This window comes from Rosa rugosa, chromosome 5, assembly GCF_958449725.1.
Source record: "Rosa rugosa chromosome 5, drRosRugo1.1, whole genome shotgun sequence".
NCBI classification, from domain to species: domain Eukaryota; kingdom Viridiplantae; phylum Streptophyta; class Magnoliopsida; order Rosales; family Rosaceae; genus Rosa; species Rosa rugosa.
This window is the reverse complement of record NC_084824.1, coordinates 438,254-548,479: the sequence shown is the minus strand read 5'-3', so window position 1 is coordinate 548,479 and position 110,226 is coordinate 438,254. Positions and strand designations below refer to the sequence as shown.

The window sequence follows — 110,226 nt, the reverse complement described above, 5'->3', positions numbered from 1 at the left end:
ATTACAATGAGAGAGATAGTATTCAGTGCACCGACGTGCACTTGTAACATCAATAATGGATGGTTAGATGTTAGATAACATCAAGTACAATTTTTTATTATTAAAAAAAATGTTTGTTATAAATATTGACGATTGAGGTCTGTTGGATTTGCTGGTTCACTTGCACCGTCGCTGTACAAAATAATGGTTGAATGGTATTAACCTATCAAGGACTTAGAAACTTTGGATCCTACAGCTTAAGTGTCATAAGCAGATGAATATAAGTGAGATTATGCATAAAAAGTTTAAAAACTCATTCTTCAATGGCGAAATGAAAAAATATACTACCTAAGTAATCCAGCCCGATCATACTAACTAGTACAAAAATCCATGAACTCAGGTTCCATATGCTTTTAGAAATGAAGTTAGATTCAAAACTTTTGTACACCAAAGCATTTGTGTTATAGACTTGAACTAAAGTAACTACAAGGTCAAAAATTTACCCAAACAAAACTACATGTCTCACATATCATGTAAAGCCGCTTCTTACAACCAATCGTTATCATTAGTTAGTTCAGCTTTAAATCTATAGCCTCGTCGCATGACGCTATAACTTATGTAGTGGATTCAATAATCAAACCCATCATGGATCTTAGACCATAATGGAAATGGTTCGTGGGAAACAAACCAACATCTAAACTAGCCTACACTGAACCAACCTCCACTGAAAATAAAAAACTAAGCTGGTGACCGGCTCGGTATAGGGGTGAAGGTGTCTTGGCATGATGCAATATATCTAACCAATAATCACTCATTTCAAGTGGTATCAAGATTTTCCTTGAATTTCTAACCTTGTTCCACTTTGATAAAAAAATTCATTTTACTTGGTTTAGCATATCACGTGCACTAGCCAAACCTTTGAGGCTTTTGACTCCACTACCACTATAGGTGGAAGTGTCACTGTGTTCCAAACATACAAGAGTAACATGTCGACAGTATATTTGCATTTTAAGTATCTTTAGGAAAAATGGGTAAAGATTTATATCTTGAATTGCCTCGGGATTAAGGCATACAATGTCATTCCTTATAAATTAGTAACTAACTCTCTATGCACGATTTTTTCTTTCTACATTATGAATTTGTATCTAGCCTCACAACTTCAACGCTCGACACTAAGTGCTGTGTAGAAACACCGGCAAAAACAGTAACCAACATCAATACCCAGCAATAAGCAAGTACCGAATGGAATGAGAATGCGAAATCCAACAACTAATTGGACCCATTTATACGCATTCGTGCGTGACACACACCTAGAGCAACACTAGAATAAAGAAGATAATTTGACCAAAAGGAAAGAAAAGAAAAGAAAAGAAGAAGACCTTACAAAGAGAAAAGTAAAGTCAACTTGGGCCACACTTAAATCTTGGGCTCGCATGTTTTAAACAAGGCAATTAATGGAAGTGGACTGTGGCCTGTCATTTTAGGAGGGAAAAGGAAAAGAAAAAGAAAAAGAAAACCCCGCGTCGGCTCCGTCCCATGTGGAAATACCAAAAAAGAATAAACATAGAAGAAGAAGAAAACAGTATTATCCACGTCTTCCACATTTTGAGGCCTTGAACGCCCTCATTATAAAATTCGCACCCTTGAACTCTCGCTTTCTCCAAGTCAGACTTCTCACCCTCCACCATCACCTCTGTTGTTTCTTGACCCTTTTTCATGGAGGTTGTTTCACCTTCTTCTCAATTCAATTCAGGGCAACAACAGCACCCAAAGCTTTCTAGACTACGTTCCTGCTAGCCCCAACCATCTCATAATTTTTTCTGGGCTTGTATTGAATCCCAATGCGATTTCTCGTGTACACATCTCAATTAGGGGTTCTGGGCTTATCTCCACAGCTAATTAATGATCTTACAATCCGTTTCTGCGAGTTTCGACTTCTCGCGGCCTCTTTTTGTCCACTGCCCATGTGGAAATTTCGCCAATACAAACACCAGTTGGGTTCGTTCTTCAGCTGCTGGAAGAAGAAGGAAGCAGGTACTTATAGCCGGTTTTCGGCGTAAAGGTGTTAGAAGAAAACTGGGTTTTACTGCTTGTGCGATTTCCCCAGATGGGTCGGGGACTAATAATATGAATATAGAGATTGCAAATTCAAGTAGAAGGGCCGCCAAGAACTTGGTGCTGAAGCGTTTTTCAAGTGAATTGGATGCGCTCGATGGGTTTTCGGATGAGTCACAGATTCAAATGGGTTCCAATTTCACAAGTTTTCAAGAAGACCCTTTTGTCAATAAGCTTAGGACTCAGCTAGGAGTCATACACCCAATGCCGTCGCCTCCGATCAACCGAAACATTGTGGGGTTGTTTGTCTTCTTCTTTTTTGTTGGGGTTGGGTTTGACAAGTTTTGGACTTCGAGGAAGAAAAGCAAGCGGGGAAGTGAGAATGGTCCGAGGGAGGCGTGGCCGCAAGTGCCTACCAGCTTCTCATTGTTTTTGGAGAAGGATTTGCAGAGGAAGGAGTCGGTGGAATGGGTGAACATGGTTTTGGGGAAGCTCTGGAAGGTTTATAGAGCCGGGCTTGAGAATTGGCTCATTGGGTTGCTTCAGCCGGTCATTGATAATTTGAAGAAGCCTGACTATGTTGAGAGAGTTGAAATCAAGCAGTTTTCGCTGGGGGACGAACCATTGTCTGTTAGGAATGTCGAAAGGAGAACATCCCGTCGTGTCAATGATCTACAGTGAGTTAACATTATGAATTTCACTGATGCTTGTGTTTTTGTTTGACCTGAGGCTGCTTAAATATATGTCATATTATGTAGTTCTGTGACTGTAATGTTTGATAGTTTGTAAGAATGAAAGTGTGATACTGTCTGGTTTAATCATTACTTTAGGTAATATTAATTTGGATATCTCGGAAATGTAACTGGACAATAGATATTGCAAATCATCATAACAAATATATATTGTTTGATCAAAGCACCATTCGTGAGCTGGAAACTCAATTTTTCGTGCTGACTTTCTATGTCAATACCATTTAACATGTTGTTTTCCCTTTATGTCATTTAGGTACCAAATAGGTCTACGTTATACTGGTGGAGCTCGTATGCTGTTAATGCTTACACTGAAATTTGGCATTATTCCCATTTACGTGCCAGTCGGTGTTCGAGATTTTGATATTGATGGAGAGCTTTGGGTCAAATTACGGCTAATACCAACAGCACCGTGGGTGGGAGCTGTTCAATGGGCTTTTGTCTCACTTCCCAAGATCAAATTTGAATTGTCACCATTCCGCTTGTTCAACTTAATGGGTATGTCATTAGTGAATTTGGTTTCCTAACTTACTTTGACTTTTAAGATGTTATGTGCTTGGTAGGAAAGATAGAAATGATAGAGGTAAGCAAAGATAAAGGGGTGAAAAAGGTAAGGGAAGGGTAGGGTACTGTTGATCACTTGTATTGTTTGGTGAAGTGGGAGGTGAGGAAGAATGTTGTGTGTCAAAGCATAGGTATTTTGTTGTTTATAGAAGCAAGTATATTTTAAACAAGAAGTTTGAAAGAAAAATTCATAACCTGATCTGAAACAAAACAGATGACTATGAGACTAACGGATTGTGAACTAGTTACAACTTGCAATCCCCCTAGACCCTAGTAGATTACTATAACTGACAACAGATTATGGTCGCAAGTATGCCATGCGTTTCCACTTCTTATGTAAAGTGTTAACAGATATCCAGAGGCAGATTGTCTAGGCTAGCACCATTTATGCAACAGTTTAGAAGTATTCCGTCTGCAACTAATTCTTAAGAGACAGTTTGTCCGAATTATGTCAACAGAGAAAGGGAGTACTTTGGAATAGAACCCATCTCCTATTAATAGTGACTTTTAGTTTAATTGATCTCTGATAAAGACATTTGGAATTTAAAAACTTTTATAAGAGTCTGTACAACCACTCTCCTCACTACCTGCCACCCATCCCTTAATAATCCTGTGTACTAGAGATTATGCTGAAGCTGATTCTCACAATATTGGAATCATCATACCATCATCCAGTTTACCACATTGAATATTGTTTTATTTTGTTAGTATTGTTTAATTTTTAAGAAATCATCATATGTTGAAGATACTGATAGATGTTTCTTCTCTCTTCTTTGTGCATGCATTGGGCAATTTCAGCAATCCCTGTTCTATCAATGTAAGTGAATGCCATCTCTCTCTCTCTCTCTCTCTCTCTCTCTACAGCATGCTGATTATCTATCACTATTTTAGTTGCATGTATTATCATGTTCATGTATACATGATGCTTTATGTCTTAGTTTTGAAAAAGTTTTTAGTGCTGATACAATATTTTTCTTTGTTTTGTAGGTTTTTGACTAAACTTCTCACAGAGGATTTACCTAGACTATTTGTACGCCCAAAAAAGAGTGTTTTGGATTTCCAGAAAGTAAAAGCAGTTGGCCCTGTAGGAGATGATTTCAAGTCAGGGGACATGCAAGAAGGAAACAAGGATTTTGTTGGAGAATTATCAGTGACCCTTGTAGATGCTCGGAAGCTTTCCTATGTCTTTTATGGTAATGCATCTCTTCCTATGTAGTTGTGCAGCACTAGCAAATATTTGACTTCTTAATTCTATTACTTTTCTTCTGGCTGCCATTGGTTTGTATAAAACAAATGAATGTTCTGATCTCCTTGGAGGAAGCTTTTGATTCCTCTATGTCTCTTAAGAATTAAGATCCTATAATTTAGTTGTTCCTATCTGTTTCAGGCAAAACAGATCCATATGTTACGCTAAGCTTGGGTGATCAGATTATAAGAAGTAAAAAGAACAGTCAAACTACTGTTATTGGGCCTCCTGGTGAACCAATTTGGAATCAGGTGAGCCTACTTTAAGTCCTGCTTAATCTGCCGTCTTGAAAATCTTGCATGTAATCACTAAATGTGTGTTTGTGTCTCTGCCTGCAGGATTTTTATATGCTTGTAGCGAACCCTAAAAAGCAAAAACTATACATCCAAGTCAAGGATTCTCTTGGATTCACAGACTTAACTATTGGTACAGGAGAGGTAAAATACCTAATCCATAAAGATATTGAATTGGTTTTGTGATTGGCATGGCTAGATAGCATATATGACTGGATTCATGCATACACTGTTGTTTATCATTTCCAGAGACATTACTTAATTAAAACATAAAGCAATCATGGGGCAGGGGACAAGGGTTGTGAGCTTCAGAAGTCCTAAGGAGCACAAGTTCTTCTTCTTTGTTTTTGACCTATGTACCTGACGGCCTATAATATAGATTTATTAATGGTTAAATTGACTGCCTTCACAGGCAAATTGGTGGTCGATTGGAAGTTTATATAAAACTGTATTTTACTCTTACCTTCTTTCATTTTCTATAAATAAATTGCTTCTTACATTTCTAGGTTGATCTTGGATCTCTTCAAGACACTGTACCAACAGACAGGATTGTGGTACTCCAAGGAGGTTGGGGACTGTTTAATAAGGGGTCTTCTGGTGAGATACTACTACGACTGACGTATAAAGCATATGTTGAAGATGAAGAGGATGACAAAACTGCAGCAGATCCTAATGATACTGAAGATGAAGATGATGAGTTGTCTGATTCTGATGAATCAAGTGCTTATGAGAAGGATAAAACGAAGTCTGCAAATGAAACAGACAAAGAGTCCTTTATGGATGTTCTAGCAGCTTTAATCGTGAGTGAGGAATTTCAAGGGATAGTGGCAAGTGAAACAGGAAATACCAAAGTTTCAGACGATTTCTCCAATACAGCTTCAAAAACGTCGAGATTACGTGGTCTTGATGCAGAATCAGTGCCTTCAAATTCTAATAATAGTTCTGAAGATTCTCGAGGTACTGTCTCTTATTGTGATCACTTGCATGTTTATTAAGTTTGCAATTTAACACGACCAATCTTCTGATTTGCAGGCTCACCCTTATTTTGGCTCGCCGTAATTACCAGCATATCAGTACTAATTGCTATCAACGTCGGTGGTTCAAGTATTTTCAATCCTTGATACAAACCGCGTTGAGAAGAACTAGATCTCAGTGCTTGCTTTTGATCCAAGTACTACCGGAATCCTTCTTCACTATTTCATTTATTTTTCATTGAATTCATTTCATAGCTCATTGTACAGTTTTTCTGAAACAACAGCCCTCATCCATTTGCAGGTTAGGCAATTATTTCTGGTTCCTAGAAGGTTGACTAGCACCAATTTCTAGTCTACACATTGTATATTTGTGATTATTGCAGAGGAATGTTCCATTGGCGGGATTTTTTTTTTTTTTTTCTTTTTTTTTGAGCCATAGCAATTAGCAAGAGAAAAAAGTATGTTTATAAGCTTAATTGTTCATAAACCAATCTTTCAGCCCTTTGAATTGAACAAGGGACATGGTTCTCATTACCAAACAAGTTGTGTTGCAAAAATGAAGAAAGTCATAGCTCGAAGATAAAATAATAGGAATGGTCGATTGGATGTGGACCACAATCTTGTATTGGGGGATTGGTACTGATTAGTGATAGTGGTACTAGTGGAGCTGTGACCCATTTTGGGTGATTTTTTTTTTATTTTGGTCACTAGTGACCGTACTGTTATACTATTATTAACTAATTAAGTATCTGGAAAGCTTGCTCATAATTGAAGCCATAACTAATTTTTTTTTGCCTAAACCATATCAAATAAGGTCACATCAACTTATTCTAAAATAGCAATAAAATTAAATTTATAAGAAAAATAGATTTAAACCGACACTCACGTTTTTCTTCATCTTCTAAAGAATTCCACACCTGGTGTAGGCTCCATCTAGTACCATTAGAAAGAGAACACCATGTGTTAGTCATGCTAGTCCGCACACGGTTTTTATTGAGGGACCGTGACCACTTACTCAATTTTAGACTAAAAATTGCCCACTTACTCCACTAAGAGTTTTTTAACCCCATTTACCCAATCTAACAGTATTTGACAGGATTGCCCTCATACTCCCTCTATCTCTCTCTCTCTCGACTCCCCTCCTCCCCCATACTCCATCTCTCTCTCTCTCTCTGTGCCATGGCTGCTCCGGCGCCCCACCTTCGGCTTCGGGCCAACACCTCCATCAAGTCAACACCCCCAGGTCCCCCAAGCTAGCCCCAAGATCGGAGCACTGCATCCGGAATCAAATTGAACCTCCGAGCGCCGCCGTCACCCAAAACAGACTCTCTCTCTCTCTCTCTCTCTCTCAAACCAGACTCTCTCTGCCATGGCTGCTTCGGCGCCCCACCTTCGGCTTCGGGCCAACAACTCGATCGATCCACCTCCGGCGTCGCCGTCACCCAAACCACATATCCAACAATCCAAGGCCCATTGCAACAACTCAGCCCCAACGCCGATCCGACTCCGATCCCAACCCAAATCGACTCCGCTCCAACGTCGCCGTCACCCTAAAACACACCCCGACCACTCTTGCATCGGCCTCACACTCCGGTGGGTGGCCAGAGATTTTTTTTTTTTTGGTATCCTGAGATATTTTTATATTTTTTTTGTATCTGTAATGTATTCATTTTGGTTCACTTAGAGGGCAATAATATGATTATTGGAGGGTAATAATATGATTATTGAGGCAATAATATGATTATTAGGAGGCAATAATATGAGTATTGGGGGGCAATAATATGATCAATTGTGCCTGTAATATATTCATTTTGGTTTTGGGAGTTTATCAATTCATTAGACGGAAATAATATGATTATTGGAGGCAATAATATGATTTTTGGGAGGCAATAATATGAGTATTGGGGGGGCAATAATATGATTACTGGGTATTATTAGGGGGCAATAAATTCAGACACCGGAATCCCGACACCAGTCCGGTAGCCGGATTCCCATCACCGGAGTCGTCGGTCGGCCACTGGTCACCGAAGTCCGACAAGGTGGAGGATGACTTCTCCCTCTAAGTGAGAAAGAAGGAGAGGGCAAAAAAGTCCCCAAAATAAATAAAAAAGAATTAATTGGGTATTAGGGAAATAATCTCTTAGAGTGTTTTGAGTAAACGGGGTTAAAAAACTGTTAGTGGAGCAAGTGGGCAATTTTTAAGCTGAAATTGGGTAAATGATAATTTCCCCTTTTATGGATTGAATATCTAAAACGTTAACATCATTTGTAAAATACTTAAAAATTTAATGCGGAAATAAATGAACAAATGTAACCATGCTAGTCTTGCTAAGTTGCTATGCATGAATAAATTTGGTTGTCAGGCTTGATACTTCATACTTTTGCTCTCTCAACTCTAATAAGATTGAAGCTGAATCATCTTCCTCAATTTTTCGATTCCTTGTCAGATAAACTCGAATTCACAAAATCATTTAATATTGAAATAACATTAAAATAGTTGAAAATGAGAGTTGCTTGTAGTCGAATTTAGAAAAGGAAACACCATTTTTAAAAGGCAAAAAAATCAAACTCACCCCCCAGGACAAGAAAAAATCCCCCCAAAGTATCTTATAAAGAAAGATGCCATGTATATATGAATCAGATATGGTATAGATCTGCCAGCTATTAGTAAATGTTTGTAACCACATTTCCAAAATCCAGGATTATAATACTGTTTTATTAAACTAATTTTTCGGTGTGATTCAAATGACACTCTAATTAACCAGTGGTCCAGAATCCATATATTTAGTAAAATGTACCAAATTTTCACAATAATGGATGAAATACGAGCCAGACCCACTATTAGGTGTCAATAATTCAAAAATAAACAACTAGGCAAGAACGTGAATGACAGCGAATCCTATTGGTCAGGGCCTCAGGGGCATAGCTTTGATTGGATCTGTCTCGGGCTGTTCATGATTCCTGTCGTTTTACAGAAATTTAAAAACTTTTCTCCCATTGGAAAAATAAATTTCAAGAATAAATACATTGGACTCATCCCACTTCACCATCTCACTCACTCCACACTTGACAAGCTCACCCTCACTAGTCACTCCTTTGGCTTTGGGGGTCATGTCCGTTTCTCCTCTGCACTTCTGATCTTGCTTTGAGCTTTTCAGGTACTCTCTCTCTCGCTCTCTCTCTCTCTCTGAGTTTGGTTTGTTCCTCTGGATATGGACTTTGAACTTTTGTGAGTGTTAATTGGGGGACCATTGATTGTGTGTTGTTTGTGCTGAGATCTGTTTGTTTCTGAGAAAATGAAGCATAGATAGCTTAGAGAATGAGATTACAGTCTCACTAGAGCAAGAACTAATCTTTCAGATTTTATATATATGTATATGTGCTTTTTTGTATGAAAAATAGATCTTGCTTCTGTATCTGAATTCTTGTTCTTGTTGTTTCTTTCTTTCTTTCAAGGTTTGGTGGGAATTAAAGCCTTTTGTCACTAAGCCTGGACTTTTTGCATTTTTATCACTCAAAATAAAGTCACATTGCATGTTTATGTAAAGTCTCTCCTGACAGCTTATGATCTGTTTGAGTACAATTATTTCAGTTGATATTCTCATATTTTGTACAAAGAAAGTAGATCTTGAAGAGCTAGAGTTTCTTTTCGTGTTTGAAGCTTTGGTGAAAAAAGAAGCAGCCTTTTTTTCTTAATCTTTCACTAATATGACTAAGCCTACCATTTTTTTTTTTCCTCCAAGAACTATCTTCTTTTTCCAGTCAGAAAGAAGTCTCATTTCATGCCGCTATATGAAGGCTTAACCTGCTGCAAAACTTGAAGATGATGAACCCGAATACAAGGCTTGCAAAAGAAAGAATACCAAGGCTTTATACACAATCCAAAATTCATGCGGGCCGGAGATGTTTCATTTTATAAGCGAAACTGAAACAGCCAAAGTGCCTCCTGGCTTTGGAAAGAGTTTCGATATCAACAGGTATGCTCTTTGTCAAAATTCAAACTGAATATCAAAGAGCATACCTATTAATATCGAAACTTTTTCCAAAGCCTCCCAGATACTTTTGGCTGTTTCAGTTTCGCTTATAAAAGGAAACATCTCCAGCCTGCAGGAATTTTGGATTGCGTATACAGCCTTGATATTCATTCTTTTCCAAGCCTTGTACTCGGGTTCATCATCTTCAAGTTTTGCAGCAGGTTAACTCCTCATTTCCAATCTTTTAGCACATGGATCTCCAAGGTGTTGGATTAATATCTAATTGATTAACATAAATTAAAGCTGAAAGGTTTTACTGGTGATTGAAAGCTATGAAATGTTCTCATTCCATTTCAAAAGTGATACTACTATGTTAATTGACTATCGGATTTGCATTCTTCATTAACTTGTATGTATTTATATGCAACTACCCTCACAATTGTGATATAACTCTGTTCCTTTTTGCATGGTTTTACCAAGTTGGAACTTAAACTCTGTTCCTTTTTGCATTTATCTGCTCTTTTCCCCTTGTCTGCTTTTGTGTACTATTGTTAATTTGGTTTGTTCCATGAGTTATATTTTGGAAAATGTAAAAGCTGATAGAGCTGGTGCAAATATGTTAATGAAAAATTACTCTACTGTACAGCAAAAAAGTCATCTTCTCTCCCAAAATGTCTGATCTTCAAGCACCATTGCGTCCGAAGAGGAAGTGGGCCTGGGTTGACTTTTTCGTGCAATTCCGATGGATTGTTGTTATCTTTGTTGTTCTCCCCATTTCCTTCACTATTTACTTTCTGACATACCTTGGGGATATAAGATCTGAATGGAAGTCCTACAAGCAGCGTCAAAGGGAACATGATGAAAATGTTCTGAAAGTTATAAAACGCCTCAAAGAAAGGAATCCGTCAAAGGATGGTCTTGTTTGCACAGCACGGAAGCCGTGGATTGCTGTTGGAATGCGGAATGTTGACTACAAGCGAGCTCGTCATTTTGAGGTCGACTTGTCTGCTTTCAGGAATGTCCTGGAAATTGATACACAGAGAAAGATTGCCCGAGTTGAGCCCTTAGTCAACATGGGGCAGATCACTAGGGTAACCTGCCCTTTGAATCTTGCGCTTGCTGTGGTTGCAGAGTTTGATGATCTTACTGTTGGTGGTCTCATTAATGGTTATGGGATTGAAGGGAGCTCCCACATCTTTGGGCTGTTCTCTGATACTGTTGTGGCTTATGAAATTGTTCTAGCAAATGGCCAACTTGTCAGAGCCACCCAAGACAACGAGTACTCTGATCTTTTCTATGCTATTCCATGGTCTCAGGGAACATTGGGCCTTCTTGTCGCTGCTGAGATCAAGCTTATTGACATAAAGGAATACATGAGGTTGACATACAAACCAGTTGTGGGAAATCTGAAAGAGATTGCACAGGCATACAGTGATTCTTTTGCTCCCAGATTTGGTGGTCTGGACGAACCTGGAGCCATCCCTGAAAGGGTTCCAGAGTTTGTTGAAACCATGATATATACTCCAACCGAAGCTGTGTGCATGACAGGAAGATATGCTTCAAAAACAGAGGCCAAGATGAAGGGGAATGTGATTAACGAAGTTGGGTGGTGGTTTAAACCCTGGTTCTACCAGCATGCTCAGAAAGCACTGAAGAAAGGAGAGTTTGTAGAGTACATCCCAACCAGGCAATATTACCACAGGCACACTAGGAGTATCTATTGGGAGGGAAAGCTTATCCTTCCATTTGCTGATCAGTTTTGGTTTAGATTTTTGTTGGGCTGGTTGATGCCACCAAAGATTTCTCTGCTCAAGGCTACTCAAGGTGAAGCCATAAGAAACTATTACCATGACATGCATGTCATTCAAGACATGCTAGTTCCTCTTTACAAAGTTGGGGATGCTTTAGAATGGGTTCACCACGAGATGGAGGTAAACATTTTCTGAATTCTGACCAAAAAGACATTTTTTTAAACTAAAGTTCGATGTAGCCTGTTCAGAAATCCCTTTGTTAATTATGTTATTTGTTGATTTTTTGTATAGGTGTACCCCATTTGGCTATGTCCTCACAGACTGTACAAGAGTCCTGTTAAGTCAATGATCTATGCTGAACCAGGCTTCGAGCACCAGCGCAGACAGGGAGACACACCCTACTCTCAGATGTACACAGATGTTGGTGTGTACTATGCACCAGGACCAGTGCTGAGAGGCGAGGTTTTTGATGGTTCAGAAGCAGTTCGCAGGATGGAGAATTGGCTGATTGAAAATCATGGGTTCCAGCCACAGTATGCTGTGTCTGAGCTGAGTGAGAAGAAGTTCTGGACTATGTTTGATGCTGGGCATTACGACTACTGCAGGAGGAAGTACGGTGCTGTAGGAACTTTCATGAGTGTGTACTACAAGTCCAAGAAGGGAAGGAAGACCGAGAAGGAGGTGCAGGAAGCTGAGCAAGCCATCGTTGAGGCTCCCATTGCGGAGGTTGATGAGCCAGTGGACTACTGATTTCCATGCATTGCGGATTCTGTTAGGAGTTCTTGGTTTTGCTCCCTTGATTTCTAGTTTATCTTAGTAGTAGTTTCTTTAGGTACCCCCTCCCCCGCTTTGATTGATTAATGCTGTAGCAGCAGCTGATCTTGTTCGAGTGTTTTTCATGTTGGATTGCTAGACTCTGGATGTTTTAATGATTTAGACTGACGTTAAGTTAGTGTCACTTTATCTTTCTAGCTTTGGTGATCTGGTTTTTCTGAATAGAATTGGCCTTAATAAATGAATTCATATGATATGTGATATTTCTCATCAAAGCAAAGTACATCTGAAAAGCCAAGAGGTAGCCATTTATTAGTTCAACTCTCACTCTCTGATCAGTACCGATTGGTTTCGGTTAACGTAAATACACCACGAACCTACAGAACCAGTTAGGTTAGTGTCATACTGTTATGGTTAACAAGCTGCGTTTGTGCAAGCAAATTACATTGCTTGGTTTTTTTTTTAATTTTTGGTGAAAAGTACTTCATTAAGGGCAGCAGCCCAGAAAGAAAAGGCGCCCAACTAAAGGAGCTTCTTTTTCTTATCAGATTGATAATGGGAAATGATTTCCAGTTCTTGCAGTGCGAGCTTTTAATCTCAGATATATAATCTCTTTTGCATCTGATTCAAACTTGACATTCTTCAGGTTATGGCAAACTCCGGCAAGGAACATTCTTCAAACTTGACATTGCTTGGTTTAAGCCCTCTCATTGGGCTCGCCCTCAACAAGAAAGCCCAAAGGCCATGAGCAGAGAGGGCCCATTATGGAAAGTGTGCATCACACCCAGACCCGCGCCCCGGTCACGAGTCTGCACGCGTCTCTGGCCACGTCACGACCGCTTTTGCTCCACCTATATAATTTAAAAACGCACCTTTTATTGTTTGTTCCCACGCAGCCTCAAAATACCGAACAGAGAGTCGGCGTCGGCGTCGGCGAGAAGCCAATTGTTGCCCATCCATTATCCATACCTTTCGTTTCGTTTTGCTTTTTCTCATTTTAGGGCCTTCAAGATCTGATCGACCGTCCAAGTCATGGTAAGTCTGAATTTAATTTCTCTCCTGTTTCTCCTTGAAGTTTCAATTTTTGCTTTATCGGTTTCGTCATGCTGGATTGGTTTCTCGCTCAAATTGGTTAGATCTCACTGCAGTGCTTTCCAGGTTTCGATTGCATTAATTATTTCTAACTTTTTTGATGTTTTTGATTGCTCAGAAAACTGAAAAAAAAAAAAAAAAAAAAATGTAGATTAAGGAAGTAAAGTATTTTACTGCCGTTTTCATCTGTTGTTGTTACTCATTCGGCTGCAGGAAGGCAGAATTTTTTTCCTTAACATGTTTACTTGTTTGGCTTTGGAGATGAAAATTTATGATTTTATCGTCTCTCTTCTGCAGTCTGGCAAGTGTAGGGTAGCTTGACTCTGAATGTTTTTATTTCGTTTATGCAGGGATCGGTGCTGGCATTTACAGATGATGCGGTTCTACCTGCCAGTCTTGTTTTTGATGCATTAAGGGAGGTTGGGAATGGAGCTTCAGATAAGTGTGAACCTCAAATTATCACTCAAGTGTCTTCCTTGGGTAGGTTCCTTCCTCCTGTTTTTATTTAATGTTGTGGCGTCTGTATCAGTTTGGATTTACTGAGACCGTTGTTGTGTGGTATCAAAGGCCAATTATTGGATAAGTTGTGCGAGTTTTTATTGTCTATCTACCTGTCTACGATTACTTTTTTTTATTTAACTTCTCACCGGAACTTGTATGATGCATAGGACAGACTACTTTTTGCATTCTAAATTTGATCAAATCAGCAGTTGTTCACCTGATTTGGATTTGGATTTGGTATGACAGGTCAGCTGCCACAGGGGACTTCCTCTATCGACATAGTGTTTGCCCTTTGCAGATCAATTGAATTCCTGAGTGAGCAGTTGTTGAAGGAGACCTCAAGAGTCTTGAAGCCTGGTGGAACAATCCTAGTTTACAAGACTTCTGAAACAGATAAGGTAATTCATGTTCATATTGTGAGACTAAGAACTAATTTGCATTTAGAAGTCTCACTTGGGTTTCCTTGCAGACCACTGCTGTTCTTGAGCGCAAGTTACTTTTGTCTGGTTTCCTAGAAGCACAAGCTCTTCAAACAAAATCATCTGAGTTGTGCTCTGGAGTAAGTTTCTATGTTACTAGTTCCAATTGACATGATTTTATTATATTCCTCCTCTCCCCCTTGTGTTTGGGATTTAGCTACATGGATCCTTATAAGTGGGATCCTACTCTTAATTGTGCTCTTTCCTGTCTTAGATCAAGGCCAAAAAGCCTTCTTGGAAAATTGGCTCATCCTTTGCCTTAAAAAAGCCTTCAAAAACTCTACCGAAGTTGCAGATCGATGATGATTCAGATCTGATTGATGAGGATAGTCTATTAACAGAAGAGGACTTGAAGAAACCCCAGCCGGTCGTAGGTAAGACATTGCTATTCAAAAATAATTGTCTGTTGATCATCTAAAGTGTTTGTCTTCTTCAGTTAAATTTCTTTGGCTCATGTGCTTGTGCAGCTGATGATTGTGAAGTTGGAAGCACAAGAAAAGCTTGTAAAAATTGCACTTGTGGGAGGGCTGAAGCGGAGCAAAAAGTAGAGAAGTTAGAATCCACTGTGGATTTGAGCAGTTTCCAGTCAGCATGTGGCAGTGTATGTCCTCGTAGTGTTTTATGCAGCTCTTCTTTTTCAATTTTGTTTCTCTTTTAGTTTCCTCTGAAAGTTGTACTATCTGCAGTGTGGACTAGGGGATGCTTTCCGATGCGCTACATGTCCTTATAAAGGTCTTCCTCCATTCAAACCGGGCGAGAAGGTATTTGTTGGAATGAAATCGGCCTCTATCTATAAACCAAAAGGAGATGATTTTTTTTTTTTTTCAAAAGTCATGTGTAACGGGACATCTATTTTTCAGGTAGCATTCTCTTCAAACTTCCTTGCAGCAGACATATAAAACTAATGGTGAGGCAGCGGTGCATGGTTGCATGGGGATCTTGGATGTTAGAATACGTGGTTATGGTTTCTCCACATTTTGGGTTATTCTAGTTTTAGTATGTGGTGATGGTGATGGTGATGGTTGCTCCACATTTTACCTCCAGACATTTGAACTTTTGGGTTGTACTCTGAATTGATACATAACCTGGTTCCAAGTTTGCTATCAACTTTCAAAACCTTTCTGGGTTGTAGTTCAAGGTTCAACAGTATTTTGCTGTACTTGTATGGGTCATTGGTAACAATGTCATACTGTTAAGAATAAAATCGTAGCTTAGATTTAACGGTTCTCAGATTGTGTTCATTTGTTTTCAGCGAAGTTGTAATTGCCATATTTCAATCATATTCAGAAAGCATTATACAAAAACAGAACAGCAATGTCATTATGAAGTTTATTTTTCACACTCCCCAAAAATGTATCTCTCAGATATTAGCACAGAAAAGAAAATTATTGACTACCATCCTATATCAGTTTACTTGTTGAGATAGAAGCACAAGTAGCCCTTGTGGACCTATTAATATCTCATTCAGGAAACTAATCAATCCAAACCAGACCACAGGGGTTACGTCCACACCCCCTAAAGGTGGGATCAACTTTCTGGTTGGGATGAGAATTGGCTCTGTGGGAGCGTAAGCCAAAACATATGGGAACTTCCCCACAGGAATTTTTGGGTACCAGGACATCACTATTCTTACAACGAAGAGAAACGAAAACAGAGCCAGAAAGGGTCCTAGAAACGCAATGGCCAGCTTTGCTGTAGCAGGGTCCAAATCTGCCACCACCAACTTGGGCATGAAATTTGAGACAGCGGTATGAGATGTTTCTGGCATGTCGATCACCCTGAGAATCTCGGAAACCGAATGGGGATCAAATGGCTTCCCAGAAATGCTAGGCGAAGCTGCAATTTCCATCAAACATGAGGTGGAACATTGTGCAATTACAAGTCCTTGCCTTTTACTGGGACACCTAAAGCTTTCCTGCAAAATCCAGAAGTTAAAGAGTTACTTATTAGTTGCTTGCTTCTATGTCCACAACTACAAGGTGAAATCTTGGGCAAATGAGTGAGAAGCTACTCAAGTGGCTTTAGATTAATTGAACGTACAAGAATGGCTGCGTCTGTCCCTCTTGTCATTTCCAGGACAGGGAAGAATAGATTGAGATCTAATAAAGGGTGTAACTACCAAAGTCCTAATGGGTATAGATTTTCATTTCTAGAGTAATGCAGGAACAGAATGTGCATTAATTGTCATTTATCCTAGATCAGAATTTTTCATGGGGAAGTTGTGTAGAAGCTATATAATAGATTTCATAAGGATTAAATTATTACACCAAATCCAGCTTTACTTTATTAACTTGATATGCTTCTCTCTCTCTCTCTCTCTCTCTCTCTCTCTCTCTCGTAACAGATAAAATGCACTCCAGGTTTGCACTACCTTCTCAAGAAGCTTCGTCAACTCACTGGTGCTTCTATCCACTAACTATGGGTTAGCGCCATTGCCTGTTTCGGGAAGATGACAAGTCAAATGGTGAAGAGGAAAAGGATGGAGTTTTAGGTGCTATCTAGTCGCTGCTCTGCTTGAAGCCAATACACGAAAACAAAGTCTGGAAGAGTGTTTGTTGCCAAAAGGCATATTTGAAGTCTGGAAAAGAAGTTGTGAAGACGCTGCGGGAAGATCCCAAAGAATCTTTGGCAAAGATAATGCTAAGTTGAGAATTTAAATTGATGTCAAAATAACCATGAACATGATTGTCATGAATTTGAAATTAGGAGTGTAAGACAAAACAAGGATCAAGCCTGAAGTGGAATGAAAACCAGAGCTGGGTACTTACAGTGATTGTGGGGTTTCCAGGCTTGGATATCCTTATCCTTGAAGGCCATACTGCAACAAATTGAAGAGCAAGAACAACAAACAATGAGGTAATGAAAACCCGAGAGAGAGAAAAGAAAGAGCCTTGTGGGTGTGTTGTGTGTATAGTAATAAAATGGTACCTTTAATGTGAGCATGATTGAGAAGATAAGAACAGGTAGCCATAGTTCGTTCAGAGAGACAGAGGGAAGTGGCACGTTATCCCTTTTATCAACCAGAGGTGTGGAAGTCGACTTTTGAACTTGTGACCGGCTACTGGTACAGTAGGTTTGCTCACTTTAAGTAAATAATAGTGTAAAGTGTTGTAAATATTATTATCTATGTGGATGTCCATGTAAATACTCATTAGTTATGTACTTTGATGTAAACCCTACCTCTATATAAAGGAGGCTAATGAGACTGAATGATAACACTTCTACTTCCTCTCAACTATTCTCTCTTCATCTTCTCTCTACTTTATAACACGTTATCAGCACGCTTGCTCTATTTTCCTATAAACTCCATGATGATCCTGAATTTTTGGTGCAACTTTGTTGTGTTTTCTACCTTGACTCACGGTCTATGAGTTTTCTCTTATATATCAATTTTTAGTTATCGCATGCTCTTTTTGACTTTGCTATTTTTATCAATTCAATTCACCACAGTTTGCGATACATGTTTATTAACTTTTTGGGTTTTTCTTGCAAGTTGGTTGTATGCATACATGCAGAAGGTTTCGGACCATAAATGGCAGACTTCATGCTTTACGTTTATTCAATTTGCATGCTTACTTAACTATGCACAATTAGAGTCTGTTTTTTTTTTTGGGTTTTCTTCCTTATCAAATTATATGAACAAACCGGCAGTCCTCAATATATACGCTTTGGTTTGTATAGGTTATAAATAATCCCTACTTTATAATCTCTGATAATCTTTTATTTGGTATTGTAAATTTTTCTGGATCAGTATGGTTAAGAGACCTATATTAATTAGACTTCATCAGTTTGGTATAGATTGGTAGTGGTCCTGGTTTCGGATTTGTGATGGAATAAAAGTGGTCTCCATTTATTAAATTGCTTTGAATATTCTGTTAGTACTCATTCTCATATTTTGAATTCATACCGCATGATTTTGCTAATCTTTGATAATCATTCACATTTTTTGGTATGCCCATGTGTTTGCTTTCTTCATAATTATACCAAATTTTTCATATACTAACGAAAGGCCACTCGCTGATGGTTTTCCAATTTTATTTGCAGCAAATTATCTTGCATTATTCAATATATTGGCTTTATAGCACTGTTAGTCCTCTGGATATCACTACTGATTACATATAATCTTGTAGGCTATAAGAATTTTCAAAAATCCAGTCTTTCAATTGAAAGAATTTCAGGTATGTATTTATCTATTTTGACCATTTGATTCACCTTCTCCTTTCATTCAATTTGGACAATTTATATGGTGAACTCACACCTATATCTACTTGTGAGTTTTGTAATCAAAATAGATTGAGACCTGAAGTCTCTTGATTCGATTACAGAGGGCCTGAAGTTCCTTAAGAGTTACATAATCAAGATTGTGACATGAAATTTTCTCAAAGCTTAACAAGGGCCAGAAGTTCCTCATAATTATACAATGATCAAAATCGCATGTTACTTGAACCATGATCATATGGGGGCCTGAAGTTCCTCAAGGGTAATGAAATGTAAATTAGAAAATTGCGACATGAAGTTTTTCACAGCTTATGCAATTAACGAGGGCCAGAAGATCCTCGACGTTATATAAACGTATATGAAATCATATTTTTCTTGATCCCTAATTATATGAGGGCATGAAATCCCTCTACTTCTTCGTTATGTTTTGGCATGACAAATTGGGTTTCCTCCTCCTTGTCACTATTTGGATTTGAAACTCAAACGACCTTTAGAGTCTGCAGTTCGAAGTTAGAAATTTAATCAAAGCCAGAAGCTTGTGACTACATCTCTATATAAAGAGAATTTGAGGTTCATCACAAGATATATTTTTGTTTTTGTGAATGTGTAAGAAAAAAAGATTATCATATGAAGTTAACCAGACCAGAAGTTCTGTTTGTTTTCTTCATCCATGGAACCAGAAGTTTCCAGTGTTAATTAATTTTTTTTTTCCCCGCAATTTTTCTATTTTATTGTATATCTTCATTACAGTACATATTTTTTTTGTTACTCATACGGACCAGCACCTCGAACATATGAATTTCGAATGTAATATTTTTGAACCAGAAGTTCAAAATTTCATAGTAGAACCTGAAGTTCTAACAGTAAAACTCAAACCCGAAGCTTTGAGTATAAAATATAAATTAGTTAAAAGTGAACTTGAAGCTTCACTATAGTCACCTCGAGCCTGAAGTTTCGAGCGCCAAATTTATTTGAACCCGAAGTTCAAATTACGAAATCTTAGAACTTGCAGTTCATAGAAATAAATTCGAACCTGAAGCTTCGATTACACATATAATTCATTCGTAGTTTATTTGACTTTATGTCAACTTGAACTAGAAGTTTCGAGTAAATTTTCATATGTCGATTGATACATTCTTCTTTATGCTTGCTTAAAGCATTCCACCTTAGAACCTGAAGTTCTAATTGTGCAGACTCGAGCCATAAGTTTTGAGTGAATATATAGACAATTTATCATAGCATTTTAAGTTGGGTTAACCTCAACTCGAGACACTAATTTACAAGTAAGCATATATTCAACTGTTGGTTATTCACTTAACTAACGAGTACAATGAGTATATCTTTTGAACTCAGGTACGTCATTTCTCAAATTGATATCATTTTTTTTTTGTCCTCATCAGTAATTTTGAGAAAGTGATCCATTAAACCCAATTTCGTGATCGAGAATTTTGTAATTAAAAGAGATCAGAACCTGTAGTTTCTTGATCCTTAATTACATGAGGACTTGAAGTTCCTCAATGATCATACTCACTAGATGACAATATAAAGTCCCTCATTTCTAAGTTATGGTCATGAAGATAATATAACAATCATCTAAGATCTTACATATCTGATTGATGGCTCCAGAAGAGCACATATTATTGTCTTTTTGCATCTTGTGCCTCCAATATTACCAGAGATGTATAACCTCCCCCTCTCATGGAACTCATTGATAAGAAAGCCGAGTGACATGGCTATACCATGAAATGCCACTAGAAGTGGATCATGGCAAGAGAAAAATCATGAGTCAATGCAAATACTGCCCTAACATCCACACATGTGAGGAAATTAAAAATTGGGCGTGTGTCACCTATGGTACACATTTGAGTATATCATTCTGGCCTGCAGTTCAAAATGAATTTGGTCCATTCCAATTGTTAATATTTCACAATTGATGTTTACTCAAGCTAAGGTAACACTCATATCATGAGTTGTAGATCTTGATTTATGGCTCCCAATGAGCTACTATCATGTTACCGAATTTGAAATATTGTTGCATTAATTGCTTCCTATATGGTTGGAGAAGCCTTTATGCCATCGATCGGATATATACTGTATCGAATTTTCACAATAAATTGAGGCATATATGTAATATCATGAACCAGAAGTTCATTGAACCAAATACACTATTTGGCATGATTGATTACGTCATCTTTTGTCTACCATGTTGCGTGGAATCACTTACAAGTTTGATGACTGCTAATCTTACTCATAAGCAGATTGTTTATTTATCGCATATTTGCAAGTTGTCACTTTAATGAGACATTCCTCTTGCAATGAGGGGGAGAAAGATTGTTCCTGAAGAACGACATGAATTGGTGTGAGATATTTATCCACCATCTCAATTTGATCTTGAGAAATATCTAAGCTAGTGATTTGATAAAAGATAGTGACAAAATTATATGCTAAGTGCAAAGGCATCTGCCTGGGTTAAAGTCCCAGAGACCAACCATATTAATACAAACAATGTAGACTCCATTTGATTTGTGGGATGCAAGTGTATCCAATTGACATGATTCTCCTGAAGAGAATGTCATTAAACAATATCACAACTCCTAATATGGCTACACATACAGAGGGTGTAGGTATGCCATTAGGAAATGATGTCTTAGTGATACAATAATAAATCAATATGGTTGATGCTAATGAATAAAGCATGTTTTGACCTAAATCTTGGTTTGGGCTCGCCACCAACCAATGAGCATCTTCACTTCAAAGAAAGTGATAGATTTTTGAATGCATCTTTTGAGCATGGTCAAAATAAGACAGTCTTCCCGCCGTTAGGGGGAGGAAAGACTACTGTCATTTAAATAACGGCGTGAATTTGTGTGGAATGTATCCACCAGGTCTAAAGTTATAAGCTTCCAAAGAGGAAAGTTCATACAAGCCCTATAATGCTCTACAGGAGATTATAAGTAAAATGATCCACATTCTCTACATGATTCATCTATGAGTGATGATTGTCCTAGAAGCGACAATGTATGCCCCAGAAGTGGCATGGGTACCCAATATCAATAAGCTTATTATAGCATGCATGCATATAAGAATGTGTGGGATCTATGATTAATGATCATCGATGATAATTTATATTTGATAGCTACCAAAAATCATTAAGGGCTGTACTGATGCTATACCACGTTTCACCATGAATGTCGACAAAGTATATTATTGGCCAAATTGGAAAGAGGCAATTCCAATGAAATTGAATATTTGAAACGTGATGAAATACTTGGACCTTTAACCCTGCATGGCACAAAAGGGTATTTATCAAAAGTGAAGATAAATCACTATGACACAATGTCTATTTATCGAGACATGAGATTATGAATATCTTCCCTCATACGAATGACAATTTTCTATAAGTACAGTGTTACATATAGCTGTTATATTGACGAGAGATTTATGACATGTTGTCACCGTATATTATGAAGATCTTAAAGACACATTGCTAAAAGCAAAATCTCAAAAGTAAAGTGTCATTATAAGCGTTTTGCTTATCAAATCCTTGAAGGATTCAAAATGCAAGACCATGAATGGTTGAAAGAGCCTGAAGCTCACTCATGGAATCAAAGAGTCTAAAGCTAGCTCATATGTACTCATTTCGTTCTAGTCAACGAGATCTAAATTGCCTTAATGAGTACTATGACAAGACTACTATCGAATTCGAATTATGATTATAATGTTGCAACATATTCTAACTTTCGAAAAGTTATGAATTATTTAGAGCTCTTGAAGAGCTTAGATGAGACGTATCAATACACAAAGATATTGATGTGTATGGCTAGGTATGCCATGATGATTTTTCAATGTTTTAAACTATACGAAGTTAAATGTGTCAATTTCTTTATATTGTTTAGCTATTACTTTGTGTATGATTTTGAGCATATGAGATTGTTTTCTAACCTTATCATATGAGGTAAGGCTTATTGAAAATCATCTAGCTTTGTTAGTATTGCTTTAACTTTGCAGGTATGAAATTTTGTGATGAGCCCCTATATGCAAAGCACACATGGTCTCACTTCAGTGATAGACACATCAAACTACTATACATGGTACATGTAGCTTATCGCATACATGAATGAGGCTTGCAACAATCAGGGGGAGATTCTCATCAGGGGGAGCATCCAGAAGCATGCTACCTAGGACATATGCGCGTTGTGCTCTTTTTGTCCTTCGACCAGGGTTATTTTTGTCCCACTGGGTTTTTGTTACCTGGCAAGGTTTTTAACGAGGCAACAATAAGCGCGTCCAATACCATCATTCATTGGTGGACATCCAAGGGGGAGTGTTGTAAATATTATTATCTATGTGGATGTCCATGTAAATACTCATTAGTTATGTACTTTGATGTAAACCCTACCTCTATATAAAGGAGGCTAATGAGACTGAATGATAACACTTCTACTTCCTCTCAACTATTCTCTCTTCATCTTCTCTCTACTTTATAACATAAAGAAAAATTTATTAATTTCTTTAACAAATACTTGCCATAAAAAATAGAAAATGAGAAGGGGAAAAGTTTTGACAGGCTTTGGGTATGGAATGCAGTGCGGTGGTTTTGCTTCTAAAACTGTGAAATATTGTAGCGTATAAACTGTGCAAAGATGGAGGTGTGACAATAGTTTCCGGGAGCGGAACTTCTCTGTCATCTGTACTCGATACCAAAACCCATGCACTAGATTTTGCAAGTTATGACTACGAGAACGGCAGAGGGATCCAAGTTTCTTATACATCAATATAATATCATTCTTATATGAACGTAGTTCATTCACATTCTAGATAGCCAATCTGAACTGCTATACAAAGCATTATAATTTCACAGCTGGCCATAAATCATAGATAGAATACTGAGGGATATCTTTCATTACATATCCTAACTGAGTGATCTGCTAGGAAATCTCCTTGGTGCACTACTAACTGGATAAGAAACAACAGTTCAAAATTTTCTGTCAGCAATGCTGAATCAAACTATCAGAGGAAAAAATGATTGGCAAAAAATGTATGATACAGATTATACAGTACGTGATTAAAGCACAAATCGCTGCAACTACCATCCTAAAGAAGAGTCTTCTGTGGGGTGGGGGTGATATTTTTTCCCTCATACAATCAATCACCTGACCATGTGAGCAGCACCATGATTGGTTGCGTTCATAGGAATGGCGCATACTACCGCCCTGCCCCACCCCATTCCAGTAAGAAAGCAAGTCTCCGCCTCCCCCACCCTCCCAGAAAAGGGAAAGAAATGGACATCATTAGCTCATACTACAATTTTTACTTTGCGTGTCTCTTCTTCTGGAAACTTGGCAAAAGTCTTGAAATAGACCAGAGAGGCAAGTATCTTGAGAAAGAATATGGCCATCCAAAGAAACGCAATATATTTTGGCAATCCTTCTCCCCAACTTCATCATTGCCTTGTGAACTTAAATCACTCAAGAAGGTTTTTCCCTTATATATATAACAGAGCTGCTGCCACAGAAGTATGAACAACCCTACCCCCAATGAAACACTAGAAATAAACAGATATACTAGAACAAGCCCTCTGGGCTCCAAAAACACTGCAGATCTTATAAAACACATTATAAGCTCCTGGATATATCTCAAAGCCAACTCAGTGATATGCCGATTAGAGTTGCTGATGGGTCCAAATGTTATGGGTGGCCATATTTGGAAACTTACATATACAGCCATGATAGAGACATATGTTGTGCTGATGATAACTGAAATAAGTAAGGCAATGAAGTGGGGGTGGTTATTAGCACCAACGCAATTCCCAATCTGCATCCAAATTAAGCAAAGACATTTCCTGCTGTTAGTATGCAATTCATGATAGTGGAAAAAAACGTAAATCTAAGAATTGATCAGGGTTTGTATAATAGCAAAGTTACTACTTCAAATGTAGAGTTGCCGGTATGAAGTTATGAAATATTTTATATCCAGATACCTGCCAATTGTATCGATGCATAGATTCAGTCTAGTCGTTTTCTAAGATTTTATCATAGAAGAAATACAAAAATTGCAACTTAATATTTTTATTTTTCCATTGAGCTTTTCAAAGAAGGTTTTCCCATGAGTGATTAAAGTGAAGATTAAAGTCAAAGCCTGCATTAACTAAGTTAAACATTCAAATTGCAAGATCCTTACTTTTAACTCACTTGCCAAGCTACCAAATTTTATCAATAGGTTAGGAGTTCATTTCTTAACAAGATAATTTGTTACTAATGGACAGCAAGATATTCTGTAAAACGAATCTCTGTTACAGCCTAGACTACATCAAGACTCACAAATGGGCAGTGGTGATCCATGTCCAATATACACTGTTGACAGGTTCGGCAGTGATGAGTTCTTGGTGACTTGGGCTTTGAGCAGAGGTGACAGAAGGTATAATTCTCAAGGCCACCTTTCCCAACAGCTGGATAGCTGCCCCAGACTATCAATGGAGGGGTTCCAGCACACTTGAATGCAGCAGAACTGTATGTGTAAACAGTTGCTACAGACAATATGATGGTTAAGATGGAGTGGAAAATTCCAGTGAAATAGCTGGTAGAGAAAAGAACAGGGTGCATGGCCCACACTCCACCACCTGCCATTCCGGAAATGAATCAAGATAAAATGAAAGAGAACCTAATAGGAAATGTAGAAAAGTGTAACTAGTGTGAGACAAGTATTCATCATGAAAAAAGTGTACGATTAAACTTCTGATTATTAGATCTAATAACTGGGGGATAAAGAGAACTAAGTTTCTGATATAATTATAAGAGCTAAGAGTACGTACATATCACAAAGAGCATAAATACGAGGAGGATAAAGACAAAGATTCGATCGCGCCAGCGTCTCAGCCAAATGTACTTGACATCACGTTTTCTTGCATTTTGATTTGTTAAAGCTCCACACCAACCACACTTGAAAAGTGGAGAATTTGATGGAAGAAGAAGGTGTAGTCCACAACCCCAACACTGAACATCATATTCTTCCTTGATTGATGTTATATGCTCCTAAACATGTAATCCTCGAGTCAGTGACCAAGTAAACTACGTATATTTGCAAACAATTAAAGAATTTTTTTTACAAGAATAGGAGACTTTACTTGATACATAACCGAGGTCAAGATATATCAACATTTCTTTCACAACTATTATGCTCTCAAAAGTCACCATTTCTTGGAAGTTAACAGAGGTCAAGATATTTTCTTTCACAACTATTATGCTCTCAAAACTACAAAGCCATACTGACCTCCTCAGAATCCTATGCTCTAAATAGGTAAGTGTTTGTTACGACTACCTTGTCCCAGATATGCATAGAAAAGGTAAATCCAATCCTAGTTGCTCCCAAACAAAAACATTAAAAAGGAAGTACATTCAACAAAGCAGAAGAATGCAATTCACCACAGCCCAGGTAATCAATTGTAGGTCCGAAATCTTAAAACAAAAGTCAAAGACAAGTAATTGAAACAACTGATATCTGGGTTAGCAACAACAGAATAATGCAACAGTGAAAGAGAAACCATGCAAGCCATTTGGGTTTGTTCTAAATCAGATTTAAAACAGAGAAAAGCAGCAATCTTTATATATGTGGAGCCAGCATTAGACGATAGAAAACGAAAAGATCAAAACTTTATAAACGAAACCCAAAAATGTAAAGACCAGAATGAACCATAATAATCAAATAGGCAATAGAAAATTACCTGGGGCAATTCAGCCATAATTGGTATTGCCTCTGGAGCAGGTTGAGAGATTAATGTCATCCAAGTTGGAACGAATCCCAATTCTGAAGAAGAAGAAGGTTCTCCATCGTCAGTGTCTCCAAGGAGGGAGGGATTGAAATTCTGGTAAGTGTCAAATGGAAATTGGACAGTGGTACTTTGTGAGGTGACTTTGACCGGGTCCAACCCCAACCAGGCCCAACTTGGGTAAAGGCCCAATGAGGCCCAACTTGTAAATTTTCTCAATTTCTATTCCTTGTGTGTTCATGTACGAGTGTGTTTGGATGAGGGAAAAAATGATGGAATTTAATTGAAAGTGAGGATTTCATAATTCCTAAAAACCAATTTCATCGTTTGGCATTATCAGATTGGAAATTTTAAATTTCTCTGTGGAAAAAAACGAAGGAATTCGTTATTTAAATTCCTCACTTCAATTTCCACCAAAATAGGTGTCATTTACGAATTCATTTGCAGTATTCAATTTTTATTTCCAAAACAAGAATTTTTTCTATTTTATCATTTTATTTGTTTTAAACTTTCTTAATTTATTACACATTTCAAATCCTAAATAGATGCAACCAAACAATAGAAATTGCAGGAGTTATGGTTAATTATACAAACAAAATATTCATTTAGTTTATTCAACTACAAACAGCAGTGTTTCATTATGCAGGAGTTCTATATTACAATATTCAATTGATTCATTTGCGCTTGAGAGCAACAAACAACTGAGTTCCTTCTCTGCAGCAGGACTCCTCTAGTTGGTGGGTAAGTTGTCCACTTTGGTCACAGAGCCTATTAAACAGTTGATTGGTAATCTCACTTCCAAAATGGCTTTTGAGAACTCCCTCCATGCCAGCTCTTAGCGACATCGACAGTGTCTTCCCGTAGTTGGAGTTCGAATGCTTGGAAACAAGCCAGGGGCTCGTTGACTCCATTCGCTCTATGCTAAAGCATCCATTTCTCAGATTGTAGACACCCCAAAAAGAACGCGCCCCACGCGCCAGAAAGAAAAAGGAAAGAGTGATTGCGATCTCTCCCGGTCGAACGCCGGCGGTTCTCTTGCCGCTGCGTTCCGGTCCGGGAGAGAATGTTGGTTTGGAAGTGCAGCGGGTCTTTGGTGCTGAAGCGTGGTCCACGGTGGGAGGAGGCTGGTTCGCTCGGGGTTTGGGTGGTTCGGGATCCGATCTGTTCGATCTGGATTCGGGTTTGTACGGGAGTTTGCTGGTGTTGTTCCGTGTTGTTTCTGGGGCAGTTGGAGTGGCTCTGGGACACGGATGACCGGCGGCGAATCGTGGAGGCTCTGCGACAACTGGGGGCTGGGGGACGGTGGCTGCGATCACGATCTCAGGCTCGGTTCGGGATCTGGTTTCGGGCACCAATCGGGTTGAAGAAGGGCCTGCACAGTGCCGTGGTGATACGGCGGTGCAGGGTTGCTGCGCGGCGGAGTGCTGCTCCTTGGGGGCAATCTGGTGCTTGGTGGGCTTCTGCTTTGGGCCTTTGGGAGAGATGGTGGATGGGCCGTGCTTCAGCACGCATGCTTTGCTGCTGTTTTTTATTTTCTGTTGGTTTTTCCAGTTGTTGCTTTGTTTGTTTACTTGTTTGTTGCTTGTGGTTTGTTTTGCGCAGTTTGCGTACAATAAGTCCCTGCATTTGTTGTGTAGGACTAGTCGGGCCTTGTGCCTGTGGATGCACTCTATGTGCCTGGTCTGCTCTAGGTTGGCGGCGAGTTCATTGCTTTGTCAAATGGTCGCTGCCTCCTAGTGGCAGGGTGAGACTTGGTGCCACTGGATGTATTTTCCAGTGGCAACATGATAGGAAAGCTGCGAGAATCGTTGCTATGCTTGGCTGTACTAGAGTTGCAGCTCCAGTTAACTTTCCGTTGTGTCACCGCTGTAAAGCAAATCGAACCGTCTGGAGCGTGTTCTTTGCTAGTTGGTGCGTTTTTGAATACAAGTGTTTAGTAGAGTCTCTTGATTGTTGTTCGGGATGTACTCTAGGTGTCTATTGTAAACTGGGGTTTAGGCTCATTGTCCCCCCCTTGTATTCGTCGGTTTCATTTATGAAGGCTTGAGGGCGGCCACACCGGCCCTTGTTTCAAAAAAAAAAAAAGCATCCATTTCTCTCTACCAGCTCTCCCATCTCCTTGGGAGAGGTAGTGTACACTGGCAAGTTGAATGAGTCCACCTCAGCTTCAGATATAACTCCCTAAAAGAGAGACATTATTCATCGTATATGGTGAACATAGAAGAAGTGGAATTGAAATGTCATATCAAATATGCGTGACGAGTGATTAAGAACAGCTTGAATCTTTCTAACTGAAAAATATAATTAACACTTGGTTATTACTTACTTCCTTTGCCATATCCATGAGAATAGACCCCAGAAAATCAAACATCACTCCATTTGGAACACGGGAATGAGGGATCCCAGTTGGGACAGCTTGCATGATTAGCATCATCATTCCACCAACCACAAGCTCTTGAGCGCGAGCTTCCAAGAATGTTGCCATGTCCTTGGCAAATTGAGCTGCATAAGCATTAACTATTTCTTCAGGGGCAGTTGTGTAGTGAATCTTCCCTTTGTTCCATGCCGGAGAGTTCTTGTCTGTCAGTTCTTCTGGTGCCTTTGAGAGCCAGTGGGTTGCATATGAAGAATGCACAAAATGGAGAGAGGACTTGGGGAATAATCGGCCATGGAAAGAACCCGGCACACCAGCTGCAAAGTAGGGCCTTGTCGGAGGGAAATTTACAAATAGGGTATTGAAATCATTGCCTGCATGATCATTAAAGAAGACTTGGAATTCAGGCATTTGGGAAGACATGCATCCGGACTGGTACTTATGTTTAATAGCTTCCAGTATGTTCTCCACAGAAACAAAAGTGTTTGGTCCAACTGAACACCCCAAATCTGCTATACAAAATGCATTGGTCGAAGAAGTAATCTCATTTATGTCAAGCTTCATGCCTATCACATCACCGATTAGAGTTTGCGCAACATTTGCAGCTTCTCTCTACACAATAGTTCAAGTATCATCAACTCATCATCATCAGAGTATGCACATATGCTTTGATGGATTAAAACTAGCAATCGTGACAATCTGAAGACATAAAGAGACACAGGTAAGCATCTAGTAGGTATAATTGAAAGAACTTACTTGGTAATAGGAGTTTTTGGTGTAGCTGTATGTGCCATCTCCACCGTTCATTGGATGTGCTTCCAGCACTGGGGTTGCCTTGTTGCTCATATTTAGCTCCGGCTCTCTTTCTGCCTGCAACACAATACATGTGGTCAGTGAGAGCCGTTTGCATTTTATAGACATCCAATTCACCTCCTCCGCTTGGTTGACTATAAATAGGGCCTCCGCCCGCCGAATTATCTTATCATTTATCAAATTTATAGCCATTTTAATTGACATTAACAACTACCATTATTGAAAATGTGTTGACCAGTTTATTGAATAGGTAGTATCCACAAAGCCAAAACTTCAACAAAAAGCAAAAAAAAAAAATTGATAAATACTCATGAGTCGTGACGGGTTACATCCCAAGCAAACCTGAAACTGGTAGTCAGGTGTGAACTAAAAGAGCTAATATTTACAGTCTTGCAGAAAACAAATTCAATACTACAAAAAGGTTACAAGCAGATCAAATGGTTGTGTGCTGACCTATTCTCTGTATTTTCCTTTGTATTTGCTTAGTTTCTCCCCGGAGTTCCTTCTTGCAATACTCCAAAAGCTCTATCATGTTAAATAAGAAAGAAATACCTAACTTGATGGCCAATCTAAATGTCTCATACCATCATCACTTAAATTCCAAGCTCCTTTATCAATCTCATCAAAGAGCTGGTCCCAACCCCAACTTGAATACCCAAAGAAAAACCAGTAGTCAGTGACAGATTGATTTCCTAACTTGAGCTCTTTAATTTTTTGAATTGTTGCTGATGGATCAAGAAATGCAATGCCTGGTAAGATTTCCGGATATTCATCCTTGACAAATTTTTGAGTTAACGCGACAAGAGGCATTCCACCCTTTATAAGCGGTCCTCCAAAGGACAAAGGGGCTTCTACTAACATCTTAACTCCTTCTCCCAATTCAGGCAGAGCATCCCATCTGATATGCTTGTTGATAATTAAACCTTGAAATCCAGTAACTTGATCTGCCTTCACAATGAGAATCTCTGATTTATCAAAGGGGTGTACGCTATGAAGTTTATCAGTAGCAACTAGGACAGAACCAACCACCACATTCGGGGGTGCTTCATGCAAGCCTTGGGGTATGTGAGACTTGATCTGCTTGTCTTCAATTACTGGTTTATGAACATTTGTTAATAGGACTTCATGAAGCGTGTCCTTAGACTGCTCATGAACGTCAGATGACTGAACCATAAAGAAATCTTGATTTCTTCCTCTCTTTTCAGCTGAAGTCCACAACATTCCTGCAAAAAGTAAACAAGCAGGCTACTCAAACAAGGAAAAGTAACTATAAAAAAAATATATATATTTGAACTATATAATACAAACGAAGAATGTATCATGGTAGCATTGCCACTGAGAACCAAGCATGTTCAAAGGAGAAAAGAGCAACACAGATGATGAAGTGCCTTCTATCTAATGAACCATATGCATTAATAGTAAACTCACGCACATTTAATAGAAATACCTTTTTCACTGGTAAGATGATGAGAGTTACTTCCATGATCAGCCATGAAATTGAAAATCTCAGTGACTGCCATATCTCCTTCATAAGGAAGAGCATGCTTCTTTTCTGCTGGAAAGAGCACCAGAGTAGGATAAACCTCCCTCTGTTAATTCCAACATCGACCAAATGAGAGCATATAAGATAAGATGTCTCAGACTTGATAACAATTTTTGAATATTATTCTTAGGTACAACTAAAAATAAAAGAAAGCAAGACTGATGGGATAGATTGCAATATTATCAAGTACTTTTGCAATCCACAAGACACACCTGATTCATCGATTTCAGTATCAAACTGCAATCATTCAATGTGCAATCCAGCAAGTACATTAATGGCAGCTCCAGCATTTCATTTTTCACGTCGCCCGTCATATCTAACAAATGATCAAGCATGAAATTGCAAAGGATTTACCTTTTTGCTGTTACATTTGTTGACCACTTGAATTTAGAGGTCACAGATATTTAATAAAATAAGTGCAACTAATCTCACGACTAATTATTAAATTAAGTCCCATCAAAATATTGAATGTTTGAAATTTCCAAATAGATACAGATAGCTTTTGAAGAATTTTATTTAAAGAAAAGTAACCCCCCACCAAAAGAAAAAATTTAAATCATGCTGGGTTAGAAAATTAACGCAGCAAAGAGCAGAAAAAGTTATACTCTTCCATATTTCACTACATCTAATCTTCAATGTGAATATTGAAACTTTAAGAGCAAAATTGACTAAACAAGGAAATTAGTATCTTATGTTTTTGGACATAGAACGACTACATGTACAAACCCTTTTTATTCACAAGGAAAAATCTCTGTTTAAGAGTTAAAAGAACATTTTGGTATCTTTTACTAAATACTCCAAGAAAATAAAGAAATCAAGAGTGGACGGCTTTTGAAAAAAAGTACTTACTATCGTGAAACGTTGATTTGTCATTCTTTGATTCCCTTTTCAGCATCTTAGCATAATCCTTCATAGCTCGGTATACTTCATGAACAACTAACTCCATTCGCTGGCAAAAACCACACCATCTATTGCTAAAAAGAACTAGGACATCCTTATTCCAAGCATCACTGTCAGATTGATTGAACCCAACAACCAGCTCAGAGAAAGTGTGAGTTGTCACTCGAGGGATAGAATCCACCTGATGGAAGTCCAGATTAACAAATGGTGGTTGAGTGGCTTTCCTAGACCTTTCAAGTACAGTTTCAGACTGTTGATATGGAAGAAGACTTCCATTAAGAAAGGCGGAAACAAAATCAACCAGTGAAGAATAATTGACATTAGTCTCCTCTGGGAAGACATAATGCTGCTGCATATTGGGATCAACTATTACCAGGGCTGGAAATTTTGAACTGCCAGTCAGCGCTCGAAGCAACCGACAATTACCATCAGAAAAGAAAAATGAACCCTTAAAGCCTTGAAAGTGAAGCTGCTGCTGTGCTGACTTTTCGCCCTGTGGATTACTATCTTCTTCTGTATCTAAATCTTCACATTTATGATCTGCAAGCTGTTGCTCACTATTGACAGATAAGATCTGATTGCTTGTATCAACATAATCTGTTTTTTCTTCATTGTTCTGAGATGACGTTTCAGTATCCATGACTTCAGAAGTTTCTGGATGCTGTTCGGTAGATATACTTGTTGCATCTGGCTGTTGATCTCTGTCTGAGTCAGTACTACTTGTAGCAAGGCCCTCCTTATATGGCTCTTCTGTAACTGTATCAGATTCAGATTCCATCGGTAATGGCAATGTACTCTCTGGTTTGATGTCCATATCATCTGACAAAAGTTGGAAACCCAAATCCTTCACCAGTGAGCTTAACTTAGCTTTCTTCTTTTGCTTAAGTACAATTTCCAAGATATCCTGCAAGGAATTACCCTTTAGATCCAAAGCCAACTTCTCCACTGTGAATTGTTTGCCCTCATTTATAATTGTGAAAGTAGACATCTTGTCTTCTAGTTTGCTAATCTGCACTGTCTGAGATAATTTTAATTTAGGATGTCCAGATGTGGTCCTTAATGCTTGATAATGCTGGGATGAGGATTTCTCATGCTTGTCTTTACTTTGACTGCCAATCTGGTCCGGCATGTGATAGTGCAGTGCCAGCTTCCGACAAGCATCAAGAGCTTCCTTGCCATTGATTCTAGTCTCTAACAAGTCAGATGATCTATCCACAAATAAGAGAACTGATGGCTGGTTTGCAGGCAAAGCAGGCTCCAAAGTGTTGCCATGACCCTCTAGCTGCAGAATCCAATGAATCAATTTATCACAGCCAATTGTAAGCAATAAATAGTGGACAGTGTAATACACAGAAAAAGAAAGCAAGATATAGGGAGAGATAATAAGGAGCTGCAAAGGATGTAATACCTCTTAATCCATTAACATGCAGTTATTTATACCATGTTTGGAGATGCAAAAATAACTAATAGTGTTTGCTACACCAGTGACCATAACTACACATAACGTGGATGCAATCTAATGCTACAGACCTTAATATATATATATATATATATATATATATATACACGGAGCCGTTCGAGAGCGGACGTCGCTGCTCCGGCCATCGGCGACGGCGCGGCGCGGCTTGCCTGAGGGAGGCCAGGGGTCGTGCGGAGGGGTCTGCGGTCGGGTGGAGTCGCCGGCGACGGGTTTTGCGGTGCTGCACAGAACCTGCAGTTGCAGGTGAGGTGGCTGCCCAGAAACCGGCAAGCCCGACCTCCTCCGACCTCGAACAGTGCCCAGAACGGTCCGGGACGCCTCCGGCCTCCCTCCTGCAAGCCCCGCACCGCCGTCGCCGCCTGGAAGCCGCCTGCTGCGTCGACGTCCGCACTTTAGCGACAGTGCGGACGTCCGCCCTTGATCGGGCCTCTATATATATATATATATATATTATACTCTTATGCTACAGACATATGACTAATGTTAACAAATTACGATGTATAACCATATTAATATGAGAGGTGAAGAGACTCAAGACAAATAAGAAGCCATAGTAAGAATTGCATAACTGGCACGAACGAGCTTTGGCCACAGAATTTTAAGCACATGAACTCACCTCTTAACTAAACTATCCATCTTTAAAGCATTATTAAGGTCATCCTCTTTTTTAATAATCTTCGAACAACTGGGACATCCAGCAAAGTATAGCACTGCCAACCACGAACTGGAATCTCCAATACCAAGAGCTGAGAGCATAGATCTTTCTGAGACCAAACCAAATTTATGCCTTTCAGGAGGCAGAACGAACTCTCTTGCAATAGTCATGAACTTTGAGAAGAAAGAGTCAAACAACTGATATTCTTCAAGTGTGCAAAACGATGCACCATCAGGCCTACTGTTCTCAGTCTCCTCAGAAGCAGCACTGTCATTTACTGAGCTGAAGTCCCCAACCCAAGGAACTGCACCAAGCTCATTATCAACATTACACTTCATCTTTGCAGTTTCCATACCCTGTTTTGTTTTTTTAGAAGAGAAAATTTATCATTATCTTTTGCTTCTATTCTTACTTCAAAATTAATGCATAACAGTGGCAACTAGAAAGTACCAGCGACCTTCTGGTTATTCTTCTGCCAGTCGGTTCTATTTGTCTCTGCATTCAAGTTTAACCCAAAAAATTCCCCTGCAGAGAAAAGTTGTTCTCAACATTAGCGAGAAACAAAATAACAACAGAACTTCAATAAACTCAACTGTACTTGAAATGAAGATAAACAAATCTATTTCAAGTAAAAATTTTGGCAGCTTGACTTGTTTGCAGCCTTACGTAATACTAAACACAATCACTCTACAAAAGCATCGAGGTACACCCATTATCGGAAATAATAACAAGGAACGAAAAAGATGGACAAGTATGTCCACCTGCTAACAGCAGAATTGTACTCCAACTCTAAAGCAACACACATCAAAATATTCGCACCATCCAAATACCACAATATTAAATTAACTGCAGCGAAAGTTGCATACCAAAGCCACTGTGATCAGTCCCATTCATCTTCCTCTTGGCCACCAATTTAGGAGTCCATTCACAAAACTCAAACACAACCAAAGCTTTGTCAGTTGAATCAACGAAAGCTTTCAACTCTTCCGGACTCTTCAGCGATTTGAATGGAAGTTCTTCACCTAAAACCGACACATAGGGACGAATTGAACTCAAAATGTTCTGCGCTCGAAGCCTCCCTCCATATTTGTACGAAACAGAATGGTGATAGTACAAAGCCGTAATTTCCTCCCATTCTGAAGCAGCACCGATCGCAGTTGCCACCATCTTCTCTGTATTTCTGTGCAACACCATCAGCTTCAGCGACCTGAACTCTTCAGGTCGATCAGTGACCAACTTCGCCACGTCTCTCATGAGTGATCGACACTCACCGGACCCTGTTGAGCATTCAAATCTTAGCTTAACCATCTAAATTCGTTGACCAAATTTTAGAAATTTATAGAATTGTTAGCGAAGAGTTTACATGGAAGAGTGACGAAGAGGAGGATGTGAGGATGGAGACGGATCTGAGAAGAGAAGTTCTGCTTCGTGAGGATGTGCCACTCGCCGGAGCTGTCTGATTTTGAATCAACGGCGGCGATTGCTGCCACCAGCGACACCAAGCACGCCAGGAGCACCAGGTTTCTCGTCGGCATCGCTCTCCGAGCACTGTGCAGCGTACACTTCTTCAGTCTTCGCCGATTCCACTGGGTTGGGTTTGATAACCGAATGGAGTTGGAATTGCGGGTCGGGTTTCGGGTTTGCCGGATCGATACATGAACCATGTTGGTCAAGTAAGAAGCCCATTTGGTAAAACAGAGTCCATGATGTGGTAAAAATAAATAAGAGGTAAAACTACATCAAAAATTTGTCATTCCACCAACAGTGCAAATAACCCAACACCTATTATGTGTTCTCAACCCTTGGTATTTGTAGTCAACCTTTTTTTTTTTTTTTTAATAACAAGAAAAATACACTTGATGTTATCCAGTTATCCATTCATGTTTGTGCAAGTGCAAGTCGGTGCTCTGAATTCATTCTTAAACTACATATATACCACATGTATGGGATTGCTTTTTAAAATTAGGCGGAAACACTTTTCTACGAGGAATTAGAGACATTAAACCTAGACAAAGTCTGGGTCAGCGGCATAAACAAGAGAGATCAGGACTGAAAAGTTAAATTTGGGTCAGGTTGAGGATTCTTAGGATGTGAGACTCAGGAAGATCACCGATTGAGTTCGGGTTGAATTTTGATCTTTTTTGTTCTAGTTTCAATTATTTCAAAATCATCCACCTCAGTCATTACCAATGACAACCTGTAAGTACCGTTTCTCACCAATCAAGTCATCGATCTAATCGGTATGTTTAAATTGATTGATTCACATAGATGAATACAAGGGAGAGAAGAATAAACGGGGATAACCAACTTGTAGTGGGATGGAAGAGAGAAAACAAGACCGTAAAAAATTTGTAATGAATTTAGTTGTAAGATACGAGAAGATTATAAGAGAAAAAAGAAGATGAGGAAAAAAAATAAGGGAGACAGACTAATAATGGAAACTGTTAAAACAGTAATGCACATTGGAGTTTTGTAAATCATTCTCTAGCTATCTAAATCAGTCTAGAACCTGTTATGAAGTACTTGGTCTAGATTAATCCATAATGATCATGTAATTAACTAATTATACATCTAGTGAGTTTTAGTGTTGTGTATAAATGTGTGGTTAACGATTAACCACATAAGCAAATGTCAGTGGTAGTGGTAAGCCACAATGTAGGCTTACAAGTTCTATAAATATGTGATATAATCTCGTAATCAGTTAACTTTGCTCAGGTGCGGATATAAGCACCTAAGAAAAAATGTACGGATTTCCAGTTTTGACTAACTTTTCGATCATATTTTCACATCTTAACCGTTTAGTTTTTAGGTCCTAATGTATAGATCACCTCTGCAAAATTTCAGCCAAATTGGTGATCGCTAAGGTATCAAAAACTGCAATTTACACGAACGAACCGAATCTGCCGAACCGGAACCGTTCGTGTACATTGTTGTAAATTAGAGTTTTGGATGCCTTAACGATCACCAATTTGGCTGAAATTTTGCAGAGGTGATCTATATATTAGGACCTAAAAACTGAACGGTTAAGATGTGAAAATATGATCGAAAAGTGGGTCAAAACCTAAAATCCGTACCTGAGAAAAACTGCGGACGTCCGCAGTGGAGAAGCGCTGCGTAATCAATCATGTAAGAAGAAGTATCAAGAAGAAGACTCCAATGTTATTGTCCCACTAAACTCCTCCTTCTTTCTCAAACACTTGCTCCAAAAACTCGAGTCCTATGTTTATTGTCCCAGCCCATCACAACCAAACACTTACGCACCAAATTCCAACAGTGGTATCAAAGCCACAAATTCCAACAGAAACCATAAAAGAATAAAGGATTAAATTATGTTTAGTCCCTGTACTATGACCTTTTTTTCGTTTCAGTCCCTGACATTCTCAATTAATCTGAAAAGTCCCTAACGTCAAAATTTCCATCTTATTGGTCCCTCCCGCGTCAAATTAGGAGTTGGCCTTATGTGAAATGTCTAATATACCCCTCTGTTATTTATTTTTCCTTTTTATTTTCTTTTTCTTTTTCCTTTTTAATTTCTTTTTTTCCTTTTTTTCTTTTTTGCTTTTTCTTCTTTTTTTCTTGTTCCTTTTTATTTTTTTTTCCTTTTTTTGTCTTTTCGTTTTGCCTACTTTCTCATTCCTCAACCCACTAATCCCATTCCGATCAAACTCCACAACCCATCTGTTTCTGTCCCCAAATTGAAACCAAACCCAGCAAAAACCTAGCTTGGCGGTGCAGAGATGGACATCGAGCAAAAGCAAGAGGCTAGGAGCTGATCGATCACTTCTTCACCTTCTCTGAAGCCATCTCTCTCTGTTGGGATCCGCCCTTGCCTCCATCGTCGCCAACGCCATCTCCCAAACACAAGCAGATCCCAATCAGCTCGGAAATTCGCCGCTAAACTACTCCCCTCTTGTTTTCACAGCCTACTGCTCTCTCTCCCACTCAAATCTCACTTTCTCTCTCCACATCAAGCCTCAATTTGGAAACTTTTCACTGAAAACTACCATTTTTTCAGACCCTGAGGTTTTTTGGTCTTGCTCAAAATGGTGATTTGAATTTTGGGTCTGGTTAAAATGATGGTTTTTGATGGCCAAGTTGACCAAAACCAGAAGTGAAGAAGAAGAATAGTGATGGAAAAGAAAAATGGCCGCCGGCTTGGAGAACAATAATTAGGGTTTCGGGTCGATTTGGATTAGTTCACCGACGTGGCGCTACCGATGCAGCAGGATACGATGGTCATTAAAAAGGAAAAAAGAAAAACGAAAAAAGAAAAGAAAAAGGAAAAAAAAAATTTAAAAAGGAAAAAAGAAAAATAAAAAAAAGGAAAAGGAAAAAAGAAATTAAAAAGGAAAAAGAAAAAGGGCCGCCGGCGTGGAGAACAAGAATTGGGGTTTCGGGTCGATCTGGATTGGTTCGCCGACATGGCGCTCCCGATGCAGCAGGATACGATGGTCATTAAAAAGGAAAAAGAAAAAAGAAAAAAGGAAAAAGGAAAAAAAAAGAAATTAAAAAGGAAAAATGAAAAATAAAAAAGAAATTAAAAAGGAAAAGAAAAAGAAAAAAGAAAAAAAGAAATTGAAAAGGAAAAAGAAAAAAAAGAAATTAAAAAGGAAAAAAGAAAGAAAAAAATAACAAAGGGGTATATTGGACATTAACTCTTAATTTGACGCGTGAGGGACCTATTGGAGGGAAATTGTGAGGTCAGGGAGTTTTTAGATTAAATTAGAATGTCAGGGACTGAAACGATGAGAGGGACAAACTACAGGGACTAAACATAATTTAATCCAAGAATAAACCTACAGCAATTTTACAGAATGAAAGAAACTACTGTATAATTATTTCAGAGCCAGCACCACCTAACCTAACCCCTTCCACAAGGAAGAATAGGGTAACAGAAATTAGAAATGCCAAGTCCATACATATCTATCTGTTACAATAAAACAAGCTACTCCAAATACAAATCCCACAGCAGCAGCTATTCCTATATAAACTCCTCCTAATTCTAGTCTTGATTTTCTGGTTTGAACGGGAGAAGTATTCCCCCTTGATGGACATGGAGGAGCATGGTCACCACAAAGACTATTCCCTTCAAAGCTTGAATTTGGGAAGGTCCCAAACTGAACTCCACTAGGAATCGCCCCCTCTAATTGATTGTATGCAACACTGAACTTGGACAAAAAAGTGAGGCGAGTCAGTGAACTGGGTATTATTCCTGAAAGCTTGTTATGAGACAAATCCAGAGCCTCTAAGCTGGTCATATTAGCAAGAGAACTTGGAATTGGTCCAGATAAATTGTTGAATTTTAAATCAAATACATGAAGGGATTTCAGGTTCCCAAACTCTGGCCAGATTTGTCCACTCAAATAATTGTTGCCAAGTGCCAGCGTCGGTGGAAGGCTCCAAACTTGATTGTACTGCAATCCCCTTGCACTTACATTCTTTTTCCAGAAAAGAGGAAAATCAGGGGAAGGTTCCTGAACCTTGGAAAAATTCCAATAAATGAGGCTCTGTAGTCCAGTTAAGCTTCTCGGGATATCCCCAGTAAAAGAATTGTTTGATATGTCCAAGTAGAAGAGATTAGTAAAATTGCCAAACCAAGGCGGAACTGTACCTTCCAAGCGGTTCCAGGATATATCCAATAACTGCAATCTGCTGCTCTTACTCAACCACTGGGGTATTGAACCTTTGAGCCTACTGTTTGCAATAATGAGAACCTTCAACTTTGCAAAATGAAGGTTTGGATCGGCAGGCAATTCTTCACCATAGAAGTTCATGGTGAGAACCAAAGTAGTTAGATTCTGACACTGCTGTAAAATTTGAAGGGCAGATGATAGATTAGAACGGCTGGAGTTTGAAAGTGAGAGGTAATTGAGAGTGTGAAAATCCTTGAAGCTGTCAGGTATTTGGCCACTCAAGTTGTTCCGGGCAAGATTTATATTATTCAAATGTGGACAAGAGGGAAGATTGGATGGAATTTCCCCATCAAACTGGTTTGAACCTAGATCAAGAGAGGCTAAACTTGTCATTGCTGAACAATTTAGATCAATTGGACCCTCCATTGAATTGTTTCTCACATTAAGCAAAATGATAGTTGGGGAACTTGACAAGGAAGAAGGTATCTGACCACTGAAATTATTGGAACGAGCAACAAAATACTGTAGTCTCCCAAGGCTGTGGAAAACATCCGGAATAGTCCCTGAAAACCAATTCGTTGAGATATCCAAACGATTAAGGTTAATCAGGTTACCAACTTCTTTGCTCAGCGGCCCAGTAAGCTTGTTATCTTGAATAGTCAATCTGGTCAGATTTTGCAGCTGATATATACCCTCAGGTACACCACCAGAGAGATTATTCGTGAGGAGACAGAGGTCCTCCAAGGAACTACAATTTCCAAGACTTGGTGGTAGAGTACCAGACAAGTAGTTCACAGCCAAGTTCAGTACCTGAAGCCTAGTAGAACTTGCACAGATGCTTTGTGGAATAGAACCATTCAAGAAGTTTTGAGAGATATCAAGGAACAGAAGTGAAGGTAAATTAATATCAACTGGAATGGGGCCAGAAAAGTAATTAGAACTCAAGTCTAAGTACTCTAAATTTGGCAATTGGAACAGTGAGGCAGGAAGTGAGTTTTTAAGGAAGTTGTGAGAAAGATTGAGGGCTCTAAGTTGTTCCAAATTTCCCAAAGATTCAGAGAGATTCCCAATTAGTTTTCTACTCGAAACATCCAACTCAACCACTCTATAAGTATCAACAGAATCATCCAATCCAAGAGAGAACGAAGAGTTGCAAGTAATACCTGCCCATTTACAGCAATCACCAGAGAAATTCTTGCCCCAACCACCAATGACACTTTTCAGACCACCCATGAACTCCTCCAATGCATTCAAATCATTCAGATTGCAGGTCAGGTTCTGAGAGCTCAAAACTGGTGGCTGGAAGCAAAAGCCAATGACAAAGATAACCACCCAAAAATCTTGAACACTCATATCGCACGAGCACTCCAAAAATCTTGAGCTTGGAAGAGAGATTAATCAAGTAGCAGTAAAGAACCGTGTTCTCTGGTGAAAACTGAAGCAAACATAAGAAAGAAAGAAAAATGACAAACTCAAGCACAGATCAAGTCAAGTAATGCTTCTATTTTATGTGAAGCAGAATAAACAATGCAAAAGAGATGAAATAAGAAAAGAGGACTTTTAGATGGAGCCACTATAAAGAATGGCTGGTTTTGAGTCTTGGTCTTGGTCTTTGAAAACTTCAGAGAAAGATTAATGAAGAATCTTCACTTTCATTTCTACCAAAATGTCTCGGTCAAAACACCGGTTTCTGTCACTAAACCATAATGCACGTCTTGAACCGTGCATCAAAAATATCAGAATATCGAAGTGAATCATCATCCACAGATTTGTAATATGGAATTTTGGATAAACTTGTTCTAAATGCGCTTTCTGTGATTCTTTAAAGAGTTTTTTAGTCATCCTAACCCACAATCTTATACGAACTACTAGTTTAACAGATCATATGTTGATTATCAATCCTCTTCATACTCAAGCCATGCGGGAAACAACACACACACACACACACAAAGCTAATAAAAAGAACCCCTTCCACAAGGAACAAGGGGGAAAACATAAAAAATTAGAGCTTCCAAGTCCATACATGCATATTTATTTGGTCCAATGAAACAGGTGATTCCAAATACAAATCCTACAGCTATTCCTATACAAACCCCATCAACTTGTAATTCTACTCTCGATGATTTTCCGGGTGGTCCGCTAACCACTTCTTCTGGCTTGGAATCTGATGGACAAGAGGGAGCGCCATGGAAGCCACAAAGTCAAGGGAAAGCTTGAATTCAGAAAGGTCATGAACTGACCTCCTGTAGGGATCGACCCCTCTAATTACCGGTTGTCTGCAACACTAAACTTGGAAGAAAAAAAAGCTGAGTCGAACCAAGAATACCACCTCTGCGAGGCCCTTTGTCCATTCGGTTCAAATAAGTCCACCCAGACCAGTGAGCAAACTCGGCCCAAAAGTATATATTCCGAAGCCCACTTGGTAGAAAAGAGTGCATATATTCTAACGAACGAACAAAAAGGTCGGGTTTAACCCAAATGTTGAGAAGAGAGTGAATGAGTGGTGGATTCCTTGGGAAAGGAGTGATAGCGTTCAACTCTCTTCTTCTACTCAGACGTTACCCTTTCTCTTTCGCGCCGTCACACCTCCCTCGGAATCGGAATCGGAATCGCTCCCTCACCACCGCCAAGCACTTGGCCGCAATCGCAACGTCGTCGTTTCGTCCCAAGATGCCCGGCGTCGAATCTCAGGGAGGAGGACTAGAGTGGCCGGCACAGCGCGTGCGGGACACCTTCCTCGAGTTCTTCAGGGATGAGAAGAAACACGAGTACTGGAAGTCAAGCCCGGTCGTCCCCCACAACGATCCAACTCTTCTCTTTGCTAATGCTGGTTCGTCATCTCTCCATTCTCATTTCGATTTTTAGACTACTCTGTTTCACTTATTATTATAGTATATTTATTTATTGGTTGAAGTAGTTCTTTTCCGGTGAGTTTTAGGGTTTTAGTGGGGGTATGTGTTAAACTGATGTGATTAGGAATATTGAAATTTTAAATCATTGTTTGGACAATAGATTTAGTGGAGAATTGAAGTTCAAATGACTGTGATGAACAGGAATGAACCAATTTAAGCCCATTTTTTTGGGGACGGCGGACCCGAACACTGGGCTAAGCAAGCTGACTAGAGCATGCAACACGCAGAAATGTATAAGGGCAGGAGGGAAGCATAATGATCTCGAAGATGTAGGGAAAGACACCTACCATCACACTTTTTTCGAGATGCTTGGTAATTGGTCGTTCGGGGACTATTTCAAGAGTGAAGCCATTGAGTGGGCTTGGAAGCTTCTCACTCAGGCAAGCAGATGTGACCAGATTTAAAGCTTTCGTGGTTATTGGTAACTGTGGCAACACTGATAGTTGACTCTGATTGTTTGGCTTATTGATATGCAGGTTTATAAGCTGCCAGAAGATCGATTTTATGCCACTTATTTTGGCGGTGATGAGAAGCTGGGTCTTGCTCCTGATTATGAAGCTAGAGATTTATGGCTTAAGTTTCTACCACCTGGACGTGTACTGCCTTTTGGCTGTAAGGTAAGTTTCTTCAGTTTCACTGATCAAACGATAATTTTCTGGTCATTCATTTATGATGCTTACCTATTGGGTTTAGAAATGGCCCATCTGATCGGTTTTATTGATGTTTCTTTTCCCCTAAACTAGGATAACTTTTGGGAGATGGGTGATACTGGTCCTTGCGGCCCTTGCACTGAGATCCATTATGATAGAGTGGGTAACCGGGATGCTGCATCATTAGTCAACTATGATGACCCTACCTGCCTTGAGATCTGGAACCTTGTCTTTATTCAGGTATGTTCAATAGTGTTTAGTGAAATCTGTAATACATGATTTATTTGGCATTTGATTGGGATTAACTATTTCCTCGACTACAAGTATCTAGGTATTGGTTTGTTTGATTTTATTTACTCTTTTTATGGTTTCTGTGGTTATAGGTTAACTAGTAGTTTTCTTTTTGATTGATTACTTTCCTACAGTTCAATAGGGAAAGTGATGGCTCTCTTAAACCATTGCCTGCTAAGCATGTTGACACTGGGATGGGATTTGAAAGATTGACTTCTGTACTTCAGAACAAGATGAGCAATTATGACACTGATGTCTTCATGCCTATATTTGATGCTATTCAGCAGGTAAGATGACAATTCTGTAGTGGATCTCTTAAAGCAATATCTTTGGTCTAAGCACTTTACTTCAATCTGCATCCAATCTCTTTGTTGTTTTCTATATCCATCAGTGAGATTGCTATTGCAATATTTTGTAGGCTACAGGGGCTCGCCCATATTCTGGGAAAGTTGGAGATGATGATACAGACAAAGTTGACATGGCATACAGGGTTGTTGCAGATCATATAAGAACTCTTTCATTTGCCATTGCTGATGGGTCCCGTCCAGGTAAATATGCAATACATGGGCACTTTTGCTACCTTATTCTCTGCTCAAGTTGAGGTCAAGGGTGTGTACTTCCCTCAGTTTAAAGAAAACCAATAAATTGGACATGGTAATGAAACTGATGGTTGTGGTTGTTCTCCTTTATACATTTACTTTTCATGGTCATTGGGCCCTATGATATTAATGGCTCTGTTGTGCTCCATGGCAACCATGAGAGATGTTTGAGTTTCTTTACCGAGTCATAACATCCCAAATTGTATTTCTGTTAGGCAATGATGGTCGTGAATATGTTCTGAGACGTATTCTCCGTCGAGCTGTCCGATATGGAAGAGAAGTGCTAAAAGCTCAAGAAGGATTTTTCAATGGGTAAGATCGATATTTGTATACTGAAGTGTAAAACTAAATGCTGTTCAGAAATTCTAGTCTGTTCAGATTGTTTACTGGTTTGTAATTCTAAGCAGTGTTTATATGATATTTGTGGATGTTTTAATTCCAGGCTTGTACCGGTGCTGGCGGCACTGATGGGTGATGTATTTCCAGAGCTAAAACAACATGAAGCAGGCATTAGGGAGATAATCAAAGAGGAGGAAGAAGCATTTGGCAAGACTCTAATTAAGGTACGTATCTGAATTTTAATTATATACGATGTTTTTCTTTTTCTAGGGATATTAGTATTGTAGCCTCAAAGTTGTACAGTAGTTGTATCTATGTAAATTGTATAAGACCTTAAGGAAAAAATTCCTTGTCTGTAATGTGAAGTAAAGTTGATTGGATGAACAAAGCAACATTAATGTGAAAAACAAAAGAACAAAAATAATTTCATTTTTTTCTCATCGTCTTTGTATGTAATGTGACGCAAAGTTGATTGGATGAATGTTTTCAGGGAATAGAAAAATTCAAAAAGGCAGCTCAAGATGTTCAAGGCAAAACATTTAGTGGGCAGGTTAGTACATTGTATTTTGATTTTACCCTTTAACCTTTTCTATTCATATCTTATGCTCTGCAAAGTTGTTGCTGTGACAATGGTTCTTGCTAAAGAGGGGGAAAAGCTTTTCATTCAACTACCCTGAGGTTGTTGAAGTTTCTGAAGTTGTAGTCTCTTCTAGTGTCTAGTTGGTTCATAGTTGGAGTGTCAAAAAAACCAAGTCCTTCACAAAAAATTCTTGATATCTGAAATAGGTTTTGTTGGACTCAGAGAAGACGTATTCTAGTTCCTTGAATTGTTGGCAAGAAATCCAACTCTTGACATCTAATATCAAATCTGTATACTAGTTGAACAGATTAGGGAGAATGCTCATGTTTGAAGATTTTGACAAGATACTATCATCATCTGTAATAAGTACAGCTTGCTTTGTTTCTATTTTGGCTGCAGGAGGCTTTTGTCTTGTGGGACACATTTGGGTTCCCGTTAGATTTGACTCAGGTACTTGGAAATCCATTGCTGTTCTGTTGGATATATTTCTCATGCAAGACCCTGTTTGCTTATAATTTCTCCCTACAGTTGATGGCAGAGGAACAGGGATTAGAAGTTGATGTTGAGGGTTTCAATGTCGCTATGGATGAGGCTCGAGAAAGATCAAGGAATGCTCAAAATAAGGTACTAGGATTTTTGACATGTGTTATCCCTCTTTTGTACATCCACATCCTTCTATATACTTTGCAATGTCATGCTATCTCGAGTGGATGAATTCATGTTAAATCTTGTTCTTAAACTGTTTCTCAGGAAGAAGGTGGTGCCATTGTTATGAATGCTGAAGCTACTGCTTCATTGCACAAGAGTGGAATTGCTGCAACAGACGACAGCTTCAAATATATTTGGTTTCAGGTTGGTCCACATATGTGACACTGTATTGTTATTCAGTGCCATTTCCTCTGTTTCCGAAAATAACTTCTATTGTTGGTCACAGTACAAGGAAATGGCATTTTAAATCCTTTGAAGTCCATGCATAGCTCAAATTGTTGTCAATTTCTTTTGGAAGGATGCTGAATCAATTTCCTGTTGATTAATGCTTTGGGCTTGATGTTTACCAATTCAGGACCATGAAAGTGTAATTAAAGCAATTTACAGTGGTTCAGAGTTTATGGATAATGTTGCTGCTGGCAGCTTAGTTGGTGTTATTTTGGAGTCTACAAGTTTCTATGCTGAGCAAGGTGGACAGGTATTGCAAAACTTTTGGTTTATTTTCCTGTCGTTTGAATCTTAGAACTGTTTTGCTGTTTAACAGAATAATTGTCGAGAAATTTCCAAAATATAACCTGGTTTCTGCTACTTATATTTGAGTTGACAGAACAACTACCTTGAGACTGGAAACTGATATATGGATTGCTTGAGATCCAAATACTGACCTATCTACTTTAGCAGTCACAGATTTTGTTATTTGAGCCTCCAGTTCTTTGCATGCCTGTCGAATCTGGAATTTTTTAGAATGCCCTACAAAATATTATGAGCCTGCGACATATTATTCTTTATATGATGGCTTCTGTGCGTCTGGACTAACATGTAATGTGTTGTGCTTATAGATATTTGATACTGGATCACTAAAAGGAGAGACCGGCTCATTTCAAGTCCGCAATGTTCAAATTTTTGGAGGTTTTGTTGTCCACATTGGTTCCTTCTCTGGAGAGCATGGCAAACTCTCTGTGGGCGACAAAGTGGTTTGTAAGGTAATTCTGCATGATCCGGTTATAGTTGCGATAACTATGTCTATGTTTCTTCTTGTTGTAACTCCTATGCTATTGTACAGGTTGACTATAAAAGGCGTACACTCATTGCGCCTAACCATACCTGCACACACATGTTGAACTTTGCTCTGAGGGTATGATCAAACACCAACGGCTAGAGAATTGAGAACCTGTATTTTTATATATGTTAAGTTTGTGCAATTAGTTTGTTTATGTAGTTCCTATAACTGTTCATTTATCAATGCAGGAAGTTCTTGGCAGTCATGTTGACCAGAAGGGTTCCATTGTTCTTCCTGAAAAATTGAGATTTGATTTTTCTCATGGTAAAGCTTTAATTTAGTCAATGGTAAGCTGATTAAGTTATCTGTGTCGTTTGAATTCTTATAAAATGCTAGTGAAACTTGAATAGGTAAGCCAGTGGACCCTGAACAGTTGAGAAGAATTGAATCAATTGTGAATGAGCAAATAAAAGCTGAATTAGATGTTTCTGTTAAGGAGGTAGCCCTGGTTGAAGCTGAGCACATCAATGGTTTAAGGGCTGTATTTGGAGAGGTATGCTGATGAGTGATGACATAGCTAGTTTATCATCTTCTAAATGGACTTTTTTGTTTTTGTTTTGAGTGATATATAGTTTTATGCGTTAATGTAGGTCTATCCTGACCCAGTAAGAGTTGTGGCTGTTGGGCGAAAAGTTGAGGACCTCCTGTCTGACCCTAAAAATGAGGAATGGTCATCAATATCAACAGAATTTTGTGGAGGTTTATGTCCTATCCTAATAATGAGCTGCTCTTGGAGCATGCTTTGTTTTCTACTGACCTGTATCCTCTATACTTCTAGGGACCCATATAACAAACACACGTGAAGCTGAGGCCTTTGCCCTTTTATCTGAAGAGGGAACTGCTAAGGGAATCCGAAGGATAACTGCTGTCACAACTAATGCTGCTTTTGATGCAATTAAATTGGCAGATTCACTTGAGCAGGAAGTAATTGAAGCTTCCAAGGCTGAAGAGAGCTTGCTCGAGAAGGTTTTGCTTTGTTTTTTATTTCTTTTTTATTTTTATTATTTGCGTTTTTAGTATCAATATGTCTGTCCGTTTTGACTTAGGTATTAGTCTTAGCTTTGTTTCCATTCCTAGTTCTGTTGCATTCTCTTCTTCCATGGTGTTTTATTTGATTTCCAGTTATGGAAGCAAGTACCTTATGACTTGGATGGAGTTTTGGTCAACTGGCTTTTAGATAAACTATGTGGCATCATATATTTAAACAGCGCTATATTTACTCAGTCAGTCAATCTTGATGTCTGTATGGCTATTATAACTATGTACTGAGCTAATAATTTCGCAAAGGTTGAAGTTTTGAAAAGTATTATACATATATAATATTTATATTTATACACATACCTGTTCTTTACCATAATAAATTGTTCTTTTAGCAGACCAAAGAATATATTTTCTTTAATAGCATGTTACACATTAATTGTCTGAGTTGCTGTTTTTGGTTTTTCCATTTAACAGAAGATAGCTTCCTTTAAATCTCGCCTAGACGCAGCACAAATTCCAGCGGCTAAGAAAGCTGATATCAGGGACAAGATTGCCCAACTTCAGGTAATTTTATTTTCTTCTGTTCGGTTGCTCTATGTTTTCTTACTGATGCGTTTCTCTTGTTGTATTTTGTATATGTGTGTCCTTACCAATTTTTCTTCCCACAACAGAACAAAGTGAGAAAGGCACAGAAGAAGATTGCAGAGCAAAATTTACAGAAAGCTGTCAAGGTTGCAAGGGAGATGGCGGAAGTTGCTGCATCAGATGGGAAGTCTTTCTGTGTATCCCATGTTGATGTTGGTTTGGATACTGCTGCAGTTCGTGAAGCAGTTTGTAAAGTCATAGAGAAGGTCAGTAGCGGTATTTTTCCTCTTTCTTCACTTTGGCCTCTTATGTGGATTGGTTGTTGTAATTTGTTACTTTCATTAAACATATGAGAAATCCAGCACCATGAATTTGATCAATTTGTATGTTCAGTATGAAGCGGTTATAACTGGTTATAATTCTAATAGGTCTGATTCGGTAGAGTGGTTCCTAAACTTAATGGACTGCAAAGTACACTTAGAATTGATGCCAATTCAAGTTTTTGTGAATCTGAGGGAAATAACTTGAAATCATGGTGGTATTTGGACAGGGAATGCCTGCGATGGTTTTTAGCACGGATGAAACAACAAATAAGGCTGTGGTTTGTGCTGGAGTACCAGGAGACAAAGGCAAGCAATTGGAGGTGTCAGAGTGGTTGACTGCAGCTATGGGTCCCCTGAAAGGAAGGGGTGGTAAAGGAAAAGGTGGCCTTGCTACTGGCCAGGTTAGGGTCTCTTGACTTTTGGTTGTTTACATGGTGAAGCATAGGGAAGTGTAAAAACAATATCTCTGTATCAGAAAAACAAGAAATGTGTACAATCATATCTAAATTGCCGTTTGCATGCTGTAGGACTAGTTAAGGACGAATTGAGCTTGATCCATGTTTTATATATTAGGGGTAGTTTTGGTTAACTATAGGTTTTGAAGTTTGGTTGATTTTTATTGATTTAAAAAAATAATAATATATATATATAACACATTTGTTGTAAAAAATTGTTTGATTTCTAAAAGCCTAGATAAAACATTTGAACTATCAATTGAAGTTCCAGCTCCCTCTCCCTCTCCCTCATTGGGAGGAATTTTTAAGTCTCGACCATCTTGTTGATTTTTGGTATTATTTTGTTTCCTTGTTTTTACGAATACATTTCTTCTTTGTGCTTAATATGTCTTTTTATTTTTGCTGATTTTTTTTTTTTGAATTGTCAATCTCAGGGAACAGATGCATCGCATCTAAACGAGGCAATAGACCTGGCAACCACTTTTGCGCAGATGAAATTGAGTTGAAGGTCACAGAAAATGCCTAACACAAGCTGGTCGGCCTATTCTGGTCCAGTTTATAGGAAATTAAGTTACAACAATTAAATTTAGAACACTTACGAAAGGGTTGATGTATCCTGTTACACGAAGAAAGGTTTTGTTACCTCTATGGGAAAAATGAAAGAATTCCATTGAATTGCTTGATAAACTTTGCTGTCTGGTCATGAATTTATTGAGTTTTGAATTTGTTTATACTCGTAGGATAAAGATTTTCAATGAAATGAAAAGGCTCTGTTTTTCCTTGCACATTTTGTCAGACACCATTCTCTTATGGTGTGACATGATATGTCTCTTCTTCTGCATCACACAAGCCATGCCATGAAGTTCTGCGACACCATACCGTTCACTTTCTACTTGACCAAACAGTTGACAATCAAGTTTTATCCAAGTGTTATTGGCCATCAATAAAATTGACTGCAAAAGCAAAGGAGTATATAATATTTCTGAAGAATGGTTGACATTATTTTATCCCTAATCATTTCATGTACCAAGCAAAGCGAAAAACACAAAATATTTTATCCCTACTTTAGGAGCTGGGTTGCATTATGACATACGTTGATATGACAGGTCTACCCCTCCAGATTCCCCCAAAAATCGAAAAGATTCTGGCCTGATTCGTCCTTTCACGCCTGTGATTTAAGTCTCTCTCTTAATTTAATGGACAGTAGTATCCCCGTTAATATCCAACTGCGCATCATCATTTCTGAGTTGGAGTGGTGATAGATCGAGGGTCGGTTAATTTGGATTTGTTATTATCATGTTGTCAATGTCACCTTAATTCTTCTTTTTAAATCGGACCTTTTCCCCTTACATTACTCGCCGGAGCTCAGACGTCTCCGATTTCAAAACCCTAATTCCCTCTCTCTCTCTCTCTCTCGTTCTCTCACGGCTGCTGCTGCTTGGAATGGAGCGTTTCCTTTAGGGCTTCTCAGAGCTAAGCCGATTCCGCAGCGATGTCTCGGCAGGCGGCGTCGGCGTCGGCCCACTTCCACAAATCCAAGACTCTCGATAACAAATACGTATGAACATATAGCTCAATTCCGGCCTTTCTTATATGTAATTGTGTAGTCGGAAATGTGGTTGAACATATGTGTTAATTCTGAATTTTGAACATCAGAATGTTGTTTTTGGAATGATGATGAGGAATTGAATCGTGTTTGTATGCATATATGGTTTAAACCTAAATTGTCTTAGCCTGAGGAACTAAATTGAGTGGATTTTGAGCTTTGATGGTTTAGGCTGTGGACATAACTGTACGTTAGAGTCGTAGTGTTTCGAGATTATGAATCTTGTGGGTTTATTTAGTTGCTGAGGGGATGAATGTGTCTACTCCCTTCTTAATTGCTCAAATGAATGTTGTAGAATCGTGTGTTAAGTTGTCAACTAACTAGTATTTCAGAACATTTGCATATTTTGTCAGCAACTGAATAATTTTTTTTTTTGGTGTAGATGCTTGGAGATGAGATTGGAAAGGGAGCATATGGTCGAGTTTACAAGGGTTTGGATTTGGAGAATGGAGACTTTGTTGCAATTAAACAGGTTTCGTTGGAGAATATTGCGCAGGAGGATCTCAACGTTATAATGGTTGGACCAACTTTCTCTTTACATGATTGTAAAATTGGTATTATATAACAAATAACTAATTGAAGGAAATTTTAAATCAAAGTTAGTGCTCGACTTCTAGTCAGTTTTAGCTTCGTTTTTCTGTGTTTAAAATTCTAAACATAAGATTCATTAATCTCTACTTTTGGTCTTCCATTTAGGAGTTAGTGTTGTATTAGTGAGTATTCACTTTCTCAAAATATTTACTTCACTAGAAACATCTCTTATTCAATTAATTTGGTGATTTGAAAGTTATGTCAAGTTCAGATTGAGGTTATTTTCTCTGAGGATTTAACCTATCGTAGAATATCAGACCCATACATTGATAATCAAAATTTTGAGTTCCATAATTTGCTTTATGTCATGCATACCGTCTTTCTCTGTATATTTTTCCAATGTACATTACTTTAATTTGGCTAACTGCTGGTTTTCTTTTTGACTGCTTCTCGGTGGTGCAATGCATTGACATATCAGCAAGAGATTGATTTACTCAAGGTACCATTTACTTTCATTAGATACTTTTTTAATGTTAGATATAATCTTATTTACTGTAAATCCTGGTCATTATTTCATGTCAGCACCTGTTGCACTTGAAGATTAGTGGTTTAAATGTGGAATCTTTTGCTAGTGTTTTTATTTTACATGTGGCTATAACATCCTCTCAATATTAGATTGTAACCTGTTCATGGTCTGTAAAAGTTCTGTTTAGCAATGGTGATGAAGTCTGATTTATTGTGGGTATATATGTATTTCCTCATGTTGGTTGAACTTTGGTCAAGAGCTGATTGATATGTTGTCACCTACTGTGATGCATATGCTATTATCTACTGTTGATAAGCAGCACTTGCTACCTATTAATGAATTATGATGTTAACACTTGATATTTTGAGTGCCTTGTGGAACGAGCATACTTTTTTCCATACTAAATGAAGTTGGAATTTATTTTGCAGAATTTAAATCACAAAAACATTGTGAAATATCTTGGATCCTTAAAGACAAAGACACATCTTCACATAGTCCTAGAGTGAGTCAGCTCATAATTTTTTTTTCCAATTATGTCACATCGAAATTCCATGGAGAAAACTGAGTTACTTTTTATTGTTGTCACGGTAGATATGTGGAGAATGGCTCACTTGCAAACATTATTAAGCCAAATAAGTTTGGACCTTTTCCAGAATCACTGGTAGCTGTGTACATTGCTCAGGTTCGCTAATGTCCTTGCTGTTTGTTGCCAGTCTTTTGATTTGTGCACTTTTGGTTTATATTTTAATATTTGTAATGATACAGGTTTTGGAAGGCTTGGTGTATTTACATGAACAGGGTGTAATCCATCGGGATATCAAGGGTGCAAATATATTGACAACTAAAGAGGTAATCTGACATTTGTCTTCTTCTAAATACTAGATAAATATTCATAGGTCATTGTATGAAAGAAGTGATGTTTTATTTGGTCTGACATAATTGTAACAATCATTCTCTATCTTGTTTGGCTTATTACGACGATCCTAAGGATAGAAATTAGTACAGATAGGTAAGTAGAGTTCTCAGATTGGTTTATGTGTGGGGTTAAGACCAACATACTGGTAGATCAGTTGTGCTGAGAGGGTAGTCATAAATATTAGGACCCCACCCTTTCTTTAGGTTATCACTTTCCATATGAAGATGCACTCTTCTGATCTCAAGAATGATTTTGAAGTCCGAAGCAGATTTTCTGAGACAGATATATATACTCAACTGTTCATGCGACACTTAATGACATTTTAAGGAACGTTTTTTCCTAGTCATGGTTAGATGTGCACAATGTGTTGTTAACTTGTTATGTAATAACTAGGTATATAACTTCTATGGCTTAATTTATCCTGTTCAGGGCCTAGTGAAACTTGCTGATTTTGGTGTTGCTACAAAATTGACCGAGGCTGATGTGAATACACATTCAGTTGTTGGAACGCCATATTGGATGGCCCCAGAGGTATTTCTTTGTTGCACTTTGAGTTATTACTTTCTACCAAGTTTAAATTGTATTAAAGAAAAGAATGGTTTGTCCATAGGACATAAGAGCAACAGGGATTCAGTATTGATTTTGTCAAAACAAAGGTCTGTCTCTGTCATGTCATTTTTTTTGCAGCACTGATTTTTGTCAATACGTACATTGCACACTGCAACACTTGCATAATCATTTATTAGAAACAGCATGAAGTGGGAAACTTACATAAGGCTGATACAACCTAAAAGTACTCCAGGAAAAAAATTGTTTTTGTTGCTCATAATTTTGATGCAGTGCTAAATGAGAGAGCTTCATTTTGATGAAAATGATCTGTGTTTTAGGTGATTGAAATGTCGGGGGTTTGTGCTGCTTCAGATATTTGGAGTGTTGGCTGCACTGTTATTGAACTTCTTACATGTGTACCTCCTTATTATGATTTACAGCCAATGCCCGCACTATTTCGTATTGTTCAGGTGTGCATAACTGTCTTTCAGTAATTATCATTTTGTTGTATCCTGAAGGAAAATTTACTACTGATTTTTAGCTGGTAATTTATTATCTTATAGAGCTCAGAATTGTGTCAAGTTGTAAATAAAAGTTTTCTTTTTGCATCCTTCTTTGTTTTTGTTGTGTTCATGAAATGCCTACTAGTTCCAACTTACATGAACTGAATTCAGACAATGACTTTTTTCTTTTCTTTTTTGTTTAACTCTTCCTGCAATTCTTTCAGGATGAACATCCTCCGATTCCTGACAGTCTATCTCCTGACATTACTGATTTTCTGTGTCAATGCTTTAAAAAGGTGAGGCAGTGCTATCCTTACCTACTCCATTAGTCTTTTCTCTGTAAGCTTAATATGATTGTTTTAACTGTTTATTTGAATTATGCCAAGTCATACTCCTTCCCTTTATGTCATTCTCTTCAAGTTAGAGATGAGTATGCAAATAGAAGAGGTGAACAAGCAGTGAAGATGTTTCTGTACATGGTGCTAAATTTGGTTATTTGCACGCATCATAAGTCTCTAAAAGTCCTTGAATAGATGGTCAAGATTCATGGAATTTAGATTTGGAGTTGCACATAACGTTGCTAACATTGTGTCTAGCATTAGGCATTTTCTTTTCCGTTGTGTGAAAAATAAATAGGTTAATTAATATAAAAATATAGTCTTCCCCAATCTCATGTTGGATACGAAACCAGGATAAAACAAATTTATTAGGTGTTTGTGTTATATTGACAACGAGGCTTTGGATTGTTCTTGTCTGGTCCCATCAAAGCCAACGAAACTTTTCAGTTTTATTTGTCGCCTTGAATGATATCCCTTTTTATTTTCTTTTTATCATAATTATATTCTTCAAGTACCCTTTCTGAAATACTGAACTGGGTTGTATTCATCTGTAACATGTTAGTTTCATATTTCAGGATGCTAGGCACCGGCCTGATGCAAAAACACTGCTATCTCATCCTTGGATACAAAACTGCAGGCGAGCGTTGCAATCATCTATTCGTCACAGTGGAACATTAAGGTAGATGTCATCAAATACGTCATTAATTAGATTCATAATACAACTAACTCGCTAAGAATTTTATGTAATTTGACTTCTAAAAGTTTGGCTTGCAAGTATAATGCATATTTAATGTAAGGGTGTTTAAATAGTTAAGCTGGGTTATTCATGTGCCATGTTATTCTTCAGATGCTAAAAGCATACCAGTCTAAACTGTTTAAGTTGATACCTCATGTTACTTTGGGCAGGAAGTTTTATATGCCATGATGTGTTGCTCCTAACATAATCATGCTTACTTGGTTTCTATTCTTTAGGCCAGACAAGGTTGATAGAGTTGCCTTCTGTTGCTTCCCATTAGTGTGTTTTGTGTAAAATGCATGGGGAGACTGTTGATCACGTTTTTGTGCACTGTGAAGTTGTGTCTTTGTGGAAAAAGCTCTTCAGGGAGGCTGTAGTGGTGTGGGAGAATTTAGTAGAAAGGATCGACTTGCTAAGCCATAAACCTTTTGCTTTTGGGAATGGGAAAAATGCCAAGGTTTGGGTTGTGGGGTAATAGCTGTGCTCTGGGTCATTTGGATCGAAAGGAATAATAAAATATCTGAAAGTTTATAGTGGTGAAGAGGTGGGATTGCTTTGGGAGAGAGTTAGGTTTTGGGCGTCTCTTTGGGCTTCTGCTTCTGGGGAGTTTAGGAATTATAGCTTATCATCTATCTTATTAGATTGGAAAGCAGCTGTAGTTTAGGCTCTATCTAGGCTCCTGCAAAGTTTATTTGGAAGGTCAAGGTCCCTACTAAGGTGAAGATTTTGGGTTGGCTTGTGGTACTGGGGAAGACGAATACATGTGATGTTCTTCAAAGGAGAAGACCGGGAAGTTGTTTTTCTCCTCACTGGTGCATTTTATGCAAAGCTCAAGGGGAAAGTGCTGATCATGTCTTCTTGCATTGTGAAGTGGCTAATTTCTTAGGCTGTTTGCCTGACTATCATCTATGTGGACTCCTTGTCCACCTTTTTGTATTTTGCTTTTCTTGATATTTCAATAAAAGCTGTTTCTTTTCAAAATAAAAAATAAAAAAAATGAAAGAAAATTCTTATGGATTTAGTCTTTCTGCTCTGAGCTGTATAAAGCATATAGTAGTCGTCTATATCTTTGTGTATCCATCTCTGTTATTATTTCTTTTGGAATATATGCGACTAGTTTTCTTTCTTTCTTTTTTTTGTTTATTGTTTTGCTTTTCTTTTTCTTTTCTTTTTTGTGCTTTTGGGACTGCTTTTTTCTGGTAATTTATTTTAAGAAACCAGTTATTTTGCAGAGATATACAGGAAGATGTTTCTAAGGGTGCAGAACTCTCCAATGGAGATATTCGGAGCTCTGGCGAAAGTCCTGCAGAGAAAACAGAAGAAGCAGCTTCTGCTATTAAAGCAGTAAAACTTTTACCTTTTCTCATTAAGCAAATTAAGTTCTTGGAAGCAAAACTGCTTTTAGCTAAGCATTTGGGCTATATTATAGTAGTGACTTGGGTTTTTCGAACTTCAGGACTCTAGGAAAGAGTTATTATCAACTGGGGTTTCTGATATGAGAAAATCTGGCGAGGATCCTGCTTCAGATGTGAAATTTGTTGAGGAAAAAGCAGATGCTTTAGAAAATGATCTGACGGATCAGGCTCCCACCTTAGCTATACATGAAAAATCATCTTTGCCAAATGGTTCTGGCAGAATATCTTCTAATAAAGAATTGTCTGCCTCCGAGCCAGCTGAGCTTGATGGTCGAGCACATACGGCCAACGATGATGAACCACCGATGAATGGGGAGGTTAAATCTCCTGAATTAACGACAAATAGTTTAACTGGGAAACATGGAAAAGGGAATTCTATTGGGTTTAGATCATTTGGTTTTGGAGCAAGAAATCAGGATGGTACTTTTCAAAAGGTAGGTTTCCATAATATAGTTGATTGTTGTACATTTGATTGTTTGCATGTTGAATATCAGTTTACTTTCCGTGAAGTCACATTCATAGCTTGCTAGTTGTTACTATTATCTTTGATGTCCAATATGTCTTTCTCCCGTATTTGTCTGTCATTTTGAAGGCTGCAAAGATGCCAGTCAGTTTGGAAGGGAATGAACTCAGTAAATTTAGTGACACTCCAGGAGATGCTTCCTTGGATGATCTATTTCATCCATTGGATAAGCATCCCGATGATAGGGCAACTGAAGCTTCAACATCTTCTTCAATTTCACATTTGAACCAAGGAAATACATCTGTAAATGATGCTGGGAAAAGTGACCTGGCTATGAAATTAAGGGCTACAATTGCTCAGAAGCAAATGGAGAGTGAAATGGGTCAGGCTAATGGTAGTGGTGGTAACCTGTTACAGCTGATGATGGGTGTTCTCCAAGATGATGTGATTGATATTGGTGGTTTGGTATGTGATTGTTTTTAGTTTTTTGTATTTTCATCCTGATAAGCACTCTTGTACAAAAATTCCTGACTAGTGATACATTTTGTTTAAAGGTATTTGATGAAAAGTTGCCCGGAGAAAACCTTTTTCCCCTACAGGTACTCACATCTCTTGCAGATTTTTAAGTAATTAGTTGGGATTTGCTTTTGTCTCTTTAAGTTTCAAGTGCACCACTTTTAGAGGTGGAGACATGTCGTTGTGTGTTTGTTTGGAGGAAGGGGGGCGGCATTGCTCATGTATTGTTCTGTCATCTTTAACATCTGTGATTTTTATCTGATAGGCTGTTGAGTTTAGCCGGTTGGTTGGATCATTGAAACTAGATGAATCAGAAGATGTTGTTGTCTCTGCCTGCCAGAAACTTATTGCTATATTCCATCAGCGTCCAGAGCAGAAAATTGTTTTTGTCACACAGCATGGTTTGCTCCCTTTAATGGAATTGCTTGAAGTTCCTAAAACTCGAGTATGTTAACTCTTTTACCATATTCCGTCATTTTTTTTTAGAAATCTTGACATGAATGTCTACTTAGCATTAGCGTTATATCAATTATGGTTATATGTGAGTATATTTTGTTTCCTACTTTTGCAGGTTATATGTTCTGTGCTTCAAATCATAAACCAGATAATCAAAGACAACACTGATTTCCAGGAAAATGCGTGTCATGTTGGTCTGGTGAGTACTAGTGCATTCAAGTTTTTGTCCTTAATTTGTAACTGCATCTGTGGTGGGCTTTGATAAAGTGGCTTAGTTGGACTTGCAGTCTAGATACTTCTTCCTTTCCTTAATCAGATAGTTCTCCTGAATATCGAATTAGCTCACTGTTGCAATAATGAGCAGAATTAGTCTGTGTCCATATATTTCTTTATATTTTTAGTAAGATTGGTCTATCCGTATCTAAGAGTTTTATGCTTTAATAATATTAATTGGTGGTGTTACTTATGTCTATTGCTAAGTCATATGGCAGATCCCAGTGGTAATGAGCTTTGCGGTACCTAATCATTCTCGAGAAATTCGTATGGAAGCAGCTTATTTCTTGCAGCAGCTTTGTCAGTCAAGGTTCAGTTCTTTTCCTGTATTTCATAATAACTTTTCTTCATTATATTTCATCAGAAGATGGTCTGAGGTTGACAATGGGAGTTTCTTCTGTATGCAGCCCATTGACTTTGCAAATGTTCATAGCTTGCCGTGGAATACCTGTTCTGGTGGGCTTTTTAGAGGCTGATTATGCAAAATTCAGGTTTGTAGTAGAACAACAGCTTGACCGTATCATTCTGCGTATCATTCTGGTTCTCTCTGTCTGTTTCTTTGCGTGTGTATGCGCGCACACACACACATGATCTTCTGGTCAGTTTTACTTATATAGATTATGTTCAGGGAAATGGTTCATCTAGCTATTGACGGCATGTGGCAAGTCTTTAAGCTTCAGCGATCAACCCCTAGGAATGATTTCTGTCGCATAGCTGCGAAGAATGGAATACTCCTGAGGCTTATTAACACCCTTTATAGCTTGAATGAGGCAACACGTTTAGCTTCCATTTCTGGTGGGGGTGGATTTCCTCTAGACGGTTCTGCTCAGCGCCCACGGTCTGGTTCATTGGATTCTGGTCATCCCATTTTTGCTCAGAGTGATGGACCACTTCCTGATCATAATGATCACTCTAAGGTTAGGCATGGTGTAAATGATTTGCATTTGTCTACCGGAACAGAACCTGCACGTGCTTCAACTTCTAATTCTCAAAGGTCAGATGCCAATCAATCAGATCTGCGGTATCATCATCTAGATACTGATAGACCTCAATCTAGCAATGCAGTAGTAGATGCTTCAGTTTCTTCTAAATTGCAAGACCCAACATCCGCAGACAAAGTAGTCAATATTTCAGCGAAGGAACCTTCAACTACTTCTCGAGGAGATCTTGACCTAAGGCAGCAGCGAGCCCCTATATCTCTTCATAGATCATCCACTGATAGATCTCCTAAAATGATGGAAGCTACATCAAATGGCTTATCCACAACAGCACCTACTCAACAGGAGCAAGTTCGACCTCTTCTTAGCTTGTTGGAGAAAGAGCCCCCTTCAAGACACTTTTCTGGTCAGCTCGATTATGTACGCCACCTCCCTGGGTTGGAGAGACATGAAAGTATACTGCCCCTTTTACATGCATCTAATGAAAAGAAAACAAATGGTGAATTAGATTTCCTTATGGCAGAATTTGCAGGTAACAATTATCTTTATCGGATGAATCTTATAGTTTAGAATCTGAAATCAAGGCTTGTCCTTTGTGATTCATAAAGATCATATTCATGAAGATTTGAACAGACACAGGACTAAATATATGCATGTATAGTTTACTCTGGATGATATAAACTATATTTGGCCCATATTCGCTGAGTTTCTTTGTACCTATCATAACTCTTTGGTGTTGGGATCACAAGCTTTCACTATTGTTTTCAATACTTTTAATGACTTGGAATATTATTTTCCTCCCACTCCTTTTAGGCATATCATAATTCTTTGGTGTTGGGATCACAAAATTTCACTATTGTTTTCAATACTTTTAATGACTTGGAATATTATTTTCCTGCCACTCCTTTTAGGCATATATGTACCAAAAAAGTTCATTAATGTGTTTTACTTAGTCCTCTTTTTATCTATTTCTATGGAGTATGTGATTCATCAGTTATTTCACAGATGTCTCTCAACGTGGTAGAGAGAAAGGGAATCTTGATTCTACTACTAGAATTCCCCCCAAAACAGTAAATAAGGAGGTGGGAACACTAGCATCTAACAAAGGAGCTGCTTCCACCTCTGGGATAGCATCTCAGACAGCATCAGGGGTGTTGTCTGGTTCGGGTGTTCTAAATGCTAGGCCAGGCAGTGCAACATCATCAGGTTTACTCTCGCACATGGTTTCGACATTGAATGCAGACGTTGCAAGGGAATACCTAGAAAAGGTGGCAGATCTTCTGCTTGAGTTTGCACGAGCAGATACTACTGTAAAATCATACATGTGTAGCCAAAGTTTGCTCAGCCGTCTTTTTCAGATGTTTAATAGGGTGGAGCCCCCAATTCTTTTAAAGGTACATTGGAAAACTTCCACTAGTCTTACTCTCAATGGCTCGTTTTCTTGTGTTCTTGACAATATGGTGCTGCCACTTTACAGATACTAAAGTGTGTCAACCATTTATCAACCGATCCAAACTGCTTAGAGAATCTTCAGCGGGCAGATGCAATCAAATATCTGATTCCAAATCTTGAACTCAAAGAAGGATCTCTTGTATCTCAAATACATCATGAGGTGGGCTTTCTTTCCTATGTGCTAATGGTAATAGTGGGTGTCATGTATGAGAGAACCTTTATGCCAATATCTAGTAGCTGTAGCATTGCATGGCACACTATGGATCTCCAGACTCCAGCAAAATAGACTTTCATCTGCATTTTAAACCTTCATGGAATCCTTTCCTTTGTAGAACTGTAATGAATGTGTCTTTTATTGCATTTGGTGTGTTACTGAATGCGTTTTTTTTTTTTTCTGTTTGGTGTGTTACTTTTTCTTCTTTACTGAGAACTAATTGCATTCATCTCAACTTCTTTTGAAGGTCCTAAATGCCTTGTTCAATCTGTGTAAGATTAACAAGAGAAGACAGGAACAAGCAGCTGAGAATGGAATAATTCCACACTTAATGCACTTTATTGAGTCTAACTCTCCTCTGAAACAATATGCGTTGCCTTTGCTCTGTGATATGGCTCATGCTTCACGTAATTCAAGAGAGCAATTAAGGGCTCATGGTGGGTTGGATGTGTACTTGAGCCTTCTAGAGGATGAGCTTTGGTCTGTGACTGCATTGGATTCAATTGCTGTTTGCTTAGCTCATGACAATGACAACCGGAAGGTAGAACAAGCACTGTTGAAAAAGGATGCAGTTCAGAAATTGGTGAAATTCTTCCAGTGCTGTCCAGAACAGTATTTCGTGCACATATTGGAGCCATTTTTGAAAATTATCACGTATGTGATTATATATATGACCTATTTACTTGTTTTAAATAGTGTCCTTTCTTTGTTCTTCCTGGTCTGCTAGATATAAATTTTTTGATGATTCGAATTGGTAGAATGTTTTTAATTGATTGTGTGACAAGGGAGAGGCCACAGACAAATCATCCCTGCCTTGTGTCTGGAAGGGATATGAAGATTTAATGGTGGCTTTGCTTTTATGTTTCCTTTGGTTTGTAAACTCCTCTTTTTCCCCTTATGGAGATAACATCTTTTGTATGCCTCTTTCACAGGAAATCGTCTCGAATTAATACAACATTAGCTGTTAATGGTTTGACACCACTGCTTATCACAAGACTTGACCATCAGGATGCTATTGCCCGTCTAAATCTTCTTAAACTGATAAAGGTGGGTCTGCTCTTTTTTCTTTTGTCTCTTGTTTCATGTATGGTGCTGGAGAAGATAGGAAGACAGAGAATTATTAGTACAACCCTACTCATTCTAAAGAACTAACAACCATATCATTTGATTTGGGAAACTAGATCAGACTCTTAAATGAAGTGAGAAATTACTGTTGCATATTTTTATGACAACTCTGAATATTTTTGTTTGTTTGATAGAAGGTAATCTTGGTAGCTGAACCATGTAGTGGCAATCTTTTCCTGTCTTTTCATGATTCCAATTTTTGATCATGTTATGAATAGTAGTATTTAAGATATCTTGGAACCTATGTATTCTCTTGTTGTTTTTGTTATAATCACCAACTTATGGTGGCAGGCTGTTTATGAGCACCACCCACGGCCAAAGCAATTGATTGTGGAGAATGATCTGCCTCAGAAGCTTCGGAATCTAATAGAGGAACGCAGAGATGGGCAACGTTCTGGGGGCCAAGTATTGGTGAAACAAATGGCTACCTCCTTGCTGAAAGCACTCCATATTAACACCGTATTGTAAATTCAGTGTCCATATCTTTCTTATATTGTATATTTGTCTGTTTGCTCCCCCTTCTGTTTTCCGAGCCAATCAGTATTTTTTTTCCATCAGTGAGTGCTGCTTCGATTGTCTTCACTTTAGTGCTGTTTCCATAAATTTTTATCCCTTCCGGTACCCTATATTGTTCAAGGTCTAAAGTTAATTGTAAGGTTTCTTGGCGGACAAATGAAAAATCTTGTCGCCTGGCTATGCTCCCCCATGTTAATACTTACCAAATTTTTGCTCGATTCTGGATCACTGTTTTACAAAAACACTCCCAGGAGGAAATAGATATCAGACCAAAAAGGCAATAGAAAAAGACGCCGAGTGCGTTCGTTATCGGTCACTGATATGACATAAATCAGACAATGGGACATTCTATACAGACGCTGAGCGACATTCCTCACAAATATCAAATAATATCTTTATTTATGATATTGTAGAGGTTCTTATGATGTTTTAAAGTAGTGTTGAAAATTCATAAAAATGTTGAAAACATTTTCACAAGCACAAATCACACTTCTCCCTGACATTTAACGTTGTGTGCTATAGCAAAGGGGTTTTAATCTTCAAAAACCAGTGTAAAATCAATGGGCTTTACCAGTTAACCCCTTTCGTGTCAAAATAATGTACAGAAAAAAGATACATTGGGCAAGATAAGGGACACGGTCAATAACATTTAAACTGTAGATGAACGAATTCATATGTTCCTTTATACAGATGCAAGACAGAAACGGACACGTGATTAAAATATTTGTTCATTCCCGCAAAAACTCAAGGCTTGAAATTAACATCAAATACAGTAGGGTTCCATTGCACAAGGTGCTTAAAAGTATCAAAATATCAGTCACACTAGCCTATCACTTCGGCATTTCAAGCCAACATAAAAAGAAAAGATGTCCAACTTCTGCGAGTGTATTACAATAAATTACACCCATATGCTAGTGATCAATCCATCGCAAATAAGGAGTACCACACAAGTCAATCCGCATTAAAACCAATCCTCACTCCACAAGCACACAAGTCGGCCAGGACCTCTTATATTAAATCTGCGACATTCATTGGCATTTCGTCAATCTGGGTACTGTAGTACTGTTCAATGTCTCTTAAAATCTTGATATCGTCGCTTTTGACAAAGTTTATCGCCACACCCTACAAACAACCAGCACCTTTATTAGAACTCGCAAACAAATAAGGTAACAGAAGAGTAAAGCAGCACAAACTCAGACTCGGAATAAATGTTCTTTTGAAAGCACAAGATTAGTTACTAATAGCAAAAGGAGTAATTTTCAGGTATAAATACCAAGTTCACTAGATTTCAAACTCATCGATTTAAAATATACAGGCCAAAAACACAGGCATTTCCTCGAAATTGTAGATTAGTCCAAACCCAGTAAATTAAGATCAAAATAACATTAGTGATCCAATTTTCACATATTCCTAAGAAAACTTTAAATTTCTGAGAGGGGATAGATGCAATCATGAATAGATGCTGAAGAAAGGACAGTTACACCTGCCATAGATAACCATAAATACTAAACTGAACCTACAGATGAAAGAGATGAAAGAGAAGAAAGGACTTTACACCATACCTTGCGTCCAAAACGACCAGAACGACCAATTCGATGAATGTATAGCTCTCGATTGTTTGGAAGATCATAATTGATAACCAAAGACACCTGAATAAATAAAAAGAGATTAACAAGATTGAAAAAAGAGAATCTTGAACCAAAAAAAAAATGTCAGCAAAAGCATCCTTGCATTAAAGCCAAAAGAACTCAAACTATAGTCTACATAATCATGTCTAACAGAGCAAAACCTTCACATTAAAGCAGTCCTAAGCTTCACATTCAAGGATGTCCTAGATGAAGATTCCCTACGCTAACAACTACAGCCCACCAGTTCACCACATCTCACATAACACACATGATCCTTGCCATAAAAGCAGTACTAATTGAAGGTTCATTAGGATGTAACTATAACCAAATTCATTATACAGAAGCTCCCAAAAAAACTCATTGTTCCAAGTTAAATTTGAATGCCCATGGTCGTTTGGGAAATCAAACTAAAAAGTACACTGAATACCTCTGTTTCCCACCCACCCAACATGCTACCACACAGAAAGATGCTAATCTATTTCAAAAGCTTAATGTTCAGTTATTCACACCAAATACCTTCTAGCTGAAGATTAGGAAAACTATATGTAAAGAACTTGCCTGCTGAACATCAAGGCCCCTGGCCCAAACATCTGTTGTGATCAAAACACGAGTAGTACCATTTCTGAACTCATTCATAATAGCATCTCGCTCCTTCTGAGGCATGTCTCCATGCATTGCAGAGACTGTAAAGTTATTAGATCGCATCTTTTCAGTCAGCCAGTCCACCTGTCCCAATGGCCAAGGAAAAGTTAAGCAACCAAAAAAAGACAATTACAAACAGCATTTTATCCATGCCTCCTACTTGACGTATTAAATTCCAAAGGTTATGCATATCAAATGTATAAATTGGATAAGGAGAAAAGGAAATGTTTAATTTATTTCCCACCAGATAGTATAATCAACAAATTATATGAAATGAATTGATATTGAACCTAGTAGATAGTGTCTTCTTCCTAAAAGTAAATATCTCTAAGATGAGCATATTTCCACATTACAGTTCTACTGATTAACAGACCATAACCAAACAACCGACTCAGAACCCCTTCAATTCAGATCAAACTTTAAGATATTAAGATAACAAAACAACAATAAAAGCAGAATAATTTACCTTTCTCTTTGTGTTGCAGAAAATAACAGCTTGTGTAATTGTAAGAGTATCATAAAGATCACATAAAGTATCAAACTTCCACTCTTCTCTTTCAACTGCAACAAAAAATTGCTTGATCCCCTGTCATCAGAGATACATAATTAAATGTTAGATTACAGAATCCATTCAAAATGTAAGAATCATAGACAGCATAGAGAAAAGACAGAAGGATTGCATACCTCCAAAGTCAACTCATCACGTTTAACCAGGATCCTTACGGGCTCAGTCATAAACTTGCTAGTTATCTCCAAAATTTCATGGGGAAGTGTAGCCGAAATCAAGCAGACCTGCATTATCGCAACTGATTTCATACCAACAATCTAATTTTGACTAGACTAACACAGCAATAATAGAGCTTAATGTGATTAGAAAACAATATGTACAGAGAGGGATACAAAATGCAGATTCAAACCTGGAGCTCGGGTGGAAGATATCTGTACACATCATAAATCTGATCCTTGAAGCCTCTGCTCAACATTTCATCAGACTCATCCTGAAAACCCAAAAACCAAGCCAAACAAAGACTAAGAAACCAAGAAAAGGCAAAAGGCGAAACCCGAAAGAACAATGAGAGGGGAGAGAGGACTGACGAGAATCAATAATTTAATGGCTCGAGTGCGCAGAGTTCTCCTCTTGATCATATCACAGACTCTACCGGGAGTTCCAGACACCACATGAACTCCATACTCGAGCTTTCTAATATCCTCACCGACGCTTTTGCCTCCAATGCAAGAATGCGCTTGGATATTTATGTAATTACCAATTGCCAATATCACCTTCTCCGTCTGCGCCGCCAATTCCCTCGTCGGAGACAGTATCAACGCCTGAACCCTAATTTTTTTGCGATACATAAAATTAGCAAACCCTAACCCTAACAATGCAATTCAAATAGAGCAAGTAAAAACTAGAGACGGGACTCGTACTCTCTGGAGGAGGTGTCGACGATTTGGCAGACGGTGAGGGCAATCATGGAGGTCTTTCCGGTACCGGACTGGGCCTGGGCAATGACGTCACGGCCCTCAATGATGGGCCGGACGGCCCGTTGCTGGATGGCGGAGGGCTTCTCGAAGCCGTAGTTGTAAATACCGCGGAGGAGATCGTCCTTGATGCCCATCTGATCGAAGCTCATGATGGGCTCTATGCCGTCGGATGTGACGAACTCGAGCTTGTCCTCGTTGACCATGCCGCCGCCCCGCCTGGTTCGGTTCAGGGGCACCACGCTCGTCGTCGCGGGGGCTGCCATGCCTGGCTGGGAACCAAATCTCGGGTCCGGTGGAAGTGGGATTTTCCGATTAGGGTTTGTAAAAAAAACACAAGGTTTTGCTGAGAATTGAGGCAGAGCCTTTGTTTCTCTACAAAACGCGAGAAAGGGGAGTCGGTAGAGTTAACAAAAGGTCTTTTTTGTAAAAGCGAAGAAAGTTATGTGGTTAATGGGTTGGGCTTTTTATAACTTTCCTTAATTTGGGTCAAATGTTTTACCTGGGCCAGGGTACTAGGGCCTCTTCAAGTTCAACTTCGTAAATGTTACCCAATTTGATATTCTAGGTTTTATAATAAAATTTGCTATTCTAATCCTCATTTAGTTTATTTCAGCAACTTGCTACCCTAAATTTTCACAATTAGCCAATTTATTATTTTATTATATGAAGGTTTGTGTCAGCTAATTTGTTTTCCTCAATTTTCAAAACTAGCCATTTTCTAACTTAGGTTTTCAAATTAATCAATGTAAGTAGAAACTTTAACATAATGGTAGCAAATTGGCTAAAGTAAAACTTAGGATAGCAAATTGGTTAATTTTGAAAACTTGAGGTAGAAAGTTGACTGACATAAAACGTAGAGTAGCAGATTAACATTAAGGTAAAACTTATGGTAGCAAATTAATGGATGAATATGTCAATTTTTAATGGATCACGCATCTGATGCTCACAACGCCAATGTAATGCATGGCTGAAATTCTGGAGTTAAGAGGTACAGAAACATCCGTACGTAGCCAATAAGGAGAGGTTGATTATTGCAGTATCGATCTATGGAAGAATCATCAAAGAGGTTCGTGTTGAAGATTTTGGTGTTTGTCCTGGCAATTTCACAGCACTAGCTTAATGGGACGCAGGGCCAGTCAATGATATGATCGATCTATTATAGAAGGCATTGGATAAAATTATCATGATATGAATATTAACGTATTACTCATATATATTGGATCTACTGAATCCATTGAAAATAGGTACTAGGTAACACATACCATGAATTGCTGACGGTAAAAAAATTCAAATGACAACCATGCATACTGTAGACAAAATCTAAATGAAATCCAATTATTCTGGCAATAACCTAGCTAGAAATTAATAGTCTAGCTACCTGCACTATAAACACAATCACCTGAAATTGATACGTACAGCAACTAAATCTATAATGATATACTCTAATGACCAGATAAAAGTTTTTCGACTTTTTCATTGGCAGAAGCAGAGAGGAACTTCATACAGATCGGAGGTTTCACATTTGCCAGTGAAAGGATAGCAGCTGGAATACCCCACAAAGATTCACCGCAAATGAGTCCAGATGCGACTGCTGGTGCAAAGTCATCGGCCTTTTGTTTGTTCATCCTTTGCCACAAGAAGAGAATCAAGCTCCCCAAACACATGTCAATGGCAAAGTATGAACCAAGATAAAATGGGATGGCCATGCACATTGGGCTAGGAATAAATCTGTACAACCTGTACTTGGTCTCATAACGCTTTAGAAGCTCAGTAATCAAATTTATGACAACAGCAGCTACAAAAAATGAGACTGCAAGTTTCACACAATTTTTGGGAAGTGAACCAACGCCGTCAACTCCTAAAAGAGCCATTCCACGGTACATTAGTGCAAACGGTGCAGGGTACGAACCATTTGGATCGCCTAGTGGATAAGCTTTGTAGAAAATCCAGAATACCAAAGGGGACATGAGACAACCCATGGCCGTGCCAAGAACTTGGCTGAAGAACATAGAGCGAGGAGAGGAGAGCGTAAGGTATCCAGTCTTGAAGTCCTGCATAAGATCAGAAGCAGTAGCGACAATGCTCATCATGACACCACAAGCAGCAAGCCCAGCAACAACACCACCTTCAGGGCCAACCCAAGCACTGAAGATTATGATGGCGAATTTTCCATAGTTGGAGGCGAGGGACCAATCGGTGAGACCAGCACCATAGGAATTACAGAATGCCAAAACTGGAGCAACCAAATAAGCAATAAAGATATGGTACCATTTTAATTGGCGGAAAATGCTTGGTACGGTAATGATGGATATAATGGCAAGAGCAACATATCCACCAAGAGCAACCCAGTGAGAAATTGCGTCTTTCAAGAAATACTCAACTCTTCGCTCCTCGTCATAGTTTTCACTCAAAACTTCTACTCCAGCTTCAGTGCTTGCAGGGTTTATGGACGGTGGGGATGATGACTCTAATTTCATTTCTTCTTTTGTTTTAGGTGTACAGCATAAATTTTGGAAGGTCACAAAGAGCATGTAAGCTACATGGTATAAACCATCCCCGAGCATCATGGCTATAGCAATGAAAACCCTGTATCCTTGGATACCGTGGAGACTGCTCGGTGAGAGATCAGCACTGTACCAGCTACCTTTATGTTTCTCAATCAAAGGCCACATGATTCCCCATGAAAGAATTGATCCGACAAGCAAAGAGATGTTCACCATGTAAGGGCAAATCATTCCCACACCAATGTATGTCGATGAGAAGTCAAAGTAAAACCTGCAGTATGTAAATTAAATAGTTACCTCTGTGCATAAGCTTTGTCAGGATCATTACATATGTGTGCGCACTTACTTCTGTGCATAAGCTTGGAGACCAAATGTTGGGAAGCTAGCAAATCCGCAGCCATCAGCGGCTGTATAGAACCATTGGAAAAAGGCCCACACAAAGCTAAAGCAGAAGCTTTTGAACAGGACGCCAACTTGTTTCCTGCAATGTTTTTATAAAGTTTTAATTAATTATTAGCAGCATATTCAAATTGAATTGCAAAATAGATGCATCGATGCATATGTACAATTGAATGTGCACTACGTACTTACTTTGCTAACTTGGCTCCTTTGGGGGTGTGAAAACTGTTAATGAGGTATGCAGTTGCAGTTCCACTTGGGTAGGTTAACTTGTAATCCATGATCATCATCTTTCTCATGGGCATAATGGAAAACAAGCCGAGGAAGCTGACAGTAAAGAGAAATCCAATCATCCATCCAATGTGAGGGTTCTTCACGTTGATTGGGGTGTTGCCTTCATCTCCTTGAGCAGCTATCGTTCCACTCATACCCAGTATATAACTTGCGGTTCCACCTATATTTACATCAATCCTAAGTAAGAAATTGATGTTATAAGATGTATAACATATAGTAAGAACTTTACAAACAACCTCTAATTTACTTGATGATAATCCCATAGATATATAGATCCTTTTTGCAACACCCACACAAACCAAAAGAGTGAAACTACATGGTTCCAAATTCAATTTCAATTTTCTGTAGCCTCCTGCAAACCTAATTAGTAGTACAGTGTCATATACATGTATATCTACACAATTAGATTAAACTTATTATATTAAACTTATATAAATTAGAGATGGCAAAAAATACAAAGCGGGTGGGTCAAATCTGCCATCCCTAATAGAAACCCAGCTAGATCTTCACAGATCTGGAATCAGTATATCATACTGTTAATGGAATTGGAAATAGAGATTATTAGAGACGTAATTGTAATTGATAACATACTGCTGAATGCAATCCCGGATGAGGCGACCACACATGTTTGGATAACACAATTTTCTTGGCGAGTGAAAGGCTGCTTCAAGAGGCCAACCTTGGTGAGAACGGTGGTGTAAGCTCTCAACACCGCGAAACCCAACAACCCGGCGGCGACGTTGAGCGAAGGTATGACACCAGTGGTGAGGTTAAGCTTGCAAACAATGAAGTTGAAGACAATGCTCAGAATAAAGCTCGTCGCCATTGCCCTCACAGTAATTTGCTTCGTCCACGGCGGCACCGGGGTGTTCCTGAATGCCGCTTCCACCAAAATCTTGTTCTGTGCTTGATTTCCATCCTGATCAAAGTCATCGCTCTTCTTTCTCTCCATAGTTAGGTTAGATTATGGACCTCAGAGAGAATTGAAGGAATTATAGTATGATGGTAGAGTCAGGTACATTAAGTAGGTGATCTCTAGGGTATGGTTGAGTACGTATACTAGAGCTAGGGGTTAATATATGTGGTGAGGGAATTTGAATGGACGGGAGAGTTTCAAGCGTAGCAGTTGAAAGCTGTTATGAAGCAAACATATATATGAGGAAATGAAACTATATAAATGTGGGAAGAAGTTTGACATTTTACGTATGTACGTGTTTATGAGGAATTGGAAAGGAAAGGAAAAATAAGTTGAGAGAATCTGGACTACTTTTGTTCAGGATTCCATACCGGCCGCCAACTAATTCCACAGCTTAGCTGCATGGCCTCAACCAAGCAGCAATTGATCAGTTTTCGGTACATTCGTGTTGAACCACACTCGTGTTGGATGACTATAACAGCGTTCGATTAATTTTAGTCTTTGAAGTGACCTCTGATTTTACAGTTTTTGATATATTCAATACTGATCGATGTGGTGAAATATGGTAGAAATTCCCGGACTTTTATTCCTTATTTATTTATTGACATGCAAATGAAAAGGACGCGTATATACATACTAGCCAACAACATCTCATTCCTGATATGCTGCCTAGAAAAATGAAATTCCCATTTTGGGTGGGACTATGATGATTATGATCTATTTCTAGCTAGCTAGGTGGTAATTAAGGGGGAAGAATTTAAGGAATAATATCATCCTCACGGCCATCACCGATTCACCGCCAGCTTATAGCACTAGCATGTGGGATTATGATCTATTTCTAGGTGGTAATCAAGAGTGGGAAGAATTTAAGGAATAATATCATCCTCACCTGCCAGCTTAATAGCTTATAGCACCATTTAGATGAGGGTAATTAATATTTTGCCGTGTGTGAAAATTTCATAACAAAAAAATATATATATATATATATATATATATATATTTTTTTTTTTTACAAAATGACAAATATACATACATATGAAAGGAATTAATAAATATTCCATAATATCACATATTTTGCCCTCTGTGAAAATTTCATAACAAATATAGATATGAAAGGAACTAATGCGTCGGTGAGTTGTGACATGTCGTTTATTTGAAATGATCGATATTGTAAAGGTTATAAGTTGAAATCGTTTCTACTAAAAACAAAAAAATAACTCGATGGACACATAATTTGAATTCGTTGCCGCAGCTGCGAAATTGGCTCTTTTTGTTATATGCGAGCTTCATATATAAGTGGCCAAAAAAAAATCAAAGAAGAATGGGTGAAGAACAAATGAAGGGCACGTTTACTTACTTGGAAGGAAAATGAATGATTACGGCGTAAAAACATTCATGCGTTTACTAACACATAAAGAAATCGGAATGATTCCGGGTAAAAGAAATCCTGCGTTTATTAACACATGAAGGAATCGGAATGGATGTAGGTCCCACCTCCTTATCAGGAATCGATTCCTTAATACTCAGGAATTTGATTACAAATGGGGGAGATGAGTTTAGGAATCATTCCTCCGGAATCAATACCGATTCATTTATTCTCCCATTCCACTTATCTCCGATTCATGATTATTTTCCATTCCAAGTAAGTAAACGTGCCAGAAATGGAGTGAGAGAATTAAGGGGAGGTCTCGGCCAAAGAGAAAGAAATTAAAGAAAAGATGTAGAATGATGAGTGGATGAGGTGTGTTCGTTCATGAAGAACAGAGAGAAATAATTAAAAGGGGACAGAAACTATCTAATATATATCATCTAATGGTGCACATGAATTCTTTCATGTGGCCTTAAGAAACTCGTACAAATTAATATGACCCTAAAGATGTACTATAGTGTGTGAGGCTAAAAATAATTGAGTTTTATTCTTATATTCTGGATGGAAAACTCATCATGAATCATTGATTTTTGGCCTTTCATTTTGTTTCCATTTCTCTCTTTGGGATTTTTTTTTTAAAAAAAGACTTTCATTGAAACTTAACGAGTATATACTCGTTTAAAATGACATCCGTTATAAAATTGAAAGCAATTACAAACCATGTCTGGTTATCACTATCACACAAAAACTGACTAGCTATTCCATGAGTTACCATATTAGCATCTCTAGGAGTATAATTAACTATGTGGTGAGCATTTCCTCGATCTCATCATCTCTTTTACTTCTTCAAGCATGAAACCCGGAGTTTAATAATCCATCTCCTCTTGTTTCAAAGCATGAACAAGCAACATACAATCTGTTTCGATCAAACTCTACTCTATCATAGTGTAAATTCTAAGCCAATTTCATACCTTCATAGAGTGCTATAAGCTTAGCACTTTAGGTCATGTTCGTATAGTCAATTAATTTGTATTCATCTGTGCACAATTTTTATTGAATTTAAATTCAAAAGTACATGCACTCTTGAATTTAAATATATTGATAGCTGAGCACGTCTGAATATATAACCAATTGACGATATGAGTATGACTGTTTTATGTCTTGGTAACAAGTTTAAGACAGATGAAAATATGTGATTAAATACATAGTACATATGCAGCTCAAGTAGCAACTTTTAGTCAAACATATAATGTCAATTAACTCTAACGGTGAACGAGATAAAAAGAAAAAAAAAACGTCAAACATTTTGTATAACAACGTACGTATGTAGGTATCTGATTAATGTCTAACCAACATTAGATTCATGGATCTCCGATCCCCCACCTCGATTAAGTGATACGTACATATATACGAGCAAAAAGTTTCTTGTATTCTCCAAAACTTGGGATGTGATATAAACACTCGTTAAAAAAGACTATATGGTGTAACAAGTACACACGGGAATGCTTATTTAATTAATTAATTTAAGGGTAATGATATGGGGCCTCAATGAGGCCTAAGATTTGTGGCCTCAAATCCTAGGTGTCATGCCATGTAAGTAAATAAAAATTTATTTTCAATTCCATATAATATATCTTGCCACATCATACTATTTCAACACCAACTTTACCCTTTTACATTTCCTTTTAAATGTTAGGGGGTGAATCAATTACATTAATGAATTTAATTAGGTGACAAAAAAATATCAGCTATTAATTATATATTAATTTAAGAGATATGTCTACAGATTCTTTGATCAATATTTTTCTTCATTTAATTAAATTCTTTCCTTTCATTTTTCTTCCCAAATGGCATTAATATATTGAATTATGTGTCAAGAAATAGACGTTAACTGTTCATCCACAAAAATATAGCATTAGTAAATTGAATTTGGGAAATACTTATGTCTAAATTAAGAGGTAATAAAAAATTACACGTTAGCAGCCATTAATTAACATCTACAATCTAAATATAAGGGAAAGACAAACAAAAAATAATAAATTCAGATCTAACGTTTAAACCCTAGCTACATAAAGAGAAAACAATGAACAAAAGAATAAATACAATCATATGAATATGTATTTTTCACATTATATTTTCAAAATTTGCAAGAACCCAACAAAGGTTGAATTCATATTCATGTGTTATACAAATCTATTAATCGAATGTACGTGCAAATCTATTGACTGAATTACAAGAAATTTTTTCTACTCTTAATTGAAGAAATTTTTTTTTTGATTAAATCTAAGCATGAGTGTAATGAAAAAAAAAATGAAAGAAAGGCAATTTTTTTTTTTTAAAGAAAGCCAAAATAGTTTTTGAGGTAGAAAGCCAAAATAATTTAGAGTCATTAGATTTTGGAATGATAAGATGGTCTTTTTCTCAATAATTACATGACATGATTTGACAAATATGTTATTTGTGTAGATGACATGGCATGACACCTAAGATTGAGGCCACAAATCTTAGGCCTCATTGAGGCCACAAATCATTTTCCTTAATTTAATTGCCTAATAGAAAATTTGATAGATCATTTGTCATCTTCAGTTTTCACTTATTAAGAGATACCACTAAGTCACAATACATACATTTTCCGCATTATATCTTGATGGATCGAGGAATATATATTCAAGTTCTTGGGTAATAAGCTTCAAACAGATGAATACATGCAAGAGGACTAGCTAACTATAACAATGGAATTAATGAAGAAATTCAAAATAACCGGCATGTGTATGAATCTTACTCAGATTTGCAATTAAAAAATATTAAAAACAAACAAATATTAAAAACAAACTAGTAAACTAGAACTAAGGAGCGTTACTATTTATCCGGATATCTAGCTATCAATATCATCTTTTTTTTTTTTTTTGAATAGATCGATATCATCTTTCTAATGAACGAATCAATGAATGTATGGCCGGTGGTGGCCGAATCATTGGTTCTGCACCACCAAGATAGAAGATCTGCAACCCAAATCATCTGATGCGAGCAGGTCACCTACAATCCCAAGCTCCGGGAACTCACTCCAATCTTCAAGCCCTGAAGTCTGAGGACTATCCTTAACCTCTTTCCTCCTCCCAACCACGAAAAGGTCATACTTGTGCACGATCTCCCTCAACATGTCAACAGTTTGTTCCCCACTCTCCGAAACCGCCTCCGTGTAAATCACGTAACGGCCGTTGCCGGTGTTGTTTTGCCTGAACTTCCTTAAGCTCTCAAAGTCTAGAATGTTCTCCCAGTTAGGTCCATGTTCAGGCAGTGTGGTGGGACTGATATGAAACACAGTTAGGGTGATGTTTGGGTCGGCGGTCATCCTTCCCGTCAAAGCCAACGCCTCCCTATCGTCTTCGCCACCCAAGAAAATCAACGCAACGTTGAACTGTGATTGCGACGCTTCTGTTCTGTGGTTTTGCCGGAGCGGGCCCCGGTTGACTAGAACTCCGACGGAACAAGGCGATCCATCTAGAACGCTAATGTTTATGTTCCTGACGGTTTCGTCCTCCGATTTAACGGCGCCGTCCACGGTCCACTGGCGGTGGAAGGGGAGTATGATGAGATGTGTGAGCCTGTCTAGGGCGAGTGTGCATATCTCTTCGTACATCCACTTTGACGGCCAGACGGCGGTGTAGGGGTGGACCTCAACGGCGTCACCGTACTCCCGCTCGAAATTAAGGAAAGAAACAAGGACGTCCTCGGAGTCGGAGAAGCTGGACATTGTCTTCTTCTGCATGCGGTGGGAAATGAGCATGGGGGCGTCTTGGCCGGTCATCTCTATAAGGTGGAGGACGTTGAGACCAATGGGGTTATCTCCGGTAGGGCAAGCCACATCCAATAAGTTGATGACAACTGGCACGTTGTCGTGTTTGTAGATGCAGGAAAGTATCTTGAGCTCCGAGTTAGGTCTCATGCCTAGTACGTTTCTCTGCTGATACCCTGCGTACCTAGTCGATGTCTTGTACAAGTGCTTCACAGCATATGCCACGGTGAAATGGGCGAATAGGATCATCAACATCGCCAAAGCATAAATTCCGTCGGTGATACGCTGCATTCATCCATATGATATCGATTCATAATTGGTTCGGAAATATAGAAGGAGAATACTTTCATTATTTAAGACATATATGCATACCTGGCCGTCATAGATCACGAAGTAACCGCCGATTTCAACAGCACCTTTGCAGCTCAGTATGAAAGCGAGTGCCAAAGCATCCCTGATAGGAATTCTACAGCAGAGTGCAGGTGCTAAAGTGCCCAAGAATTTGGCCAACATAGTTACCAGCAAGACTAGTAAATGGGCATCGAAGCGGAGTTCCCTGACATCTGCCATGATCACACAATTGGTGACAAACAGTGGCATGAACACACGCGAGACCATGAAGTCGTATTTCTGAACCAGGGTCGACCCGAGGGGAGGTCCACTTGGTATAACTAAGCCGAAAAAGAAAGGTCCAAATAAAACAAGTTGCTCGTGAGCTCCGGAAGCCAAGGCCAGCAGGAGGATGACAAAGATATAGCCATTGTTAACAGGCTTCCCTTTAGGTGTCTGTCTGATGACCCAATTCAAAGCCGGCCGGGCCACGAACGCACAAGCCAGACTATATCCCAAGATAACAAGAGACGACTTGTAACTAAACTTTCTGGCACCTAGGGTTGGACCAAACGCTCTCGCAATAGTAGTGAGAATCAATTTTAGCATGTCACACACTAGAGCTGCTGACAATCCTAATCGCCCGAGTTCCGAAGTAAGGATACGGAGTTGGCTAAGAAGGGAAACTATGACAGGAAATGATGTTGCACAGATTGATAATACCAGGAATATAGTTTCGGATGCCACTCCTTTTTTCTCTTTCGGATTAATTTTCGCCTTCTGATATTCAAGCAACCCAACTGTGGAAAAGCCAACAATTAGGGGAACTATCAAGGAGAATACACCAGTGTAAAAGGCCTTTCTCCCAGTCTTCAATAACAGGCTTGCATCCATCTTCACTGCTGCCAGAAACAAAAACATGGAGAAGCCAAACATTGTGAGAGTGCCAAGTATGTCCTGACTTGTCAAGGACAACATCCAGTCATTGTACCAATTTTCGTCTAATTTAATTCTGCCAACCACCGCTGGACCAAGTAAGAATCCTGCCTGCAGCAGACAATTTATTCACGAATATTTATGATAAATATCTATATATAAAAACGCAGGTAAGATGATTAAGAACGTACATGCGTGTATGTATATCATCTGTTAACATAATGAAAAATTTCTCCTAGATTTTCTGACAAAAGAAACACATACCAGCATTTGAGAGACGAAGAATGGGACGCCAAAAGAACTGAGAATGAGATGGAAGAGCTGGGTGGCTAAGAAGGTCATAAGCATTTTCTTTTGGAGCATTGGCAATGTAGCATTCGTGGTCTCAAACTCAACTTCTGCAGCAGTAGCATTTAGTTTCGGCCACATACCACTTGAATGAATGTTGGGCGGTAACTCCACGCAAGTCAAGCTCTTATTGAACAGGGACGACGCCGGTGTAATACTCATTGTTGCTTCTTCTTGGTAGATTCTTTCTTGGTATCAATCGATATGATGTGAGAGAGAGAGAGAGGATTGTGTATTGGGTAAAAATTAGCCAAGCTATTTAAACGCGCTCGAGTATTGAATGGGAGCCTACAGTTGCCGCGTTAGCTAATTCTCAGTTTGCACAATCTACCAATTTATTAGTTTGTTGAGTAGTTACTAACTGACTAACTTACCAGTTGAGACCACAAAAAACTTATTAGTTGAGACGAGAAATATCTAACAAGCGACAGTTATTACATATCATCTGCACAAGCCTGTTGTGACGTTGAATATCATTTTATTTTTCTTCAACTAATTAATGAAAAGCAGACTAACAGAGCTTCTTTCTCGAAGGAGAATTCTACAGTTCATGTTTTCCTCTTCTTCTTCTTCTTTTGTTAGAAAAGTTATGGTAGACAGCATTATCCTAGTGTTAGTCAATAAATACAAGGCGTGTTTGGAATTGCTTATGGGAGGACCAAAGTACTGAAATTAGTTATAAATAGTAAAGAAGAGGAAGGACCCTTAAAAACCAGCATGATCTTACAACAATATCCTCAACTACTGAAAGAATGATATTACAACAATGGAAAACAGTACAATATTGCCCCCTAAAAAATGATATCAATACATTTAATTTCAAACACCCCCATGGAAAGGGTCTAGTACTCTAGTCTGAAGTGTATGTATCGCAGTTCTTGACTAAAGATCAGTTTGAAGTATGTGTATCTCAATTCTTGACTAAAGATGTGACATACAAATCCTTGCAATTTGAATGGTGCATGGCAATGGTTTTGCTACCTCCGTTTGCGTACGCAATCTGGGATCTTCTTTGCAAATTCAACAAGCAGTACCCCATAAATCATCTGAACTTTGGCCATATCAATAATGCTGTCACATTCCAAGCAATAGATGATGAACAGTAGTTAAGAAAAGAGGGCATAGTAGGGAGTATAGAGGACTCGAGTAAATATTCTAAAAAGTAACCTTACCCCTATGATGACAGTCTTCCCAATAATATTGCACTGCAAATAATAGCACCAAACCACTTGTTCGACACAAACCTATAACCAAGACAAGAGAGAATGCTAAGGCAAGCTTATAGTGTTCTAAACTAAATGAGTAAATAATTCTCCACAATAATATTTTCTTTTTCAAAGACAGAAGAACACCATTGGAAACCATAACAAGTAAACTGCACACCTCTCAACTTTTCAAATTAGCAAATGAAATAGATATTCAGTTACAATGATACATACTTTCCATTGCAATCAAGCCTGGATGAAAGGTCAACGGTCCATATCTGCCAAGCTAATTGTCCGGATGCAACTGCCAAAAGTGCATAATATGGCCAGCCTGTTCCATGGTTGACAGTTTGAGCGTGGGAGCAGAAAGAAAAGGAAAAATTAGGCTGAGGTTCCAATAACAGTAATTAAAAATATATCTATATACTATATATAAGAGAAAATAGAAATGAAAAGAAAGAAAGGATGGGAAAACCAATTTCGGCATTATATCCACTGAGCGCAAGACTACTGATGCACAGGATTCCAAACCCAGTAATCCACTCCTTTGTTGAATCACCAAACCTCAAAGCGGTAGATTTGACACCAACCTTCAGATCATCTTCTTTATCCTGCAAGCATGGAAATAAACATCTTTTATTATACTGCATAGAAAAAGTTGTGTTACTCCTACACATTCCATATCTAAGTACAAGAAAGATCCTATTTATCTTCATAGGTATCTCCATATTCTGGTAACTTGACCAGAGGCTAAAGACGTTTTGTTTTGTTTAGTTTTTTTTTTTTTCTGTTTTGGACGTTGTGTTACTCCTACACGTTTTGTTTTGTTACACTAAGTTAGTAACATGTTTTTTAGAAGATGCAGTATCAAGAAGAGGGGGAAGAAAACAATAGTGCATAAATTCATTATATATTTGTGGTACCTGATGTGCATATATCGTATCATACACAAGTGTCCAAAATACGCCAGAAATGTACAATGGGAGTACTATAGCTGGATCAATGCTTCCTTTGATTGCAGCCCATCCTAACAAAGCTCCCCAGTTAAAGGTCAAACCAAGGTATGCTTGAGGCTGCAGAAAGTATCATACCATTTATCAATCACTTGGTCAATTGTCATGAAACTGCAGTCCAAGGTTTACTTCAGGTTAAAGTAAAAAACCAAAGGCTTACTTACCCAGAATGTCAACCTTTTCATGAGAGGATAGGAGAAAACTAGCAACAAAGACGAAGCCCCCAAAACACGGCTGTCAATATCAATACAATATCCCACTCTTCATATGTTCGGAGTTATGGGTGACTTATCCAGATTTAAAGACTAAAAGTGAGGAATTTGAAAAATAAGTAAAACAAAAATCAAGAGCCCCAGCCCCAGGCATGGTTTTTGAGGAAATTTAATCACAACATAATTTCAGAGTTTTCATTCTCAATATAAGTAATAAATGCTGCTAAGAGTAAGAGAACCCAACAATGGCAGCTGAAAATGGTACTAACCTATAATTATTCAGTTGGAGGAGAATTCCAAGACCCAAAAGCAATTGAAATCCGAGAAAACACAACCCTTTAAAAGGTGTTAAAAGACCACTTGCAACTGGCCGCAACTTTGTACGTTCCACCTGAATTACAGCTCCTTGATCAGAGAAAGTTAGGAACTAGTTCATGTCTAGAGAAACAAAAGGTTTTGAACTTTTAAACCCTGCAATTTTTCTCCTCTTCAATTTCCATATCAGTCAATTGATTTAGCAGTCCCCAGGCATTAAGCATTTCAAACTGAAAAAACAGCTTAGCAACTAACAAGTGATCCCAATGCCACTCAAAACTCTAATATATTCATATGCACACCACCATGTCTACACAGAAAATTGACAATGTACTCAAAAGAAGTGCATGGCCAATGAGTATTACCATGGTGTCAATATCCCGATCAAGGAGATCATTTACGGTACATCCGGCCCCCCTTAAAAGCAAAGCCCCACATCCAAATAGTGTCAACATCTTAATATCAGGAAGGTGTCCTGGGCTTGCTGCCAGTGTTACTGACCTGCACAAACCAACAAGCATGTATCTCATACCATTAATTTTAACAAAAATGCCTTACTTTTTAGTTCAACTAAGCCAAATTGCTATCACTTGAACCAAACAAGGCACTAATTAAAAAAAAAAAAAGCCTTACTTTTTAGTTCAACCAAGCCAAATTGTCACTTCAAGTTTTCAACAAAAAATGCAGTAAAAATTAAAATTCCTTACTTTTTAGTTGAAGTAACCCAAAATTGCTATAACTCCAACCAAAGAATGCAGTAAAAAAGAAAAAGTTGCCTCCTTTTAGTTCAACTAAGCCAAATGATAGCAAAACAATGCAGTAAAAGTTGAAATTGCCTTACTATTTAGTTCAACTAACCCAAATTTGCTATTGCTCCAACCAAACAATGCAGTAAAACTGAAAATTTGCTTCCTTTTTAGTTCAACTGAGCCAAATGACAGCAAAAACAAATGCAAAAATTGAAGCATTACTGACCACATACAAGGCCAAGCAAGCAACCAGGTGCCAATGGGCTTGTCGAGGCGAGCCAGCTTAGCATAAGGGCGGGCCTGCCTGGGCAAATAAGCGTCGATCCAAGAAGCTTGGGCTTTCGGGTCATCGCTGACCCGATTGTCGTCCTTGTTCGATGAAGACGAGGTCGATATGTGCGCTACGAGCCTGAGATCAGAATCAAGATAACTGGGAATCCAACGGTGCCTGTGATTAAATGGGATCAAAGGTGTTTCTTTAGGGTTCGGTTTGGTGGTGGTTGTGCTTGTGGTTGTGGTTGGCTGATAGGCAGAGAGATGGGAGCGAGAGTGTGAAGGCTTCAGAAGCCTACGCGATGCCCGAGACAACAGCCGAAACGACGTCATTTTGAGGACCGGTTCGAATGGCCAAATGGAGAACTGTGACCTGGGACCTAAACTTTTCAAAATTTACCGACTAAAATGCGGCGGTGTGGCGCGTACGTGATATGGGTTGGGCCTGGATCGAAGTCTAGGATTTTTATATATTGGGCTTGAGATCTTATTGGATTGAGACGGTTCTGAACCTAATCTAGAAGGATATTTTTTTTTTTTTGTCAACTTAATCTAGAAGAATTTGACTGATGTTTTGCTACCTGCGTTAGCGGCGTCAAAGTGGTCGGCGGTTTCAAGTCTCCAAAATTCTGAAACGGGTAGGTATTTTCAATTTTCAAGTACTCTATTTTATCACAACATTATACTTTGTTGGTTTTTTTTTTGTTAACGAACATTAGTTAATCTACAAAAGTTTTGTTATACGATACGGATAATTAAAGAAAGGAATAATTAGAATTTGAAATTATTTTTTACCTTTTATTGGGAGAGAGTTATATACCGTAAGTTTGTTATTTAAATTTAGAATTAATTTTACACCGAGGAAGTACGACCTCGATAAATACAGATATGAGCTGTAGACTTGTTGAGATTCATGTAGAAAATAAAGGATGGCCAGCCATAAATAAAAGATACCAAAGTATATCGGGGATTCCGCTTACAATGCATATCCCTCGGAACTCTCTCCGTTATCCGTATTAATTGGAATTGGAAATTCCTAATTATAATTAGCCAGCAGACTTTTCCACCTACACGTAAAACACCCAACAAAAACCAGACTCCCCACTTTTCTCTCCCATCTCCTCTGCTTTTCTCATATTCACAGTCGGCCAGCCATAGCCATGTCTCTCCTCTCTGATATCATCAACCTCAACCTCTCGGAATCCAGCCAGAAGATCATCGCCGAATACATATGGTAAGTCGTAGCTCCATCATCGCCTAGCCTACTGATTTATCAATACAAGTACTTGTTGATCTTACTCTCTCTTATTCTTCTGTATATATGCAGGATAGGTGGATCTGGTACGGACTTGAGAAGCAAAGCCAGGGTATGCTCTCGCTTTTAGTGCATCATGGATCTATCACGCAACGAATACGAATTATTAGTGTCCTCACTCTCGTTGTTGTTGTTGTGATTTTCAGACTCTGCCCGGGCCGGTTGAAGACCCAGCACAGCTACCAAAGTGGAACTACGACGGTTCGAGCACAAACCAAGCTCCAGGGGACGATAGTGAAGTGATCTTATAGTATGTGTATTGATCATCCATGTTATGAATTTCATGATCCTTTTTTTTTTTTTTTTTTTTTATGAGCGAATTTCATGATCTTTGATCTGTTCGTTTTAACCGATTTTGACTTTTTACTACGGGATCAGTCCCCAGGCTATTTTCAAGGACCCATTCAGAAGAGGGAGCAATATCTTGGTAACCGCCACGTGGTGTTAATTGTTAATTTTCTCCAGTTAGTAGTATATCGGAACAGTAGAGCTGAAATGTCCTATTTTCACATTAAAATAGGTGATATGCGATGCGTATACGCCGGCCGGAGAGCCGATCCCTACCAACAAGAGGGCAGCTGCTGCCAAGATATTCAGCCACCCCGACGTTGCCAAAGAAGAGCCTTGGTACCCTCCATTTACCCTAACTACTTTTACTATGATTTTACTCATGCCGGGTGATCTTTAGTGATTTCCTTAATTACATAGATATGACAATATACCATCATATATGATGCTCTAATGAGCTTTCTTTTGATGGGTTTGTTGGTTAGGTGGTGATCATGCCTAGTTTTCTACAATTTGATTGGCCTGAATTCAGATAAGCTTAAAAATTTGTTCTAATATTACTTATCTTGAACGATAATCAAATGTTGTACGGCCCATCTTCTTGACTTGTTCTTTCCAACTCTGTATATAGTTATCTCGATCAAATGTTGGGGTTAGGTGGTGATCATGCTTTGTTATAATATTGATGTCTACAAATCATTGTCTTTGTCAATAATTTAAGTTGTCTCGGCCCTTGATGTTAGATGATATTGCTCCAGGCCCACCTTAATTATATGGATTATTTAGAATTTGGTGATCGATCCTTATAGACACTTTGGGTTGCACCGACCAATCTGACTGGTAGTTTTTGGAAATGAAAGCATGAGCTGGATCAGGAACCCACATTAATAATAGAATTGAGGCCCACATTAATGTCATTTTTTGTTTTGTTAGGTATGGAATTGAGCAGGAGTACACTCTTCTTCAGAAGGATACAAATTGGCCACTTGGGTGGCCTATTGGTGGCTTCCCTGGTCCACAGGTATAAGCACCGCTGCTACAGTATGAATGGATTGGTTTTTGAATTTATCTTGGAGGAGTTTGAATTGGGAAGTCAGTCATGCTAAGAGAAATACTATTGAACCAACTATGGCTCGGTTCAAGTAACTGTTATGTATGACATAATTGGTGTTCTTGTAGGGGCCTTACTACTGTGGTGCAGGAGCAGACAAGGCCTTCGGGCGTGATATAGTTGATGCTCATTACAAGGCCTGCCTCTATGCTGGAATCAATATCAGTGGCATCAATGCTGAGGTTATGCCAGGCCAGGTATATCCATCCTGCATATACACTCACTCTCACTTTTACACTCATTTATATTCAATGGAGTACTGTGGAGTTACTCTATAAGTTTTCCTATATTGTGATGTTATTTGATCTAATTGCGGAGTAATTACACGTGATATTGGTGTATTTGGAACAGTGGGAATTTCAAGTTGGTCCTACTGAAGGTATTGCTGCTGGTGATCAAATATGGGCTGCTCGATACATCCTTGAGGTATCACAGAAATCCTTGCGACACTGTTTTGGTTTGTGTAAATTAATCATTATGTTGATCATGTTTGTCTGTTTATCGAACAGAGAATCACAGAAATCGCAGGAGTTGTTCTTTCTTTGGACCCTAAACCAATCAAGGTTTGTTCACATACCACAAGCAATATTGCAGGTTTCTTCTGTTGTTCTACTCATACGTTCTTTACATGTTTTTTTTCTCTTTTTAATAGGGTGACTGGAACGGTGCCGGTGCTCACTGTAACTACAGGTAGCTCCTTACTAAATTTTCATGTCAATTTTGAATGCAATTTTGTGCTTATAGATTGTTGATCGTTGACTTTTTAAACTTGTAATTTTCAGTACCAAGTCGATGAGAAATGATGGTGGGATTGAAGTAATCAAGAAGGCCATTGAAAAACTGAGCTTGCGTCACAAGGAGCACATTGCTGCTTATGGAGAAGGCAACGAGAGGAGACTGACTGGTCACCATGAGACCGCTGACATCAACACTTTCTCTTGGGTATATTAACAATCTTAGCTAATGATGCGTACGTGGAAGATCTTATTTAGTTACTAATCTCTGACAATTTGTATTAACAGGGAGTGGCGAATAGGGGTGCCTCCGTCCGTGTTGGTCGTGATACCGAAAAACAAGGCAAAGGTAAGATTGTGTTTGTATATCGACGTGAATGTCAGTATCTAGTTCTGATCTATGGTATGAATTCTGAGCATGGCCTTTGTCTAATTTGTGCTTACAAATTGCAGGGTATTTTGAGGACAGAAGGCCAGCGTCCAACATGGATCCCTATATTGTGACTTCCATGATTGCCGAGACCACCATTCTCACCAAGTAGAGGAGAGTATATTTAATCAAATGCAGTTGGGAAGAAATTAAAGCTCTATGATCAAGTACAAGTAACTGATGGCTCTTTTTTTCAGTCTCTGCGTGTCTGTCTCATTTAAACGATTATGCAATCCTTCATTTGTCTAGTTAACTGTTAGTTTAAGGTTTGTCCGCAAGTATGTAATAAAGGAAAGTAATTTAGGGTTTAGTATGATCATGTTGACATGGTTATTTATATATTAGTCATTGTTGCTTCTAATAATTTGCATTGTAATCATCGTCAATTGTGAAAATATTATTCTGATGAAAAAAAAAATAGTGACATTTTTATTCTCACAAAGAACTATGGTTTGAAATAAAACATAAATAGAATAAACCTTCTCATGCATAATCCTTCATTTGTCTAGTTTTTTTTTTTTTTTTTTAGAGAAGGTAATGCATTGCATTAAACTGCTAAACGCAATCGAGATACAAGTACAAGATATAAGTACCGGAAAGTCAAAATGACAATCCACAACCTAATATGAAAGTCAGGAAACAAAAGCGTCATCGCTACTAACTAGCTGCGCTGCCTGTAACTTTCACAAGAAAATACTTATAACCATAAAATGGAAGAAGTGGAAAAATGTCTTCACTTCTTCTCTTAAACCTAATCTAGAAGTTCTTCGGTTGAAGAACATAAACAGTGGTGGCCTCGTTAAAACCTTGCTTGGATAAAACCCAGTGGAAAAAACTCCAAACCGAGGAAAGAGTACCACCCATACAAAACAAAACACACCACACAAAACTGCACTGTCTGGGAAGACCCAGACCTGTCTCCCAAAAATGGGAGAGAACGGAGGAGGGGAAAACAAGTTGGTTGTTTCCAAAGGACACCCATTACTGCTCTTGCATGTTTGAATGTTTGAAAACTCCTTTGCGACGCTTGGAATTGGGAATAGCCTCCTTAAAGACCTCTGAAACCTCGTCCAAAGTGCCTGGGCGACTTGAACAGCGGATTGGATCAATCACCAGTTATTTATAGGACAATTCTTAGGTGAACCCTTTGGGTGAATGAGCATATTCACTCTCATTGTACATTAATGCATGATAACTTTATAATTTTCTAATCCAACCATTCATGTTGTATAACGTAATACAATTCATTTCTATGAAATAGATGGACGGTTCATTATAATAGTAGTAAGTGTTGTTAGAACCATCCATTTGTTTGATTCAATTAGATAATTAAACGATTTTCGATTTGATTGATTTTTTACAGAGATGATCTGTAAAAACTAATTTAAGATATGGACCGTTGGATTATAAATTTATTAAGTAAAAGTATGTTAATCGACAATGGGGGTGAATATGCTCGTTCACTCTAGGGGTGAACCTAAAAATTATCTTTATTTATATATTAATCATTGTTGCTTCTAATAATTTGCATTGTAATCATCGTCAATCGTGACAATATTATTCTGATGAAAAAAAAATAGTGACAGTATTATTCTCACAAAGAACTATGGTTTGAAATAAAACAAAAATAGAATAAACCTTAAACTAGGAGTTGACATCGGTCGTTCATCCGTTCATATGACCGAAATCTGACGATCTTGTCAGTGTTGATTTTGGTTCTGGTGCTTATGTGAATCAATCCGCTTCACCATCTATTAACTCGTGCTTTGATCATATCTACATGTCTACTACGTGTTCAATGATGAGTCGTTGGAGATGGTGTTCAACTGTTTGAATGAAGGTTCGAATTGGTTTGATGTGGTTGCCGGCGGTTTCCTCGAAATTGAAACTAATTCCTACACTAATGTTGTATGTTTGGTGCCATTTTCGTCACTAAAGCCTTTGATTCGGGTAAGGGACATTCTTTCATGTTTCTGTTGGGATCTTGTGAAATACACTTTACCACAAGGGACAAAGTTCAAACTTGAAATTGTTGTAAAAAAATATGGGACGGAATTCCTGTAAAATTAAAATTGAGAATAATATAGTAATATCTTGAAAAATATCAATAATAATATAGATAAGAAAACAAAAGAAAGTAAGAAAATATAATAATATATAGATTCTTATATAGGAAAACATATCGAGTTGAGGCGTGCAAGCGTACTGTCCTAAGAGAATATTCGTCCCCTGTTGCACATCGTTGAATGACGAACTTCTCCTAAGATACAACAACTCTTCAAACTCCGTCGTGCAACTAAGAAGCCTCATTAAACCTTAATCACCCGCGCACTCAAAACAATATATACTTAAAATAAATATATCATATATATTATATAAGAGGACTTTAGGTGGATAGGGTGATGTGCTAGAGTGATTACACTATGGTGGATTATATATCACTCACAACTGATCCCACAAATAATCTCACACATGTCTGTTTGCCCACATTGATATGTAATCCAACCACCCGTCTTCCAACCATATGCCATCCAACTCTAGCCATGCACCCTTATATAGGCCATACTTTCCGATCACCATAATTAGTCTCATAAACCATATAACGGTCAAATAATAATTACATGTTAATATGAAAACTGTTAAAACATAAATGAGATAATAAACATAATATTAAAAATAACCCACATAATAAATAAAGAAACAAATAAAATAAATTTTAATTTTAAATCACAAAATTTCCAATAGAAAATCCACTCTTGAGAGTTACTCCCCGAGTCCCCGATTCTAATCCTCCTCCGAATCCTCCCAAATCCGATGTTGTGATGTATGTGTAGACTAAATATCCGTTATGGTCCAATAATTACCAGTAATAGATACTTAGACTTTGTAATAATTGATCAACATTTTGTATATTCCATTTACTATAAAAGTTTCGGAGAAATTCATCAGATGAATGCTTCCAATAAAAATAACTTGGTCTTGCACATTCTTGGTATGTTTCCAAATTAATCTCGTGGTGGACATTATATAGGACGAATACAAATAACATCATGAACTCACAGTATTGGTTGTGTTAACATCACCCCCGTTATGCTACGACTTCCAATAGCTTAAGTGAAGTCATTAAATGGCACCCGCCGCCTGAAAACTTCGTCAAGCTCAATTTTGATGGGTCTGTTTCTTCTTCCACTAGGCTGTTGCGGGCTAATTTGTTATTAGAAACCACTTTGGTGACCCCATTGTTGTTGGTTCGAGGTCAATTGGATCTTCAACGGTTCCTTTGGCTGAATGTACAGCTCTAAAGGATGACATGTTAGCTGCTAAGCGATTCAACCTGGACCATATTTTAGTGGAGGGTGACTTGTCCCTAATAATCAACTGTGTCAACCTCAAGTGTGAAGCTCCCTGGATGTTAAAATCTCTCCTCAAAGACATAGCTTCTATTGCTAATTCCTTCGCAAGCATCTCATTCTCTCATGTTTTTCGGGAAGCGAACTTCTTAGCCGATGCTGTTACGTCTACCGGATCAGGCTCGTCTCCTAGAGTTTGGCTGCAGTGTCTCCCTGTTTTGGCGCTCCCTGCCCTTTACTGGGACAAGTTTAGCTTTGGTTGCCCGAGGGGCTTTTCGTTGTAATTTTCTTCTTTCTCCACAAAAAAAAACATCATCCCCATGCATCAACACGTTTTCTTATTCCTTATAAACAATAGTGAGAAATCACGGATAAAGCATGGACTCGACACTATTGATTCCAACTATAACGAGTGAATCTAGCATTGCACCCCACTGTACGGCACCAACACCATTGTCATGTGTTCAAAGCTCCAAGGCTCCCCTTTTAATTAGAACCCTAGCTAGATTTAATCACTCAAAGAAGGAGTACATGTAGAAATCATCATGATCTTGAATCTGGTACATACCAGATAATCTCCACACCTTTTTGAACATGCCTTTGAAGGAATCCTTCATATATGCATAGTCAGAAGCTTACCAACCAGAAAAATTATGGGAATGCCAAAGACCACTTCCTTTGGATATGCACATACAGGTCCACCGGTCTCTTACCATCCACGAGCGGCCGTGATGACACCAAACACACAGCCATCTCGTTAACAGTCAACATCAGGCAGAAGAAACACTATAATTTGGGAATAGGGATTTGGGTCACTTTCCAGAGAGAGGCTGAGGTTTTTTTTTAACTTTCCATTTACTATAAAAGTTTCCAAGAAATTCATTAGAGGAATGCTTCTAATAAAAATGGTTTAGTGCATCACTAGTGTTTTTCCAAATCAATCTCACGGCGGACCTTGTAGAGGACAAATACAAGTAGCATCATGAACTCACTGTATCGGTTAAGTTAATTCAACCCTACCTACGTATCAACACATTTTCTTATGAATCACCAATAAAGCACGCATTATGCACTGTTAATTTCAACTATGAGATATAACGAGTGAATCTAGCATCGCAACCACTCTCCTGAAATGTCTTAAATCGTGATAGTGGAGTTTGTGATAAGATTTGCATTCTTTCTTTTCTCTCTCATTTCTAGCTAAAGTAATTAAGCTCATCTCTTTAGTTTTTTTTTTTTATTATTTTTTTTTTTATCAGATAAACAACTCAAATGCTACAACTGGTTTTTCTTGAGTCGGACTCACAATCTCCCACTTATGAATGAGAGACTATACCACCAGACCAAATAGTATTGAACTTATTAGACATTATTCACTTCTTTTTTATTAGATTTAAAAACTAAAATAAAAATATACATAGACCATGAGCTAAATATCTGCACATTGACCTCAAGAGCTGGCCCATGAAGTTTGTACACACAAAAAGAAAAGCAGAAGGCCCATTTCTGATATTCCTTAGAAGTTAGAACCAAAGTACCAAACCTAGAAATGGACACTTCAAAAACTCACCAACCTTGAACAAGGCGCGCACGGACGCAACAGTAACACCTAACCTTTCGTAGCAGCCCAGACCAGTTAGAGAGAGAGAGAGAGAGAAGGAGCTAGATCTTATCTCACCCCCTCTCCTTCTCTTTTTCTCACTCAAAACGGTCGCCTCGGACCATCTTTCGCTTCCTCTTTTACCGCCTCTGTCTTTCTCTTCCTCTCTCATATGGACGCCCGACCAATCTAGGGTTTGCACCGACCTATAATACAAGGTATCTCCATCTCTCTCTGCACTCGCGCACCTTTCTCGTATTCATGTCCAGCTTCCTCAGTAGTTTCCTCCGAGGAAGAACCGAATGTCGGGTTTCAGAATCTCTGTTTGTGTCTGTTAGTTACACTGAAGCTGCTCTTAGGAGATGTCAGGCATACATAAAACGCTTGCGTTTTGTTCTTCTCTTTTTTACATATAGCCAAAATACAAGCACAGCTTGATTTTGAATCCAATATTGCCCAAGTTAATAGTGCAAAAAGCAAATGATGTATGAAACGAACCATTATTATTATTATTTTTTTTTTAGGAAGAGTATTTTATATCATGGTGAATTGTAATGTGTACAAGTAAAAAGCTTTTAAAAGGGATCAAATTACGCTACATGTATTTTAATCCTCGTTTCGATCATGAATGTGCAAATCAATAGTAAACTGATCAAAGCATGCTTTGCTGCAGACTGAAGTTCTGGAATAAGAGGTGATGATGTATGCAAGGAGAATAAAGTGCAGAAATCAGAGATGGATGCTTCAACTGTCCAATTCTATAAAGCCAAGCTACGTTCATCATGGTTCTTCTCAATCGTTGGGACGTATTACAGTTCCTGCAAACTACTACTCAGACGCTAGTTTTATTAGAAGCCGTTTCATAGATTCGTTCTCATTGCAAAGTGGTGTATCTGCTAATAGTTGCACTGGTTTGCAAGTGAGGTCTAATACGTGTTTGAAGGGTAGTCAGTTACGCTTCTACAGCTCAGAAGGCGATGGAAGAAACTCAAATGAGGGTAAACAGTTACCAGTGAAAGACGGTGCTAACTTTGATAAAGAAAAGACTTGGCAAGAAAAGGCTAGGAAAGATGTTAGGCCTTCTGATGCACATGCTCTACTTGGGGAGCAAGATCAAAAGGAATGGCTTAATAGTCACAAACTTACCATTGAGAGTAAAAAGAAAGAATCACCTTTTTTGACTAGACGAGAGAAGTTCAAAAATGAGTTTCTATGGAGGGTTGTTCCATGGGAGAAGATAACTGTTTCATGGGAGACGTTTCCTTACCATATCGAGTAATTTCTTTTCGTTAATGTTTTCTATTGTTGTCTTATTATCTCTTTCTTGCTACTTGTCAGAAGATTTATAGATGTTATTTTCTCCTATAGTGAACCCACCAAAAATCTTTTGATGGAATGTGCTGCTGCTCATTTGAAACATAAAAAGTTCACTTCTACTTATGGTTCTCGTTTGACATCTTCAAGCGGGAGAATACTGCTTCAGAGTGCTCCAGGTTGGTCACAGGTCCTACAAAATTTAATAATTACATTCTTCTTGTATTTCAAAATCTTCCTACTATGTCTTGATTATCTGCTTTATATCATCATCTACAGGCACTGAGCTTTACCGTGAAAGATTAGTTAGAGCTCTTGCGCGAGATCTTCAAGTTCCACTACTTGTGCTTGACAGCAGTGTTCTTGCTCCTTATGTAAGATTAATTAAATTGAGTGTTGAATATATAGTATACTCACAAAGTAAGATTCATAAAGTTATATTTGTGTATGGTGTAGGATTTTGGTGATGATTGTCAAACGGAGTCTGAATCAGAGGATGATGGTGTGGAGGAGTGTACTTCTGAGTCAGAGATTGATGATGAGAATGATGCGAGTAATGAAGAAGAATGGACTAGTAGTAATGACGCAAAGTCAGATTGTAGTGATAAAGATGAAGTTGATGTGCATGCAAAGGCTGAAGCAGCCCTCAAGAAGCTTGTTCCTCTTGAACAATTTTCTAAGGTGTGATTTTTTGAAGCACCAGGAGTGTCTTCATTTATAACTTTTCCACCCTAAGCATATTATGGGGACTTAAAATATCAAGTGTTGGAATATATTTTGGACTTATTGAAAAAGAATTTCTATGTACAGATTTGATTTGAACTAGAGTTGCATGGTATGATAGAATCACATGGTATGATATGATTATGTCATTGTGATAGTGTGACTGTGGGTTCTTGTAGTTATTAGAGGTACATTGAGGAAATGACCATGTGTTGAGTTTGAGATGTTGGAATATCAATTCTGGTGCAATTTAATGAAAGGTTATTGTTTCTGCTAAAAAGTATAAACCCTAATATAAATAACTGAACTACAAATATTTGGAAATGTTTTCTGTTATTTAAAATTTCTTGGTTCCAAAAGATGGTCTCTCAGTTCCATTGCTGAATGCTTATGTCAGTTCAACTGTTTGAGTATGTGAACTTATTTTTTGGATAGTGGTCCCTTGATGCTTAACTTTTAATAGGTAAGTACAATTTCTGGAATATGATGCAGGTTTTGTGTCTCTGTTTAGAATTAAAAACAAAAAACAAAAAATGAAGTAGAAATGTCTTGATGGTGACATCTGCTAGGCATGGTGCACAGGGTTGCTTCAAGCACTTTTCATAATGTTGTCTAGTTGTCTGATTTTATGTATTCATATGGGACAGATGGTATCTGGGGAAATTAATGATGACTCTGAGTCCTCAAAGTCAGAAGCTGCTGAGCCTACCGATAAATCCAAAGAATCCAAACGACCACTGAAGAAAGGTTCATATTTACATTCCTACCTATTTTATTTGGCAGATCGTATGTTTTGCAATTTTTACCTTTAAAAGATATAAGAGGTTACATTTCTTATTCCTATGTGTTCACATGTTGTATTCTTCCACATGTGTACTTTTTAGATTCTCATTCTTTATTGGGCAACCTTCTTATTAATAAGTTTCTTTCTTTATCATCTTTTTTCCAGGTGATCGGGTGAAGTATATTGGGCCTACTTTACGTGTTGAAGCTGATAACAGGTTGTGAATTATTTCTTGCATCTGCTTGTTTCGTATTGTGTTCATATGATTTTTTTAGTTTTCTATAGTTTGCAATATAATGGATAACAACGATAGTTTAGAATATTGAGAACTTGTGAAATTAAAGTGCATCGTTTAATTTATGAATGTGGCTTTCTCTCCATTTTGTGGTCAGTGAAACTTATATCTGTATGATGATTTTATTTTTCTGTTGTATTGTATAACCCGTATTTTTTTCTTGATGTGTTTTTTGTGTGTTTTCTGGTGGGAGACAAATATTTATGCCTGATGATTACAGAGTGAGCCCTTTCCACGATATCCATCTAAACGTAATCCGGCCTTAAAAATGAATTGGTCATTTCGACCAATGCAGGATTCAGTTATGTTAGGAAATGACCAGGAGAAAACTAGACTAATGTATCATGATCATTGACTTGATTCTGCAAGGGAGGTTAATATATTTTCTGAAATTTTACTAGACCTACTAGTTGTTCTGAAATTTCTGATTGACTCAAGATATTTTTCTAGTAAAACCTCTTGAAAAACATTAGGCATTTCTATTTACTGGTGACGCGCTTTCCAGGCTTATAGCAGTGCAGCAGGCCTCCAGAAATGCATGTTCCTTTTGCACCTTAGAGGTTCTACCATGAATATTGTTGTGTAACCAAGAGTGGCTCATTTTTAAAAGGATAAAATCAGGGTCTAGGCATAAAAGGATTCTTAACTTTGTTAATTCATTTTAAAGGCTTTTTGTGTGTGTGTGTGTGTGTGGGTGTTGGGGTGGGGAGTAATGAATTTGCATTTGCGAGGAATTTGTATATCATACCGCAAGTGTATGTTACTGCCTAGATCTTTTGGCTAAAATCTAAAGGAAGAGTGTTTAGACACCACTTTTCAGGTCTTATATATTGATAACTTACACACATACTGCCCGGAATATCATATCAATGGTCTGTCTTTCAGAAACCTTTTAGCATGATCTCATCCCCACATATGAACTCTGACTCCGCCGTCACCTGACATTGACACATATAATGCAATACAGGATCATATTGGGGAAAATATCAACATCTGATGGTCCAAGGAAAGCATATACCATTTTTCATGGCAGGTGGGTTGGTAAGTTGTCAGCGTATAAGCGAAGAAATACAGTAAAAAATAAACTCTTAGATGTCCTTTTCCTTGCAGTTGTTTTTTGGTGTATTTTTTTTTCTTCTCCTTAGGACCCTAGTTTGAGGATTAGTTTCTCCGTGCTCTATAGTCTTATCATGGTCCACTGTCACCATTCAAGTGTCCAGGGTTACTCCATTTAAATAATTCCAGAAGATATTATTGGTTGTCAAACTTAATATTTGTGCCCTTCTAGGGCTTGTTTGTACATTGCTCGAAATACTTGATATGCTGCCCTTAGGCACTCTCTTAGTGGTTAAATATTATCTTCTTTTTCTTTTTTGTTGTTGTTGTATGCTCTGGCATGGAGTTGCTTTTGTTCTGTCCGAAATTGGAAACTCTTCTAGACTGTATAGTCCATGAAGTTGCTTTTCCATCTTTCCCAGCTGCTATGAGAAAATATTCATAGTGGTTTCAGTCATATTGTTAATCGTTACATTTTGTGCATCAGTTAATGTTTGTGTACATCCATGATTCTCGAATTTTGTTACTGTTCCGTCTCTGAATGAATCTAACATCTATGCAGGCCTTTACCGAATGGTCAACGTGGGGAGGTATATGAGGTGAGCGGAGATCGAATTGCTGTTATATTGGATATAAATGATGACACAGGAAGTGATGTGGATAAAGAGGAGAAAGGAGAAGACCAGCCTGCAAACCCACCAGTTTATTGGATACATGGTACAATTCCACATGGATGAAGAATTTTAAATGGTTCCTTAAAAGTTCAAATTTAACTGATTAGTATATCTAGTCAGTGGGGATTACGTCGCGCTGGTTTCTTTTGTCTTTGACTCAATCTTGTGCTTTTTACATTATTGTTCAATTGTGTGTTTCATCCATAAAATGCTAATACTAACATAATAAGGGATACCTCAGATAATGATGTCGATAATTTAGCTAAATGGCTGAATTAGATTGCAAAGCAGGTCACTAAATAATTAGATTTACTTTTAGCATGATGTACCATTCTAGAATGTTAATTGCAATCCTGGTAGTGATTTTTCTTTCTTACGTACAGCAAATCATGTCGAGCATGTTGATGAGACTCAGACTGAGGATTGTTATATTGCAATGGAGGCCCTACGTGAGGTATGGCACAGCTAAGATATCATAATAAAAAGAGAAACCAAATGTTTGTGTTCTGATGCTTAAGGTTATTCATCTGTATGGATTAATCTGAATATCCATTGCTTGCAGGTATTGCATGCCAAGCAACCTCTTATTGTCTATTTTCCAGACTCTTCTCAATGGTTGTCTAGGGCAGTTCCCAAGTCAAACAGGAAGGACTTTGTCAATAAGGTGCAAGAAATTTTTGACCAGTTATCAGGTCCTGTTGTTTTAATCTGTGGACAGAACAAAACTGAATCCGAATCAAAGGAGAAAGAGAAATTTGTAAGTGTTGGGAATTATTTTTCAGTTATCAAGTTGTTTAGTACTAGTGTAAGGCTGACGCCTTTTCGCTTCTTTTTTCCTTTGCAATTTACTTTCTGTAACAGACGATGATACTACCAAATTTTGGTCGTCTTGCAAAGCTGGTAATTCCTCTCTATTCTTTAGGAGCACAAAACAGTTGACAAACACACAAACACACAGTGACAAACACCAAATTTTGTGCTAAGTGATATTTCCTCTATGTAATGTCGTTGTGCCATTGTTTCTGTATCCAGCCTGTTTCTCTTAAGCGTCTTACTGAGGGACTTAAGGCAACAAAGCGATCTGATGAGGATGAAATATATAAGCTCTTTTCAAATGTGTTCTCCATACATCCCCCAAAGGTATATGTTGTAATGTTGTACTTCCTCCTATAGACCTATACTTTATTTATGACTACAAGAACATTACATGCCTGGATTTTAATTCTTCATGCTCATTTTTTCCCCATATATTTAAATATAAATATTGTTCTTCCAGACTTTTCTCGTGATCTCTAGAACCTATGAGCTCATGTGTCAATCATATTTTCTATATCTTAACGTTTCTGATACTTCAGAGTGGTTTATAGTGATTGTGTTACCTCCTTTGTTTCATGTTGGATATAGCTTTGCATACAAGATTGTACTTCCTCTTTATAAGTGTTATACTTGATGCATAGTTTTGTTGGTAGTTTGTCTTGACATTTGTGATGCTTAGCATTAGATCAATTATAGATGACCATGCGTACATACTTTAGACATATAGCAATGTGCATGCACATTTAGTTCTTTGTTATTGGTGGTTTCACATCTCATTTTATTTTTTTTCTCACGTTTTCTTTTTTTTTTTGCAGGAAGAAGAGGTACTTCGGACATTCAATAAACAGATTGAAGAAGATGGGAGAATTGTGATGTCAAGGAGCAATTTGACTGAATTACATAAGGTAAGTTCTACTGCTGAAATTTATCTGCTACATCGGTAAAGGTATTTTGTAGTTTAAGTTGTTTCTTGTATTATACACCTATTTCTTCTTTTGAATCATACTACTAGTCAGTGAGGTGGGGATGGGTGGAGGGATTTCCTTGAACATCTTTGGCCTATTAGATTAATTTCTGAACTACTGCATTCCAGGTTCTTGAGGAGCATGAGCTATCATGCATGGACCTATTGCAAGTAGATACTGATGGTGTGATCTTGACAAAGCGAAGTAAGAAACTGAACAAACATGATGTTCGACGTTGCTAAATTTCATGTTAGATGGTTTCACCTTTTTCCCTAAGAAATATAAAAATCAGCGAGTAGGATAAAGTTCAAATGTAGGGAGATATAAATAAAGATACAAATGTGTAATTAAGAAATTGAATGTAACTTATTTAGGCGGTGAATTACTCTAGGAATGACATCATTATATATGCTGGGTTGCAGGGCCAGTGATGCTTTGTCAATATAGTCTTAGTATCTTATCCCCCAAAGCAGTGATTATTGAATTGTTAAGGTGTCTGCACAAGGCTGCTTGTGTTCAGATTAGGTCATTCCCGAAGTGCACCAACTGGTTCTTTGTTCCATAGTGATGGACTTGAGATTGAGGATCTTGACTCTATCCTGTAGTAGTGGACTCGTGGCTAGGGTGGTAGATGGATATGACACGCAGAATGTTTGTCAATGCTTCAGTTATATATTTGATTTTGTACTGACCACTTGGTAGTTACTAATTAATTCGACTTGTATATCCTCCAGAAGCTGAGAAAGTAGTTGGCTGGGCTAAAAGCCATTACTTATCATCTTGTCTTGTTCCTTCCGTTAAAGGTGACAGACTGCAGCTTCCTCGTGAAAGGTACTTGTCTTAATATTTGTATATTGTATGTTCCCGCTTTATATCACCTAACATTGCTCACTGTTGTTGTTTCTGTAAAGCCTTGAAGTAGCAATTTCACGTTTGAAGGAGCAAGAAAGTTTGTCTCGGAAACCCTCTCAAAATTTGAAGGCATGTCTATGCTATTATTTTGTACTCAAATTAAATGGAAATTGATATTTCCAACCCTTAATCTTAACCTATACAAACTATTGCAGAACCTTGCAAAGGATGAATATGAGAGTAACTTTGTTTCAGCAGTTGTACCTCCTGGTGAAATTGGTGTCAGGTTTGATGATGTAGGTGCTCTGGAGGAGGTGAAGAAGGCTTTGAATGAACTAGTCATTCTTCCAATGAGAAGACCAGAGCTTTTCTCTCGTGGAAACTTGTTGCGGGTAATGATTTTAACTTTGTTCATTGGTCATTTTTTTTATGAGTAAGTAAATATCTGATGATATCAAGCCTTGGTCAGCCTTGCAAAGGGATATTACTTTTTGGTCCTCCTGGAACTGGGAAGACCCTTCTTGCCAAGGCACTTGCAACAGAAGCTGGGGCAAACTTTATCAGCATTACTGGTTCAACTCTAACATCAAAGGTATGCTTTCCAGTATTCCAGATCTAGATAGTTTAATTTTTTGATACAGACAAATATCCCTTTTCATGATCAATTGTATGTGATATGATATTCTTTCTCTTTGTGATTGTTACTTTTGCTGTAAAATGCTTCTCTGACTCACAAGCTACCATTGGGAATCATCGACCTCTTCTAAGTTCTAAACGTTTCATCCTAGTTATATTACTGATATTTGGACCTGTCCAAGATCATGAATATGGATTTGAGAAGGAAGTGGGCTGATTTTGTGCTGAAGTTGCTAGAAAGTTATAAGCTGCTTTATAGTGCTTTTTTCCTGAGAGATATTCACATCTTTGTAAATTTTATTGATACAGTGGTTTGGAGATGCTGAAAAGCTGACCAAAGCTCTCTTCTCTTTTGCCAGCAAGCTTGCTCCCGTCATTATATTTGTCGATGAGGTGAACTTTTCTATCTCATGAAATAAAATTGAATTTTGAAAATGTTAAATAATGTACAATTAACTAGTTCCTTCTCCTTATAATGTAGACGTAATGTGGAGATTGTACATCGCTCAGTAAATATGGTCAATGGTTACCTTTATATGTTCACTTTCTTTTAGATTCTTAGTCCAGGCAGACAGCAAAATTTTACATACTATATTAAGAAGTAAGAACTATAGCGCTAGCGCTATTTCCAACTGTATACTGAGTAGAGCTTCGCCACAAAACCCTATCATAAATTGAAATGTAAATGGTTGTGGAAAAGACACAACCGTGTTATATATATATATATATATATATATACAAGAAGACTGGGATGGATTGAGGTCTAAGTGTTTTGTTTGGAAAGGAAAAAAGAAATTTTTTTTTTAGGCTCCAAAATTTCTACTTCGCTTAACATGTCAGGTTCTCTGTCTGCTATTCTATATTGTAGGTTGATAGTTTGCTTGGTGCTCGTGGTGGTTCTTTTGAGCATGAGGCAACTAGAAGAATGAGAAATGAGTTCATGGCAGCTTGGGATGGATTGCGATCCAAAGACAGTCAAAGAATTCTTATTCTCGGAGCCACAAATCGGCCATTTGACCTTGATGATGCTGTTATTCGTCGCTTACCAAGAAGGTCTGATTCTTGGAAAAAAAAAAATTAGACTTTCCTCATTGGTTATGATGGTTTTGTGAAATCTCACTAACTCTTAGGTTGTAAGGTACTTACTGTTTATATAAATATGCTTTGTTTTTTTAATTCATTTTGTGAATCCTTTATGTTTGGTTTCATTGTAGGATATATGTTGATTTACCAGATGTTGAAAATCGCAAGAAGATTTTGAGTATCTTTCTTGCTCAAGAGAATCTAGAACCTGGTTTCCAATTTGATAAACTTTCAGAGGCAACCGAGGGATACTCTGGCAGTGATTTGAAGGTATATAGACTGCTGTTAAACATGGAGATTACTTGTTGTGTATTCGATACTTACAATACTGTTTTGCAGAACCTCTGTATTGCGGCTGCATATAGGCCTGTCCAGGAACTATTAGAAGAAGAAACCAAGGTACAAATATTTTGAGTGGGCATTAAGCCAGACAAGATGTTGCGGTTAATATTTTAATATACAGCCTGTAAAATGCCATCTTGCATGGGGTTGATTACATATAAAGTCCTAGTTTGCATACTAATTTCAGTGGTTCCTAATTTTGCGATTTGTTATATTCTGTACAGGACAGCAAAAGTGATTTATCTCCACCTTTAAGGCCACTTAATTTACATGACTTTATTCAATCAAAAGCCAAGGTAAAAAACTCAAGTTATTGTGATTTTGTTATTCCTTCCTGTTTAGTAGGTGCCGTCTTTATGAGTTATAACGAAAGACACTGTTTATACGTTGATTTTGTTATATTCATCTCCAGAATATGTTGTCCTCTGACATTTATGCATAAAAAGAAAGGTGTTCTGATGTTCCGTTGAAGAATTTATCCTGTGAAACCTTCCCGCAAAAAGTACCTCCACCTCTCATTAAGTGAGAATTCTTCCTAACAAGGATAAAAATTATCACTCCAAAACTCTACCCATTTATAGAGCCCACTTCAGGGATATGTGTTGCCTTGTGATGTCACCTAAAAGTTGACTTATAATTGCGGTTTTCCCCTCCTAATATGGGGGTGTATGTTATTGAAAGAGACTGACCTCTGTATCCAAAGGAAGGCGCTTGAACATCTGTTATGGAGTAAATATTGATCTGTACGGTTCATTGCTATCTAATTTGGATACGGATCATTATTTGAAATTAGTATGGAGCTATCCGTTTAGAAGTCTGAATCTTTAGATATATCTCTTCCTCACATCACTTTGTATGTTTCTTTATATGTTCTTCAATGCATCACTTGGGCCTTGGATATATGTCTTGGTATTTGCAGGCAATATTTAATACTGAAATGTCAATTTTTATTTGGGACTCGATTGTGTAGGTTGGGCCATCTGTGTCATATGATGCTGCAAGCATGAACGAGCTTAGGAAATGGAATGAGCAATACGGTGAGGGCGGAAGCAGGAGAAAATCACCATTTGGTTTTTGAAACTGCTCTTACAAGGTTAACCCGAATATTTTCTTTCTATAGTCTTAGTGAGAAAGAAAAGGAAAGGCCCAACTTTTAAGTCTTTCCCCTCATTATCTATTCGTAATTCGTGGAGAAAATGAAGGAGCCCAACTTTGGAAGCAGCTCTTTCTTTCTTTATATATTCTTGGAGGGGAAAGAAAACCGATAGAAAACCGCCCAACTTCGATGGCTTAGGAAAACCTTAGGAGGCCGTCATCCTTTTTGAGCGGGTGATGAACAGGCCTAATTAGTTCTATAGAAATCTCCTTTCAATTTTCATTCTTGTAACCTAAGTTAATAGCGTTACTGTTTTAATAAAACACTTTTTAGTTATTTTAGCCATATTACAGTTAGGGTTTACCTCCCTAAATTTTGTTGATGTATTACTGAATATAAATTTGGGCACAATGAATGTGATACAAAGGGACTTACCAGCATGTGCGACATTCTCTCACTCTCAGCCCATATGGACTTGTGGGTTTGGGGACTTAATTCTGAATACCACCAACTTATATCCATGAATACGCTAAAATTAACTTATTAGTCGTCATCTTCCCTCTATATATGATTATCTATGGTCCAACAAGTGATTTATGTTCAAGCTTAAGAAAAGTGATTACAAATCAAAATTTGTACTCTATGAAATTAGGCGTAATCTTAAGATGGGGAAAAATTGTGTTTTCTACTAGAAAAAAAAAAAACCGAACATAATTGACTATAATCCTAGAACTTGATTGTATCATAATTTTGTACGTTAATTAGTTCATCCAAGTCGCATGATGCATCATACACCGTTTGGTCATTTACGTTTATGTGTTAGCAAGATCTGAACATGTGATATCAACATTATCGGTTCATCCAAATAACCTAGCCAGTAGGGCTTCAGCTCACCGGCCTCTCTATGTTGAAGTTAGTTCCACTAAACCCCCCATCTGATTCTTGCATATTTAAGAGAAAGATTAGTGACTTCTAAGATATTTCAGTTCGTTTGATGATTATCCAAGGATGACAAAATGGTTGTTTATTTATTTATCTTCATATAAATGGTTGTTTATTTATTTATCTTCATATATAACCATAATGATTAATGACACATGTAGAATGTAGCGTACCGAGCACCATATGTGTTACACAAAAACTAAGACATTGGATGAATACCTCACAACATGGCTTTGGTGATTCTATTAATACTCATCACATCATGTGATTGTTGATAGTCTTAGCCACCTCGCTGTCATGACTCATGACGATAGGCAAAGCCTCACTTTCGGGTGACAGGGTTTAACATGTTGTATCTGAAGTCATATTCTGGTTGTAGTTGGTGGTGTGATCACTGTGGTGGTATTGTTCCGCTTGAATTCTTTATTGGCGGTGAATTAGATAGATAGAAAGCTTTTGATCGTGGTTGTCACTTTAATGTTAATGCGGGGTTGTGAACAATGGAGGAGACGATGACTATCGAGGCCTATCAAACCACGGTGGGATGTTGGGTCATGAGTAGGGCTGCCACTCGGTCGGTTCGAATCAGTTATAGGTATTACCAACTTGGACTTGATAGAGGGTTTTGTAATGATTTATGGAAACTTGCCTTCCCTGAAGCTTTTATTCAACATTTACCACGCATGAAGTCTGATCATTGCCCTCTTTTTCTACAGTCTAATTCTTCTGTCATTACCACTGGTGCGAATAGGCCGTTTCGTTTCCAGGCGATGTGGATGGGACACATTAGTTATAATCAGTTTGTTCATGATCAGTGGAAAAGCTATAATGGTACCCTGCAAAATAAAGTTGTTCAACTTGCTTGTGATCTCAACGAGTGGAACTCCACTGTGTTTGGTAATCTTTTTAAGAAGAAAAGAAGACTGCTGGCTCGTATTGCTGGGATTCAGAAATGTACGGATAGGAATTCTAATTCTTTTCTTATTAATCTAGAGCAACAACTTATCCAGGAGTATGAAGCTGTGCGGGACCAGAATACTTTATATTGGCAACAAAAGTCCAGAGTGAAATGGCTACAGAACGGGGATAAAAACACCAAATTTTTTCATATGTCAACCATGGTTCGAAGAAGGAAAAACAAAATTGAGGCTCTTCTTGACAATGATGGAGTTTTATGTAGTGAAATAAATGGTATGAAAGCTATTGCAGTTGAGTATTTTGCGAATTTATTTTCTTATGATTCTACTGATGATGTGAGATTCATTATTTCTTATCTATTTCCTACTCTGGATAGTTGTGATTTGAGAAAGATGAGTAGATGCATTTCCAGGGATGAGGTTAAAAATGCTGTGTTCAATATTGGGGGCTTGAAATCTCCTCGAGCTGATGGATTTCCTGCTCTTTTCTATCATCGCCATTGGGATATCCTTGCTAAGGAAATTTTTCAGTTGGTTAATTCTGCTATGCATTCTGGAAAAATTCCTGATGGGCTCAACCACACTCTAATTACTCTTGTTCCCAAAGTGGCTAGTCCTCAAAGTTTGGCTCTCTTCAAACCCATTAGCCTTTGTAATACTCTCTATAAAGCTATCTCCAAGGTGTTGGTTGCTCGTATCAGACCTCTTCTTAAGAATCTTATTAGTCCTAACCATGTAAGTTTTGTACCTGGTAGGCATATTATTGACAATATTATTATTGCTCAGGAGGTTTTGCATAAGTTTCAACGCTCTGTTGGTAAGAAAGGATTCATGGCCTGGAAAATTGATCTATCCAAAGCTTATGATAGGCTTAATTGGAACTTCATTGAGTCAGTTTTATATGAAGCATGCTTCCCTGAGAATATTGTCAAATTGGTTATGAGTTGTGTTTCTTCCACGAGCTTTCAGGTTTGCGTTAATAGTGAGCTTTCTAATACATTCAAGGCTAGCAGAGGCATTAGACAAGGAGATCCCTTGTCTCCTTATCTGTTTGTCCTTTGTATGGAAAAATTATCGCATCTGATTACTTCTAATGTGCAAGCTGGTCACTGGAAGCCTGTTAGGGCCTCTGGTTCTGGTCCTTTCATTTCCCATTTGTTCTTTGCAGATGACCTTATTCTCTTTGCCGAGGCTAGCTGTGCTCAAGCTAAAATTCTTAAGAGATGCTTGGATCTATTTTGTGCTCTATCTGGGCAAGAGGTTAGTTATTCTAAATCTGTGCTGTTTTGCTCTCCCAATGTTTCTAAGTCTCTAGCCAGAAATATTAGCAAAATTTGTGGTTCTAATCTCACTACTAATCTTGGTAAATACTTGGGGATGCCTCTTATTCATTCTAAAGTTACCAATCAGACTTATGCTTCTATTGTTGACAAAGTCCAAAGTAGACTTTCAGGATGGATAAGTAAACTGCTTAGCTTGGCTGGAAGGCTTACACTTATCCATTCAGTCACTTCTTCCATGCCAGTTTATGCGATGCAAACTGTGAAGCTCCCTATGTCTATTTGTGATAAGCTTGATCGAATAAACAGAAACTTTCTTTGGGGTGATTGCAATGGGGAAAAGAAAATCCATTTAGTTAATTGGGATCTTGTGTGCAGACCTAAGCAATTTGGTGGTTTGGGTATTAAAGCTACAAAACATATGAATCAGGCTATGCTCGCTAAATTAGGTTGGAGACTATCTTAGGGTGATGAGGGCCTGTGGAGCAAGGTGCTACATAAGAAGTACATTAGTGATGTTCCTCTTCTGCACCCTCAATACTCTAGTCCCTCTGGTTGCTCTAGTACTTGGAGAAGTGTTGTGGCGGGCATTCAGCTTCTGAAAAAAGGTTTGTTGTGGAGGATTGGAACTGGTACTACTATTAATTTCTGGACTGATGCTTGGTTGCCTATTGGACCTTTAATCAATGTTGTTTCTGTTCCTCCCAGTGTTGATCTTAATTGGAAAGTTTGTGACTTTTGGGAAGATAATGGATGGAATTTAAGTTTGCTACGATCTTACTTTGATGAAGACATTATCAAAATGATTATGCATATTCCTGTTGGTTTTGAAGGAAGTGGCCCTGACATAATTATATGGGGTGAGACTTCTAATGGGTGTTTTTCTGTGAAATCAGCTTACTTGGCCTTGATTAAGGAAGAAAATTATGATGCGTTTCCCTGGTACTTTATTTGGAAACTCCCTATTCCTCCTAAACTAAAGACATTTATGTGGCTGCTATGTCAAGGCAGAATTCTCACTAATGTTGAAAGAGTTAAAAGAAGGTTAGCTTCTGATCCTTCTTGCCCTATTTGTCATGAACATCCGGAAACTCTTATTCATATGCTTAGAGATTGTCCCTCTGCTAAGAATGTGTGGAATGGTTTTATGTGCCTAGATACTATAGCAAGGTCTATGCAATTAGATTGGTATGATTGGTTGGCTGCTAACACTCACTGCAATAGACCTTGCTTTGATGGTCTAAAATGGTGTGGTGTTTTTGTATATACATGCTGGTACATATGGAAATGGCGCAACATGGCAGTTTTTAATGGTAACTACTACCCTCTTTCAATTTCTAGCAAAATCATTTTAGATGCTGCTAATATTAATTCTGTTGCCAGTCGTAGAACTTCTACTATATTTTTATCTTGGTCTAAACCTCCTGACCACTACTTTAAACTTAATGTTGATGGAGCTAGGGGACTAAATGGACTTATTGGTGCAGGAGGGGTTTTGAGGGATCACAGTGGTACTTGGATTTCTGGCTTTTTTGCTAGTCTTGGTAATGGATCTGTTTTACAAGCTGAGGCTTGGGGGCTCTTACTTGGTCTACAATTAGCTAGCAAAAATCGCTGCCAACATCTTATTGTTGAATGTGACTCTGAGGTTTTAGTGAACTTAATCAACAATGGGGTTAATGACCTACATCCTCTTCGGTCAGTTTTATGCAGCTGTCAATTTTTTGCAGGGACAGTTCTTGAGTTGTGACATTCGATATGTTTATCGGGAAATAAACTTGGTTGCTGATTTGTTGTCTAAAGATGGTGTTGGTGCTGATCTTGGAGTGCATTTCATGGAGCAACCTCCTCCGCAAGTTATCAATGCATTGCTTGATGATTTGTGTGCAAGTCCTAGATCTAGGACTGTAATTTGTGATCTTTAGTTGTTTGTTTTTTCGGGCCTTTTGGCCCCCATCTATCCAAAAAAAAAAAAAAAAAAATTTTGGTATTCTCCTATGTACGTGGTACAATGCTTAAGCGGTCCGGCCCGATCAAACCTGTAAAGCCCAAGCCAACCGGGCCCTAGCAACTAAAGAAAAAGTCCAATACAATCACACACGAGTGAACGCTCAAAACTCCCGCACGCTCACATCGTCAAAAACCCTAACCCTCTCACGAGTCTCCCGCATTCGAAATTATATAAATACGGAGCATCGCTAACCGAGTCTCTCATTCCCAATTTTCCACCGCTCTTCTTAAACCCTACCTCCTTAGGGTTTTTCAGAGCAGCCTCCACTTCTCTTCACACTCTTTCTCTTCTCCCATAGGCCGATTCTGCTCCTCCAATGGGCAAGTCAAGCAAGAAGTCAGCCACCAAAGTACGATTCGCTCCGACCCTTAACTCTTTTGGCTGCTGGCTTTGTTTTCATGGCGTCGTTTTTTTTTTTTTTTTTTCTAATCGTGTTGTATTTTCTCACAGGTTGAAGCAGCTCCTGCTGCTGTAGTTCCAGTCTCTAAGTCTGGCAAGAAAGGTATCGTCTCTTTTTTTGGGTGAAATTTACTTGTGTGATTTTAGGGTTTTAGTTTATTGAGAGCTATGTGTTAACTTTCTGTGTGTTTTATTGGTTTATAGGCAAGAGGGAAGCCGAGAATGAAGTCGAGAAGGCAGTGAGTGCGAAGAAGCAGAAGAGAGACGAGGGTGTGGTGCAGGCCATCCAGAAGACGAAGGCCGAAGCGAAAACGCCGCAAAAGAAGAAGAAAGAAGAGAGCAGTAGTGAGGAGGAGTCTGACACTTCATCAGAGGATGAGAAGGTTTGAATGCCTTGTTATGTTAATTTCTGCTCATAGTTTATTGCATTATTACATGTATCCTAAATGGGTTGTTGGCACAATGCATGTTTTGCTCATGTTGATGTGGGTATGAAAAGAATTGAGTTTGAATTTCAGTTAGTAATTTGAAAATAATTTAGAAAAAAAGAAAAGAAAAAAAAATGTCGTAGAAATCTATGTTTCTGGATTTGATTTTGCATTTTTGTTTGGATTTGGCTGTAAATGATTTTATATTTTCACCATGAGTGTTAAATTGGGTATGTCGATGTTTCATGTTACATGGTACACTATGAAGCATTATAATTGATTGTCTCTTATTTTTTTTTCAGCCTGCTCCCAAAACCAAAACTGTTGTTCCTCCCAAAAAGCAGGCCATAGCTGCTAAGAAGGAAGAGTCCAGCAGTTCTGAATCAGAGTCTGACTCTGATGAGGATGAAGTGAGTAATACATAAAATTTGTTGTCGCAGACACTTGTGCATTCAGATTATAATACTTGTTCTGTTATATGGCATTAGAAACCTGCTACCAAAACTGGAGTTGCTGCTAAAAACGGGCCAGTTGCTAAGAAAGCCGAGTCTTCTGACAGTTCAGATTCTTCAGATGATGATTCCGATGAGGAGGAAGTGAGTATCTTATATAGCTACTAATGTCTTGTGCTTTTTATAACTCTAGTTTTTAAGCATGGGGTTTATCTGTGTATTTTCAGGTTCCTAAATCCAAAGCCACAAAATTGCCTCAAGTTGTGGCTAAGAATGGCAAGAAGAAAGAGGATTCCAGCTCCTCAGATGCAGATTCTAGTGATGATTCAGAGGATGATGATGTTAGTTTTCCTTTTCCAATTTTATTGTTTTTGATTTGTTTGTATTTTCTTGTTGAAAAGATATGTTGGCCTGAAGAAAAAAAATGGAAGTCTTTTCTCAGATCTGTTTGTCTTATCATTGTAGGAAACTCCTGCTAAGGTTACTGCACCTGTGAAGAAGGTTGTTGCTCCTGCTGCAAAGAAGCCTGATTCAAGCAGCTCTGAAGATGATTCTGATGATGAGGTGTGTTCCCTTTTGTGGGACTTGCAATATAGATATTATTTTATTTGGTTTGTATTGCTCTTTGAATCTAGTAATTAGTTCGAGTTTTATTACAAACTAGTATAGGAAAAAGTTTTGAAAAAAGTATATTACTTTTAGCAGGATTCCAGTGACGACTCATCTGATGATTCAGAGGAAGAAAAGGTTTGTTTTGGTTGCCCTACGAAGTAATAGAGTATTTCATGCATGATAAAAAGTAAAATTGTTTTAGTTCTCATTGTTTTAAGCATTAGTTGGTGGTTAATTACTAGTATATTTGTCTCTTTGTAGCCAAAGAATGCTAAACCTGCTGCTAAAAGAGCTCAACCATCAAAGAGTGAGAGTGAGAGTGAAAGTGACTCTGATGAAGATGATGATGATGAGCCACAAACTAAAAAACCAAAGGCCGAGGTATGTCGATTTTATTAGATTTGTTTTGTTGCATTTTCATTTTACCCGTCTGTTCTTTTGATTACTGTGTTTTCTATGTGATGGTTCGTTTGAAGGTCCCTGCTAAAGCTGCCCCAAAGGAAAGTAGTTCAGAGGAGGAGAGTGATGAGGATAGTTCAGATGAAGAATCAGAAGAAGAGGCAAAGACTCCAAAGAAAAAGGTGTACTTTTTAATTTTGTGTTGTATTCTCATAATTTCTAATTGGAACTGTTTAATTCTTCCATACAATCTTTGGTTTACCTATTGCACTATATTAATAGTTCACACTCTGAACAGGACTCTGATGTAGAGATGGTAGATGCTCAATCAAAATCCGAAAAGAAAGCTGTAATAGACCGTTTCCCCTTCTTCATTATCTGCATTATCTCATATCACATATTTTGCTCTGACCTTTTGAATTTTATTACACAGCCTAAAACCCCTGCTACTCCTGAAACGTCGTCGTCTAAGACTTTGTTTGCCGGCAATTTGTCATTCAAGATTGAACAAGGCGATGTGTATGTGTTCTTTAATGAATACTACAATTGACTTGGTTTTGGTGGCGTTGATCTAATGCTATGATTTATTTATATAGGGAAAATTTCTTCAAGGATGTTGCCCAAGTTGTTGAGGTCCGTTTCTCCTCTGATCAAGAAGGACAGTTCAGGGGATATGGACATGTAGAGTTTGCCAGTGCAGAAGATGCCCAAAAGGTAGACCAGATGTCTTGATTGGTTTCAGTAGGATGTGTGTATTTTTTGTTTTTCATATTTAGTTACTAAGCCCATCTTTTTGCAGGCTCTGGAGTTGAATGGTTCAGATTTGTTGGGTCGTGCGGTGAGACTTGATCTGGCTCGTGAAAGGGGCGAAAGGGGTGCTTATACTCCTCACAGCGGGTATATTTTCACTCTTTAACTGGTGCTATGAAGCTATAATTCGATGGTCCCATTGCTTATGTTTTCCCTTCTTTGTTTGATAATATTATAGCAAAGAGAGCAACTCATACCAGAAGGGAGGACAAGGTCAGTCACAGACAATATTTGTACGAGGATTTGATACAAACCAAGGGGAGGATGAGGTAAATATTGCACTATAAACTGTAGCTTTTGTTGTCTGTTTTGTGTTATTGCATCCATTCTTCTGAACTTTGTAATTACAGATCCGAGGTGCCCTGCAAAGTCATTTTGATTCGTGTGGAGAGATAACACGGGTGTCCATCCCAAAAGATTATGAAACTGGCGCCTCCAAGGGGTTTGTGCTTCTTTTGTTCGTTATTCTTGGAGTGCTGTTGTATCCCTCTTTCTTCCAATTTGTTTTGGGGTTAACCTATTTGTCTTTGCCAATATCAGGATGGCCTACATGGACTTCTCATCTGCTGATGCTTTCAGCAAAGCTTTGGAGCTTGATCAAAGTGATCTTGGAAATGGCTGTTATTTGAATGTCCAACCGGCCAAACCTAAAGGTGATTTCGGTGAAAGGGGTAATCGTTTTGATAATGGTGGCCGTCGAGGTGGCCGTCGAGGTGGTCGTTATGAGAGTGGTGGCCGCCGTGGTGGTGGTCGTTTTGATAGTGGTGGCCGTCGTGGTGGTAGGGATTCTGGTGGTAGGCGTGGAGGCAGAGGTCCTAGCCTAGCTACACCCGGAACAGGTTGGTAGCACTTTTCTTTCTCATGAAGAAGTGCCCTGCTTTTCATGTTGGCATTCAGTTGCCCTTGATTTAGGTTTCATTTTCTCATTGTACCCTTTTTGTATTACTGCAGGGAAGAAGACCACCTTCAATGATGAGGATTAGGCAGTTCCCCAGAACAGATTTGGCATATTTTCCGCGTTAATTTATTTTAGATGCGTATCTATGTTTTTCATTGATGTTGAACATGACGTATAATGAGAGTGGAATTTTTGTATTTTGACATTTCAACTATTATAAAATATTTTGTTTACCGAGTATTTTGTAGCATCTGATCCAGATAGCATTTGTCTTCAACAAAGCTCAATCTTTTAGGCCCGCTACAGCATAGAAATTTTTTGACTGGTGCTAGCGGCGGTTTTCTTGATCTGTTCATTGTCTAGTGACTCAAATCCACCGCTTCATTCTTTGATTAGAATGATCCCTATTAAGCTAGTTCTATACTTCAAGGTGACTTCAAGCTTGAGCTTTTGAACGATTGATCGATGCTAACATCCGTTTCAGACTTTCAGCCTAGGTGCCCATATCCTGTCGTATGAGCATAATGTTCGGATTGTTCTTGCGACTGGCATTATGCTCAAGTTTATTCGTGTTTGTGTTGGTGGTTCCGCCTGCTTGGGAGTGTGATTAGGGTTTAGGTATTGAGTTTTCGATGATGATTGCTTAAAAAGGACGACTCATTGAAATATGAAACTTATACAACAAGAAACGCGTCAGTGATGCAAATGTATGTCTCGCAAGTAGTTTGACCTTGTACTGAGGCATTGAATGATCTTGCTGATTTCATTGTACGGTAGGCTATAAGTCTAACACAACTACAAAATATGAATCTGGCCGACCTACATGAGTAAA

At 38.2% G+C, this 110,226-nt stretch overlaps 18 protein-coding genes across 21 annotated transcripts; 9 read left to right on the top strand and 9 right to left on the bottom strand.

Annotated features, from left to right (window-relative positions):
* Positions 1 to 1,602: 1,602 nt before the first annotated feature.
* LOC133708873 (tricalbin-3) lies at positions 1,603 to 6,264 on the top strand. Its single transcript, XM_062134432.1, has 9 exons — positions 1,603 to 2,711; positions 3,040 to 3,281; positions 4,146 to 4,164; positions 4,335 to 4,540; positions 4,735 to 4,844; positions 4,932 to 5,030; positions 5,393 to 5,843; positions 5,919 to 6,057; positions 6,162 to 6,264. The coding sequence occupies exons 1-8, from the start codon at positions 1,882 to 1,884 to the stop codon at positions 6,005 to 6,007; spliced, it is 2,046 nt and encodes a 681-aa protein (XP_061990416.1). The 5' UTR covers positions 1,603 to 1,881; the 3' UTR covers positions 6,008 to 6,057; positions 6,162 to 6,264.
* A 2,565-nt stretch (positions 6,265 to 8,829) lies between these two features.
* On the top strand, positions 8,830 to 12,556 carry LOC133708086 (delta(24)-sterol reductase). Its single transcript, XM_062133534.1, has 3 exons — positions 8,830 to 9,018; positions 10,481 to 11,765; positions 11,877 to 12,556. The coding sequence occupies exons 2-3, from the start codon at positions 10,506 to 10,508 to the stop codon at positions 12,333 to 12,335; spliced, it is 1,719 nt and encodes a 572-aa protein (XP_061989518.1). The 5' UTR covers positions 8,830 to 9,018; positions 10,481 to 10,505; the 3' UTR covers positions 12,336 to 12,556.
* Positions 12,557 to 13,235: 679 nt separating this feature from the next.
* Positions 13,236 to 15,658, top strand: LOC133708087 (anamorsin homolog). The gene is made up of 8 exons (XM_062133535.1): positions 13,236 to 13,394; positions 13,802 to 13,931; positions 14,199 to 14,350; positions 14,422 to 14,511; positions 14,646 to 14,805; positions 14,899 to 15,032; positions 15,118 to 15,192; positions 15,292 to 15,658. The coding sequence occupies exons 1-8, from the start codon at positions 13,392 to 13,394 to the stop codon at positions 15,328 to 15,330; spliced, it is 783 nt and encodes a 260-aa protein (XP_061989519.1). The 5' UTR covers positions 13,236 to 13,391; the 3' UTR covers positions 15,331 to 15,658.
* Positions 15,659 to 15,748: 90 nt separating this feature from the next.
* LOC133708088 (protein COFACTOR ASSEMBLY OF COMPLEX C SUBUNIT B CCB3, chloroplastic-like) lies at positions 15,749 to 17,463 on the bottom strand. Its single transcript, XM_062133536.1, has 3 exons — positions 17,360 to 17,463; positions 17,200 to 17,249; positions 15,749 to 16,346 (listed from the first exon to the last, which is right to left on the bottom strand). Exons 1-3 carry the CDS (start codon positions 17,400 to 17,402, stop codon positions 15,837 to 15,839), a joined length of 603 nt encoding a protein of 200 aa, XP_061989520.1. The 5' UTR covers positions 17,403 to 17,463; the 3' UTR covers positions 15,749 to 15,836.
* A 6,012-nt stretch (positions 17,464 to 23,475) lies between these two features.
* LOC133709539 (protein S-acyltransferase 11) lies at positions 23,476 to 26,528 on the bottom strand. Its single transcript, XM_062135316.1, has 4 exons — positions 26,370 to 26,528; positions 25,461 to 25,680; positions 24,970 to 25,268; positions 23,476 to 24,463 (listed from the first exon to the last, which is right to left on the bottom strand). The coding sequence occupies exons 1-4, from the start codon at positions 26,427 to 26,429 to the stop codon at positions 23,960 to 23,962; spliced, it is 1,083 nt and encodes a 360-aa protein (XP_061991300.1). The 5' UTR covers positions 26,430 to 26,528; the 3' UTR covers positions 23,476 to 23,959.
* Positions 26,529 to 26,991: 463 nt separating this feature from the next.
* LOC133708606 (loganic acid O-methyltransferase-like) lies at positions 26,992 to 30,186 on the bottom strand. The gene is made up of 5 exons (XM_062134071.1): positions 30,055 to 30,186; positions 29,545 to 29,658; positions 28,741 to 29,400; positions 28,513 to 28,595; positions 26,992 to 27,353 (listed from the first exon to the last, which is right to left on the bottom strand). Exons 2-5 carry the CDS (start codon positions 29,632 to 29,634, stop codon positions 27,089 to 27,091), a joined length of 1,098 nt encoding a protein of 365 aa, XP_061990055.1. The 5' UTR covers positions 29,635 to 29,658; positions 30,055 to 30,186; the 3' UTR covers positions 26,992 to 27,088.
* LOC133709014 (uncharacterized) lies at positions 29,957 to 35,762 on the bottom strand. Its single transcript, XM_062134612.1, has 9 exons — positions 35,543 to 35,762; positions 35,046 to 35,456; positions 34,637 to 34,704; positions 34,141 to 34,535; positions 33,981 to 33,987; positions 31,994 to 33,452; positions 31,357 to 31,460; positions 31,049 to 31,190; positions 29,957 to 30,824 (listed from the first exon to the last, which is right to left on the bottom strand). Exons 1-9 carry the CDS (start codon positions 35,712 to 35,714, stop codon positions 30,154 to 30,156), a joined length of 3,429 nt encoding a protein of 1,142 aa, XP_061990596.1. The 5' UTR covers positions 35,715 to 35,762; the 3' UTR covers positions 29,957 to 30,153.
* A 3,232-nt stretch (positions 35,763 to 38,994) lies between these two features.
* LOC133708318 (phytosulfokine receptor 1-like) lies at positions 38,995 to 42,276 on the bottom strand. The gene has a single exon (XM_062133789.1). The coding sequence runs from the start codon at positions 41,163 to 41,165 to the stop codon at positions 39,078 to 39,080; it is 2,088 nt and encodes a 695-aa protein (XP_061989773.1). The 5' UTR covers positions 41,166 to 42,276; the 3' UTR covers positions 38,995 to 39,077.
* A 2-nt stretch (positions 42,277 to 42,278) lies between these two features.
* Positions 42,279 to 50,080, top strand: LOC133708316 (alanine--tRNA ligase). Its single transcript, XM_062133788.1, has 23 exons — positions 42,279 to 42,642; positions 42,866 to 43,104; positions 43,201 to 43,341; positions 43,468 to 43,614; positions 43,800 to 43,952; positions 44,084 to 44,213; positions 44,480 to 44,576; positions 44,707 to 44,827; positions 45,094 to 45,153; positions 45,583 to 45,633; positions 45,712 to 45,807; positions 45,934 to 46,035; positions 46,247 to 46,369; positions 46,731 to 46,874; positions 46,955 to 47,026; positions 47,140 to 47,215; positions 47,302 to 47,444; positions 47,542 to 47,650; positions 47,730 to 47,917; positions 48,407 to 48,496; positions 48,604 to 48,783; positions 49,068 to 49,241; positions 49,730 to 50,080. The coding sequence occupies exons 1-23, from the start codon at positions 42,309 to 42,311 to the stop codon at positions 49,799 to 49,801; spliced, it is 3,042 nt and encodes a 1,013-aa protein (XP_061989772.1). The 5' UTR covers positions 42,279 to 42,308; the 3' UTR covers positions 49,802 to 50,080.
* Positions 50,081 to 50,508: 428 nt separating this feature from the next.
* LOC133709344 (MAP3K epsilon protein kinase 1-like) lies at positions 50,509 to 62,546 on the top strand. The gene is made up of 24 exons (XM_062135058.1): positions 50,509 to 50,853; positions 51,284 to 51,418; positions 51,911 to 51,931; positions 52,387 to 52,460; positions 52,550 to 52,640; positions 52,724 to 52,807; positions 53,304 to 53,405; positions 53,762 to 53,893; positions 54,151 to 54,222; positions 54,840 to 54,943; positions 56,233 to 56,344; positions 56,457 to 56,849; positions 57,008 to 57,343; positions 57,433 to 57,477; positions 57,660 to 57,839; positions 57,966 to 58,049; positions 58,342 to 58,433; positions 58,531 to 58,614; positions 58,752 to 59,593; positions 60,067 to 60,455; positions 60,539 to 60,673; positions 60,975 to 61,381; positions 61,660 to 61,774; positions 62,144 to 62,546. Exons 1-24 carry the CDS (start codon positions 50,788 to 50,790, stop codon positions 62,318 to 62,320), a joined length of 4,272 nt encoding a protein of 1,423 aa, XP_061991042.1. The 5' UTR covers positions 50,509 to 50,787; the 3' UTR covers positions 62,321 to 62,546.
* Positions 62,547 to 63,080: 534 nt separating this feature from the next.
* Positions 63,081 to 66,520, bottom strand: LOC133709345 (eukaryotic initiation factor 4A-3). The gene is made up of 8 exons (XM_062135059.1): positions 66,067 to 66,520; positions 65,734 to 65,974; positions 65,556 to 65,636; positions 65,323 to 65,430; positions 65,105 to 65,224; positions 64,555 to 64,722; positions 63,931 to 64,017; positions 63,081 to 63,490 (listed from the first exon to the last, which is right to left on the bottom strand). The coding sequence occupies exons 1-8, from the start codon at positions 66,384 to 66,386 to the stop codon at positions 63,377 to 63,379; spliced, it is 1,239 nt and encodes a 412-aa protein (XP_061991043.1). The 5' UTR covers positions 66,387 to 66,520; the 3' UTR covers positions 63,081 to 63,376.
* A 792-nt stretch (positions 66,521 to 67,312) lies between these two features.
* On the bottom strand, positions 67,313 to 70,577 carry LOC133710470 (probable metal-nicotianamine transporter YSL7). The gene is made up of 4 exons (XM_062136540.1): positions 69,912 to 70,577; positions 69,219 to 69,480; positions 68,974 to 69,108; positions 67,313 to 68,898 (listed from the first exon to the last, which is right to left on the bottom strand). The coding sequence occupies exons 1-4, from the start codon at positions 70,270 to 70,272 to the stop codon at positions 67,566 to 67,568; spliced, it is 2,091 nt and encodes a 696-aa protein (XP_061992524.1). The 5' UTR covers positions 70,273 to 70,577; the 3' UTR covers positions 67,313 to 67,565.
* A 3,999-nt stretch (positions 70,578 to 74,576) lies between these two features.
* On the bottom strand, positions 74,577 to 77,177 carry LOC133709011 (cation/H(+) antiporter 4-like). Its single transcript, XM_062134607.1, has 3 exons — positions 76,932 to 77,177; positions 75,774 to 76,778; positions 74,577 to 75,686 (listed from the first exon to the last, which is right to left on the bottom strand). Exons 1-3 carry the CDS (start codon positions 77,175 to 77,177, stop codon positions 74,577 to 74,579), a joined length of 2,361 nt encoding a protein of 786 aa, XP_061990591.1.
* Positions 77,178 to 77,698: 521 nt separating this feature from the next.
* LOC133708218 (4-hydroxybenzoate polyprenyltransferase, mitochondrial-like) lies at positions 77,699 to 81,165 on the bottom strand. The gene is made up of 9 exons (XM_062133680.1): positions 80,736 to 81,165; positions 80,126 to 80,261; positions 79,715 to 79,836; positions 79,398 to 79,467; positions 79,144 to 79,293; positions 78,696 to 78,831; positions 78,455 to 78,551; positions 78,188 to 78,259; positions 77,699 to 78,086 (listed from the first exon to the last, which is right to left on the bottom strand). Exons 1-8 carry the CDS (start codon positions 81,113 to 81,115, stop codon positions 78,190 to 78,192), a joined length of 1,161 nt encoding a protein of 386 aa, XP_061989664.1. The 5' UTR covers positions 81,116 to 81,165; the 3' UTR covers positions 77,699 to 78,086; positions 78,188 to 78,189.
* A 566-nt stretch (positions 81,166 to 81,731) lies between these two features.
* On the top strand, positions 81,732 to 85,105 carry LOC133708219 (glutamine synthetase nodule isozyme-like). Its single transcript, XM_062133681.1, has 13 exons — positions 81,732 to 82,016; positions 82,110 to 82,149; positions 82,244 to 82,347; positions 82,476 to 82,524; positions 82,618 to 82,724; positions 83,319 to 83,406; positions 83,565 to 83,693; positions 83,848 to 83,922; positions 84,006 to 84,059; positions 84,149 to 84,186; positions 84,279 to 84,438; positions 84,519 to 84,579; positions 84,684 to 85,105. Exons 1-13 carry the CDS (start codon positions 81,943 to 81,945, stop codon positions 84,770 to 84,772), a joined length of 1,068 nt encoding a protein of 355 aa, XP_061989665.1. The 5' UTR covers positions 81,732 to 81,942; the 3' UTR covers positions 84,773 to 85,105.
* A 4,477-nt stretch (positions 85,106 to 89,582) lies between these two features.
* Positions 89,583 to 100,686, top strand: LOC133708791 (uncharacterized). Of its 2 annotated transcripts, XM_062134315.1 has the most exons (25): positions 89,583 to 89,828; positions 90,284 to 90,885; positions 90,979 to 91,103; positions 91,204 to 91,298; positions 91,381 to 91,605; positions 92,295 to 92,394; positions 92,597 to 92,648; positions 93,694 to 93,759; positions 94,345 to 94,499; positions 94,840 to 94,910; positions 95,019 to 95,213; positions 95,318 to 95,356; positions 95,489 to 95,596; positions 96,088 to 96,177; positions 96,366 to 96,441; positions 96,972 to 97,068; positions 97,149 to 97,218; positions 97,305 to 97,481; positions 97,559 to 97,681; positions 98,035 to 98,118; positions 98,594 to 98,778; positions 98,940 to 99,078; positions 99,148 to 99,207; positions 99,375 to 99,446; positions 100,121 to 100,686. In XM_062134315.1, the coding sequence occupies exons 2-25, from the start codon at positions 90,308 to 90,310 to the stop codon at positions 100,226 to 100,228; spliced, it is 3,090 nt and encodes a 1,029-aa protein (XP_061990299.1). In that variant the 5' UTR covers positions 89,583 to 89,828; positions 90,284 to 90,307; the 3' UTR covers positions 100,229 to 100,686. The 2 variants fall into 2 exon arrangements, with proteins under 2 accessions (XP_061990299.1, XP_061990300.1); XM_062134316.1 differs by lacking the exon at positions 93,694 to 93,759.
* Positions 100,687 to 101,688: 1,002 nt separating this feature from the next.
* LOC133709009 (uncharacterized) lies at positions 101,689 to 105,310 on the top strand. The gene is made up of 3 exons (XM_062134606.1): positions 101,689 to 103,755; positions 103,852 to 105,033; positions 105,116 to 105,310. Exons 1-3 carry the CDS (start codon positions 101,689 to 101,691, stop codon positions 105,308 to 105,310), a joined length of 3,444 nt encoding a protein of 1,147 aa, XP_061990590.1.
* A 260-nt stretch (positions 105,311 to 105,570) lies between these two features.
* LOC133710388 (nucleolin 1) lies at positions 105,571 to 109,634 on the top strand. Of its 3 annotated transcripts, none has more exons than XM_062136447.1 (18): positions 105,571 to 105,745; positions 105,847 to 105,898; positions 106,000 to 106,178; positions 106,526 to 106,633; positions 106,712 to 106,819; positions 106,903 to 107,016; positions 107,141 to 107,239; positions 107,381 to 107,422; positions 107,549 to 107,668; positions 107,764 to 107,868; positions 107,985 to 108,035; positions 108,120 to 108,205; positions 108,283 to 108,400; positions 108,486 to 108,583; positions 108,675 to 108,765; positions 108,847 to 108,938; positions 109,037 to 109,335; positions 109,448 to 109,634. In XM_062136447.1, exons 1-18 carry the CDS (start codon positions 105,713 to 105,715, stop codon positions 109,477 to 109,479), a joined length of 1,827 nt encoding a protein of 608 aa, XP_061992431.1. In that variant the 5' UTR covers positions 105,571 to 105,712; the 3' UTR covers positions 109,480 to 109,634. The 3 variants fall into 3 exon arrangements, with proteins under 3 accessions (XP_061992431.1, XP_061992429.1, XP_061992432.1); XM_062136445.1 differs by having other exon boundaries at positions 107,378 to 107,422; XM_062136448.1 differs by lacking the exon at positions 107,381 to 107,422.
* The last annotated feature ends 592 nt before the right edge of the window (positions 109,635 to 110,226 follow it).

Excerpts from the sequence above, each read along its gene's own strand:
- LOC133708873 (XM_062134432.1), top strand. The coding sequence starts at position 1,882 with ATGATCTTACAATCCGTTTCTGCGAGTTTCGACTTCTCGCGGCCTCTT. Across the intron at positions 5,031-5,392 it reads TAACTATTGGTACAGGAGAG|GTTGATCTTGGATCTCTTCA; the intron begins GTAAAATACCTA and ends TTACATTTCTAG. Across the intron at positions 5,844-5,918 it reads TAGTTCTGAAGATTCTCGAG|GCTCACCCTTATTTTGGCTC; the intron begins GTACTGTCTCTT and ends TCTGATTTGCAG.
- LOC133708086 (XM_062133534.1), top strand. The coding sequence starts at position 10,506 with ATGTCTGATCTTCAAGCACCATTGCGTCCGAAGAGGAAGTGGGCCTGG. Across the intron at positions 11,766-11,876 it reads GGGTTCACCACGAGATGGAG|GTGTACCCCATTTGGCTATG; the intron begins GTAAACATTTTC and ends TTTTTTGTATAG.
- LOC133708087 (XM_062133535.1), top strand. Across the intron at positions 13,932-14,198 it reads CACTCAAGTGTCTTCCTTGG|GTCAGCTGCCACAGGGGACT; the intron begins GTAGGTTCCTTC and ends TTGGTATGACAG. Across the intron at positions 14,351-14,421 it reads AGACTTCTGAAACAGATAAG|ACCACTGCTGTTCTTGAGCG; the intron begins GTAATTCATGTT and ends GTTTCCTTGCAG.
- LOC133708088 (XM_062133536.1), bottom strand. The coding sequence starts at position 17,402 with ATGGCTACCTGTTCTTATCTTCTCAATCATGCTCACATTAAAG. Across the intron at positions 17,250-17,359 it reads CAATCATGCTCACATTAAAG|TATGGCCTTCAAGGATAAGG; the intron begins GTACCATTTTAT and ends AATTTGTTGCAG. Across the intron at positions 16,347-17,199 it reads CTGGAAACCCCACAATCACT|GAAAGCTTTAGGTGTCCCAG; the intron begins GTAAGTACCCAG and ends TGGATTTTGCAG.
- LOC133709539 (XM_062135316.1), bottom strand. The coding sequence starts at position 26,429 with ATGACATTAATCTCTCAACCTGCTCCAGAGGCAATACCAATTATGGCT. Across the intron at positions 25,681-26,369 it reads TTATGGCTGAATTGCCCCAG|GAGCATATAACATCAATCAA; the intron begins GTAATTTTCTAT and ends TTACATGTTTAG. Across the intron at positions 24,464-24,969 it reads TGGATCACCACTGCCCATTT|ATTGGGAATTGCGTTGGTGC; the intron begins GTGAGTCTTGAT and ends ATTTGGATGCAG.
- LOC133708606 (XM_062134071.1), bottom strand. The coding sequence starts at position 29,634 with ATGAGCAACAAGGCAACCCCAGTGCTGGAAGCACATCCAATGAACGGT. Across the intron at positions 28,596-28,740 it reads TCATGGATATGGCAAAGGAA|GGAGTTATATCTGAAGCTGA; the intron begins GTAAGTAATAAC and ends TCTCTCTTTTAG. Across the intron at positions 27,354-28,512 it reads GAGATGGGAGAGCTGGTAGA|GAGAAATGGATGCTTTAGCA; the intron begins GAGAAATGGATG and ends TGTCTACAATCT.
- LOC133709014 (XM_062134612.1), bottom strand. The coding sequence starts at position 35,714 with ATGCCGACGAGAAACCTGGTGCTCCTGGCGTGCTTGGTGTCGCTGGTG. Across the intron at positions 34,705-35,045 it reads GACTGATCACAGTGGCTTTG|GGGAATTTTTTGGGTTAAAC; the intron begins GTATGCAACTTT and ends TTTTCTCTGCAG. Across the intron at positions 31,461-31,993 it reads CAAATCAACGTTTCACGATA|ATATGACGGGCGACGTGAAA; the intron begins GTAAGTACTTTT and ends ATCATTTGTTAG.
- LOC133708318 (XM_062133789.1), bottom strand. The coding sequence starts at position 41,165 with ATGAGTGTTCAAGATTTTTGGGTGGTTATCTTTGTCATTGGCTTTTGC.
- LOC133708316 (XM_062133788.1), top strand. The coding sequence starts at position 42,309 with ATGAGTGGTGGATTCCTTGGGAAAGGAGTGATAGCGTTCAACTCTCTT. Across the intron at positions 43,615-43,799 it reads GGAACCTTGTCTTTATTCAG|TTCAATAGGGAAAGTGATGG; the intron begins GTATGTTCAATA and ends ACTTTCCTACAG. Across the intron at positions 46,036-46,246 it reads TCAAATATATTTGGTTTCAG|GACCATGAAAGTGTAATTAA; the intron begins GTTGGTCCACAT and ends TTACCAATTCAG.
- LOC133709344 (XM_062135058.1), top strand. The coding sequence starts at position 50,788 with ATGTCTCGGCAGGCGGCGTCGGCGTCGGCCCACTTCCACAAATCCAAG. Across the intron at positions 51,932-52,386 it reads AAGAGATTGATTTACTCAAG|AATTTAAATCACAAAAACAT; the intron begins GTACCATTTACT and ends TTTATTTTGCAG. Across the intron at positions 57,344-57,432 it reads TGATTGATATTGGTGGTTTG|GTATTTGATGAAAAGTTGCC; the intron begins GTATGTGATTGT and ends TTTTGTTTAAAG.
- LOC133709345 (XM_062135059.1), bottom strand. The coding sequence starts at position 66,386 with ATGGCAGCCCCCGCGACGACGAGCGTGGTGCCCCTGAACCGAACCAGG. Across the intron at positions 65,975-66,066 it reads GTCGACACCTCCTCCAGAGA|GGTTCAGGCGTTGATACTGT; the intron begins GTACGAGTCCCG and ends CAAAAAAATTAG. Across the intron at positions 64,723-65,104 it reads TCTGCAACACAAAGAGAAAG|GTGGACTGGCTGACTGAAAA; the intron begins GTAAATTATTCT and ends CCATTGGGACAG.
- LOC133710470 (XM_062136540.1), bottom strand. The coding sequence starts at position 70,272 with ATGGAGAGAAAGAAGAGCGATGACTTTGATCAGGATGGAAATCAAGCA. Across the intron at positions 69,481-69,911 it reads ATCCGGGATTGCATTCAGCA|GTGGAACCGCAAGTTATATA; the intron begins GTATGTTATCAA and ends ATGTAAATATAG. Across the intron at positions 68,899-68,973 it reads CTCCAAGCTTATGCACAGAA|GTTTTACTTTGACTTCTCAT; the intron begins GTAAGTGCGCAC and ends TACATACTGCAG.
- LOC133709011 (XM_062134607.1), bottom strand. The coding sequence starts at position 77,177 with ATGAGTATTACACCGGCGTCGTCCCTGTTCAATAAGAGCTTGACTTGC. Across the intron at positions 76,779-76,931 it reads TCTTCGTCTCTCAAATGCTG|GCAGGATTCTTACTTGGTCC; the intron begins GTATGTGTTTCT and ends TGTCTGCTGCAG. Across the intron at positions 75,687-75,773 it reads TCGTGATCTATGACGGCCAG|CGTATCACCGACGGAATTTA; the intron begins GTATGCATATAT and ends GGATGAATGCAG.
- LOC133708218 (XM_062133680.1), bottom strand. The coding sequence starts at position 81,115 with ATGACGTCGTTTCGGCTGTTGTCTCGGGCATCGCGTAGGCTTCTGAAG. Across the intron at positions 79,837-80,125 it reads ATCGGGATATTGACACCATG|GTGGAACGTACAAAGTTGCG; the intron begins GTAATACTCATT and ends GCTGTAATTCAG. Across the intron at positions 78,260-78,454 it reads AGGCTTGATTGCAATGGAAA|GTTTGTGTCGAACAAGTGGT; the intron begins GTATGTATCATT and ends TCTTGGTTATAG.
- LOC133708219 (XM_062133681.1), top strand. The coding sequence starts at position 81,943 with ATGTCTCTCCTCTCTGATATCATCAACCTCAACCTCTCGGAATCCAGC. Across the intron at positions 82,348-82,475 it reads GATAGTGAAGTGATCTTATA|TCCCCAGGCTATTTTCAAGG; the intron begins GTATGTGTATTG and ends CTACGGGATCAG. Across the intron at positions 83,694-83,847 it reads CTGAGGTTATGCCAGGCCAG|TGGGAATTTCAAGTTGGTCC; the intron begins GTATATCCATCC and ends TATTTGGAACAG.
- LOC133708791 (XM_062134315.1), top strand. The coding sequence starts at position 90,308 with ATGATGTATGCAAGGAGAATAAAGTGCAGAAATCAGAGATGGATGCTT. Across the intron at positions 90,886-90,978 it reads ACGTTTCCTTACCATATCGA|TGAACCCACCAAAAATCTTT; the intron begins GTAATTTCTTTT and ends TTTCTCCTATAG. Across the intron at positions 91,104-91,203 it reads ACTGCTTCAGAGTGCTCCAG|GCACTGAGCTTTACCGTGAA; the intron begins GTTGGTCACAGG and ends CATCATCTACAG.
- LOC133709009 (XM_062134606.1), top strand. The coding sequence starts at position 101,689 with ATGGAGGAGACGATGACTATCGAGGCCTATCAAACCACGGTGGGATGT. Across the intron at positions 103,756-103,851 it reads ATTTAGTTAATTGGGATCTT|GGTGATGAGGGCCTGTGGAG; the intron begins GTGTGCAGACCT and ends AGACTATCTTAG. Across the intron at positions 105,034-105,115 it reads TTGTTGAATGTGACTCTGAG|GGACAGTTCTTGAGTTGTGA; the intron begins GTTTTAGTGAAC and ends AATTTTTTGCAG.
- LOC133710388 (XM_062136445.1), top strand. The coding sequence starts at position 105,713 with ATGGGCAAGTCAAGCAAGAAGTCAGCCACCAAA. Across the intron at positions 106,634-106,711 it reads CTGACTCTGATGAGGATGAA|AAACCTGCTACCAAAACTGG; the intron begins GTGAGTAATACA and ends ATATGGCATTAG. Across the intron at positions 107,017-107,140 it reads ATGATTCAGAGGATGATGAT|GAAACTCCTGCTAAGGTTAC; the intron begins GTTAGTTTTCCT and ends TTATCATTGTAG.